Genomic DNA, 144,179 nt, shown 5'->3' on the forward strand with positions numbered 1-144,179 from the left:
TTCCAACACCTGTGATGTCAGATCTCTAGGTTGATAAGGAAGAGATATACTACTGTCCCAGAGAGAGGAGGCCTTCAGCAGCTCACTCACAACCACAAGCACTCCAAGCCTCGGTCGTCACTGTCACAGGAGTAGATCTCGCACGCATTGTTCTAGCTGCTGTGGAGTTGTCTTCAGGTGGACATTTATTTAATACCTCACTCACTCACTGTCACGGATCCCTCCGGAACTTTCATCACGCACACCTGTCCCCTATTCCCAATGATAAGTATTTGTATATATGTGCCCTTTGGTTTCCATTGGGTTGTCGATTAATGTTACTATGTCCGTTGGTGCGTGTGAGTACCTGTGCTGTGTGTTTTGGGCTTTCGTGCCCTTCTGGATTGGGTAGATGATTACGGGTCTCGTCAAGTGTGTTAATCATTGTGCAGATGATTACGTGTCTCGTTGTCACGGTTTTCTAATGGTGAAGGAGAGTCGGCCCAAACTGCAGCGTGTATATTGTGATCCATGTTTATTTACACAACGTAACACGAATCCAAAACACAAACTCTACAAAACAATAAACGTAGTGAAAACCGAAACCGCCTGCAAACTGATGCAAACTAACACAGACAAAGGACATCAAGACACTCAGGACAATCACCCACAATACAACCAAAGAATATGGCTGCCTAAATATGGCTCCCAATCAGAGACAACGATAAACACCTGCCTCTGATTGAGAACCACTTCAGACAGCCATAGACTCTCCTAGAACACCCCACTAAGCTACAATCCCACTAAGCTACACACCACATACAAAAACCCATGTCACACCCTGGCCTGACCAAATACATAAAGAAAAACACAAAATACTTTGACCAGGGCGTGACAGAACCCCCCTAAGGTGCGGACTCCCGAACGCACCTCAAATCAATAGAGAGGGTCCGGGTGGGCGTCTGTCCATGGTGGCGGCTCCGGCGGGGGACGTGGACCCCACTTCACAATTGTCTTAGTCCCCTCTCCTCGCGTCCCTGGATAGACCACCCTCGCCGCCGACCATGGCCTAGTAGTCCTCACCCAGAACCCCACTGGACTGAGGAGCAGATCGGGACTGAAGGACAGCTCGGGACTGAGGCAGCTCGGGACTGAGGGGAAGCTCGGGAGTGAGAGAAAGCTCGGGAGTGAGAGAAAGCTCGGGAGTGAGAGAAAGCTCGGGAGTGAGAGAAAGCTCGGGAGTGAGAGAAAGCTCGGGAGTGAGAGGAAGCTCAGGCAGGTTGATGGATCTACCAGATCCTGGCTTGCTGGTGGTTCCGGCAGATCCTGGCTGACTGGCGGATCCTGGCTGACTAGCAGATCTGGCAGATCCTGGCTGACTGGCAGATCCTGGCTGACTGGCAGATCCTGGCTGACTGGCAGATCCTGGCCGACTGGCAGATCCTGGCCGACTGGCAGATCCTGGCCGACGGGCACTTCTGGCGGATCCTGGCTGACTAGCAGATCTGGCAGATCCTGGCTGACTGGCGGATCCTGGCTGACTGGCGGATCCTGGCCGACTGGCGGATCCTGGCCGACTGGCGGATCCTGGCTGACTGGCGGATCCTGGCCGACTGGCGGATCCTGGCAGATCCTGGCAGACTGGTGTATCATGGCTGACTGGTGGATCCTGGCTGACTGGTGGATCTAACTGATCCTGACAGACTGGCGACGCTGGGCAGACTGGCGGCGCTGGGCAGACTGGCGGCGCTGGGCAGAGGGGCTCTGGCGCAGGACAGGCGGGAGACTCCGGCAGCGGCGCCGGACAGGCGGGAGACTCCGGCAGCGGCGCCGGACAGGCGGGAGACTCCGGCAGCGCAGGAGAGGAGAAAGGCTCCGACAGCGCAGGAGAGGCGAGGCGCACTGTAGGCCTGATGCGTGGTGCTGGCACTGGTGGTACTGGGCCGAGGACACGCACAGGAAGCCTGGTGCGGGGAGCTGCTACCGGAGGGCTGGGGTGTGGAGGTGGTACTGGATAGACCGGACCGTGCAGGCGCACTGGAGCTCTTGAGCACCAAGCCTGCCCAACCTTACCTGGTTGAATACTCTCGGTCGCCCTGCCAGTGCGGCGAGGTGGAATAACCCGTACTGGGCTATGTAGGCGAACCGGAGACACCGAGCGCAAGGCTGGTGCCATGTAAGCCGGCCCAAGGAGACGCACTGGGGACCAGATGCGTAGAGCCGGCTTCATGGCATTTGGCTCGACGCTCAATCTAGCCCGGCCGATACGCGGAGCTGGAATATACCGCACCTGGCTATGCACCCGCACTGGGGACACCGCGCGCACCACTGCATAACACGGTGCCTGCCCGGTCTCTCTAGCCCCCCGGTAAGCATAGGGAGTTTGCGCAGGTCCCCTACCTGGCGTTGCCATACTCCCCGTAAGCCCCCCCCCCAATACATTTTTGGGGCTGATTCCCGGGCTTCCGTCCACGCCGTCGTGCTTGCTTCGCCAACCTCATTCTCCTGTAACCTTCCGCGCACTGCTCCATCGAATCCCAGGCGGGCTCCGGCACTCTCCCTGGGTCGACCGCCCACCTGTCTATCTCCTCCCAAGAAGTATAGTCCATACTGTACTCCTCTTTGGGCTGCTCCTGTTTCCTCTTCTCCTGCTGCACCTTTGGGCAGCTACACTCCCTGGTTTAGCCCAGGGTCCTCTCCCCGTCAAGGATTTCCTCCCATGTCCAGAAATCCTTAATACGCAGCTCCTCTTTGGGCTGCTCCTGCCTGTTGACACGCTGCTTGGTCCGTTTACGGTGGGTGATTCTGTCACAGTTTTCTAATGGTGAAGGAGAGTCGGACCAAACTGCAGCGCTTATATTGTGATCCATGTTTATTTACACAACGTAACACGAATCCAAAACACAAACTCTACAAAACAATAAACGTAGTGAAAACCGAAACAGCCTTAACTGGTGCAAACTAACACAGACTAAGGACATCAAGACACTCAGCACAATCACCCACAATACAACCAAAGAATATGGCTGCCTAAATAAGGCTCCCAATCAGAGACAACGATAAACACCTGACTCTGATTGAGAACCACTTCAGACAGCCATAGACTCTCCTAGAACACCCCACTAAGCTACAATCCCACTAAGCTACACACCACATACAAAAACCCATGTCACACCCTGGCCTGACCAAATACATAAAGAAAAACACAAAATACTTTGACCAGGGCGTGACACTCGTCCCGTGTGTTAATCATTGTGCAGATGATTACGGGTCTGGTCCCGTGTGTTAATCATTGTGCAGATGATTACGGGTCTCGTCCCGTGTGTTAATCATTGTGCAGATGATTACGGGTCTGGTCCCGTGTGTTAATCATTGTGCAGATGATTACGGGTCTGGTCCCGTGTGTTAATCATTGTGCAGATGATTACGGGTCTCGTCCCGTGTGTTAATCATTGTGCAGATGATTACGGGTCTGGTCCCGTGTGTTAATCATTGTGCAGATGATTACGGGTCTGGTCCCGTGTGTTAATGATTGCGCAGATGATTACGGGTCTGGTCCCGTGTGTTAATCATTGTGCAGATGATTACGGGTCTCGTCCCGTAGTGTTAATCATTTTACGCATGTGTTATTTATTCGAGGTATTCCTCACTCTTTTTTGGGGGTTTCAACCCTGTGTTTTGTATAGTGTTTGTTTGGTCTTCGTCCCCGTGCCTTTTCACGGCACGCCATAATTTGGGCTTAATAAAAAAAACGATTACACATTTCCTGAGCCTGTCTCCCGAATCATTCATACCAACGTGACACACACTCTCATGTACAATGTGCATGAAGCACAGAAGCAAACACACAGCAAAAAAAGAAGGGGCATTTACTACCCAGTTATGATTTTAAAAAATAGAAGTGAACATCCTGACCACAGCAGCTAAAAGCTAAACAAATATACAATCACATGTGATTCACTGTTCGCAGAATGTCAACCTGCAGTCATAAAAGGACATAGAATGGGAGGATGAGGAGGACTATACAATTGAATGGACAGAAGTATCACCTCATTTAGTATGATAAAATAGAGCTGAGATTAGAAGAGACTGTAGGCAGTAAGCAGGAGGCAAGGCTCTGGAGGAAGTGTCAGCTTGCCTGACCTTATTGAGGGGCTGTCAGGGAGATGAAGGATCACCCAGGTGGTATCTAGCCTACATTCAAGCAGCTGCTGGGGGTGTGTCTGGAGCCTACTCAAGCCATGCTACAGTATCCTGCTCTCTTTTTCAGTCACCCAAATGACCCATTTCCCCCCTCTCTCCCTCCCTCTTCTCTCAATTCAATTTAAGGGCTTTATTGGCATGGGAAACATATGTTTACATTGTCAAAGCAAGTGAAATAGATAATAAACTAAATGCTCCTCTCTCTCAATAAAATCAAAAACGAACATGGTTGCAATTGCAAATTTCATCCATTCACAGAGTTTAATAAAAATAAAAAATAAACCTTGAGTTCAGTCGCTTGAACTATTACTATACAATGAAAATACACAATACAATGTTGAATTTGCTATTATGAGGTTTAGTCTTTTGAGTACAACGATGTTTTAGTGTAGCATGAATTAAGCTATTATCAGGAGAACCAATTGACTTTGGTAATTTAGCAATTTCTTAACATTAAAAATGTACATTTGACATGGTCTCAAATCTGTACAAAATAAATAGCACAATTTTGCTCATTTACAGCTTGGCTCAAAAAAAGGGTTATGGTTGGTTCATAATTAAATGGCATACAAATTAATTTGAATAATCATGTACTCACCAGTGGAGGCTGCTAATAATGGCTGGAATGGAGTGAATGGAATGGTATCAAACCCATTGATACCCTATGTTTTTGATACCATTCCATTGACTCCAATCCAGTCATTATTATGACCCTTCCTCCCCTCAGCAGCCTCCACTGGTACTCATTAGTTACATAACAAAATATTATCCTTTTAAATAAAGCTTTTCAGATTCATAAGTACCTTCAAGAGCATGTTATAGTTAAATAAATAGAATGTTTTCCATTTTTACATGCACAACCAATCTGTTTGGGAAAGTATTTACACTAAACAGACACTACACTCCATATTTATTTTTCAAAAGGTGTATATGTCGACGCCTGGACAAATACACACTCACGTCCTCTCTTGTGAACACACTGTCTATTTACTATGAACACCATATCTTCTCTTTAGGGCTAGAACTATCAATGTGATCAAGCTGAACGCATTATAAAGAGGACATGGAGTTCAAAACCACATTCTGACATCTCAAAAATTCACATGATTTTTTTTAAGGGTTTTTCACTTTTATGGTCATACGATTAACTATGGAGTCATGCGTTATGAGAACTGGTAGGCTTGTAGTATTTGGTAAGAGTTTTTTTTTTTAAATCAGTGGCTCAATTACATTTCTTTAGGTGGACAAAGAAAGATGTGCTACTTCTGTGACAGTACTATACAAATATGCTACAAATAATCTCTAGAAAGGAGGAGAAAATAGAATCATCCCAGGGAATCTTCACGGTTGAGAAACTAGTTTCTCTCTCTTTGAGTCCATTGTCTGCAAATGATCCAGGAGTCACTGGAAGAGGTTGTTGCTTATGTCTTGTCCATAGCAGTGTGGAAACTCCTTGATGTGAGGCAGTTGAGGAAGTTGAGGAGCAGATTTTGTGGATGATCTGCTATATTACATAACATCATTTCTGTATGTGGTTCTTTCATGATGCAAAGTAAGAGTTCTGCATGGAATAGAGTCGGTCAATGGGTCCCACACGTGCTTGCATATTCACTTCCGAAGATGCCATGAAGCAGTCACTGAGGCTGGTTAAAGATGTGTCGCTGTCTATATCATGGAAAATTGAGTCATTACCTGTAAAGAAAAGAAAGAGAAAAATAAGTTGCAAGAATACATAAAAAATAAATACTAAACATGGCACATTGAATAAAAGCAAACTGCAACTTCCAATTGCACTGATAATACTGATGATGTACTGTATTTATGACTGTCTTGAAAATGAATAATTGTTCATCTTGAATCCCACTTTGAATTATTGTTATTACATACTAGAGTGTAATTCTGATAACTGTTTTGACAATAACTCTCTGAAGTCATTGTCCTGCCTTCCTGGGACAGTTACTATAGATCTGAGAGGAACATGTCAACAAAGAACTTAATATGCATCTCATCATTTCTTGTCCTATTATTTTCCTTGCGGGAATTGTTAACTTTATTGCACTCCAGATTTTAATGGCACTGTTACACAAGACGGGGACAGAGTGATGAAGAGGCATATCGTTTAATGTGTTGGCAATATCATCCTTCCCTCTATTTATCCCATAAAAATAGAGGGAGTGTGATGAGACTGGGACTTTGGGTGTTGCAATTGCAAGAAACAAAATGGTGGCTTAAAAAAATGATATCAAGTTGAAGAAGCTTCATCTTCATGGGGTTGGAGACATTGGTCAGAATTCTCTTCTACACGTTTCAACCCGTGTAAGTAAAGGGAAGAATAAAACAACAGATTCAAGATAGATTCAAATATTCGTTTTTTCTTGCTTGCAGCTGCATCCCTCTGATTGTCACATATTAATCTCATAAAATGGTTATTTTGCATCGTGGCACATTACTATACTCATCATGGTCACCATTGTTTTGATTATAATTTACCGCAAGCCCTTTGGATTTTCTAAAAGCTCTTCACATAGTGCGCAATGCAAACTGTCAGATAACATACCAGAGCATGTCACCAAACCCCATGCATAGAGAGAATATAGCGAGTGATTGTGGGGTGGGAGTAGGAGGGTAGTAGAAAACATGTTGGATTGATTTCAAAATGAACTTCAAAATAAACCAGTGGCCTGTTTGTGTCATCTCATGTGGGGGTGGGGGGGGGGGTGCTTGTACTTTGTGCGATATGCCTAAACCAGAGGTCTGTGGCCTGAACACATGTCCCACACTGGGGAGTGTGTGAGGTTGAGTAGAGGGGCAGGGGGACTGATGCTCACCATATGGGTTCATATGGTCTCCGGGCATCTGTGGGGGGTGAGGCCCTGCTGGAAGGGGTCCGTACTGTAGCCGTTCTGATCCATGGCAACCAGCTGCTGCTGGGGCGGGGCCAGTGGCGTGAAGGAGTTCATCATGCCCTCCATCCGATTGGACATCACCTCTGTAACACAGCCAAACACACAGAGAAAGAGTTTACATTAAGACTGTTGTGGAAGAGGCATTTAGCTGATACGCATTTTTCAGCTGGAAGGAAAGCCATCGACTCTAAATCTAATATAGAAACTAGACCAAAAGCACTGTCTCTATGGAAACCCTCCCTGCTCTGCTGTGGCCAATGGAGATTCTCCCAGCATTTCCTGATAGAAGGCTGCTCTTGACTCACTCAGAGGTGAGTGGGACACACACACAGCCCTTGTTGCTTCAAGACTGGAGCTCACCACCCTTTTTCTTGTTTAAGTTAACAGCACAGAGTGGATTTTGTTATCTTAAATACATACACTGCCTCCAGAAAGTATTCACACCCCTTGACTTATTCCACATTTTGTTATTACAGCCTGAATTCAAAATGGATTAAATAAAGAAACAAATCACCAATCTACACACAATACCCCATAATGACAAAGTGAAAACATGTTTGATCATTGCTAGACAACCATTTCCAGGTCTTGCCATAGATATTCAAGTAGTTTAAAGTCAAAACTGTAACTCGGACACTCAGGAACATTCATTGTCTACTTGGTAAGCAAATCCAGTATAGATTTGGCCTTGTGTTTTAGGTTATTGTCCTGCTGAAAGGCACTGTAAATCCTATCTCCTCCCATACTATCCTATCCACAGTATGCACTTTTGGGGATTTCAGGGCATGACAAAAGGTCCATAAATTAACACACCACGAGGTCAGTTTTACAAACTGGTCCATAAAATGAAAGCATTATTACATTAAGTTTATACTGAATCCGAAAATGATTCAATGATCTTCATGGATTTTCAGTACCAAGGCAATGTCGGTCTGTTCAGTAATACAATGTCAATGTAAGCCTTGGGATTTCCACAGAAAATAAATATAGAGCTCCTTTAACTTGTAAAACTGTAATTTCTCTAGTGCAACATCTCTTAAATCGTGAATCTTATGTCTACGGTATACCTGGTTTTGATTCTTCCTTCTCACTGTTATAATTCTTGTGTTTTCTTACCATATTTTGTGAGATGCTTCCTCCATAGTGGATGTATGCCTTTCCAATTAAGCTTTTGTCTATGACTGGAATGATATCATTACCACCATTTAACTTAATTAAAAATCCCAATCTAATATGCTTTGTAAACATTTTACAACTGCTTTAGGTATTTTGCCTGGCAGTGTGTTCCCATGGCATTATCTGCAATATTTCTTTATTTTCCTCTGTTTTTATTTGCTTTGAAGATTGTCTGTGAACACGTGTTGGTGTGGCTCTAACTTCCTGTGTGTATGACATCATTTTTTAACATTTTTATTTAAACTTTATTTAACTAGGCAAGTCAGTTAATAAGAACAAATTCTTATTTACAATGACAGCCTACCAGCAAACAGTGGGTTAACTGCCTTGTTTAGGGGCAGAACAACAGAGTTTTACCTTGTCAGGTCAAGGATTCAATCCAGCAACCTTTTGGTTACTGGCCCAACACTCTAACCACTAGGCTACCTTAGATGCAGTATCTGAACGGGGACACGAGAGTTGGACCTGGCTACAGCATGCAGACTACAGTACTCACACAGAACAGGTCATCTAATTTACAAGGATGCTTAACAGGGTTTGAGTTGTAAATCTCCCCACCCACACCACACACACAGTAGACACGGTCTCCCTTATACCACGCCTGACTGGGGCCACAGACGCTAGCTAGCCTCCTCCACCTCCGCACACCAGTGGACACTAGGGATAATATGAGGTGGGTCACACATGAGCAGAAGCCATTACGACCGTTCTACTCCAATGGTTCGCATGTTCCTCAATTAATGCCATGTTTTAGGGTGGTCACACAGAGCTGTGGTGTACAGTATGTGATTATCCTGCCTCTGTGCTTCTCATTGAAGTGTCATGCTACACGTTTAGTTGGCTGAAACATAATTTTCATTTCTGCTATGTGATAATCCCAGATCACCATTTAAACATCATGTCAAATGCAAAATAACTGTCTAAAATCATGGTAATAACAGCTGTTTTTAAACTACTGAAACCGCTATTAAAAATGATACTGGGACAGTGGGTGTTGCCCTATTTCAGGCTGAACTGAAGGCTGTGTACTGTACCTTGGCCAAGCCGTTGAGAATTCTGTTGTTCCTGTTGCTGCTGCTGTCTTCTTGCCAGCTTCTTCATCTGAAAGAAGGAGACAGAGTTTTAATGTACTCCCCAAACTAACATGTGCTCTTCTTAATTTGAAAATGATGCTCCTTGTTGCTCACCCCTGAGTGAACTACAGGAACACATATCTGACTGTACTTCATTATCAAAGGCTTTTGAAGATAATATCAAAAAAGGCAGTGGGTGGAGACATCTAATGGAAGACTGAGGTAGATTTGCAAGCATTGCACTTTAACTTTACAGAGTTGAAAGGAATGCAATGAAAAAGTTCAATTTATCGTTGATAGCTGTGGTGATTTGATAGCTGTTTTAGAGTAAGTAATGTTATGCCCTTTCCAGCCAATCCATGTGCACCATTGCTGTTGTTACTTTGTTCTCTTGATTAGTAACAAATAACATCATTATCTCAAATAACACTGCCTTTGGGGTGGTTATGCTCTCACCTTGGCTCTCTGGTTTTGAAACCACACCTGTACCACACGAACACTGAGACCTGTCTCAGCAGCCAGAGTCTCTCTCACCTTTAATAGTCAACACAAAAGCATTTTAACATCATACAAGAACACAAATTTAACTACAGATTGGAATCGTATGTGCTTTTCTATTTTTTTGTGGCATATTTCCAAGTGGGCGCCTTGCCTCTATTTTCTTTGATTTCAAATGTTGAATTAATGTGGCGGTCTTTTTGGACTGCTTGGTTACTGCCTCTTCAAAGCTCTGGACCGAGTGCAGTGAATGCTTTTAGGGCCTACGCTAAATGCAGTTCCTCTCTCTCAGAATGTCATTTGGCGCAGGGCGGGCGGGCTGCGTTACCCTCTACCTCAGTTAACACAGACCAGAGTGCTGCTTGCCACTTCAAAGCACAGCTCTGAGGTGCTGGAGATTTTTTGAATTTGAGAATTTGATTAGTAAAACTACTGTAGGCCTCATGGCATGCATCCAATTCTCCACATGCCAGTCTGTCCAGGGGGATATTCTAAAATATTAGTGTGGATTTGTATCGACCGTATACCACCAAAGCACGTCAAAGCAAGCTTAAAAGATTGATTTTGTTTCACAAAACCCAGGTTTCAGTTCACAATGTGTGTATAATGTAGCCATGCAGACATTTCAAGTAGCTTTTCCAACGTAGGCCATTCTTACAGGTCATTTTCTGTACATAAACTTGTTGCTCAGCTACTTTTGAGCTCAAACTGCAGCCAGCAGTGTTAGAGTGTTAGTTTTCAGCTCTGTTCAGTGTTCAGTAGGCAGACAGTGGTGTTGTATGTGTCTGTCTGTCTGTCTGTCTGTCTGTCTGTCTGTCTGTCTGTCTGTCTGTCTGTCTGTCTGTCTGTCTGTCTGTCTGTCTGTCTGGTGAGAGTAGAGCTGCTGTGGCAGAGATCAGGTCATGTGAAGGACAGGAAAGGGCCTCACCTTTCTGCAGGGTTTGGAGGACACCTCGAAGGAGGCTTTGAAAGCTCGTCTCTGCTGAGTGGTCAGAATGGTGCGTGGCCGCTTGGGCCTCCTGGGGTCTTTCCCATCATCTCCCTTCCCCTGGCCTCCCGTGCCTTTCTCCTGCTTGATATCCACATCGTCATCGTCACTTTTCTCTGCATAGATAGACAGACATTTTTCACCAATATCAGCATGGGTTTGAGCTGACAACATCCCTGACAGTCTACTGATAAATATATGGTCTGTTCTTTTCAATTCCAAGAGATTCAGACTCCACAACTGTATCCATAACGAATGGAGACACGTGGTTTTAATACATTTTTATCAATTTATTACAAAAACATTAGGCCACATGCACGATTAGACATTCAGAGGACTGAAAAGCATAATGAAAAATGCACATTTGTCATTAGATTTGACATTGTGTCATTGGTAATTCATTACAATGGTTGTTTTACACCAAATAAATCTTTGATAAGAATCCTACATAGCAGATCCACCCCAAGATGAAAAGGCATGGGAAATTAACTCAAGATATCAAAGGAAATGGGAAATATATATTTTATAACCACACAAACTTAAAATAAAAGGAAAATGCACATTGGGTCCCAACAGACAAAAAGACTGAAAGGACGCTATGCATAAAGAGACAAATTGCAAAAGTTACCAAAAGGTGGAAAGCTGATGTATATTTTATTGTCTATGGTAATTAAATGTGTCCATAAAGGGATCTTGATGTTTCTCTCTATTGGCACACATTAAGTGCTATCTTAACAAACTAGCTAAATTGCTTAATCATCAAAATAGTCTGCTAATCTAATAAGCAATATCAGTGTAATAGAAAGATAATCATAATTATAACACTAAACATAATGGCTTTGACTCCTGTGTTGAATAATGTATCCCCAATGCATTAGTAAAATAATACAAGGCCTGTGTGAGTGAGAGGCAGTGTTCTCAGAAGCAGCAGCAATGTCAATTCAAGCAACAAATGATGTGGGCTTCCAGTGATTGCTTAGAGATGCACACATCATGGTTCCGTTCTGTAAGCTGTCATCTGGTTCTGATCATCTCTACTGTAAATAGTGTGGTGTCGTAGGCCAAATGGTATTTCTCCCGTTGATTTCAACATTCTGTCTGCTGCATACGTCAAGGTTATACTCTGTTCATGTCAACTCTGGAATTTTGGAGACCCTCCATAAAATACCAGTGTGATACACTGGGAGAAAACGAAGCGCGGAAGTTAAACAAATATTCCTATAAGTTGACAAAAGTGTACACAGGCACAGACGGTTTGATACATTCTCTGCCTTTGTGTGTGTGTTTAAATGAGAGCCAGATGGGTCTGAACAGTAAGGCTTGGCGAGATGCCTCACTGTGTGGAGGCGAGGCGAGGATGCAAAGAACACAGAGTAGCAGATAAGAGGAGCTACGCTCGGCCCTCTGCAGAAAGACCCCAAATCCTCCCGTCAGTCAACATCATACACTGATTATATTCCTTCCAGCACAACAGCCCGCCCACACAAGAACCTAACAGACATTAATACAGATTGGCTTCTGCTCACTGCCCATAATATCCATTAGAATAAAATGAATCACAAAAGACTGGGTGTCTCAACCAGAATATGTTTTTGGGTTAGGATTTGGTCTTGGAAAGGATTTGGTCCTACCTGAGTCAGAATCGTCTGGGCTGACAGAACTGAGCAGGTCCTTCTCCTTCTCATAGTCACTCTTACACAGCAGCTGGCCCTCCTTCAGGACAAACTCATCCCCTTTCCTCAGCTGCCGGTCACACACACAGCAGGAGAAGCAGTTTAAGTGGTACACACACTCCAGAGCACGCATCACAAACTCTGTGGGGGCGATCTTCTCCAGGCATCCACTGCACTTGGTGGCAAACAATCTACGGAAGAAGATGAGAGAAAAGGTACCATTACTAATTGATGCATTGAAAATGTATGTAACATTAATATTATTATTTCATCACAGAGTCAAGGGGGTCTACTTAGTCTCCCTAGCTTGGCCTGTCACCATGGGCTTTTGATTAAGAGGGTTTAGGGGCAGGGGGCAGGAGGCTGTGGGCTGATCCTGTGGGCAGCCAGTACCAGTAAGTGATTCTTTTGACTAGAGCTCATGTGTTAAAGTGCCTAAGGTTGCCCCAGCCCCACGCCACACCAACAGCGCTCGGTCATGGGCACCCAAATGCCTCTTAGCCTCAGACAGCTGGCCAACACGGGGATCAGTCAGTTATAATGCTCAATTAGAATCCACACATTAAAACCCTACACATGTCTTTTCACTTGTTTATCGTAATCACTGTTTCTCTGTCGGATTAGCATCTGATATATTTGGCCCTATGTAACTGTTGCAATAGATTGTCAGCATGGTCCGTTTGATTAATGCCTAGAAGTGGAACATGCCCACTGTGTCCCCTCCCCATTCTATTCTACACCCACTATATCTGTTTATTCTTCTCCTCCTACATATCAGACCTCATCTAAGGTTACACCTTAGGCCATCCTAAACCAGCCTCTATGGTACATTGCAACATTACCAGTACCCAAACAACACCTCCATCTTCCTTTCTGTCCTTTCATGAAGATGTAAAACTGTTTGTATTGTTTTATTGGTTGCTGGGAGAGTTTTTAATTCATTTGTTGTCATTCAGAAGGAGCCCCATTAGCTGGAGCAAGGAACAGAGAGTGTGGTTGATCTTGGCCAGCCTTGAAGCTGGATTTACTAGCGTGCTCTTTGTTTGCGTTGGGTTGGAGGACAGCTGGCAGCCGCCTATCTATTTCTGGTGAACATCTATTTCATTGTGCAAGGGAGAGAGCACAGCAATTGACATAATCTGCTCCTGAAACAGGACAGGGATGAGCGATAGTGATGAATATGTGTAAATATGAGGGGAGAGTAACCCAGGGAAGGTTTTGTCATGCTAATGTTATTGTAGATGCTGATTTAAAACTGCTAGGGAGTTTGTCTGCCACACAGTTCAGTAGAGCAGCTGTTTGCATGGTTGAAACAAGATAGTACATGTTTGGTTGCTGTCTCTTGTGTCAACATCTCATATTAGGTCCATCTTTGAGCTGCCATTTACTACAGATCAGATTGTACTACAAATCAGACTGTACTACAGATCAGACTGTACTACAAATCAGACTGTACTACAAATCAGACTGTACTACAGATCAGACTGGTTCTACTCCAGTGGATGGGTCCTTTTATAAGCTATCCAATAGTATTATCACACAATTGATCATTGACATTGATAATAGAGCAACTATGACATTTTCTGAATGATTATAACCTCCAAATAAAATGTTTAATACAAAATATTCCATTATTATCCAAAGAGGCGAACACATTTGACCTGAGTGTGAAAACTAGCCTCCGACCTTAATTTTCCCACACTGTGCTCCAACCAACTAGGCTATTGGAACTTTTCTCACTATAATGGAAAAACAACATATATCAGATATCAGAATTAGCACACGTAGGGTTGATGAAATCCTTTAATCTGTCATTTATTACAATACGTTAAGAAGATTATTATTCAACTATGGAAAAACCTTGAGGATAATCCCTTAAAAAAAGTACTTTTTGCAAACACGCTGACTTCTTGTGAAAACAACCTGCTGACCTACATCACGCACATCTGTTCAACAATGAAATTACTGTGATCACAACAAAATATACTATTCATACAACCTTAATGATCACCTAATATGAATAGTCATACATTGCGTATCAAAAGATTATTATTGCAGGGACATAAAACATCCAAAAGTCTACCACAATAATATACGCGTAAAACAAAAAGAGATCAGTAACACTGATAGCCCTCGTGGATCAACCATGCAGTTGCTTGGAATATTGGCTATCCCTGTTTACACAAATCCACATTTTCACCTGCTTTTTCAAAGATAGATCAATAATCATTCATAGCTTTAGAAAGAAGGACTGTCGAAATGTTGCATGCTGGGATTGAGGGACATTGGGGGAGGAATGTGTGGAGACCAGCCCAGAGGTCCAGCTCTAATGTTTAGCTAATGATTGGCGTCTTAGTCTGAGAGTATAAAGGCAGAGGAAATGACTTGTTAGTATGGTTTGATATGTCCCGGATTGCACATTCACCTTCAACCGCTCTCTCAAATCTTCTCACCCAGATGAAAACATTCTTATTCAGACCCTTCTTTCTTTCTCTTTCTTTTGCTCTCTGATTTTAATCTTGTAAGCCATTATTTTTCTATTTCCCCTCTCTGTCACTTTGCATTATTTTTGGTGCTGTAATTCCTATTTGTCCCTTCTGGAATCTTCCTGTCCCGCTTTGTCCTCTGATCTAATCCGGACTTCTAGCCTGTTGTTGGCCCCTGTTCCCCATTCTCAGTGGGGTTCAGATGGAATATCCATGCATGACGCCCCTTCTATGGCAACCACACCTCCACAGGAAGGCAACGGCGACTTTTCGGATGGGCAGAGAGGGCCTTTCAGAAGCTGGCAGCAGAAGTAAATCCTTCTCTAAGGAACAAGGGGAATTAGCAGGGAGCACTGGACTAGGGATTTAACCCTACCTCTCTCCTTTGAAAGGCCTAGTCACTCCGACTCCCGTGGCTAGCCACAATCAAACAGAAAGGGGGTGGAGGGACACGGTGCAGAGAAGAGAACACAGCTCCCTGAATGACACAAGCACTGGATTGTGGAGGACCCTAATCCCGCTTTAATACCTTTCCAAGTTCAGCTCCTAAAGAATGCTCTTTAAAACAACACCAGTGTGTGAGCAGTGAAGGCCGACCAGGGGGAGGCACGCCATTCAACCTCCCTAACATTACCTGATTAGCAGATAGAGGTCCAGGCGGTGGGGAGAACAAGCCCACGGGAGACAAGGGAAAGACGTGGATTATGATGATTACGCTGATCCATAAAAATACTATAATAAACACCTCAACTTGTTGTGCTGACTCCACACATAAGATGAACAGGGTCTGCAGTTTGTAGTGTAGGCTCGGCCTAATGGGGCAAGAGGGAAGAGATGCAAGAGTTGTTGGGCCAGCATTGTTAGATTATTACTTTCATCCAAACGTATAAATATAATTATGAATCATAAGACAAAAAAATGACCAACTGACTCAATCAAATCTATCTGCCAAAGATCAATCAGTTTCTTCTGCTGCCAATATTAACCCCTCTGGAAGATGAGGTAGGAAGTTTGTTGTGTAGTCAGCCGCTGTCCTGTATGTTTGCTGAGGACAGAGAGAGCAGGTGTCCTGTATGTTTACTGAGGACAGAGATAGAGCAGGTGTCCTGTACGTTTACTGAGGACAGAGAGAGCAGGTGTGCTGTAGGTTTACTGAGGACAGAGATAGAGCAGGTGTCCTATATGTTTACTGAGGACAGAGATAGAGCAGGTGTCCTGTATGTTTACTGAGGACAGAGATAGAGCAGGTGTCCTGTACGTTTACTGAGGACAGAGAGAGCAAGTGTCCTGTACGTTTACTGAGGACAGAAATAGAGCAGGTGTCCTGTATGTTTACTGAGGACAGAGATAGAGCAGGTGTCCTGTACGTTTACTGAGGACAGATATAGAGCAGGTGTCCTGTATGTTTACTGAGGACAGAGATAGAGCAGGTGTCCTGTATGTTTACTGAAGACAGAGATAGAGCAGGGACCAAAAAAAGGACCACCAGCAGGATCGTCTGTCCCTCCTTTAATTTGCAGTCAGGATCTGTGTTTCTCTCCTGCCACACCTGAGCGCACAGATTAGCCCATAAGACCCTCCTGTGTGGATCAATGATCACGATTCCAGCAGCAAAGTGTCAACATTTACCCAGGCCTTCTCAGCATTGGACCTCATCACTAGAAGAAGACATACTCTCAGCAGATACCTTTAAGAGGGCTCCCAGGGGAATCATTATCTCCTTCCAATCCTTTGTCCACACAATTCCTCCTTCCATCCGTACGTCTCTCACCATCTCTCTCTCTTCCCTCACTCTCTCCCTCTCTCTCTGTCATGTATACATTCTATCAGTTGAGATTCACACTCAAGAACCCAGACTCTCACCTCGTTAGAGCAATGCCCTACTACAGCATAGTTGTATTCGATATGGTGCAGCTATGAACCCTCAAAGCACCTCTTCAGATGGAGAAGACCAAACTTTTTGACAAGCTTTGTCAGATAAAGATATTTCAAAAAAATATCCCTGCATGGTCAAAGGCTAAGCTCAGTGCAGCTGAGAGGCCTCGGCCTTGGGAGTCGTGGGGTTTTCACCTCCCTGTTCCTCTTCTTTCTTTCTCCTGCTAAAGCCCGCTGGAGAAGTATGATCTTTCCCTTTGAACTGATTACAGGCAATTTAAAGTGTGACAACATCTTAAGCTTTCACCACATGTTGCCAATGATTTCCCACTAAAGACATTATTTTCAATGCTTCTACCGCAGTGATAAGGATCAGGGTGAGTGGGTGAGATAAAAGGGAAGGCCAGAGGAGAGAGAGAGGAATGGAGGAGTTTGTGGTTTTATAATCAAGGTACATTTAGCAACACATGTTCCCATCTCACCTACTCCCCTTTTGCTATTGAACAACCAGAGAAATAGCGTAACAATTTTGTGAAGAATAGCCCAGGCTATTATGTCACCGCATCCCCTTCAAAAGAAAGAGAGGATCAGGATTAACCCACGAAACAGCTGTAAACTATCACTTTGAAGATCCTCCTGGTTTCACTAGGAAGCGGGTGGGCCTGTGAGGCTAGCCATGTCAATCAGCCAGACGTGAGAGATGAGGTGCATGGGCCAGGGTCACAGCCACAGGAAGGCCTCCGGACACTGATTGCAGACTGACGACCTGTGGAGTGATTGGTCAACACTGCATGGCTGGAAGTTCATTGATTTATTTACAGGCTACATCTCTGGCTTGACCTTTCTCCTCAACTATCCATCTCCACTGCAGCCCAACAAGAGCCCAAGCTGCCTGTGTCCTGGAGACCAAGGAGATGGGTGGATGGAGAGAAGGTTGAGAAGGGGGAGACCAGAGGCCAAAGTTACTGATAAACAGCAGCTCTATAACAATTCCAATAACAGCAGCTCCCATGGTAACTCTGTTGCAATGAAGACTGGAGTGTAACATGCTGACCAGAACACACGCACGGGTGCGTCCGCGTTGATCAACCAATTATATTAATTTGGGACAGGTTGAAAAAAAAAACATTTATGGCAATTTAGCTAGCTAAGTATGGTTGCTATTTTGCTACTATTTTCATTTCTAGTAATCTCTCCTCCTTCAGGTTTCTTCTTCTTCTAACTTTATATGACGGTTGGCAACAAACTTTAAGGTGCATTACCACCACCAACTGGACTGGAGCGTGGACCTCAGTTCATCTTTCAATCACCCACGTGGGTACATGCTCCTAAAAACCAATGAGTAGATGGGAGAGGCAGGACTTGCAGTGCGTCGCGCGTCACAAATACAACCAAGTTCTATTTTAGTGCCTAGCTACGCAGACGCTCGTTGACACGCTCAAGCAGTGTGAGTGCAATGATTCAATAAACATGTATGTGTACATTTCTTTTGCAATGCTCACACACGCGACGCGAGCAGTGTGGTCAGATTTACTGGTTGTGGATGTATTTTCATGCAATGATGAATAAAGGCGATCCTTTTCAACTTTATTTCACCTTGTAGAAAATGACTTCATGTAAAATTGTGCTGGTTACTACATACAGCGGCTTCTATGTTAGATCACAGAGGCACATGCTCTAAATATAGCAGCCTGAACTACAACCCTACTTTGTCTAATTGCTTACATTGATAACCACAGTTGCAAAACACACATAGAGGGGGACTTGACATGGGAGAGTATGGACTGTCATTATAACCAAATCAACACAAAACTTGTTCATTTACTCTCAATCCAATTTCAAATCTAGAGCACACAATTGTAGTCTAGAGCAGCATTACTTTTAATAATCCTAAAGGATATGGCTCAATAGCAGTAAGGTCTCAGCAAGTATCTTAGGTTGGTGTAAATAGATATGTGTAGAAAGTAATGAAGCCAAATAAGAAATGCCATCCTTCTAGTCCCCAGGGCCAGCTCCAGTCAGCTCTAAAAGCTGCTTAATCACCTCCCTCCCCACCCTTAATACATTAGCATAGTAATGGGCTTTAAATTGAGCCTCTGTTTTTTAATTAAACTCCCAGCAGGTAAAAGTAAAACGCATTAGAGGAAAATGTGCACACCACTAATGGCCCAAAGGGGCCTTTTCCATCACAACAACGGGTGGCAGGTAGCCTAGCGGTTAAGAGGGTTGGGCCAGTAACCGAAAGGTTGCTGGTTTGAATCCCTGAGCCGACTAGGTGAAAAATCTGAGCAAGGCACTTAACCCGAAATGCTCCTGAAAGTATCTGGTTAAGAGCATCTGCTGAATGTAACAACTCTCTCACAAGACAGGCATTTACCTTGTTGAAGCAAGCTACATGATAACTCATATGCACCTGCCCCAAAATTCCAATTTTGCGATATCACTATGTTTAAAACATTATACAGTATAATGAGCCACAGTCTGGGATGAGGTGGTGTTACCCCCACTGCCAGTCTGGCTCAAATTAACACAGTATTTCTATGACAACATGATTTCCTATGTACTGGAATACGGAGAGATTTCTTCAGACAAGCCTCTGGCCACACAGACTGCCAGCTAGTCATGTTAGTTTGGGCAATATCACTGTATTACACAACTATACACAACAGTCCTCTGCTTTTAGTCAGTTGTGTCATGTCGTCTTTGGTATCAATATTAAATGTCTTCACATCGCTTTATATGGCAAAATGTATCAACTTCTATACCTGCTGTTTGTTTCCTTAAAATTGCAATTTGTTTGTGGAGGTGTACTCTACTATAGCATGTTGGCCTTCCAGGATCCCCAGACACTGTAAACCCTGTGGGCACCACCTGGCCGTCAACTGTGGGTGAATAAAAGGACATGGGAGAGCCTCATCACACCTATAGGAAAAGGTCAGACAGTTAATCAACCAGGGCCCTGACATGTCACTGCTGCCTATCATAATGCTATGTCTATCATTTACAAGACATTCTGCAGCACCAAACATCAGAAAACAGAGCCAAGAACAACACCCACATTCCTCCAAGCATTGATCAACCTGTTGGCTACTTAAGTCTGACATATGGAGTCCCATGGTGTTGTTGTTGAGTTGTTATCACCATCTTTCCCGTGAGTTTATAACAGAAGTTTATAACAGAAGCAAATTAACACCATACCTCTATCTTTTTCACTCTGTAGCAAAGAGAGCGAGCGGGATAACGTTCTATGCTAGGGAAAGAATTGCACTTCTACACGTTTGGGATCTTTATTTGACATATATTTTCACAGCAAACTAATTCTGCAGCAACAGGATTTGAACATTTAGTCCATAATGTTGCTTGATCGGTGGTTAGGGTATTAGCTGGACAAAAGTAGGTTACATGAAAAGTGCAATACTGTTAATACAACCATGTGTTATTGTTGGTTTTCAGTGAATGTATGCAAATCACAAAGCTCATCTGCACTTCCTGCGCTGCAGGAAAATTCTTAGCAACAAGAGTGATCAAATTAAGATCTCACATCTGTAGCACACAGTGAGAGAAAAGCTAGTGTTGAAATGTGAAAGGACAGTGAAATGGCTGGCCAGCAGAAGAGGCTGAGTACACAACTAAGCCGATGAGCAGGCAGCCAGGTACACAAGTGCTGTTTGGACAGCTGTAGTTTCTGAAGGTGGATGCTCAATGCAACATCACATTCAAGCCTTTCATCCACACATACAGTGTCATCACTCACTCTGAGTAATAGAGTGGGTGACAAAAAAACACCACTCAAATCCGCTACTCTTATGGTACATAGAGTATTGCATCTACATTGCATCTACACGATACATAGAGTTTGCATCTACATGTACATTTGCTAATTAATAGCATAATATTCAAGGTAATCACCCAACAGTCTAAAGCAGGTAACTGGCGGCCCTGGGAAGACCGACTGAGTTCCAATTTTGTATTTATTTCCCCAGTCGGTCTCAACTTACTGTTTCAACTTACTTTGTTTGTTGTGGCCCCCACCCCCATAAAAGTTGTCAATCCCTGGTCAAAAGGTTTAGGCCCATTATGTAATTGTAACTGTCTCTAAACTGGACCTTTATCTTGGATTCAAAACAGCTGAACTTACTCCTCTACAAATGAGGCAGAAGGCTGTGAATTACCAGACTGGTATTAAGAGTGCTCTGCTTCCTCTCACTCCAAACCAGTCAGTCTAGCTGAAAGTAACTGAAACTGTTTGTATGGCCCATCTCACCTGCCGCCCTGCTGGAGATTTGACATCTTAACAGCACATGCTCTGCAAATGAGAGCTGCCGAGAACAGAGGGAGGGCTGGGGATAGCTCCCATTTAAAGCCACTGTAAATTCCTCTGCACCCATTTGATATTTTTAATAACTCTATTGAGGGCCTCTCTCTGTCTGTCCCTTCCAAGCTAATCTAGGTGAGGTGTAGCAGACCCCCCATTAAGGGCTTGGCCCACTCAATGAGGCATCCTGGGTGATTGCTTCTTTTGAGAGAGGGAGCTGGTGATGGCTAGCTACAGTTGGATACATAGTTCTAAGATGTTTTGGAGTATACTGCTGCCTATAACTGCCTACAGATACAGTCGGCTCTTATGACAGTGGACCTGAGTCCTGCTGTACTTAGGGCAGCAAGTCAGGGCAGAGGAGGCTCTGGGCCTGTGTGCTCATTACCACCCGCTGCATCTGAGAGCTGACATCATCCTTCAAAAGTACAGTTCATAAAATAAACCAAGAGTAATGGCTAAAGTTCCAGTTCTTTTTCTGTAAGTAAAGATGGAGGTCTTTGATGATGAATAACCTGATTTTCCATCAAACACCAATCTAAGACGAAATGTTCAAGACACAAAAAAAACATAAACTCTATAATCTCAACTCAACACAATACAGAAGCACTCCTAGGAATCAAGATGCACATGGTTGTTTAAATGTATTGAATAATGGGGTTCTAACAACAAAAACCTAGAATTATATTTTGGGACATTTTGGGGGGAAATAGATATGGAACATCAGCTTTTACATTCAGCGGTGAAATAGTTAAAAATAAACATTTGGAGCAGAGGGCTTTATAATTACTATTGACCCCAGAGGGTCCTGGACTAAGAAATAAAACAAACAGTAATATGAAGTGTTCTGCAAATATGCAAAGACAGGGTCTGGTGGAGAACATCACGTTTTGGTTTCTTTTCTCAGCTCCTAATCTGTGGGCGAACACAATATTAAAACGGCTTTGGATCCACTTGTGACCCAGCTATTCACTAATGAAAAATTCCACAGCTCCATGCAGAGGCCAATGGAGCCTGCCCCTCTACCACAAACCATGCCCTGTCCATCTTGTGGAGTTTACCATGGCTGAAAAGACACTGGATTAATAGGTAGAGCGGGAGAGGCAGACAATCTGGAAGAGAATCCCATGTGTGTTTTGCCTCTCTGCTTCCGCTCATTTTTAGGATACTGGTGCAGACAAGTGTTTGCCCAGGTTTTAATGATCAGCAATGAGGTGGTGATTATTGTGATGGTGGATAGTTGGGTGAAGGGCTCCATTTATTCAACAGAGATTCAGCCTAAGCTGAAAATCAGTCACAAGAGAAGAATCCCAGGCAGCCAGGGCTTAGCTATTGTCCACTGGTCTGTTTGTGTTCCTGCTTTTTCACTCTCTCCACTGATTCTGTCTTTCTCAGCGACGTAAACCTCTTAACTCAGACGGCTCCGATCCACTAGTTTGATATCACTTTGGATGGAGATCAGCTTTAATTATCCTTGGGTATTATCTTAATTACAGAAAAGTACTGATTAGAAGAAATCAAAACCAAAATGTTACATTTCCAGCACAATTATCACAAAAATATATTTCATTCATATTTCACTCAATGGTCCGGAATTGAACATCCCCCTTCAGCCCTCATGTTCCTGTCTGGCTTAGTAAACAAATGCACATTTAATAGGCATACTGTAGGTTGGCACCTAGCTGTGAACAGCATAGCACGCAGAGAAATAAAGCCAACAGCTGCTCATCTGACTCCCATAGTTGACTGTGAAAAACTATTTGGGCTGTAAAATGAAATCTACTATACAGATATTGTATCAGATTGATATAATTTCATAATGTCATACAATTTACGAAATAAATGTAAAAATGTGCAGTATTAATTCCAAAAGGGTTTTGACAGGGTATGTCCAGAGTGCAGGCAGGCAACTTAACCATACTGTAGTAAGGCTCTTAAAAGATCTGGTTAAAGATTGTTTTGTGGGTAAGCATGTTGCCATGGCAACATTGGTAGGAGCTATAACATGTTTGTGATGGATGTCCTGGAGGGTCTCAGCGTGAGGACACCACAGCATCCCTGCCACAGCCAGGACACAGAAGCAGTGTTCTTTAAAATGCATGTTCTAGGGAGGGAGCACAGCACACATTAACCAGGGAGATGTCTGGGATGCTGATGGGAGAGGATTGCTGCTTCTTCTAGGGACAGAGTTCACTGAAGGGACCTCTGTAAACTCTGGTTCTCTCAAAAAACATAATGAAAGGCTTTTTCTAGACAGGGATAGCAAAAGCTTTAGAAGATGAAGCCACAGACAATGTAAAATGATAGCGAGAACAAATGAGAGAAAGTGGGACAGGATGGGATAGAGAAAGCCAATGGAAAAAAAACTATTTTTCAATGACAGGATGTTTCAGGACCCAAAGGCCAGGGATTAACACTGAGATTAGCATACAAAGAATATATTTGAATTTCTGATCCGCAGGCCCCTTCAAAAGACTAAATCCAAGATTAGCAGGTGTTATGCTAAAACACGTTTTGTGTGACATAGTTACACTAGGCAAACAAATATGTCTTTAGTGTGAATGGTTGGCATGAATGTAGGGCCGTAGCCATAGAAACCAACTGGTATCTCAGAGCCTTGGAGAGGGGGGACAGTGTTGGAATGTGGCAGATAGAGAGAGGGGCACACACACACCACGGAGCTAACCAAAAACCTGCTGTTTCCCCCAAAAAGCATAATCTACTCCGCTGTTCTGCCTACAGACCACCTATAAATATCAAGTATCTTTGGCCGAGGCAAATGAAAATGTTCATTGTGAGATCACAAAGCTTTTCAGTGCCTGATTATCTCTGCATTGTCTATGTTTTGTGAGAGAGGAGCCAATTGAGGAAGATTTAAATACAAAATGTGAATTCATGAAGTGAAGCATTCACACAAAACATGCAATTTACTGAAGATTGACATTGTGACATATTGTCTGTGTTCTAAAATAGATGGACATATGTTTGTGCACATAAAGGCTGAAGTCAGGTGCTTTCATTTTGTTGACAAAGAATTGTCACTCATATATCACTGCACCAATGACAGGGAGCTGTGAGCTTTTAAAGAGAGAGACGGAAACTGCAGAGAATAAGATCAGATAGAGCGATGGCCCAGGATTCCTCTGGAATGTTAGGGGAAGAAGGAAACTGACTAGCTAAAGCATTCTGGACCTTCTGCCAAAGCCACAGCATGACGCATAGACCAGCAATGTCATAAATAGGTCAGTTATGGTATGATAATACAACGGAAACATGGACATGACTTGGTTTTGTTTTACACACAGATATACAGTCACAGAACTGGTCTGGTGCCACTCCAAATCAAAACGATGGAAGAAAATCCTGCACTCAAATATCACTTTATTAGGTATTGGGTTATTTTCAAATGCTAACGCATTTGATTTGACACTGTTGTGTAATTGGAGTAAGGGATGACAATCAGAGAGGAATATTCAGCATTTTCCCTGAGAGGCAATCATCAAACGAGAGGGCAATCATAAAATCACTTGGAAAGGTCTGCACAGATTCATTAAGAGGTAAGTTACTACAGGCAATGAGAAGGTTAGCAATTAAATCCTTGTTTGCACATATTAAGCCTTAAAGGCACAATAGAGACATTTTTTAAATCTCAATATCAAATTATTTCTGGGTAACAATTTCATCAGCTGTTGTACAATATAATACAAAACACAGGAAAATTGAATTTTGACTGCACTGGGCCTTTAATATTTCTGCTGCTTTACAGTATACAATACCAAGTCTGCAATATTTCCTAAAATAACATTTACAACACTATTTATGTGGTCTGTTCTGTGTTTTAAACCTTCCATCTTGAAAATGCCACAGCACCTGAGCAGTAGTATTGTCCCTTTGTGAAACTGGAATGATTAGGCTGCATTTACTATGTGCAGAGAGCCCAGCAGTTTCTATAACAACAGCATACAGAACATCAAATGTGCTGCAATTTAGAGAGAAAACCATGAAAAGCAATTTCTCTGCATCACAGCGATGAGAGTAACATACTGCAATTTAGACATTGTGCAAGGAACAAATAACAACCCCAAAAGAACAATAAATAATTGTCTGCGTTGTCCCTTACTTGCTGAAACTTGTATTGGTATATCTCAATTGGAGGTATTTTTGTGTGTTTCATCTTGAATGGGTTTTTTTCCACCCTACTTGTTGCCATCTTATGTTACCATGAGGCTATTCTGTTCATGTCTTCAAGTATTCAAGCATGCATTTCGCCTCCAGAGATCTGGCAAAGGAGTTGTCTGTCTGAGATGCCCCCCACACACACACACACACAACATTTTCGTAACTCACTGAACTATGGGTGTGAGTTGGATGCACGCACACGCGTGCGTACACACACACACACACACACACACACACACACACACACACACACACACACACACACACACACACACACACACACACACACACACACACACACACACACACACACACACACACACACACACACACACACACACACACAGCTCTCTTTCATGCGGTTGGCTGAGTGCTTGTGTGAATCACTCCAGCTGGAAGAGAACAGGTTGGACAAAATTCTCACGTGGAGCCTTCGAGGCACAGATGGGAACGGTAAAGCATGGCAGAGCACGTCCACTCTCCCCACAATCCAACCCACACACCGACTCTCAACATTCCCTACCAGCACTGACCACAACACATCTCACTGGTTTAACCATGGCTCCTGACTGAAAACGACCCCTCTGACTATCCACCAAGGGATTTGACCTATTTAGTTAGAAGACACCTCAGCAGGACTTCTTTCTAAACATACCCTGTAAGTGCCATCAGCTGTGAGGTAAGAGGATGAATCCTGGTTAACAGAGATCCAACCTTTCTAGGGTATGTGACGTTGTACCAGCTGTATGTGCAGTGAATGTGTCTTGTCGACCAAACACCATTCACTATACAAAACAACTGATATGGATCTCGATTTCTCTTCAGAAAGGGTGACAGTGAATGTATCCTCCTACACTGACAACCTTGGTGATCCCTCTCAGCTAGTGAAAGGGTGTGTATTCACAAGCCAATTTTACACTCCCTTCGGGCACGTGCAGCCCCCTCATCGTGACTGGGAGCAGCCCATTCTCTGGACCTGCTTACAAAAAGCAGCTGTTTATATAATGCAGTGGCGGCACTTTATGTTACAGAATGATAAATAAAGGGGAAGACGCAGAGCTTAAAGCTAATGAAAAGCATCTGAAACACACAGAAAAGTAGGGGAAAGGCACACAAGCACCCACACACACAATATGCATATAAGCACCCAGCAGGTAGGGGTGGTGAAGCACAGACCCAGCCAGAGGTTATGGGGACGTGCTGGGTGGCTAAAAGGACGACGCGCCCCACCAGCCGAGGTCAGTCCCAGGGGGGTGAGGGGGTGTGTGGCCCCCTGTGCCACCAGGGCCTGCAGCTCTCCTATCCTCAGGGCAGTCACCCTTCTCTCCACCTCCCACCTCTATACCCTAATGACAGAACCCTGAGGCCTTGTCACCCCCACATTACCTCCCCGCCCCTCGCCCCACTGTCCTTCCCAGGTGCCTGTCAGAGGGGCGTCTGCTTCACGACTGGTGTTACCATGGCCCAAGGCCCAGTCTTTCATTTGAAGTGCCCTGGTCCAGCTCTGCCACAGCCTGAGCCCATGGCCCGCGGCCTGGGCCATTGTCTGGCCTCAGAGAAACACCATTATTTCAACTCCATTTACTGTGAGTAAACACTGAGTGATGAGCCCCCCACCCTGTCCTATTCCTCACACACACACACACACACACACACACACACACACACACACACACACACACACACACACACACACACACACACACACAATTCTCTGATTCCTCTCTCCCTCTCCAGATTGTCACTCACTAATTCACTTTCCAGCATAGAGTGGAAGACAAGCCCCATGTGCTTCTGAGTACGCTTTCATCACTGAATGGGTTTTAAGGGCTGCTGGTCCTATGGTGCACCCTTATAAATAATATTCACAACACACTGTGACCATACTGTGACCACCATGGTTCCAAACAACAACAAAAAGTGATCAGACTCTAATGTGACTCTAGTGTGTTATCAGACTCTAGTGTGACTCTAGTGTGTTATCAGACTCTAGTGTGTTATCAGACTCTAGTGTGTTATCAGACTCTAGTGTGACTCTAGTGTGTTATCAGACTCTAGTGTGTTATCAGACTCTAGTGTGACTCTAGTGTGTTATCAGACTCTAGTGTGTTATCAGACTCTAGTGTGTTATCAGACTCTAGTGTGACTCTAGTGTGTTATCAGACTCTAGTGTGTTATCAGACTCTAGTGTGACTCTAGAGTGTTATCAGACTCTAGTGTTTGTCTCAAAGATTCATAGATGGTAGAACCTCTGGTTTTGTCATGAGAGACAAACAGTGAGGCAGTTCAATTGAGCTGGGAGTATACATTTTGGTGGCTTTTGTGTTCCTCAGACAATGGTCACAGTGTGACTTGACACATGCAGCTGCAGAATTAGAACTCTGGGAGTGTGTGTCTAATGTGGTCAGAACAGTCAGTCCACACAGTCAAAAGGCAACATGAGACCGGCATTCACTGATTGACACGTCAGACGAAAACGTGAGGATGTAGCTGCGGGAACAGCCATCCACCACACTCTGTGCATTTAAAAGACATTTGCATAAACATTTAAAATAAAGGGGGAAATATGTCGTTGTTTAGTGAAATAGCACCATATTCCCATTTAAAAAGTATTTATGTGGGAGACAATACAGTATATCTTAATTATGGGGAATTATCAGGCAGCTTTAACTAGTGGTCGTTTGCACTGTCTCTGCCCAGCATTGGTAATAGGATTATCTGGAGTGTACTTTATCTTAGGCAGAAAGAGGCTGACACAGTAGCACAAACTAATGTGATAAAAGCTCCTGCTATCACTGCTTGATTCAAGCATCTTAAAGGTAACTGTTTATGACAAGGTAATAATGCTGCATGCAAAAGGCTGGCCTGTAAATTGGTTAGTTAGGGCATGATGGATGAGGGAGAGACTAACCTTATTTCCAATACAACTGCTTGATTTCTGAAGCTGAGGATAATGAATTTGATTGAATTAGCCCCTCCCTTATCTAGTTAAGAGTTTAAGAAATTTGACCCCGCATGTACTCACATGCAAAAAAATAACATTGTGGTGAAAATGATAAAAAAATATTTGAAACAAGACCCCCAAAATAAAGAACCACAGCACACAGGAGTAAAAGTAAAAGTAAAAAAGGTATAGTGCATTTGAGATATTTTTCCCTTTATTTGCCAACTGCTCCATCCATCTGTTTAAGCATGGTATCATACATTTAAGCAATAATGCATGATAAAAATGTCATAACACATGGACTCGAGTGTATTATTGCTTTCATACAATGGGTTACCAGCATTGAAAAGCACGATTCTTTACTAAACCATACATTTTTCTACAAAACGTGACGCTACATTCAATAACAAAGGTTGGCAAGTGCAATTTTAGGCATTTTCTGGTCGTTATTTCTATTCGTATTGACTGCCACGTAAAGCAAAAATACCCAAGCGCTGGTTGATAGTTCCGTAACTTTGCAAGTAGATATGGCAACAACAAAAATGGTTGCTATGGAGGCTCTCCCCCCTTGCTAGCTAGCCAACTACACAGCTAACACAATCCCTTCACAATGAAGCTGGAAATATGGCAAACTAGCTGCAATTTGTTGCGTTTCACCTGTTTTTCTATTGACATTTCTATGTATATATCCATACAATTATTCGGATTCATGATTTCGACAGGCTGAGAAAAGCTGCTTGTCTGTCTCTTCCCGACTCCCGACACATTCATTATTATGGGACACAACAGAGATTGAATTTCAATTTTGCAACAATGTTGAAAATGTTGGAGATAATGTCCAGATGCTTTTTACAGTGGAGATCAAGTTTATTAGTTGCATGACTGGGCAAATGAGACAGTGGATCTGTAAAAGTCGTGTATTGCTACCAATGTTCCCTCAAAATGTTGTCGACACTGACAACATTTTAGAAAGCAAACTTGAATTTTGTGAAAATGATGTGCTACTTCCAGCACGCGTTTGCTGTGAACACTGAGGCTGTACCCGCTTTAAGTTACAGTTTTAACAGTGGCCAAGTAGGCTACTGTGGCTATTTGATCATAGTGTAGGCATACCAGAGTGGCCTACCATCAAAAACAATGTGGAAAATGCATCCCATAACATTTTAACATGGAAATAGCTGTTCTATCATTCAGCCTACAGTAGCAGCCAGATGTTTTAACATCACTTAAAACACATACGCCTGTGCAACATTAACCAATTAAAAACAGTACTGTAGCAATGAGGTTTGTGCAGTAAGCTATAGGCCCAATACAGTACATTATCACCGCATATTGGCTTTGCTTGAATAGTCCTGCCAATGCATTGTTGTTTAGGCCATGTTTTTAAATTAAGGTAGGCTATATGTGTGAGGCACAGCTGAGTGAGCATATATTTAAATTATTTGTATTTTACTGGGCTGATGTTGCCTGCTTCTGATGGTCAGTCTCAGCAGAGGGAGAGAGCAGCAGACTGAGGGTCCGCCTCTCAACATCCCTCCGTTCTCCCTTTCCTCCACTGACCAAAAGGGAAACCATTTTCCAGCTGATGGAGAAACCTGAGTCGCACAGCATTATTTCTGCCTCATGCACAAATTCATGTTGTTACTCCTATGAACAGAGAAAGTGAAATATTCCTTGATTTAAAAAAATAAGCAAGCCACTAATAACAATAGCCACGCAAGCCTATAGATACACTTTCCTACTCATCCATTACTGCTGCAGTACTTGTTGTTGCGCTGAGTGGAAATAAGAAGAACATACATTTTGTGGCTTATAAAAGTGGTGAATACAAAGTGTTGACGGTGCTGAGTCAGAACGTAAACATGAACTCAGTCATAAAAACAGCAGCGCTTTGCTGTATTCGTTGACAGTCTCTCTCTAGTCATGGATTTAAACGATTCGAAATCTCACAGTATCAATTTAGCTGTAGCTTTACTGCAGACATGGTAATCTGAGCCATCCGATTGGCCAGCGGTAGGCCTATAGTGCACTTGATTTACTCTCTGGGCCCGCCGGGAAGGCAGAGTTTGTACCTTCAGACACATGAAACGGTTCAAAATGGCAACAGTTCGCCTATCCAAAACACCACAGTCGACTGCAGTTACTGCACTTTTACTGCAGTTTTAAAACTTCAATCTTTTTCTGTAACTCCCAAGGGGAGTTGCGCAGCAGTCTCGGGTCTATTGCACGCCTATGCTGCAGTTAAGAAGTAACATTGGTTGCTAAGTAACAATGTAAACTATGCCACTTTTTTATGAATGTGGCCATGTGTGTTGTGTAGTATATTATGGTCAGCATAGACTCTAACTATGGGAATTCCAAACCACCCGTTGTACAATTTGTACTATTGCCATCTCTTTTACCAGTTTCCCTACATATCTACACTAAAGAAAGGAAATACATGAGGAAGTGTTGTATACAAACCTTTAAGAAGTCAGCTGAGAGGAGGAGGCTAGGGATCAGGCACGAGCTATAAATAGTTAATTAAGGTAGTGATTCATCATCACATTATTAATGAAGCTTGTGTTGGACCCTCAGCTCCACAGTCATGGGGTGGTGTATATCTGTCTCATCCTGGCCCTCTGGGTGGACCTGGGCCTGGTCTAGCACTGCCAGCTAATCTATTTAAAGGGAGAGCCAGGCTCCATCATGCCTCTGAAATGTTACCCATCTATGGGTCCCCAAGCATTTCCACACAGGCCTGCCTGACACCTCCTATTATGACTGCTACTTCTACTCCACCTCTGAGAACAGCCCACTCAAGTCCATCATTCTGACAGCCCCAGGTATGTGTCATCTATCACTAATTGACCATGCATGTGAGAACCCCCCACCCCCCAAAAAAAGCAAGCACAAAGAAAAATAGAGCTGAGAACAAACGATGGGTTCAGCCACTGCAGAACCTCCCTCTCCAATATAGGGCATGGTGTTTATACAAGTCAGGGGTTTTCTGGAGTTATTTATCTAAAGCCAGCTTTGATTTGCTGTGGGTTGTGTTGATGTCTATGGCCTGAGTCCTAAACTTCCTGTTTGAGGAAATCAGCCAGCACTACAACAAGACTTAAAGAGACATACTTATCACTGGCAGTTCATCTCATGCTACCACTGGTAAACTGGGGGAACAAGAGCAACAATACACAGCCCATTGATGCTTAAGAGGGGTAGCGCATTGGAGATCCTATTACCGGTAATACACATTTCAGTTTATCTCACTCTTAGTCATTATCTAAACTGCATACATATCATTAGAGTACCTGGTTGAGAAGTGTGTGTGTTTTTCTTGGTCTCCTAATAGGGCCCAAAGGGACATGGTTGTTTTGTAACTAACCCTCTGTAGGCCATGAAGGAATGGGTTTATAAACCATTTAAAAACTGGAGACATGCAGGACCCACAGAACACTACCATGATGCATCAAGTACAAACATATCTGTCATGAGATGGAGAAGGTGAGCTCTTTCTCCCTCCTTGTGCATTGTAGAAGCACAATATTAATTATGTTACTGTGGAGAAGAGAAGGAGCCCAACAACCCTCAGTCAGACTCAGACCAGTTCATCATTACATTACTGAGGCCTCTGGAGAAACCCAATTGACTTCAGACCCACACAGATCCACTGCTTCAGAGGTGGAGGAGAGAGGTACCTACCCAAAGTAGATTTACACTGATTGAGAACCATAACATCTATTAAGGGTGTATTTCTGCTTCTCAGATAATGTCTCTGTGTACTTCCACAAGGGCAATGATAAATTGCAGAGGCTAAAATATAGTTGTAGATTAAAACTGACTTTAGTGGCAGCAGAATTACACTATATTTCAGTTTGCATACATAGTCAAGTTAGCCTCTTATGCTATCAATTATTAGCAAATCAGAATGTTTCGGTATTCTCCTCTACTGGATTATCCATGCAGTATTGTATGGAAGAAATGCATTATGGCTCCAAAATGGTCAAATCCTTGAAAACCATACATAATCATTGTGGATGACATTAGAAATGAAGCTGCTTTAAAGAGCAGTACAGTGTCTGACTTCTGACCACCACAAGCATTCATTTTAAGATGGTGGATATGAGGAAGAAATTATTACCTTACTAAGAGCCAACAAAAATCACATATTACAATACATCTTAGATTTTTGTAACACCATGCTCATTCCATGCCATTCAGTTAGTTGGCTGTACTACAGTATTGTCTGTGACATTGATGCATGCTAAATGAACAAATAGTCATTTATCACATCTAAAGCACCAGCAAAAGATGCCATCTCTTGTCCTCATAAAGATATCCATGCAAGTTAGATCTATGACCATGGCCTTCTCTCTGAGAGCCACACACCTATGCAATTACAGAAAAGGTGAGGCAGAAAACACCTCATCCATAGGGAGTTTCACACAAGCAATAACATGCTATCAGAGAGATAGACAGCTAGATTAGATAGAAAGACAGCTAGACAGGCAGAGATCAAGCTGGATCCGTCATCTGGCTATATGTTCACAGGTCAGTCTTAGCTAATCTAATTCCTAGGGTTTCCCACAAAAAAAGGCGAGTGCCACTCAGGAGAAGTGGCAGGGAGAGAGAGGGGGTGAGGGTGGATGGGGAGAAAGGGCTTGAATAATTATGAATCCGGGAGCTTAACCTTCTGGGGAGTTAATTTGAGGAGCACTGGGGATAGGGTAGAGGGACTCTTTATTTCCTTGGGGAGCCTCTAATGCCATTGTGTGGGAATGGAGAGATCAGGCCACAGTGCAATATCGTGTCTGTTAACAGCCATATGACGAGCTGACCCCACTGCCATGCCCACAATCACACCTGCCGTCATCACGGCTAATTAGTTAAACATATCAATAGTGCTCTATTGGCCTTTTCTCTCCCGTACTGGCCCATTGATGCTGCCGGTGTGCTGAGTGACAAGACCCCCCCCCCCAACCCGTCTGAAGGAAATAAAGAAAAAGGAACTCATCAGATTCCCAGCTATGTTTTGGCTGAAATAACTGAAATGTGTTATAGAGCAATAGATGATGTTCAGCATGCAATTGAATAGAAATAGATGAATAAGGATGAATTAAATGTATGATATTAAATATGCTCTGTGTAGATGTATTATAGACCTACTTACAGTATATGATGGTGTTTCCCACACCCCTCAAATCTGTTCACTGATCTCCCATGTGTATGTTGTGAGAAATAGAGACAGAGCAGGGGAGAGAGAAGGGAGAGAGCTGGGAGGGAGGGAGGGAGGTGAAGGATACGGACATAAACCAAGGGTTAGATAAATCACAGCATGTGCAGAAATGATACTTTGCAGCCCTTGGCTTTGTTAGGGGGGCTAGCTGGAATTCTTTCATTTGGACTGGAGGGGGGCCCGTCCCCAGCTCTCTCCAGGAGAGTCTCCTGTCATGTTTGCAGCACGAAGGCTGAGAGATTGGATCGGTGGATGGCAGAAAGGCTCTGTTGTGTTGCTCTGGCAGCAGCTTGGGCTTATGGCAGCACGGGCCGTGACATCTGGATTGAGTTTGCTGTGAGCACACTCAGACAGGGCTGCCTCTGCCAAGAGGAATCTCAGCCCTTTGACTCCTACTCCCATGGCTTGCTCTAATTGTCATCTCTCATTATTTAGTCAAAGGTGCAGGGATGAATCATAAACTATTATGTAGGGATGACATTCTCCTCTCCCTGTGAAATCCTCCTCTACTTCTAGCTCTCTCCCCCTTCTCGCCTTTTCTGATAACGGAACTAGATTTTTTTTATCGGGGGGAAAGACTGGAAGATAAACATTGCTCATCTCTCAGACTGGATTGGTTTCTGCTCAGATTTGGCTGAGAGGGGCTCTGAAAACTCCACTAGAGTTTCTTCCCAAACCGCAATCGACATGAGATGAGAGCAGGGGAAGTTCACAATGATTTAATGAGAGTGATCAATTAGAGAGGACTTAGAGAGGACTTTGTCTTTTGTCAGGAATGTCTCAACACAATAAGGGGAGTCAGTTCCAGGCTAGGGTTTAACCAGTAGCAATTGAGGGGATTATTGCAAATAAAAACAATGTGTTTACTGTTTTATGGAGCATGGTGTGCTCTAATAAAGAGCTTCATATTAAGAGGGTGGGTACTTCATATGAATCAACATCATACTCAATGGGATTATAATATTCCAGTAATTTATAGGTAGTGGAGACAGAAATATGGCAGAGAGCTCAGAGTAAAACAGGGTGTGGGAGCTTTAGACTATTTCAACAGTATCAGTGAATAAATCAGAACATTCTCTAAGATAACTGTATATATGTTTATTATCGCACTCCATACGTCATTCTAAGGTATTACTTTCACATTTCATGGTTGAGGCCTACTGGTCCAAATCTGTTTAAACAAATAAACCTTTGACATTTTGATTAGATAATCTCCCCTAATTAAAAATATATATAGTTTGAGAAAAGCAACACCAGAAATAAACAACTATAAGTCATTTAATATTGGGCGAGAGCAAAATGTAGCACTGTCATATCATCCTAAGCATCCATAGTACAGTCCCTGTTCAATGTGGCCTCTATAACCCTTGGGTCATAGGTTCAGTGAGCCTAGACTCCTATCTGATGGTGTTAAAGAAAATAAAACACACACATAGCTCCCAATTATAGCCATCTAATCCTGCTAGCTATGTGGCTGAAGAGTGTGTCAGTCAGTCAGGTGAGAAAAGGTTGCACTAATGTGATGTGGTGCTCTGAACACGGCGGGGTCTGCCTTTGACGTGTCAAATGCTTGTTTTGGAAACAAAGTCAGGCGTGAATGTGGATGTGCGTGTATGTGTGTATGTGTGTGTGTGTGTGTGTGTGTGTGTGTGTGTGTGTGTGTGTGTGTGTGTGTGTGTGTGTGTGTGTGTGTGTGTGTGTGTGTGTGTGTGTGTGTGTGTGTGTGTGTGTGTGTGTGTGTGTGTGTGTGTGTGTGTGTGTGTGTGTGTGTGTGTGTGTGTGTGTGTGTGACATGGCCTGCTTGTCACCCCACTGGTGGTATGCTGCTGTGTGCTCTTCATGACACTCACATCACTCTCCTCTCGTGCCTTACATTCTACAGGGATAAAGCAGGGATGAGCTAACCTTATGTCTAGATCCTCAGGCTAGAGGCTACATATTATGCAACAGATTAGAACCAACCAAGCTATTAAGACATAGCTGTCCAGAAAGTGTAATAGGAATCGAATCCTATGTATTGAGACACCAAATTCCCCCACTTTGAGAGACTACATGACAAGTTGCATTTGCAGGTATATTGAATGGTTCAAAATCAGGTGGAAAGATGAGTATCAGTCCCTTCTCCCTTACACAGCTTTGACTGCTCTGTTTATAGTAGCCATTACTCATTCATCACTGGTTGGGAGGGCTATTTTGTCACTTTTGTGTGTCAAGCATACCATCAGATTAGGAGGACTCAGATTTCATCACTAATTCTGCTCGTCCACTTATGAAGGTGACAGCTCCTCGAGTGAGGAAGCAGGCCTTGGTGACACAACCCTATTCCATCATTGGCTAACCGATCACATCCCTCTCAAGGGCTATACGCTAACACTATTAGCACTACTGCTGGGCGTCTGACTAACACATCACTCACACAGAGCTACATGCTAACATCATTAGCTAGCTCTAATGTTGGGCTTCTAACTAACACATCACTCACAGAGCTACATGCTAACAGCATTAGCTCTGTTGCAAAAACAACCGGACCACAATGCAGCCTTCTAAAAATATAAGATAGATTTTTTTTGCCTGCCTCAACACCCTCTGTGGTTGTCATGAGAAATGCCCTCATTTGTCTCTGAGAATGTGGCCTAATGTGTTAGGGAGAGAAATACTGTTTTGATTCCACCCTCTTATGCCCACAAAAGCTCTATACATGTTATTGAACTTGCAGTATATGCCTTTAGCAGAGCAACGAGACCCACCATTCAATCCTATTATAATGTAATATTTCACATAGACATTGAACTACCGAGATGATTTGTAATTAGAACCAGAATCAGTCAAATGAAAATAGGGTAGAGACAATAAAAAAGGAATGTTTTCATCTATGGGAGGATTCTATGGCTTTATTTAAGATCTGTGTGAATGTGCTAACAGCATTAATGATGTTAGAAAGAATTATGAGGAAATCAAATTTGCCTCGCCACTTGAGCGCCACTAAAATGCCAAACAATAAACTACCAGATTGCAAATTAGATCAGTAAAAATATCAAACACATTGCAGTGGAAGAAAATCCATAATTGCGTTTAGCGCCGGGCCTCTCCTGGGAGGCAAGACAATAAAGATCATCAGCACGCTGCTACATGGGATCTTCTATTGACAGAGCAGTAAAAATCGACAGGCTAACTAAATAAACACTCCAGGCATCATTAAATATTCAACAGCTGAGATTTGACTGGAACGCCTGCTTCTCCCACCCCTTCCGATGGCTTCTCTCTGAAGCACATCTTCCTCAGTCGACCCATCCTCCACCCCCCTGGCTCTTCACAACAACAAATGATGTGGTGCCTGAGGGCCCTACTCCAGCGGGAGACGTGGCTGGGAGGACAGGTGCAGGAGAGCAAAGGAAATAAAGAGAAGACAGCCTATGACCAATGCCTATTAACTGTGGGCTGAGGCAAAGCCCTATGGCATCCAGTGACCCCCCTCAGCCCTCATCTATAGAGACGGAGAATGTGTCACTCACGGACATCCACCCACCTAATGCATCGTACCTCATTTTCTCTATCAAGATGTCCCATCAAAAGTCAAAGTGTTAAAGAGAAATCCAAATCTGGATCCCAATCACCCAAATCACACTGTGTAAAAATTCCATTGTGTCAGCAGAAAGACAAAGGACAATTAAAGGACAATTAATTAAAGGACAATTATATTCGATTACAGTATCAGAGGGCAGTACAGTTAAACACACAACATATGGTGTTACACTGCTAAACTAAACACAATCCAGCATCTGTTTGATCATAGCTTGTGTATTTCTAGTACTGGCAGCATAAAGGAGAGAAAAACATATATCCATAAATAATATAAACTCCCTGAGGCACATGACAATATCATATGCATTCATCTGCCTGTGTGAAGAGAGCGGGGTTATGCAAATGACTGATGACAGCATTATTGTGTGAGGAATATCAATGGAGTAATTACTGTTATATGCCCCTCCACCGCTGAGCCTTGCTCGACGCTCTCCATTTCACAGCCACTCTCGGGGGGGAGATGAGCCACACGCTCTCGAGAGCAGAGCTAATAACGGCAGCTCAGATATGGGCATGACTTAGACGAGCCCTGGGGTCCTAAGCTGCAGACTGCTAAACGTCACCCGTGTCTCAGGAGAGGTCCCCACCACAGATCAAATGATTAAAAAACCACCCGAGCTGAGTGACAATCATGTCTGCCACCTAGGAGACTCTCTCTGTATGTCGGGGTCAAACCAACAGCTCTCACTTCAATAAGAACAACCGGTGATGCTTTATCACATCAGATGACCAACAGACACTGACACGTGAGATTAGTCCACCAAAACTTCCTCATTATACAATTGTAATAAAACAAACTGATGCAAACTAATGCTACATTATTCAGAAAAATAACTGAAGAATTTTAAAGTCATTATTATTAAATGTCACGGCAGAGGAGTATGTTAAGTAACCATACATTTTGATATGAATAATATCATGTACAGTAATGAACGCGTAATCGTTTGGGTGTACGGTTACTGTTAATATGCAGGACTGAAGTGATCTGGTCTGACTTTTAGAAATATGTCTTGGCACCTGGCCAATGAGCAAACACTCTTGGCATGTAAGTATCTTCTAATGTAAAGCTCAAATGTGTTTTAAGTGCTTAAGAAAACACTCTCCATGCCATGAATCTATGTGCAGCAGCAGCAATCTGCCTGAAGACCTCTAATATGTCATCTTCATCATATTTTACAGGTGAGGGATTGTCTAATAAATAAAAAGGTAAGAGGGCCGAGGTATGTTTCAGAGAGAGATATAGAAGGATTACGGGGAACTTCAAAAGAAGGAGGTAGACTTGTGTAGGCCCTGAGGCTCATACCAACCAACCAGGAATGTTTCCCCCACATACCTTATCAGAGAGGGAAAATATGACTGGTTCATACTGAGAAAACAGATCTTATTGACTGAATTTCTGTATCAAATCAAATTTGAAAACAAGAAAACAAATTACCATGGATGAATTTAAGATGCAAGTGTAAGCTACCCTTACCCTGTCAGTCAGATAATGACCTAGTGTGCTGCAGTGAGGGTTGAAAAAAGAGGGCCAGGGGTCGCAATTGTACCCTCACATCATTCATTTCCTGATCAGGTGCAACTCTTGAAGTGTCGACACCTCATATATCTCCCTGAGTAGGATCAGGTTGATCTCCACACTTATCTCACAAGTAATAAGTCCCACTTAGACCTGCACCAGTCTAATACAGTGGGAAGAAAAAGTATGTGAACCCTTTGGAATTACCTGGAGTTCTGCATAAATTGGTCATCAGATTTGATCTGATCTTCATCTAAGTCACAACAATAGACAAACAACGTGTGCCTAAACTAATAACACAAATTATTGTATTTTTCTTGGCTAATGACTTCTCCAAAAGCTAATTGAAGTCAGGAGTCAGCTAACCTGGAGTCCAATCGATAAGATGAGATTGGAGATGTTGGTTAGAGCTGCCCTGCCCTGTAAAAAACACTCACACAATTTGAGTTTGTTATTCACAAGAAGCATTGCCTGATGTGAACCATGCCTCAAACAAAAGAGATCTCAGGAGACATAAGATTAAGAATTGTTTACTTGCATAAAGCTCGAAAGGGTTACAAAAGTATCTCTAAAAGCCTTGATGTTCATCTGTCCATGGTAAGACAAATTGTCTTTAAATGGAGAAAGTTCAGCACTGTTGCTACTCTCCCTAGGAGTGGCTGTCCTGCAAAGATGACTGCAAGAGCACAGCGCAGAATGCTCAATGAGGTTTAGAAGAATCCTAGAGTGTCAGCTAAAGACTTACAGAAATGTTAATGTTCTCTGGAACATGCTAACATCTCTGTTGACGAGTCTACGATACGTAAAACACTAAACAAGAATGGTGTTCATGGGAGGATACCATGGAATAAGTCACTGCTGTCCAAAAAAAACATTGCTGCACATCTGAAGTTTGCAAAAGAGCACCTGGATGTTCCACAGCGCTGCTGGCAAAATATTCTGTGAACTGATGAAACTACAATTGAGTTGTTCGGAAGGAACACACAACACTATGTGTGGAGAAAAAAAGGCACAGCACACCAACATCAAAACCTCATCCCAACTGTAAAGTATGGTGGAGGGAGCATCATGGTTTGGTGCTGCTTTGCTGCCTCGGGGCCTGGACAGCTTGCTATCATCGACGGAAAAATGAATTCCCACGTTTATCAAGATATTTTGCAGGATAATGTCAGGCTATCTGTCCGCCAATTGAAGCACAACAGAATTTGGGTGATGCAACAGGACAACTATCCAAAACACAGAAGTAATCAACAACAGAATGGCTTCAACAGAAGAGAATATGCCTTCTGGAGTGGCCCAGTCAGAGTCCTGACCTCAACCCGATTCAGATGCTGTGCGTGACCTCAATAGAGCAGTTCACACCAGACATCCCAAGAATATTGCTGAACAGAAACTGTTTTGTAAAGAGGCATGGTCCAAAATTCCTCCTGACCGTTGTGCAGGTCTGATCAGCAACTACAGAAAACGTTTGACTGAGGTTATTACTGCCAAAGGAAGGTCAACCAGTTATTAAATCCAAGGGTTCAAGGAATACCTTTAAAGTAATCCTTCTCACCCCCCTGATTTAGATGCACTATTGTAAAGTGGCTGTTCCACTTTACACATAAGAGCGTGTTGACTTAAATGTAAAGAATGGTTCATTTTCCCACCCTGCACTGTGAAATGTATAGTTGTTTTGTTTGTGTTATTAGTTTAAGCAGACTGTGTTTGTCTATTGTTGTGACCTAGATGAAGATCAGATCAAGTTTTATGACCAATTTATACAGAAAGTATTTCCAAAGGGTTCACATACTTTGTCTTTCCACTGTAGATGACCAGGTAGGGCAGGTCCAGATACTTGGGTGGTAGGCTACACTGCCCCTAACACAGGTTTGACTATGACCACTGTCATCTCACCTTACACACCCAACACACATGCACTCACACAAGTGCACGCAAATGCACACACAACACGATTCAGTTAAGAAATTGCTCCAAGCCACACAAGATGCATTCCAATACAGAGCTGTCTGTCAGGATGTATGAAACACTTACAAAATGATTCACCTACTGTCCTCAGTCTGTACAATTTCTTACAAAATAAATACAACTTTTTCTACTACTGATGTAATCATTACATCATCAGGTCTGAAACTATCATTTATCATTTTGACCACAATGCTGAAATAACAACCCCAAAAATGATGATGCTATTCCAAATCATTTTTAAGCACGGTTTTTTGTCTAAAAGTAGTGAAGACCATTTCAGCCATTAGCTTCAAGCTCAGCTAGACTTCAAGAATAAAAGACAGTCCGTGCTAAAACAGTCAGATCAATTAGACTTCTCTAGCCGACGAGCACCAGAAAATTCCAGTATTTTAACGGCTGAGTAACAGAACCGAGCCACATACTGGTTCTTGTCTGACATGAATGCTTCATTCACACAGTGTTCTGCTCAACGTTTCCTCACAAACCCAGAAATGCATTGAGAATGAAAATGATGTCAAACATAATTTTCATCCAATTAGTGTTCTGTTTCAATCCTGGACAGAGAAAATAAAATATTACAGAGCAATAAAAAAAAGAGCCAAAAACAGAATATACTGTATGTCTGTGGTGTGACAGTTCAACTGTTTTCTGTGAGTTTTTCCCTCTCCCCTACTTTTAACTGCTATTGTTCTTATGTTCAAGTGGTCTGGTTTTTATTTTCCGTCTTTTTTTCACAGCAATAAAGAAAAATATAGTAAAGAAATTGGCCTCTCCCCGGCATGGTTTCTCACTCTGGGATGAGTTGTAAATCTGATAGCATGATTAACCGTGGATGACAAAAATAAGGCCATTTTGTTTATTTGTTCCTGTTTCCTTGCCTAATGTCCTTTCAACAGGGCTTTGATCCCTCTAACCTTATGGATCTTCACCGTAAACACGTACCTTCTCATGACACTTTTAGTGCCAGGAGGTTTGATGCCAGGCATCTGCACGGAAGTCCAGAAACAGATAACATCCCAAGGCACAAGAACATATCGTACAACTGGCTCTCCTATTGAAATGTCTTGGGATTATTGTAGTATGCTGACAGATAAAGGGCATTCAATGACTCCTTTCAGTTCTTGCTTTCTGAAGATAACGTTGTACAGACGTTGCTGTTGTGGTGAGGTTTTATCTTATGAAATGTTCTCTCGTTGTGACAGTAGGCTATGCTATTCACAGGGAGATGAATCTTTGAATATCATCTGTGCTGCAGAGGTACCTGGCTTCTCTCTCAACCAAAAGGCCACCTACACCCAATTTCAGGAGAAGAGCTTCATCTGAAGCTTTGAAAGGCATTACAAAATTACCCCAAGACCAGCGTAACGCCTTCTGCCGTGAGACATCTCTACACATTCAAAAGGACAGTTTAGACATGACTGGCTTTGATATGGCCAACCAGACACATTATCGTAAACAATGTGGTTTTGACCCTGACCTAAACATAATCATGATCTTGATACTACCATACTAACTGTCTTTTAATTAAGCAATAAGGCACAAAAGGCAGTGCTGTATATGGCGTCGGGCCGAACAATGCCAGTTACTGTATTCATGATACAGCACTGCCTCACGTGCCTTATTACTTTTATAAAACTGTTACAAACATATATAAATAACAATTAATTACATCTTTTCATTAAAGATGCACTATGCAGAAATCACTCCACCATTTCCTGGTTGCTAAAATTAGAACAGTTCGCCTAATTTCAGTTTATGTGACAAAAGAAGCAAGTAGAGCGTAGATAATCATTGTACCATCTAAACCGCTGTGAAATATCTTTTCCATATTTTATTTTCAGCTGTTTGAAGCTGGTGTTACAAAACCGAAACTTAAGAACTGGAAGCATAGAAATAGCTTACATAGAACATATCTACTGCTTCTTAGACTTGCTTTCAATGGGAATGACATATCTATAACTCACATTTCTATGTGAATTTGGTCAGGTCACCAAAAATGTAACATATTGCAGCTTTACATTTTATTTTGAGAAGTAAATTCATACCATTTCATTCTTCCACCAGAAGATATAGTCCGGACAAAAATCTGGTTGTTCGTTCTTTCGGTCATGTTGCTACAGATGCGACCCAGTCGTTAATTATTTTTGCATAGTTGCTTTGCTCAAACCCATGCTCAAGCCCTACACCCCAACCCAAGCACTCAGTTCTGCCACCTCTGGTCTCTTGGCCCTCCCACCCCTAGGGAAGTTCCAGCTCAGTCCAATCCAAGCTCTTCTCTGTCCTGGAACCCCAAAAGTGGAAACAGCTTCCCCCTGAAGCTAGGACAGCAGAGTCCCTGACCATCGTCCGAAAGCACCTGAAACATGCCATCTTCCAAAAGCACCTGAAACCTTAGCTCTCAAATAGTATTTTAAATAATAAATAATCTCCCTCTCACCTCACCTCGACCCCACCTCCCCCCCCGAAAAATACATTCCTGATCCAACACTTTCATTTGACTACATTATGAAATGACTACACCCCCCCTTTAGACGCGCTGTTTTTGCTGACAGCTACTTTATTGAGGAAAAGTGTACTTACTATGCCTGTAATACGTGGTTGTCCCACCTAGCTATCTTAAGATGAATGCACTAACTGTAAGTCGCTCTGGATAAGAGCGTCTGATAAATGACTCAAATGTATGTAAATGCAAAAGACCTGGTCGTCTGTTCTAAACTAAATGGTTGCTACGCAGGCTGGATAACGTTCTTGCCACTTGCTAGCTAGCTAGACAACTTCAGCTAACTCAGTCACCTCAAACTGAGGCTGGAATGACAGTACACTAGCTGCATTTTCATTTGTTTTGGCATTTACTTGGATATGTCCATGATAATGACCTTGATGCGTGATTTTGCCTGGCCCAGAAAAAGTTGTCTCGTCTGGGCACCGGTCACTCTATGTATTGTACAGAGATCGAAAAGGATGGACAGGCAGACAGCGATGCTTATATTAACCCCGCTGTAACAAACTAAATGCTAGGCTTGAAGCAAGGTGAAATAACATGTGAGTTGAGATAAATACAAGAGATGATTCAAACAGCAACATGATATTCTTATGGGGGTGCAGTGTTCATTTTCAGATGGTAGCAACTGTTAGCAAGCATAGTGTGCTTGTGATGGCCAATGCCAGAATGGCTTGGAACACAGCTTGTCCAATTAGCATCCATGATCCAAACAACCAGTTTTACAAGCATAAATATAGAAAACATCTGAAGGCCAATATAACTCATTGAATATTATTCATAACACACAATCAAACACACACATACAAAGACATGCCACAACAAAACACACAGCACACAACAGTGAAAGCGGAAGTACATTTGCAGAGAGCATGAAGAAGACCACAGGAATTGTTTGTCAAAAGGAATCAGAGTGACTAATCACAAGCAGTCTTGGACATCTCAACATGTTAAGAGTTTCACAAGTTTCTTCATCCCACACTGACACATGTGCCATGGCATGACCTGTTCCTCCTCCACCTCCTCCTCCACCTCCTACTCCTTGTCCTACTCTCTGCCCTCCCAGCCCCTGTCACAGTCCCAGTCCCAGGCACACAGCTCCAGAGGAACACTCTGTGATGTTCCTCTCTTTCCCAGCAAGAATACAAACGTTCAGGCCGAGGGCACAGCGAGCAGGGCACCGTGCCTTACTCAAGACAAATGTTCCCTTTCGTTTTGGTTTATATATCCCATCAATAATCTTAATAATTAGCAGATATATGCATATTTTTCCTCTCTCAACCATGTGTTCATGCCTATGTATATCAAAGAAGCAAAGGAATAATTATTGTAAAAAAAAAATAGAAATGCAACCAGAAGAAGGGGAACTAAACGTGATTGCTACTAGGCAAAGTAAGTTTCCATTAGCAGTTGCCAAGGCGCCATTAAATGTTATGGGCACATGTTGGTCAGCACAGTGTGAGTATGACATCTTACACTATGCAGGGCTCCGTTCTGGACCGTGGAGCCAGCTTCAAAAGAACTAAACCATCAAGAAAAACAGAGTCTGTATGAGGCTACCATGGAGCCAAGCAGCATTCCTAACTTAGTTCCACTATTGTTTTCCTATAAGAGCTGAATTCATTTATTGCTTAAGGTAAATGTTGAACCAAGCAACCAACCTGAAGATTGGAAGTCTTGAAGGATGTCTGTCACTCAAATAACAATCGTGTAATATTGTACAAGAAATAACTCAAACAAAGCCTCCAAACACAGCAGCTCCATAATTAGCCGATGCAACCGAAATGGAGCCCTACTGCCCATAAGGGATGTTTCAGAGCCACTCAAACGCTTGTCAGAGCAGTTTATTACTTCCCTGAAATATCTGTAAAAGAGGAGCTATTGAGCAAAAAAACTGTTTCAAAGACTTGGGGTGTAAATCATTTTTAATGTTGCTGATCCCTGTGTTAGTGGCGCTTCCAGAGACCACTCGCTGTTTCTCGCACCCCACAGTTCCCTCATTACGCATTGTCTGCGAGAGAAAGCTACTTTTTCACTTCAGCTTCTCAAATATTGCAAACTATAAGCGGTTTCTAAAGTTATAATTGCAGAGAATGACTCTGCCAAGAGTCTGTCGCTCTCGCTCTCTCAGTTTTTTTTGTTGTTGGTTAGAAAACCCATAAAAACAGAGCTAAAGTTGTGACATAATAAGGCTCTTTCTGTACATTACAGCTTTGACTTATATTTCTACTGTGGATTGGGTCTCAAATTCATCCTTGATATTAATCGATAGATATGGCATATCTGGTCAATTGAGTATTTACCAAATAATATGTACATTAACATGTTGACCATCTACATAAACTGCCAATGCAACAGAAGGTGTGTGGATCTGTCCAGGCAAAGATGGCCACCCCTCCTCCATCTCTTCCACCAGGGTCATAGTGGGATGTTGTTGTGTAGATTGGCCTCTCTCTCTCTCTCTCTCTCTCTCTCTCTCTCTCTCTCTCTCTCTCTCTCTCTCTCTCTCTCTCTCTCTCTCTCTCCCATCTTCCTGCCATCTCTCTGTGGGACATCACTCACTGACAGGCTCCAAAGCCACACGCTTCCCCTGGACCCAGAAGTGCTGCATGTCTGCATGCGTGTATTCTTTGAGGGGGTGTATCTGTGGTGTGTGGTGTGTGTGTGAGTTTATTAGTGCCAGGATATGAGAGGGAGGGAGGGAGGGAGGGAGGGAGGGAGGGAGGGAGGGAGGGAGGGAGGGAGGGAGGGAGGGAGGGAGGGAGGGAGGGAGGGAGGGAGGGAGGGAGGGAGGGGGACATCTCTGGGTCGGCTGTGTGTACTGTATCTAAAGAATACCCATCAAACCCTATGCAACATCACTCCACTACTAAGTACTGTGACATGAGAATAACTGCACCTGACAATGCACTTTATAGTCATGATGATCCCCTATGTAAATATAAAACCACACCTATTAATGATATCAGCAAGTACTGTAGTTATTGATGTAATTACAAGAGCTCAATACTGCATGGTATGTCGATGGGGTGTCACATACACATGATTTACAAGAGGAAACCTTTGAAACACACATAATTTATAGTCTTTGCTATGCACATTTGGGAAGCAGACAAGAAAGACTGACGCAGTTGGCATCAGCTCACAGACTTAGCTCTGCAGTCGCCTCAATGATGTTGTGCTCTTTTATTTCACTACCGATAATGAACAATAAGAAAAAATTCAAAACTCTTAGCTCCAACTACATCACAGCCCTGATAGCTATACTAAAACATGTTATCCAATGAAGGGCATTTAGAACAGGAAAGAGAGGGGGAAAGAGCTGTTTTACTGTTCTTTCCTCTGCATTCATTCCCATCTCAGAGTTATGGTGAACTTAAAACCTATAATAAAATAAGGAAGAGCAGCGGGTGTAGATGATCTCTCTCTCTGAGAAATAGTTGTGGAGAAAAAGAAAAACATGTGCTGCATAGTGTGGCACCAAACCTGTATTTCATACATGACTTTGGAGAACGGTAATAAGGATGAGAAACATACTTAAATACTTCAGCGAATGTACTTTATTCAAGGCCAACAGTATTTTAAACTTCTGTCTCTGAAAGAGAAGGATATGGAGATGTACAACTTACAAAGAATGGATCAAATTTAATTTGTTAGAATATTTAATTACATACAAAATATGAGTGGAGGTAGACTGTAAAATGGCATGTGACAGTATAGGGATCTATGTAGTATCTATTGCATTAGATCTGACGTGTCAGAGAGCATGCTCTGACCTTACAAGCCATCCAGCTGCTGCCATGGTAACTGGGACCCAGTTGAAAGCTAAAAGACGCCTTCATGCGTAGATGGACCTATTAATCTGATTATGGTCGCAAATCCTACATGTGTCTCTGATCATGTGGGTTAAAGATGTTTAGGGTATATATGTGAAAGAGAGAGACATAGAGAGACATAGAGAGACACTGTAACTCTGTAAGAGTAGAAGCTATGATATTTATGAAGATTATTCCATTTTCTCCAAATGCCTATTGAGCCTGTTCAGCTATTTACACTAATGTTACAATGCTCATGTACAGAAACTTACTGCGCGCACACACACACACACACACACACACACACACACACACACACACACACACACACACACACACACACACACACACACACACACACACACACACACACACACACACACACACACACACACACACACACACACACACACACACCTATTAACACCCCTGGACTGGAGGAAACATTTATGCAAACATTCCCTCGACTGACGTTTTGCATGCACTATTCATTTGTCAATTGATGAATGTGTATATCCACTCAGAATAAGAGGACACAAGTGAGCAGCAACTGTATGCAAATACAGTCTCTGGGTCAGTGCATTCCCCTGAAGCTAGAACGTATCCGCAAAAAAAGGACTGAAATGAAATACAGAGTGAAATAGTAAACCATCTGTCAAAGCCTTACCGGTCTGTTTGAAAACACAACACCAGAGCACTTAAGGGTTTTAAACAGCCTCTTTTCACTGGCATGGCCATGAATATGCCTATTCTGAGGGCAAACCTTTCATTTTCATGTGAGAGATCTGAGTCACTCGCAGTCCTGTCTTCCGGAGGGGTGTGTGTGTTGTGCTACTGCAGGCCGACCATGCAAAGGGGTGAGAGGAAGGAGAACGAGGAGCTGACAGACAGGGCCTGATACTACATCTCCACCGCAGGCGAATCCCCAGCTAACCCCTGTGCTGACAGCCAGGATGTAGCACTCATCCACAGGCCACAGCCCAGGGCTCAGGGCCCAGAAAGGGAGAGCAGAGAGAGGGCCAGCCTGCCTATGATGGAGGGGGTGGTGGTTTGGGTGGCACGCACCGCTTACTGCCTCCAGAGTCACGCAACCGGGAGGAGAAGCCACAGACTGTGTCGCCTGCCAACACCGTGTCCAATGCCTGGCTGCGGGACAGATCCACTACAAACACAGACATTATGCCCACCCTCACTCACTCACTCACTGAATGTATTATACCACACAAAAGCAGATACAGAGCATTCGGAAAGTATTCAGACCCTTTGACTTTATCCACATTTTGTATTATTACAAAATATTCTAAATATTCTTATGCTAAATCAAATTAAATAAAACATATTCCTCATCAATCTACACACAGTACCCCATAACGACAAACCAAAAACAGGTTTTTAGACATTTTTGCAAATTTATTAAAAATTAAAAACAGTAGTATTCAGACCCTTTGCTATGAGACTGAACAGAGCAAAGTACAGAGAGATCCTTGTTGAAAACCTGCTTCAGAGCACTCAGGACCTCAGACTGTGACGAAGGTTCACTTTCTAACAGGACAACGACCCTAAGCACACAGCCAATACAATGCAGGAGTGGCTTCGAGGACAAGTCTTTGAATGTCCATGAGTGGCCCAGCCAGAGCCCGGACTTGAACCCAATTGAACATCTCTGGAGAGATCTGAAAATACCTGACGCTCTCCATCCAACCTGACAGAGCTTGAGTGGATCTGCAGAGAATAATAGGAGAAACTACCCAAATACAGGTGTGCCATGCATGTAGCTGTAATCGCTGCCAAATATGCCTTAAAGTTCTGAGAAAAGGGTCTGAATACTTCTGTAAATGTGATATTTCAGTTTTGTTCCGTTTCTGCTTTGTCCAGTGATGGAAAAAGTACCCAATTGTCATACTTGAGTAAAAGTAAAGATAGAAATTGACTAAAGTAAAAGTGAAAGTCACCCAGTAAAATACTTCTTCAGTAAAAGTCTAAAAGTATTTGGTTTTAAATATACTTAAGTATCAAAAGTATAAGTATAAATCATTTCAAATTCCTTATATAAAGCAAAGCAGACAGCATAATTTTCTTGTTCTTAACATTTAAGGATTGCCAGGTGCACACTCCAACATTTACAAACAATGCATTTGTGTTTAGTGAGTCCGCCAGATCACAGGCAGTAGAGATGAGCACGTTCTCTTGATAAGTGCGTGAATTGGACTATTTTCCTGTCCTGCTAAACATAGTTTTGGGTGTGAAGGAAAATGTGTGAAGTAAAAAGTATATTATTTCATTTAGGAATATAGTGAAGTAAAAATAAAAGTTTAAAAATATAAATAGTAAGGTGAAGTACAGATACCACAAAAAACTACTTAAGTAGTATTTTCAAGTATTTTTTACTGATGTACTTTATACCACTGGCTTTGTCATTATGGAGTCATGTGTGTAGACTGATGAGGAGAAAAAACGATTGAAATAATCTTAGAATAAGGCTGTAACGTATCAAAATGTGGAAAAAGTCAAGTGGTGTGAATACTTTCCGAATGCACTGTATGAACATAATATACACACATGCATACTTACAATATTGTCCCCCCTCCATCTGCTTAAGAGGCTTTGAACGTGAAAGAATGAAATCAAGTGTCAAAACTTGTAGAATCGAGTAAATATTGGTTATTAGGTCGAAAACGTGTGCTGGCACCAGAATTATAAAAATATTTCATCCCTAAAAGAAATATATATTCAAACAGCAATTGTGAAATACAACACTTTTCAAACAAATACTGTTGGGTCTACAGTAACTGCTGTTTATTTACTGTAGATACACAACCCATCGGTCTGTTGTGTTTGAGTCTGCCAATAACAAGTCTTATACCGCCAGTCTGTGTAAAGCAGAAGACTCTCCAGTCCCATTGCACACTGCTGTGGTGTAGAGTAGACTGAGCAGAGGGAGAGAGGCAACTCGTGACCCCAGTTCCACACCGAGAGAGAGGCCCTGGTCAGAGCAGGCGCTGTCTCTCCAGCTGGGATCACAACGCTAGACTGAGGGTTGGGTTTCAGAGCTGGACCCCAGCCTAGGGGGTGTAGAGGTGGGATGCCTGTCCCCTGTGTCGGCAGGGGCAGAGCCCAGCGGCAGTCCTGCAGGACTGACATCAGACAGACGCCCACCCCAGGGGGCTGGGCCCGCTCACCCGCCCGCTCTCAGGAGGAGGTAGCGACAAGCACAGGGGCCGGAGACAGTTTGGGCTTCCATAGAGCTGTCATAGGGCTGTCATAGGGCTGTCATAGGGCTGCCATAGGGCTGTCATAGGGCTGTCATAGGAGCTGTTATAGGGCTGCCACAGGGCTGCCAAAGGGCTGTCATAGGGCTGTCATAGGGCTGTCATAGGGCTGCCATAGGGCTGTCATAGGGCTGTCATAGGGCTGTCATAGGGCTGCCAAAGGGCTGTCATAGGGCTGTCATAGGGCTGCCAAAGGGCTGTCATAGGGCTGTCATAGGGCTGTCATAGGGCTGCCATAGGGCTGTCATAGGGCTGTCATAGGGCTGCCACAGGGCTGCCAAAGGGCTGTCGTAGGGCTTCCATACGGCTGTCATAGGGCATCCATAGGGCTGTCATAGGGCTGCCATAGACCACAAGTTTGCCTTTTAAACTGCTGAGTTTGTATTTGTATCCCATCACAATGTACAGTTGAAGTCGGAAGTTTACATACACTTAGGTTGGAGTCATTAAAACAAGTTTTTCAACCACAAATTTCTTGTTAACAAACAATAGTTTTGGCAAATCGGTTAGGACATCTACTGTGTGCATGACACAAGTCATTTTTCCAACAATTGTTTACAGACAGATTATTTCACTTATAATTCATTATATCGCAATTCCAGTGGGTCAGAAGTTAACATACACTAAGTTGACTGTGCCTTTAAACAGCTTGGAAAATTCCAGAAAATTATGTTATGGCTTTAGAAGCTTCTGATATGCTAATTGACATCATTTGAGTCAATTGGAGGTGCACCTGTGGATGTATTTCAAGGCCTACCTTCAAACTCAGTGCCTCTTGCTTGACATCATGGGAAAATCAAAAGAAATCAGCCAAGACCTCAGAATTGTTTTTTTTTGTAGATCTCCACAAGTCTGGTTCATCCTTGGGAGCAATTTCCAAACGCCTGAAGGTACAATAGTATGCAAGTATAAACACCATGGGACCACGCAACCATCATACCGCTTGGGAGGAGACGCATTCTGCCTTCTAGAGATTAACGTACTTTGGTGTGTAAAGTGCAAATCAATCCCAGAACAACAGTAAAGGACCTTGTGAAGATGCTGGAGGAAACAGGTACAAAGTATCTATATCCACAGTAAAACAAATCCTATATCAACATAACCTGAAAAGCCTCTCAGCAAGGAAGAAGCCACTGCTCCAAAACCGCTATAAAAAGACAGACTACGGTTTGCAACTGCACATGGGGACAGAAATGTCCTCTGGTCTGATGAAACAAAAATAGAATTGTTTGGCCTTAATGACCATCATTATGATTGGAGGAAAAAGGGGGAGGCTTGCAAGCCGAAGACCAACCGTGAAGCACGGGGGTGGCAGCATCATGCTGTGGGGGTGCTTTGCTGCAGGAGGGACTGGTGCACTTCACAAAATAGATGGCTTCATGAGGTAGGAAAATTATGTGGATATATTGAAGCAACATCTCAAGACATCAGTCAGGAAGTTAAAGCTTGGTTGCAAATGGGTCTTCCAAATGGACAATGATCCCAAGCATACTTCCAAAGTTGTGGCAAGATGGTTTAAGGACAATAAAGTAAAGGTATTGGAGTGGCTATCACAAAGCCCTGACCTCAATCCCATAGAAAATGTGTGGGCAGAACGGAAAAAGCTTGCGTGAGCAAGGAGGCCTATACACCTGACTCAGTTACACCAGCTCTATAAGGAGGAATGGGCCAAAATTCACTCAACTTATTGTGGGAAGGTTGTGGAAGGCTACCCGAAACGTTTGACCCAAGTTAAACAATTTAAAGGCAATGCTACCAAATACTAATTGAGTGTATGTAAACTTCTGACCCACTGGGAGTGTGATGAAATAAATAAAAGCTGAAATAAATAATTCTCTCTACTATTATTCTGACATTTCACATTCTTAAAATAAAGTGGTGATCCTAATTTACCTAATACAAGTTTTTTCTTACTAGGATTAAGTGTCAGGAATTGTGAAAATCTGAGTTTAAATGTATTTGGCTAAGGTGTATGTAAACTTCCGACTTCAACTGTGCATGTATTTCCATCGATGGGGTTTTCCATCTCACTGACTCAAAATAACAATCTCATTAAGGCACTGGCATTAAACAAATGTAAACAGCTACAGGGCCAAAGAGAGACAAATCAAAAGGAGATTGTGGGGATACAGTAAAACTCTTTGAAAAGTATTATCCATGATGAGATATGGCAATAACTGAGCAAACGAAACAACATATGGTAAGTACATCAAATCATCCAGAGGTCAATAAATAAGATTCACACTATTCTCAACATAGACTATACTGTAGAATCCATATAGTGACAGTTCTCATACAAAAACAAAGTATATCAAATCAAATTGGACTTGTCACATGCTTTGTAAACAACAGATGGAGACTAACAGTACTTACAGGCCATTCCCAACAATGCAGAGAGAAAAAGAGAAACAATAAATAATTAAAGGAGGAAGTGATGTGTTTTTCCTATTCAATGTCTTTCACAATCTCAACAGAATTGAGACACATGAATCTTCATGAACACTTCATAACAAAATATATCAATGTTCTTCCTTTCATCCCTTTATCCAGCCCTCTCCAAGGTGCAGGGTCAATTTGCAGTGCTCACGAGCGCTGGAATGTCCCAGGAAGATGTATTGTGGGTGTTTTCGGGGAAATATTAAGATCCAGCCAGCAGAGAGAGAAGGTGAGGTGCGGGGGGAGGGAGGGGGTCAGAGATGATCAGTATCATAGTCTCTCTGATGATGAAATGCCTCATATATCCCTCTCTCTCTCTCTCTCTCTCTCCTCTCTCTCTCTCTCTCTCTCTCTCTCTCTCTCTCTCTCTCTCTCTCTCTCTCTCTCTCTCTCTCTCTCTCTCCTTATCTTTTGCTTCTCTCTCTCTCTCTTATCTTTTGCTCCTCTCTCTCTCTCTCTCTCTCTCTCTCTCTCAAGCATGGCGTCTGTGTCCTACAGGGTGGGCAGGGCAGGCAGCCACTCAGTTCACTAGTAAACACTTTCCACTGTCATCACCACAGTACTACAGAGCCTCAACATCTGTCTTACACTGGTCATCAGCACTCAGCACCCCACCACCACCCCCTCCTCTCCCTCTCCTCCAGCTCCCTCATTTATATCATCCAAATATTTCCCCTCAGTGCTTTTTGAAGCTTCCATGGGTCACGGGACCCTGAGCACAAATCATTTTAGCTGGTTGGTGGGGGTGGGGTGATCCCAGACAAAGAAGAGGTTTGGAAGCCCTCGCTGGTCTGAGTGTCATCGTTGCAGTTTACTTAAACCTTTCTCCCCTCCTGCTCCAGGGGAATAGGCCTAAGCATATTTAGAGTCCCTGATAGCCTGCTGTGCAGGATTTAGCCTGGATCTCCTTGATAGATGGAGAACACAATACATTTCCTGGTTTCCAATAAAACGGAGCTGTTCGTTTTTACACTGTGACACATCACTTGCCGTTCTTGTTGTTACTGAATTATGGCCCATTGAGCAGGGGAGCTAAAAAGTACAACATATTTCTGAGAGACCTGTTACTGTTACTTCAGTTGCCCCGGCACCACATATCTGACCTGTAAACACTAATAGATTGTAGAAGAACCAACATCAACCAACACTTTTATTTGCAGGCCAATACTGTAACTGTATGAGGTGATAATTGTCTAAACATTCATAGTGAATACACCTTGGAGACTACTCTACAGGCAGCATTCGTATTGAAAACCTCTGTACACCATTGGCTTGAGAGACACAGGCTGCTGATGGACAGGTCAGTGAGCCAGGGAGATGAGCCAGAGCAGTGCCAGTGACCCGCCCACCTGCAGCCTACATCAGATACAGTATGAGTCAAGACAGGAGAGAGGCTGGGGAGGAATCTGCAGGCTTGGTTAAAGTAATCAGATTGTTTCAGTGCATGTGATCAGCAGTCTAACAGACTTCCAAACAGTTGAATGAGTAAATAAAGTGCCCCAGGGGACTCCTGCTGGAGACGGATTACTGTAAGGGTACACACAAAGGAGTTTAAGCCCCACAGTACTCAGGGGACTGCAGACAAAAGCCTATGTTGGGGTTCTACCAGGGAACTGCCCAGGTTTATTAATCTCATCCTGGGCTGCACCTCCAGCAATTGCAAGTCATGCACTCATTCACATACACACAAACACACACCTGTGCTCAAGTGTACACACACACACTTGCATGCACTGTATGTGCACCCCCCTACACACACACACACCATTTTTCGTAAATAACTGAACTATGGATGTGAGTTGAATGTTTGTGGGGGTGTGGGGGTGTGACTCATAAGATCAGTCTCCTGCTCACTTGGCTGTGGAAGAAGGCTTAGGGGGAAGTTGGAGCTGAGGCATTATTGAGCCCCATCCTATTCTGCATCCATTCTTCCTCCTCTTTGGACCTGACACAAGTAAAGGGATTAGGAGCCCCTGTTTCCGTCAGGCCCTCTACCCAGGACAAAGCACTCCACAGCTTAGTGTCACAGTCTATGATAAAAGTGCAGATCTCTGTCAGTCAGCTTGGGCAGACAGTGTTTGGAAGCTAATCTCATTAAGAGATGAAGAAAAAGAGTGGCAGAGAGAGAATTTGTTTTGAAGTAATGACATTTTCTCAAGTGTCAGAGTACATAGAAAATCAGTCAAAAGTTTGGACACACCTACTCATTCAAGGGTTTTTGGAATCATGTAGTAACCCAAAAAGTGTTAAACAAATCAAAATATATTTTATATTTTAGATTCTTCAAAGTAGCCACCCTTTGCCTTGATGACAGCTTTGCATTCTCTCAACCAGCTTCAGGAGATAGTCACCTGGAATGGTTTTCCAAAAGTCTTAAAGGAGTTCCCACATATGCTGAGCACTTGTTGCCTGCTTTTCCTTCACTCTGCGGTCCAACTCATCCCAAACCCTATCAATTGGGTTGAGGTCGGGTGATTGTGGAGGCCAGGTCATCTGTTGCAGCACTCCATCACTCTCCTTCTTGGTCAAATAGCCCTTACACAGCCTGGAGGTGTGTTTTGGGTCATTGTCCTGTTGAAAAGCAAATGATAGTCCCACTAAGCGCAAATCAGATGGGATGGCGTATCACTTCAGAATGCTATGGTAGCCATGCTGGTTTTAAGTGTGCCTTGAATTCTAAATAAATCACAGAGTCACCAGCAAAGCACCCACACACCATCACACCTCCTCCTCCATGCTTCACGGTTTGAACCACACATGCAGAGATCGTCCTTCTGTAGCTCAGTTGGTAGAGCATGGCGCTTGTAACGCCAGGGTAGTGGGTTCGATTCCCGGGACCACCCATACGTAGAATGTATGCACACATGACTGTAAGTCGCTTTGGATAAAAGCGTCTGCTAAATGGCATATATTATTATATTATTATATTATCCGTTCACCTACTCTGCGTCTAACAAAGACACGGCGTTTAGAACCAAAAATCTCAAATTTGGACTCATGAGCTCAAAGGACAGATTTCCACCGGTCTAATGTGAATTGCTCGTGTTTCTTGACCCAAGCAAGTCTCTTCTTCTTATTGGTGTCCTTTAATAGTGGTGTCTTTGCAGCAATTCGACCATGAAAGCCTCATTCACTCAGTCTGCTCTGAACAGTTGATGTTGAGATGTGTCTGTTACTTGAGTGCGCAGCTGAACATTCTATGCTGGAAACACTTGGTTTGTTATTTTTGATGAAAACAAAACCGCTATTCATTAAATATGAATAATGTATGGATTCCGCGACGCGGTTAGCTTTTAACACCTAGGACCGCTATTTCTTGTCCCAGATTCCCGCTTAACAGACAGGTTGAAGCTTGCTTGAGAGAGACGCAAAGCTGCTAGCCATCAAGCTAACGAAGTTGGTACCAGATGAGCTTTACAACAGATCCCTCTTTATTTGAAGAAATAAATTAACTGTTCCAGTGCCGTAGGAGCTGTATCTACTACACATTGTTTCGGGACAAACCAGATCACTCCAATGATCTGGTTCCAATGCGGCAACTGTTTGCTTGCCGAGGATTATAGGCTTGAGGTGGCGTCCTTGATCATGCAGGTCACCAGTCTACGTAGGAAACTGGGAGAAACACAAAGTGGAATGTTTACATTTTCCAAGCCGGTGGCTAGACGGCGTTTGCACTTGTTGGATGCATCTCTGCCTTGTTGTTTGTCATTATCCTAATGGCCGGTGTTGCCCGGAGCTCCCCCATCTGATATCGGAGTCGACGGAGAACAGCAAGAGGAGCAAGGCAATCAATGATGGTCGCATGTCACGAGTCGCATGTCACGAGCTGTGGAAACCGAAGACAGCGGCCTCCCGCAAAGCAGTCTACACTCCCAATGAGAGGTCCGGAGCAGATACAAACAATGAATAGTTGCGGCCACAGTGCCTACTACTAAGATTTCGAAGTCAACATCGGCAAACTTCCATCCCTGCCCTGGATCGAGCGGGGCTTCTCCATCTGTTGGAGGCCTGCACCAGGCACCGGGCTCAAGTTATCTTGCCTCTCGCCCGTCCATAAAGGGTTCTCTGAATCATGTGAAGTGTGGGAGTGGGCGGATTTCCTCGTCCTTCTTGCCAGCAGTGATTTGAGCAGCTCCATGGTAAGAAATGTGACCGTTCCTGGTGCAAAAACAATGTCCTATCAATGAGCTTGTGTAAATGACGTTACTAAGCTACACTCGAATGTACTACGATTCTATCGCTGATCTTTAAAGGAAGCCTGTCCAACAATCCAGGTTGAATCAGGAATTCCCCAGGGCAGCTGTCAAGGCCCCTTATTTTTTTATATCTTCATTAATGACATGCCACTGGCTTTAAGTAAAACCAGTGGCATTATCAACAAGGCAGGTCTAACAGGCCCTAGTTTTGTCGCACCTGGACTACTGTTCGGTCGTGTGGTCAGGTGCCACAAAAAGGGACTCAGGAAAATTGCAATTGGCTCAGAACAGGGCAGCACGGCTTGTCCTTGGATGTACACAGAGAGCTAATATTAATAATATGCGTGTCCATCTCTCCTGGCTCAAATTGGAGGAGAGATTGACTTCATCACTACTTGTATTTATGAGAGGTGTTGACATTTTGAATGCACCGGTGCATACCCCAAAAGACATGCCACAAGAGGTCTCTTCACAGTCCCCAAGTCCAGAACAGACTATGGGAGACGCACAGTACTACATAGAGCCATGACTACATGGAACTCTATTCCACATCAAGTAACTCATGCAAGCAGTAAAATTAGATTTAAAAAACAGATAAAATATGCCTTATGAAACAGAGGGGACTGTGAAGCACAAACACAAACATAGGCACAGGCACATGCATACACACACGATAACATACACACTGTACACACGCACATGGATTTTGTACTGTAGATATGTAGTAGTGTTGGAGTAGGGGCCTGTGTTGTGAAATCTGTGAATGTGCTATAATGTTTTTAAAAAATTGTACAAACTGCCTTAATTTTGCTGGACCCCAGGAAGAGTAGCTGCTGCCAATGGGGATCCATAATAAATACAAATACTTGAACTCTATGAAGCATTTATTTGGACTGCAATTTCTGATGCTGGTACCTTTGGGTCTTCCTTTCCTGTGGCGGTCCTCATGAGAGCCAGTTTCATCATAGCGCTTGATGGTTTTTGCGACTGCTCTTCAAGAAACTTTCAAAGTTCTTCATATCTTAAAGTTATGATGGATTGTCATTTATCTTTGCTTATTTGAGCTGTTCTTGCCATACTATGGACTTGGTCTTTTACCAAATAGAGCTATCTTCTGTATACCACCCCTAACTTGTCACAACACAACTGATTGGCTCAAATGCATTAAGTCGAAAAGAAATATCACAAATGAACTTTTAACAAGGCACACATGTTAATTGAAATGCATTCCAGGTGAGTACCTCATGAAGCTGGTTAAGAGAATACCAAGAGTGTGCAAAGCCGTCATCAAGGGAAAGGGTGGCTACTTTGAAGAATATAAAATATATTTTGATTTGTTTTAAACCTTTTTGGTTACTACCTGATTTCATATGTGTTATTTCATCATTTTGATGTCTTCACTATTATTTATACAATGTAGAAAATGGTAAAAAGAAAGAAAAACCCTGGAATGAGTCGGTGTGTCCACACTTTTGACTGGTATTGTAAATATGTCAAAGAAGTCACAAAATGCACCAAAATTATGACATTCCTACTGAGCATGACAGATTTAATTAATCAGTGAGTGTAAGTAACACAGTAATGATTTATAAGTTATCAGTGAATGTACTGCCCCAACAAAATATGATTACAGACTGCACAGGGGCAGAAGAAATGGAAACAGGGAGATAGAGAGAAAGAGAGAGATCCACTGATTGAGGCTAGGCCTAATGCTACAATGCATTCGGAAAGTATTCAGACCCCTTCACTTTTTCCACATTTTGTTACGTTTCAGTCTTATTCTAAAATGGATTAAATTGTTTTTACCCCCTCATCAATCTACACACAATACCAAATAATGACAAAGCAAGAACAGTTTCATAGAAATTTGTGCACATTTTTTAATCACATTGACATAAGTATTCTAACCCTTTATTCAGTACTTTGTTGAAGCACCTTTGGCAGTGATTACAGCCTCGAGAATTCTTGGGTAAGACACTACAAGCTTGGCACACCTGTATTTGGGGAGGTTCTCCCATTCTTCTCTGCATATCCTCTCAAGATCTGTCAGGTTGGGTGGGGAGTGTCGCTGCACAGATATTTTCAGCTCTCTCCAGAGATGTCCAGGCTCTGGCTGGGCCATTGAAGCCACTCCTCCATTGTCTTGGCTGTGTGCTTAGAGTCGTTGTCCTGTTGGAAGGTGAACCTTTGCCCCAGTCTGAGGTCCTAAGCGCTCTGGAGCAGTTTTTCATCAAGGATTTCTTTGTACTTTGCTCCTTTCATCTTTCCCTCGATCCTGACTAGTCTCCCAGTCCTTGCTGCTGAAAAACATCCCCACAGCATGATGCTGCCACCACCATGCTTCACCGTAGGGATGATGCCAGGTTTCCTCCAGAAGTGACGTTTGGCATTTAGGCCAAAGGGTTCGATCTTGGTTTCAGCAGACCAGTGAATCTTTTTTCTCATGGTCTGAGAGTCCTTTAGGTGAGTTTTAGCTCCAAGCTGGCTGTCACGTGCCTTTTACTGAGGAGTGGCTTCTGTCTTGCCACTCTACCATAAAGGCCTGATTGGTGGAGTGCTGTAGAGATGATTGTCCTTCTGGAAGATTCTCCTATCTCCACAGAGTAACTCTGGAGCTCTGTCAGGTTCATCGGGTTCTTGGTCACCTCCCTGACCAAGGCCCTTCTCCCCTGATTGCTCAGTTGGGCCTGGTGGCCAGCTCTAGGAAGAGTCTTGGTGGTTCCAAACGTATTCCTTTTAAGAATGAGTCCACTGTGTTCTTGGGGACCTTCAATGTTGTAAAACATTTTGGAACCCTTCCCCAGATCTGTGCCTCGACACAATCCTGTCTCAGAGCTCTACGGACAATTCCTTCGACCTTATGGCTTGGTTTTTGCTCTGACATGCACTGTCAACTGTTGGACCTTATATAGACAGGTGTGTGCCTTTCCAAATCATGTCCAATCAATTGAATATACCACAGGTGGACTCCAATCAAGTTGTAGAAACATCTCAAGGATGAGTAATGGAAACAGGATGCACCTGAGCTCAATTTTGAGTCTCATGGCATTGGATCTGAATACTTATGTCGATAAAGTATTTCTGTTTATTTTTATTTTTAATACATTTACAAACATAAAAAAAAAAATCTATTTTCACTGTCATTATGGGGTATTGTGTGCAGAATGGTGATGAAAACATGTATTTAATACATTTTAGAATAAGGCTGTAACGTAACAACATGTAGAAAAAGTCAAAGGGTCTGAATACCTTCCGAATGCACTGTATGCCCAGAACCCCATGTGGTTGTAGAATGTGTGACATTAGTGTGAGAGTGAGCTACAAGCAGACAGCACTCGGACTGCAGCACTTGCCACCCTGATGCCACCCCTTTCTTGTGTATCTGTGAAAAGCCTAGGTGTTGGAAAAACATTCCAGAGCTGGATCACATTTACAGAGTGCAGGGGGCCAGTCCTGGAATCCTGAGCCAGAAGAGGCCTTGTCTCAATTCCACATGCACGTTCGACTGGGGTCCTTGTAGAACAGGCAAGGAAAGAGACGATGCTATTTTGCAGGTACATACACTAAAACGACATTGTAAAAAAAAATGCATTCCAATTATTTATCTATTCTTCACAATAAAATCAATGAAAAACTGCAATCCTACTATATTTTCCCAAATTGACACCTCTACTAATGTGCAATTAACTATCTCCCTTTTTCATTGTATCTTCTCTGTTTTTCTCTCTCAGTTTTGAAATCATCAACTGGATATTCAGCTTTCTTCATATTCATTCTAGCGGTTATTTTTAGATTGCATTTTTGCAGCATATTGCGGTAAACATTTGCGGTGTGTTTTGAATAGTTGTCATCCTCTGCAAATACATTTGATCCCCTGAAGAGTTGAAGCTGCTGATGAAAATCACCATGTACTACTTTCTTTACCATAGCTGAGGAGTATTAATATCTGACTGACCTGTCCCGCTGGCTCCTTCACTCGATCCCTAACAGACAACTTTAGGAGATGAGGTTATTGTGGCTACTAACAAATTGAATGCTTGAGTTGCTTTGCTTCCTTTGCTATCATTCTAATGTGAACCCACTAGACAGCTCCCAGTACAGGTCTGACTCCCCTCCTCTCTTCCTCAGGCCAACAGCTCCCCCACACCAAGCCACAGAAGCGTAGCCCCACATCCCTACCCATCAGCCTGGCCTCTTAAGTGTTGATGGGCATTAACATGGTTGAGCCTCTGTGGCTTGACAAAGTATTCTGCTAGCTCTTTGTTTTTCAACTGTTATCATGCACACGTGCAAGCATGCATGCACACACAAAGACACACACAAAGACACACTAGGACACACACACACACACACACACACACACACACACACACACACACACACACACACACACACACACACACACACACACACACACACACACACACACACACACACACACACATGCACATTGTGATTAAGCAAGACGTTGTTGCAGACATATTAAACACACCATTTTGTAAAGTATTAGTTTACGAATGACTACGCCTATATTATGTTGGGTATTATGACTTGTTCAATAAAATATTCATCATTTCATCTACAAGCTCATCATTAGAAACTCAATTAACCACTGGGAAATGCACCAAGTGAATACAAAGTGCCCCCGGCATTACACATTAATACCCCTAAAATACCCTTAACAGGTCACAATGTGTAGGGGGAAATGGTTGGCACATTATGAAATGACAGATGATTGCATCATTTTATGTTGCTAGGATAGGCCAGGCAATGCTGACACAGAACTCAATACTTCCTTACAGAGGAATACAGCTAACCCAGTCAGTGCACTAAGAATCCAGGCAAGCTGAAGCAATATTATCCAGCTTACGCCAGCTAATATTAGATTTGTCTTTCTGCAGGGGCCCTCTACTTCGACACCAGCACTAGCCGTAGCTACTTCTTAACCCCCTTTCACTCTTTCTTTTGGAAAAATTTGAGAATAAAGAACACTACTTCTTGCGAAATACATCTCACTGTTTCTGACCTGCCTAGTCTTTTATCCTATCATCTAAACACCATGCCATAGCTACAGTATGTATGTGTAAGAGTAGCTTTGAGGCAGGAGAAAGCCATGTCCATTTTGCGTGCATCCCTTTTCACACGAGAACAAAGGCCACGTGGGAGTGTCGTACACTACAGTGAGTGGAACACAGTAAGTTAGTGCAGCTTATGTAGAAACCTAGCCGTCAGCATGTAGCCTATCCACCGCCCCACATCCCAAACACAGCTAATTAAAAAACACAATTTCACAGGAGGACACCCCAATCCAGCATAAAAAGCACCTATCAGCACACCAGGGGATCGTCCAACACTGAGAATTACGAGGGAAGGAGTGAAGGTAAGGGGGCTCTGGTGTTATGAGTTCAGTGGTCTGTTAAAATAATGTGGCTAGTGAATTGAACAATACTGCTGCTTCAACATACTGTATATTCATATAGTGGATCAAGTGGTTAGCAATATAGATAAAAATCCATTATAATTTTAATATTTCACTAGATCTGTTGTCACCCATCTGCACTTGTTTGAGCATCACAGTATAATAGTTGACAACAATATATCTTCAGAAATAATACACTTTAATATTCTCATAAACTGACAAAACAGCCAGACCATTGCTGTTGCAGAATGCTCAACATTCCTCAATAGTAGTCTACTGTCCAACACATGTGGAGTGACACCCTTATTACACAGGTCTTTTCAGACCAGACGCCCCTCTCAGGGAGATGTGTGTCCTCTAATGATGTCTAATTGAACACCCAACACCGGGTCAGAAGCAGCTATCAGGGGGATGGTCTATTTTCACTACACTTCTCACACATCATCTCACTCCCCGACCGACAGACAGACAAATGACCACCTCATGGTTTCTACGGTTACAGCTCCCACCCAGCAGACAACCAAACCAACCATAACTATTTACTTTGGTTAGTAGTGGCTTTACATTGTAACCTATACTAGTCTAAACTACTACACATCATAGTCACGGGAAGTAGGGATGCTGAGGGTGCTGCAGCACCCTTTGAAAAATCTGCATTTTTGTATTTGTATTTGTAGTGCACAGGGCCTTTACTAGTCCTATATTAGCAGACCGATAACGCGGGGAAAATGCTCAATCCCGTTGTTAATATCAACAGGTCTTCTGAACATTTATAGAATGAAATTGTACCCTAATTCTAAAATAACATTATTCAGCATAACAGGTTTTGTAAAAATACACTGGAGGGAGAATTTACTGGGACACAAAATCATCAAATCTCCTCTGTCTGAACATGCTGTAAATTGTCCTATAGGTGTGAAAATAAATGTTTGCCAATACATTGATTTACGGTAGCCAGATATGATTATGGGGCATGAATCAATTTCTGTAGAAATGTAATTAGGCACCTCTCCTGTTGTATGGCAAGGAGTCTGCCTTGCAGGTCACGGCAGTTTGTGGGCTGATATATGCACCTTAAATTGGTGTCATAAAAATCATAATGGTGCCAATTACATCTCTAAGTATCCCATCAATGCAAATGAAATAAACAAATACAGGTAGTGTTGTGTACACATGGGACCCCCCTGCTAGTTGTTGACCTGAGACTGACGGAAGGTGAAGAAAGGGAGGCTGGATTGTGTAATGATGGATAATAGTGTGGGCGTACATGACAGGAATCAGCAGGTTGCTGTTTAGAGGCTCTGGATATCCTCGAAGCTCACACCGTTACAACAAGTTCACGGCCAAAACAACACCCCAAATGTGTCTAGAAATTACTGCCTGTTCAGACCTCATACACAATTTTATGCACGCACGCACGCACGCACGCACGCACACACACACACACACACACACACACACACACACACACACACACACACACACACACACACACACACACACACACACACACACAGTCTTGTACAACTAACCTTGTGGGGACACACAATTCAGTCCCATTCGAAATCCTATTTACCTAACCCCTAACCCTAAACCTAACCTTAACCCTAACCCTGAGCCTAACCCTAGCTCCTAGCCCTAAACCTAAACATAATTCTAACCCTAATAGTAATATTAACCTTAACCTCCTGGAAATAGCATTTGACCTTGTGAGGACCAATAAAATGTCCCCAGTTGGTCAATTTTTTTGTTTGTTTAGTATTCTTGTGTTAAACATGTAGTGACAAGCATGAAGAGCACTAATACAATGAGTGGGGACATAGTGCCACATGTTGCACACAGTCAGTGAGGCAGAATAAACTTAAGCCTCCCATCGAGACGACAGCAAACGCCCCCAGACAGTGAGTTTCACTATTATCAAGGCGCACTGATTGGATGCGCGCAAAGGTAACTTTGCCAATAGAATTCCGGGACTCTCTTGTCCTTTCCAAGCATGCATGTCGGCTAATGTCGGCAAAATACCATAACTGAAATGGCCCATGTTCTTACTGTTGGTTATAGATAAATTACTACACAAATAAATTGTGTAATCATTTTGTGTAATAATTTCACAATACATTTCCATTCAAGTCTTATTAGTCTACCAATTAATTTGATTTGATTTTGATTTGATTTGACCAATTAAACATTTCTGAAGTAAAAGTTCTAAAGACCAAATAATAATAATAACAATAATAATAAGTTCAAAAAATTATAGTTTAAGTTCTCAGAGTGTAAAACCATTTGAAGACCACGAAGGCCACAAATCTTTCTGTCATTGTTGCTTTGCGCGTGGAGTTTTTTTAATGGTCGAATGCTGACATATTATTCCTCTAATGTAAGAAAGGAACAAAACTAAAGCCAATATTTTCATAGAGGCCCACTATATTCGAAAAGGCTTATAGCTCCCTCTAGTTCTATTTTGTTCGTGTGTGTGTAATTATTACCATGATATAGGATTAATAACGAATTAATATCAAGAAACTATTCCACAATGTGGGTCGATATGTTTTGGTTGTTGTTTTATCTTGAAACGAACAAAAGGTCTAGCTACATTTAAATCTAAAATTGTTCAATTGTGCCTTCCACGTACCATACACAGCGGTTAGGATAAATACTCCACTAAATGCTGCAGTGACCATCATCGGTCTCCAATCCAAGAAATCCTTGCCTCAAGACATCCTTGTCATAACAATTCAGAAAATATCCACAAAATTGCAGATAATTAAGTGCCAGTAAAAGCAATCGTTTTGTGACTGACTATAGTTTTGACTAAGTCGTCGATCCTGGATAGGCTATAAGAACACATCTCCGTTAGAAACGTATTACGGTTAACACCAAAGTGAATTATCACATGCCATACAAATAGAAAGAAACGTTTGAAAAGCAAAATGTTCTCAATTATAGGTATATAATATAATAAATGTAGGCCATATTTTCTAAAGAGCGTCTGGCAACTTGACAAGTAGCCGGAGCGGGTATCTGTGTGAGAGTGACAATACTGGAGAAAAAAAAATTACACATCAGCTTATAGTGTAGGCCTACTGATAGATCATGGGATGAATAAAGTTAAATTGAAATGGATTATTTGGCTGGAATTATACAATTGTTGGACACATTCTAAACATAATTACATTCATGCGTCCCAAGTGAACAGGCCTAGCCTACTTGGTGTTCTTTCATTGTGCGTAAAACAACCAGAGAATAGTCTATATGTAAATATGATTTTTCTTACTGTTGGTAGTCATGTTTGCAGTACAGTTTCCTATCTCGGAAATAACAACTGGTAGTTAGAGGTTGTTGACACACAGCGCACTGCAGACACTCCTCATGCCATGAGGAATCGTTGACTCTCATCAGAAACCTGTCAGATATTGGACGCTGACATCCTTCACATACAGATTGGTGATGGCATTCCGTCCCTAAAATGGATGTAAAATAAGTTAAAAGGGCAAAAATATTTTAACAATAGTATGCATACTAACTATACTTTATGGACTGTTTGTGTCTTTTTTATAGTTACCGGTTTATGACATGTTTATAATCTATATAACCTTATATTTATTAGCTAAACAATGTAAATGTTCAGTTTAGCTAATAAATATAAGGTCAAAGATGATAAACATGTCATAAACACAAGACCCGGTTTTAGGCCCTACCTAATCTTATAATTGGAATTATCTAAATATTCTAAACCAAAGATATGATTGTGTTTTAATTGGCTATCTATACCACAACCACAAAATCTGAAAAGAGAAGTTATCCGCCTGCGGTGAAAATAAAGTATTTGTTAAATGTGATATGCCTAAAAAACAGCAATCAATCGCAGTAACGGTAATCCAATTATTTGAAATAGTGATAATTTCACAAAATAATGAAATAGGCTAGTTTTGTCAGTGTAATAGGGAGATTCTAAATACAATTATATAATTGTGCTATTATTTCTGCTAAACAGGCCGGCCTACAGTAAATACACTACATTCATAATTAAAATGATAACTAAAGCAAATGGTGTAAAATGTCAAATGTTAAGGAGGCCTATGGCTCGTGGGGGGATAGTCTGCACGTATAGCTGCAGGACACACACTTATAGCAATGTAAGTATATTCTACAACTTTCTCGTATTGTGTGTGATGTCTGTGCTCCGGGCTCTTTTAGATGCAGATGAAACTATGCGGACTTACCAAGCACGACTCCAAGGGTAGCTTGACGATGGGGATGATCTTCAGTCTTTATACCGTCTAACATCCTTGGGTACTTGGATTGGTTTCTCTTCAAGAAACAGCGTTCCAGTGACTCCGGACCTGTTGCAATATCCATAACAATGTACTGTCAGACTTTTCTTCGCTTCAAATACTAGCTAAATGCCACAATATTTACTGAGGCTACTTGCACACACATACACAAACAATGCGTTTTCCCAGATCGCTAACTTTAAAAAAATTATATAAAAAAAAGTCGTCCCAATGTTAAGACAGACGCCACTGTTTGTAGGACTATCCTAAGCAGATCGTCATATGTCACAGAATCGGATGAGAAGCGACAATAAACCTGACAAACACTATTTGGAGCAGTCACCTGTTAATTTGGACTGAATATGTATACTGTAGGCTATCTTCTTGTTTGCACCCGCGCGTGACCAGAAGAGAATTCTATGGAGGATGAAGCTTATCCGCTCGAGACGTATGTTTCTACCAAGAAAAACTACTAAAACAACAACAATTGTAACTCCAGAAAATATGAGTGAAATGTTCCAATGGTAACTCTTCAAATGCTATGCCCCTTGGACGGATCCCTGCCGCTTGAAAAGTCTGCATTACGAGATTGAAGCGAATGGATCCTCCTCCCACCCCTCTGGGGCCGCGTCACTTTTTAAAGACTATTTACTGACATTGAGATGCTATTGGTGCTCACATTTGGTGCGCTCTAAAAGTTGAACTATGTTTCGCCTATCACTTTGAACAAAGCTATAGACACAATATGGTGAGAGAAACAAAAATGCAGTCAGTGTACAACAACGCAAATACTGTACATTGTAATCTAAATGTATATCAAGTAGTTTAACTTGCTATGGCCATTTGCAATATATCTTAATTTAGTTCAAAGTGAACCATTGTTAAGATAATACTTCTTTATTACAATTGATATTATAATAATTATAATAATACATAAATGATTGTAATTATTAGAGTAGTAGTATAAGTATCCGAGTAAGCCTGTTGTTGTTGTTTTTATTGTTTTTTGTTGTTGTTGTTGATGCTTCTTCTTTTTCTTCTTCTTTTTTCTTCATGTCTTCATATAGGTTAGTAAAAGCTTTGAAATGAAGTATTGGACCATTACGCTTTCGACGTTCACATGCTTTGTGGTATTGTGTCCACTGTGCACTACAAAGACTCGAACCTAGTGACTCCTGTACAGCCGATGCACCTGGCGATGGGTGGCGATAACTGAACACTGTGCAGCCTTGATGCCGACGGTGAGAGTGGCTTCCACTGAAACATACTTGAAAGTAGCCCGTCTAGAAAGTAGCCTATACTGACTTTTTCTTCCTCTCATCATGTTGCTAGAGCTTATGCACGTACAATCTATTTTAAAAACAGTATGGAACCATTTTTATTTCATTCAATAAATTAGGGCTATCGTTTGCATAATTTAGGTCTATGTTAAATTGTTAGTAATATTGTTGCCTAATACATCATGGAATGCGACCTGTTTGGCTGTGCACCTATTTGCATAAGCCTAGTTATTGTGCGCAGTTGGACATGCTTCTCTTATTGGTTGTGTGCATCCTGAGGAATCAAAACTATTATTATTGTGGTGTAATTTTCGGAACAAATTTTGGTTTTAAAAAATTGCATTTTATTCACATAAACAAACAAACATTTATCATAAACAAACAAGTGTAGTTATACTAATTATTCATAGTGACACAATGCTGTTCTGTGCTGGACACAGGTCTTCATTATAATTCAGCAGAGGGCTATAATTCCTTTAATCTTTTTTTATCAATCGCACGTGTCCTCGGTTGTGATTGAGATGCACAGGACTTGGAACCAGATTTATTCATGACAGCATGGCTCAGAAAAGAAAGCCTTGGAATCGAAAATAGTATCCCCCACAAAAGAAAAGAAGCACTCCTCAATTATTTCCAATTTTAACCAATGATTACACATGTAAAAAAGGAACCATGTGAAACCATGTTTTATTAGATGCAACTAGTTGCCATTATGTAGGCCTATAGACTATAACATAATGTGTCTTCAAAGCCATGTCAAATATTTTAGCTTTCCAATACGGGCTTCATGTTTTAAGTTGTCTGCAAAGGTGAGGAATGTGAGTCGACCGTTGCTTAAATCACAGGGTGCTATAGATAATTCGTCATGCCCCCCCTTTCGCAGTACTCCAGGGATTCAGTATCTCAGAGGCATAAGGACACTTCAAGCAGTCACTCTGAGATACAAGGCTACCTCTTTTACCTCACCCCTCTCTATATCTCTACACCAAGTAAAGGCCTAGAAAGTCTTGAATTGGATAATAGACGCACACCTTCATGGGTTTGACCATTCCGTCGCCCATGCATGGCTTTAGGTCTGGAGATTCCTCAGCTCAGCGGTTTAATGTGATTCTAATCTCAATGTGATCAAGCACAACATCGGGCAGGAGGTGGGTTGGAAGAGACGTCCTCTGCTTAAGTTAATTACTTGGATCAGATATTATTTATCGTCGCGCGTCTAAATCCAAAGGATATCCTAAATGTCCAAGTAGTCAAATAAATACTAGATCAAACTCAAACCGACTTGTCAGCAATAGAAAAGAGGTTGGCAACATTTTCATCGTTGTTTAAATAGCTTAAAGGACCTAAATCAGGCGGTAATAGTTTATTGCATTTAGCCCATATTTTATTTCCAATAATATTGCTTCATGTTGTTGCAGGGCTGATCCAACCAAAGCCAAAGTTGGGATATGTATACATATAGGCTAATAAATAAGAAATATGGTATAGATGCCAATGATGTGTTGGCCGATGCAAATTATTTGAGCTAAAATCCGATAGAATTTTACACAATAATTAGCAACCACATCAAATACAAAATAACCAAAACAACAATAAATACTACTATTACTACTAATAATAATACGTTTACAACCGTAGTAAAGCAATTAAACATAACCAGGCAGCCTATATTACACATATATAAATATAACTAGGTATATTACACATAGGCCTATAGAAAATAATAGGAAAGCCAAATGACAAAATTAAACATGCCGTTTTGAAAATAAAATGCATAACATAATCCTATGAAAAAAGTTCTACACGTGATCGAATGATACTACAGTGTGTAGTCTTAGTTTTAGGTTAGAGCTACCTGGTATCCATATTGTTCTTGATATCCTTTGTGGACCATACAGTGAACTGTAGCCTACTTTGCAATGTTCAAGCCGATGCCCTCTGGCGTTCAGAAGAAGAACTACTAACGACTGGGTCTAATTAAGAATTGCCTTGACAATAATTATTCGTGCATGACTATTTAGACATATTCTGGATTGAGTTGGATTTGATTTGGTAAATATATTTGTTTATATGCTGCGGTTCTCTTACAAAACTACTGCCTCAACAGAGACTAATGTTGGATTTACTTTGCCTATAGGATATTCTGTATGTCAGAGGCATCAGACAAAGGTATTATGTCATATTCAGAAAACTAATTTAGAGAAATAGTTCATTCGCGTACAATAGAAGAGTACAGGTATATAATAGGAAGAACAATAGTAAGCTTCCTGAACGGTAGGCCTATGGGATTGATCTGCCTTCTGTGGGGATGGTATACATGTTACTCTCATTGCATCCTATCGACAAGACAATTCATACGTGCTTATCATGAACACCAACTACTCGCTATCGGATAGGCCAATACTTAACCAAAAGCTGTGTTTTTGCCCGCCGCGTTTAATGGTCTCTACGTGAGAACCCCGTCCTGCCATAGTCCTACTTCCGAAGAAACGTCACGCAGCAGGTGTGCTGTGCTGCATGTGCACCTTGGGAAAGGTCCCAATAGTATGCAAAGAATAGTCTGTTTTCAGTAAAACAACCCATTTCTATTGCACCCACCGAAAAGACAAGAGGTTTTGTTTGAATTCAATTAAATGCATGCAAGCTTAAGTTCAATTCGTTGCAGACCTAAATAGCAACAACAACATTTACTTTATTCGTATTTTAAATAGGCCATTCAAGACATAAGATAACGAATCAAGTAACCGAATGATAAACTGCTATTTGTAATACTAATTTGAGGCAAAGTTTTAAATTGTTGGTTACAAACTGTAATTTATTATTGTGTCCATTGTGATTACATTTATCTTATGGTAAAATTGCCGATATTGTAGTACAACAAAACAATAATTACCAGACAAAAACTGCTAATAAATTCGTTAAATATATAAATAGTTTTATTCTCTTATATATAGATCAACAGTGATATGACCTCCGTGAACAGTTAACTTTCAGAGCCCGGGGCAAAGAGTGTGTGTTTGTGAGATCACTGAGCGAGATGTGAAGGGTCAGGTCAATACTTATTTCATTATCGGCTCGAAGAACCTATTACTTGTTATTTTCATCGCCAAACCCTCTATAATAGACCGACAAGGAATTAAACACGGGTTATAACTACTATATACAAATATATATTAGAGATCATATATTGATTGATAAAACAATTCAAATATCAACTCTATATCTTTACCACCATCATAATGACGGGTCTCAAACATAATGATAACTAGTTGAATTACACACACAAATAATCGTTTTATTTAAGTTATTCATTTACTGTTATTACTGTTACCTTAAATAATAACAATAATAATACAAACAGAAAACATAAAATCGTTGTATAATGTAGCCAAGTATAAACATGCATTTGATTGTTATATATTTCAAAGGTACATTTTATTACACTTGACGCCTACGAATTTCTGGTAACTATAGGCAACCTCAATGTAGTTTGCTCTCACCAATATAAACGTTTTTCGATTTCAATCATGTGCATGGGGCATAAAATACGATTTTAAGTATTGATGATGAGTTGAATTTAGTTAAAATTGGTCAAATCAGTAAAATTGATAGGTTGGCTTTCCGTTCAACATATCCAACATAATCAATAATCAACATAATGAGAATAACCATTTAGAGAGTACATTTTGTGGAAAAGTTTGTCAAGCTTTTTTACTGGAATCTTGTACTCTACAAAACACTATAATTATACTTTAAATTACATCAGATCAGGTTATATTAATGTCAGATAAATAGTATTCCAAAATATTGACAATGGCTACAAAAGGATATACAAATACAGGAACGCAAATCAAACTTCCCTTTAATGCAAATGTGACTTATTTAGTCTAGAGATCGTAGTGAAAAAGCCCAGACTAAAGGCATACACCAGATACATACAGTACATTGCAGTGGTGGAGGACTTTGGTGGTTTAACTCACTTTGATCTTTTAATGAATGTTCCTCAAAACCCCTGGCTCTCCATGATGTGTCTTTAAAGGCAAGGATAAAAGCTCCAGAGCTCCACACAAGATATGGCTTACTGTAGCTTAAATAGCTTCTTACAAGCATAGGCTGAGGTACACAGAACATGATCTCTGAGATATCACACAAAATGGCCATAATATATTATTAATTAGGTGTTGTTTATTCAACTCTTGATTTCTGAAGGCCACTCCTGGAGGCCAGTACAGACCACCAGAATCCTTTATCGTGCAACTCAATCATGCCCTCTTTTATACACTCATATCCAAAACTACAAACAACATCCTTGATTTATCCTCATCAAACATACGTTTAATAGTGAACTAAATATAAGAAAGGGAAATAATTAGCCATTAAAACACTGAAAATGAATACAAATATTGAAATATGAGTGTCTATAATATGTCTATCATTCTGCAATCCCAAAACGACACTCTCATTTCACACCCGTTTTTAAAATACACTGGTTACTCCTTTCTGAACAAACAGCAAACACATGGCCGCTTTCACAGCAGAATGTACTCATGCACATACAGTACATAGACAGAAGGAAGAGAATGCTGGAGTTCTACTGGCAACATCAATAAAAACAAACAAACATAATATAACATACATAATCAACAACAACAACAAAAGAACAGCAAAACAACAGTGCTGAAATGCTATCATTTTCCCAGCCCCAGCCTTATACACCCCCTCTGAGAGAAAATCAGCACTACAATGATGCCCCCTGCTGTACATTCTAACAGTTACATGTGACTCACTCATGGTTCATTCCCACACACTGCAGAAATATGAGCTACTCTTTTTGCCCCAGAACTACTTTCAATTTAATATGGTAAGAAATCATAATAACGTTATACACAAAATGTGTAATGCCAAAATATTGAATAAGTGTTATCCACAACAAATGAGAATGTCAAATTGCTACACAAGGTAACAGTGAACAGCAATTTAATGTTGCATAGAACAGGGTGGGCAATTATTATTTATTTTTTGTTGCATATGTAACAGTATAACAATATAGCTCAGTACTTGTGTTGTTTATTTTATACAGTCTTTTTTGCTCATCTTTATCAAGTGTTTCAATCATTTTGGATCTGACTATAATGAGTGAGTAATATAATCTGAGCAATATTTAAAAAGAATAATTAACAATATCATCAAAAATGACTAAATTCAAGACTGGCACATCTTATCCAAACACCGATGATGTATAATGCCGTAAAGAATACTGGGTTGCCAATGAAGGGTTGCTCTACTTGCCATTATTGCAGAGTTTCGTAAAACACAAATAAATGTGTCTGCCTATGGCACGCCATTCATATAGATCAAACAACTTTCCCCACCAAATGTCCTCCTCCAAACTATACATCAATCATTGTGGAGAGAGCAGATGAAAGATAGCAACAGATGAAACATACTGTCAAACCAGCATTGGAAAAGGCTTTGTTTTCAGGGATATGGGTATCTTTCTTCTCTGCGTTGTGTCATATATACAAGGTATTGTAAAACATGTCTTCATGCAACCAAAAACGTATCAAATACCCAAAACACATGGCAAGATGTTGTATTACCAAAACAGTGCTAGTACCAAATCTCTGTCAGTCATCCAACATCTCTCCGTGCCACTACCCAGATGGCTGTGACCATAGTTGACCATTCCATTGTTGGTGAAGGCTGTCATGATCCATCTGGCATATGCATAGTGCTGTGACTAAGAAACATGAAGCATCTGAGGTAAGTGCAGAACGAAGCTGTAGAACAGTACATAGAAAACCAAGCCACATCTGGATCAGTTAATAGACCAAATAGACAGACAGGGGAGTTGTGTCTGTGAGTGGGAGATGATAGAAAGACCAGAGCAGAGACTACTCAGCTGAAACAATAGAGAACATACAGTACACGTTCCATTTGCTCACAAACATGGACCGATAGAGTGTCCTTCCTGGGAAATAATTATAGAAGAAGTGTGTAACAGCTGCAGAAATATATTTTAGCCTGCTTTGAGGCTCTAGCGATGGCAAACGTTTCTCAACTTCGAGCACGATTTACAATGCCTTTCATCGGATGGTTGTGTTGTTCATTTGATATGCCTCCAGAACAATAATGTTTCCCTTGAGAGAAAGCAAGGCTGTAGGAGGTTCCCAGCAGGATTGTAGGATATGTGCCATTTACAACAGGCATAAGCAGATCTTTCTCATGTGGGACGCATAAATTCTCTATGAGCTCTCTAAATGATATGTGCCTACAGACCTTGTGGCTAGAGCACTGAAAGACACTTTAAATGGATCTACAGACTCCATGCGGTGTCATAACACCATGTTAGTTTTAGGAGTCCTGAAAGCTGTGTAATCATGACGAACACCACACTATGGAGAATCCATTACAAAGGTACATGGAGACTATTGACATCAAATCCAAAGGCGTTTACATGCATTGCATGCAATACTATCACAAATGATGCTAAACAGAGACTAGACATGATTTCATCATTGCACAGTTATACATGCAATGTAAGTCCATAATGTTTAGTAGATGTGTGTAGGCAATGCACAGTCACACCTACTGTGCAATGGCTTAGGGGCCAGAGTTACTAAGAAAAGTACTTCAACTATTATTTTTAGTTATATAATTGAGTTAATTACTTCACGAACACGTCACTTTTCTTGTGCAGTCCATAGGTGTAACACAGTGTTCTTGTGGAAGTGTGTGTGTGAGTGTGTGTTTCCCATTAAAAGGCTTCAGAGAATAGGTAGAAATCCACCAGATGTTTATCCACAGGGTAGATCTGGTAGTGAAGATCTAGACAGCATCTCTCTCTCACAAGTGAACATTTCCAATCTGTCCTGAACATCAGGCATAGTATTCTAAATCCCTTCTCCATCACAACGTGCTGCTCCTTATGGACGGACCACAACTTCAGCATATCCCTCCCAGAAACAAAGAAATACTTGGAACGTCTGACTGAATAATTACATATATACCTATAGTGAGAGTGAGTGAGAGAGACAGAGACAGAGACAGAGACAGAGACAGAGACAGAGACAGAGACAGAGACAGAGACAGAGAGAGAGAGAGAGAGAGAGAGAGAGAGAGAGAGAGAGAGAGAGAGAGAGAGAGAGAGAGAGAGAGAGAGAGAGAGAGAGAGAAAAAGTCTCTCTGGCTTTTGTCAAGATGAGAAAGCCAGAGCAGAGGACCATAAAGTCTAATGAATATATTAGTGGATGTTTTCTGCCCCTTAAAGGAGAGCTAACAGGCTAAATGAAGTTATTAGAGCCCCCACCTGGGGCTGAAGACCAGGGCTTTGAACTAGTGGTCTAGTGGTACTCACGGAGGTCAATAGAAAAACAATCATCTATAGTGTAGTAATAGAGCACAGGGTTTCTTGCTAATAACATTTGAATGATTATTCATGTGAAAGGTTCTTAAAATACATTCAGTACCACTTAGAATTTGTTTCTGCAAGTCACAAACAATCTTGTCAAAATTAAAGTAAAGTACACTGAACATGCTACGGGTCAGGTCTGCATGGAAGTCGTATGTAGGTAAGTACCCCCCTCACTAATGTGGGAGTAATTGAGAGGGTGATTGTTAGAAAGTGACCTTGCTGGTCTGCTGGAATTTACTTCCTGGAGTTCATGTGCCTAGTTACCACTTTGGCAACCTCGTGCCCTATGAACTGACCCTGTCCTCCCTCTGGGTTCAGCAGGGAAAATAAACCCATCTTTTGCAGTGCGCTGCAACTAACAAGAAGAATGCTGCCCAAATCTCTCAGTACTGCTCTGTGTTTTCCCTCCAGACCACTTTCAGCTTAATAAACATCTTAACTGGACAAGCGTCCCACGGGAGTTGCTTGGAAATCCTTTGGGCAGCCGGAGCTCAGAAGCTGACCCTTTATTGCATCCAGGTGGCTGTGTTAAAAAACGCTGCCCGGCCATAAATGTCCAATAAAATGCATGTAGCACCTCCAGGGGTGTGCGGGGTCATTGCACCTGTCTGTGGAGTAAGTCTCTCCTCTCTCCCCATGGTCCATCACCTTGCTGTACCACACCACCTCCAGCCCCTCCCTGTTTGTCATACAATGTCATCTGGTGGCATTAACGCTCCCATAGTAGTACTCTACTACATAACATCTACTAATCTACTAATTTCCATTGAGGGGAGTTTTAACGTCTCACTACAGTATTTGATGTCCAGTAGATATGAAAACACATTATTCCTTGATATTTTTGTGTGACTGTTGATTATTGCAAGGGATGTTCGCATTTGTTGTAGACATATTTTGAATTATCTAAATAATCTGAAATACAAAATGTCATTACCAAGTTGGTTTGTTTGCAAACATCCGTCCTAGTCAATCACATCACCATTGTTTACGACTAGCTCACACATATGAGACACATGGCAGCAAACTCCCTTCATGTGTCCAATCAGAAGAGCTTAATGAGGCTGCAGGTTCTGCTGAGGTCTGGACACAGCACATTGGCCCTTTGATCTCACTTGAAAGGAGTTAATTGATCTCTGTGTTACAGGCACTTTGTGCTGAAGGCCTACTCTCCCAGGAGGGAAAAAAAGATTCTGACTGGTCATCTCACATATGGAGAAATATCAGAGAGACGGAGGGAGAGAGAGATCACCTCACGCCTGGCTCCATCCTTGCTCAATTACAGTAATGTGGCTCACACGACCCAGACGCCATGGCAGAGAGGAGAGGAGAGCCGTGGGGCTCTGTTCTCCTCTGTGAGATCACTCATTGCACCACAGCGCTTGCTGTACTTGGCCAAGATGGTTTTGATATCCCTCTCTCCCTTGAGTCCTGTTGGGGCTTGTTAAGGTAGACGTGCACGGAGGACCACACGTTCAAGCTCCCCTCTAAAAGGCGGGACATTCCACTACCTGACGACACTCACAAAACAACAAAGAGACTAGAGGCCTCTAGGTGAACTTCAAACAGTACTGAAGTACCACTTAGAGCAATACCACCTCCCTCTACCATGGATGGTCCTATCCAGGTACACAGCGCTAAGCCCATTAAAATAAACTACAGTGTCACGTGTTTCTGCACGTAAAGCAGGAAACATTTTCTAGATAGTAATAATATCTGTGTTGCTAACCTAACCTACCAGATCATAGATCACGTGTTAAGCTATAGTATGATAAAAGACAAAGCTAAACTTCTTGCTTATCCATATCTTGCGAATGCAAAAAGTATTTGTGGTGTAGAGGCGTATTGTAGGTTAGGTGTGTTGGGGCTGTGCGTGTGCCAGTGCTATAATCAGATTAGTGGTGTATCGGATGCCGATGCTACTGATCAGCCCATCTGTGCCAGCGGGAGAGACATGGTCTCTGCAGCACATCAAATAGAAAAACAGACCGAAATGCTCTGGGATTAATGGCTCCCTGTGCTCCTTTTCACATTGGAGGCAGAGTTTATCAGTGGGCTGCTGGATCACAGGAGACCTGCCTGCCTGCCTGCTGTATGCCCTGGGTCTACCGGGCTGCCTGCCCCTGACAAGCCTCACACCGTCACTCACTTTACCTCCCTCTCCCTGGTCACAGAGGAAGCAGGCCTGTCAGAGGGAGAGTGAGAGGCTAAGCCAGTCTTAACACAGCCCCTCAAAACCACCTCATAAATACAGGCTTCCTTTTCCAATTTCCAACTGGCAGATCCCCCTCTGTCTACATGCTTACATACTGTTCCTGGTCTTGGGTGTGAGGTAAAAAATGACTATGGTGCATCTGGCCTCACTCTCAGAAGGCGGAGCTTTGAAGTGCTGATCCAGAGTTCAGTTGAACTTCCTTAAATCAATTCTCACATGTATTGTAGCTGAAAATGAAGATATCCCCATGCCAATGGTTGTATATAGCAGTGCCAGAAATAGCAGGGAAGTTACAAAGAGATACCTTTAAATAGATCCGCTAAAGACACATGTGCAAGCCTCTACCCTTTTAACTAGGGCATGGGTTTACACAGAACAGGGACAAAATAAAGACCTATTCCTTTCTGATTTTACAGTGTGGTCTCTGAATATCATTATTATTTTTCAATATCACAAAGTGGAGCAGAGGGAAAAGTGAAACCATGTGAGGCAGCTTTTTGAAGGGGCGCTGGGCATGGCTTGTGAAGGAGCTGTGGTTCTTATGGAGGAGGGCCTATTCTGAGCCAATCTGGTGGGCTTGGCCAGCCACAGTCCCCAGCTCAGCAGCAATACACCCCCACAAAATTGCCCAAGTGACATGGGCCGCCACAGTCTAAGTGTACAAGTTCAGCCCTGAAATCACATCTGACATGCTGTGCTTCTATTCTGGTCGAATTGGATCTGTGTTACAATTATTACCTTTCAATCGATAAAAGATTAGACAACAAAAGACTAGTTTTAATTAAGGGGTCAAGGGGTCATAAAAAAAAACAGTCTCACACATTCTTTGTCAAACGCTTGCTTCCCATGTGATGGATCAGGTGAAAATAGGTTTATTGCTGACTAGAGTGTGAGACAACAGATACTGTGGCAGGCTGATAGCAAACACTCATATTACAGGGAGAGCACACCTTTGTCATTACTGTCGCTCCACTGTCACATAACACAGTGCTCCTCCTGCCTTCTCCCAACCTGCATAGAGAGCTTCTCAAACTGTGAAGAGAGCAATGTGTTGGTATTAACACTTAACCCTGCTTACCTCTACAGTAAAACACTTAACCCTGCTTACCTCTACAGTAAAACACTTAACCCTGCTTACCTCTACAATAAAACACTTAACCCTGCTTACCTCTACAGTAAAACACTTAACCTCGCTTACCTCTACAGTAAAACACTTAACCCTGCTTACCTCTACAGTAAAACACTTAACCCTGCTTACCTCTACAATAAAACACTTAACCCTGCTTACCTCTACAGTAAAACACTTAACCCTGCTTACCTCTACAATAAAACACTTAGCCCTGCTTACCTCTACAGTAAAACACTTAACCCTGCTTACCTCTACAGTAAAACACTTAACCCTGCTTACCTCTACAGTAAAACACTTAACCCTGCTTACCTCTACAATAAAACACTTAACCCTGCTTACCTCTACAGTAAAACACTTAACCTTGCTTACCTCTACAATAAAACACTTAACCCTGCTTACCTCTACAGTAAAACACTTAACCTTGCTTGCCTCTACAGTAAAACACTTAACCCTGCTTACCTCTACAGTGAAATCTATGAGTTTGTGTATTCTTGTGTAGAGTATGTGTGCATGGGGGCTCCCAAGTGGCGCAGAGGTCCAAGGCACTGCATCTCAGTGCTAGAGGCGTCACTACAGACACTGGTTCGATTCCATGCTGTATCACAACCGGCTGTGATTGGGAGTCCCATAGGGCGGCGCACAATTGGCCCAGCACCGTCGGGTTACGGTCTGGCCAGGGTAGGCCATCATTGTAAATAAGCATTTGTTCCTAACTGACTTGCCAAGTTAAATGAATACATTGAATGTAGTGTAGCTGTGTGTAGTTTATTGGGGGGAGTGTGTGAGGGTGCGATCTTGGGCTGTCACTGTGCTTTAGGGCTTCACTGATATGGGTTGATGGGTGTCACCTTCATGAACAGCAGCACAGGAGACAGACCATCACAACACAGAGGGTTGTCATCTGTTGCACACATCACTAAACACCTGGGAATACCAAAGTCATTAGGAGTTTCAGTACAAATCATATTAACACTGCTTATACAGAAATCACTAATTCATCAAGGTAACAAGCGAGTCTAATTAAGGAAGCAAATCATTACATTAATGTAATTTCATAAACAAATTAAATCTGCAGAGATGAGCAAATAGATTCTGCTATCTCCATTCGTTCAGAATGACACATTTCAGCAGTTGTTAAAATGTTGTAAAATGAAGAGACAACATGCTACCATTTAAACTTAAGCACTGGCCCTTGGAAAGAGAAAGAGGTGTGATTCTAGAGTGGAGAGGTAAAGGGAGATTACAGGTTAGGTCCTTTGTGAAACTGGACTACAATGGGGGGGCATGGAATACTTCAGTTTTGATAACATATTATACAATTTGCTGGAATGTGTGTGTGTGTGTGGGGGGTCTCTAAAGTGTTGGCTCACATGTCATGAAGCGTTGCTCATTCTTGCTGCACAGTGCTCATGATGGACTCTGTGATGGGTGTCTGTGCTTGTTCCACATACAGTACACCTTCAAAGAGAACTGACTAGCTGACTGGATCTGAGCAGTGTTGCAGCCTTCCATTTATTCCCTGCAGTCTCAATCACTGCTACTGGTACACAGGCTCAATCCTAAATGTTAGTATGACAACCAAAAGGGAGACACAATGAGATTCAGTGGTAGTCATGAGAATTGTACGCAGTTTATTCATTCTTTGACATTGTATAAAATGTCTGTATAAAATGTACAGAATAACATTTGAGTTAAAAATGGTCAACAAGAATATGAATATAACATGTGTATAGCCTATTTGATTGTTCCAACTCTTTATGGCAATTTTTCCTAAATAAAAAATAGAAAAGATTATCATATTTGTAGATGCACTACTGCAGTGGTCCCTAAACTTCTTATAGTCCCGTACCCCTTCACAAACATTCAACAAACCCCTCCAGCACCAGAGTCAGCACACTCTCAAATGTTGTTTTTTAGCCATCATTGTAAGCCTGCCACACACACACTATACGATACATTTAAAAACCTAAGAATGAGTATGAGTTTTTGTCACAACCCAGCTCGTGGGAAGTGACAAAGAGCTCTTATAGGACCAAGGCACAAATAATAATATAATAATAATCAATCATTTTGCTTGTTATTTAGCCGTCTTACATATAAAGCCTTATTTGTTTCTCAAAAATTGTGAATAACTCACCACAGGCTAATGAGAAGGGTGTGCTTCAAAGGATGCACATAACTCTGCAATGTTGGGTTGTATTGGAGAGAGTCTCAATCATTTTCCACACACAGTCTGTGCCTGTATTTAGTGTTCATGCTAGTGAGGGCTGAGAATCCACTCTCACATAGGTACGTGGTTGCAAAGGGCATCAGTGTCATAACAGCACGTTTTGCCAAGGCAGGATACTCTGAGTGCTGCCCTATCCAGAAATTTGGCAGTGGCTTATGATTAAATAACATTTTCACAGAAACGCTTGTTGCAATTTCGATTAGGCTCTCTTGTTCAGATATGGGTAAGTGGACTGGAGGCAGGGCATGAAAGGGATAATGAATCCAGTTGTTTGTGTTGTCCGTTTCAGGAAAGTACCTGCGTAATTGTGCACCCAGCTCACTCAGGTGCTTTGCTATATCACATTTGACATTGTCCGTAAGCTTGAGGTCATTTGCACACAAAAAAAAATCATACAATGGAAAGACCTGTGTGTTGTCCTCGTTAATGCAGACATAAAAGAGCTCCAACTTCTTAATCATAGCCTCCATTTTGTTCCGCACATTGTATATAGTTGCAGAGAGTCCCTGTAATCCTAGATTCAGAACATTCAGGTGAGAAAAAACATCACCCAGATAGGCCAGTCGTGTGAGAAACACATCATGCAAGGGGTCAGAAAAGTGAAAATTATGGTCAGTAAATACATTTTTAAGCTTGTCTCTCAATTAATATAAACATGTCAATACTTTTCCCTTTGATAACCAGTGCACTTCTGTATGTTGTAAAAGTGTTACATGGTCGCTGCCAATATCATTGCATAATGCAGAAAATACACAAGAGTTCAGGGGCCTTGCTTTAACAAAGTTAACCTTTTTCACTGTAATGTCCAAAACGTCTTTCAAACTGTCAGGCATTCCCTTGGCAGCAAGAGCCTCTTGGTGGATGCTGCAGTGTACCCAAGTGGCGTCGGGAGTAACTGCTTGCATGCACATTACTACTCCACTATGTCTCCCTGTCATGGCATTTGCGCCATCAGTACAGATACCAACATATGTTGACCTCCCCATAAACGTAGCGGACAAATATACCAGGAGCTGTGCCAGGCCTGCCACTTAAAAAGATGAGAGAGGCCTGTAATTTTCATCATAGGTACACTTTAACTATGACAGACAAAATGAGAAAAAAAATCCAGAAAATCACATTGTAGGATTTTTAATGAATTTATTTGCAAATTATGGTGGAAAATAAGTATTTGGTCAATAACAAAAGTTCATCTCAATACTTTGATATATATCCTTTGTTGGCAATGACAGAGGTCAAACGTGTCTTCACAAGGTTTTCACACACTGTTGATGGAATTTTGGCCCATTCCTCCATGCAGATCTCCTCTAGAGCAGTGATGTTTTGGGGCTGTTGCTGGGCAACACGGACTTTCAACTCCCTCCAAAGATTTTCTATGGGGTTGAGATCTGGAGACTGGCTAGGCCACTCCAAGACCTTGAAATGCTTCTTACGAAGCCACTCCTTCGTTGCCTGGGCGGTGTGTTTGGGATCATTGTCATGCTGAAAGACCCAGCCACGTTTCATCTTCAATGCCCTTGCTGATGGAAGGAGGTTTTCACTCAAAATCTCACGATACATGGCCCCATTCATTCTTTCCTTTACATGGATAAGTCCTCCTGGTCCCTTTGCAGAAAAACAGGCCCAAAGCATGATGTTTCCACCCCCATGCTTCACAGTAGGTATGGTGTTCTTTGGATGCAACTCAGCATTCTTTGTCCTCCAAACACGACGAGTTGTGTTTTTACCAAAAAGTTATACTTTGGTTTCATCTGACCATATGCCATTCTCCCAATCTTCTTCTGGATCATCCAAATGCTCTCTAGCAAACTTCAGACGGGCCTGGATATGTACTGGCTTAAGCAGGGGGACACGTCTGGCACTGCAGGATTTGAGTCCCTGGCAGCGTAGTGTGTTACTGATGGTAGGCTTTGGTACTTTGGTCCTAGCTTTCTGCAGGTCATTCACTAGGTCCCCCCGTGTGGTTCTGGGATTTAACTCACCGTTCTTGTGATCATTTTGACCCCACGGGGTGAGATCTTGCGTGGAGCCCCAGATCGAGGGAGATTATCAGTGGTCTTGTATGTCTTCCATTTCCAAATAATTGCTCCCACAGTTGATTTCTTCAAACCAAGCTGCTTACCTATTGCAGATTCAGTCTTCCCAGCCTGGTGCAGGTCTACAATTTTGTTTCTGGTGTCCTTTGACAGCTCTTTGATCTTGGCCATAGTGGAGTTTGGAGTGTGACTGTTTGAGGTTGTGGACAGGTGTCTTTTATACTGATAACAAGTTCAAACAGGTGCCATTAATACAGGTAACGAGTGGAGGACAGAGGAGCCTCTTAAAGAAGAAGTTACAGGTGTGTGAGAGCCAGAAATCTTGCTTGTTTGTAGGTGAGCAAATACTTATTTTCCACCATAATTTTCAAATCAATTTATTAAAAATCCTACAATGTGATTTTCTGGATTTTTAAAAAGCTCATTTTGTCTGTCATAGTTGAAGTGTACCTATGATGAAAATGACAGGCCTCTCTCATCTTTTTAAGTGGGAGAACTTGCACAATTGGTGGCTGACTAAATACTTTTTTGCCCCACTGTATATGGACATTTTTAGGATAGGAAAAATGATTTTATATAACGAAACAACAATTCATGTTATCTCTGGGACCCTTTGGATGATAAATCAGAGCAAGATTTCAGAATGTAAGTACACAATTCACCTTCAGAGGTGAATTTATCAAACATATCTTGGTGAAAAAAGTGTTTTTATGTTAGTAGCTCTCCTCAATCAATAGCAGTAAGCAGTAATAGCTACTGTAAATTGGACAGTGCAGTTATATTAACAAGAATCTAAGCTTTCAGACGATATAAGACACGTATATGTACCAACATCTGTTGTTTCTCTAACATCTGCGATCGTGACACAAGGCACTGCATGATTTACAACTGTCCCGTTGACGGGACGCTGATCTCTAAGCTTAAGACATGAACAGGCAATTAAGGTCACAGTTATGAAAACTTAGGACATTAAAGAGGCCTTTCTACTGACTCTGAAAAACACCAAAAGAAAGATGCCCAGGGTCCCGGCTCATCTGCATGAACATGCCTTAGGCATGCTGCAAGGAGGCATGAGGACTGCAGATGTGGCCAGGGCAATAAATTGCAATGTCTGTACTGTGAGACGCCTAAGACAGCGCTACAGGGAGACAGGATTGACAGCTGATCGTCCACGCAGTGGCAGACCACGTGTAACAACACCTGCACAGGATCGGTACATCCGAACATCACACATGCGGGACAGGTACAGGATGGCAACAACAACTTCCCGAGTTACACCAGGAATGCACAATCCCTCAATCAGTGCTCAGACTGTCCGAAATAGGCAGGTCCTCACCAGACATCACCGGCAACAATGTTGCCAAATCCACAGTCGCTGGACCAGACAGGACTGGCAAAAAAAGTGCTCTTCACTGACGAGTGGCGGTTTTGTCTCACCAGGGGTGATGGTCGGATTTGCGTTTATCAATTCCCAAATTAGACCATAACTCTGAAATATATAGAGCTATGAAGAGATTGAAAATGCACATTTAGAATATTTTTCCCCAATATTAAAATATTTAGAATTCTATTAAACTTCACATCCTGTTCATGAGGCTTCTGCTACCTGTTCCTTTAAGATATATTTGAATCCAGTCGACTTCTGATATTGTGGACTATTGTGAATGTGTGCTCTAATCTGGACATTAAGGAAATCATTCCAGTGAGTGCTTTGCTGTTGTGGAATGGGAGACCATTCATGAAGGTTCCTTAGTCTTATACCCTGTCCCTCCAGAGCATTCCTCATTCCTCACATGCAAGGCCCTCTCAGTACTGGCTCTGGGTGTGCCTGGGTGGCAGATACGGGCTGATGCTGTGCTCCATGCTGAAGTTGTACTCATACTGAAACACGAAAGAAGAATAGAAGGATACAACACACAGTAGTAGTATATCCACTACAGATTGTTTATGTAGGAAAACACCTCTGCCAACCCATTCAGATATGTTGTGAAGTAATATTAGTTCACATTGACAGATCTTTTCATGGAAAACACCATTTAAGGTTTGATTAAGCATCGTATAAGCAGTCCCCTCAGAACCAGAGCACTTTGCCTTTACTATTACAGGATGGTTGTGGGTTTGGGTATAACCCGAAAGAAGAAATATGAGCAAATACTGTCTCCTTGTGGAATAAGATGAGAATGGAAAATAATGCAAAAAGGCAAGGCGACGCTGTGCATAAATGGGTTGAGGGGAAAACAACCATTTGCTTTCAACAATCCATCTCCCAGATGTGTTAATTTTATACAGCACACTGTTCCTCTAGGCTTTCTCAAAGGATACAAAATATATCCTATTTCTATGTTTAGTTTGAGGCCACATCACACGCAAGAATAAAAACAAATTGCAGTCAAGGAAAGCAATTCAAATCAGTTAATAATATATTTGGATGCAATTAAACATTTTTGTTTTTTAAAATCCAGGAATCAAAGTCAAGTTGTTGAAAGAGAAGCACCACCTATGAACTGCCCACTGGAATGTTACTAAAACAAGCAAGCAGACAAACAATAACAATGAAGTGCCTCTTGTAGAGGTATCTCTGTTCCTGCCAAGAATAAATCCAGACAGATGTTTTTGCTACCATAATTGGGCTCCACAAAATACCAACCCATCACTTCAATTGTCTAATCTGCAATACTGAGGAACAGCTCTAGGTGATGCTGCAACATCATAACATATGTTTTAATCTCTAGCTACATTCCAAGATTCCAACTAAGCACAATGGATGTATTGGGGATCTTTACGTCCAACCAACACCCCTATGTCTTTCAGGAAAATGTAAGTTACGCATCACATGTCACAAGACGGTTAGTTATAATTAAATTGAGCCACGACACCTTGCAAAATAAATAAATAAACAAATAGAAGTAAGTGTGAGCATGCGTGTGTCTGTGTGGATGATGGATGGGGGAATGGGGTGTTATCAGGAAGAGCATGTATCACTGTCTGCCACTTTTACACGCGGGCTGACAGGACAGTGACACGGAAGAACATGGGCGGCAGTCACCCAGATGAGCAGAGCTTCATTTCCTGTCCCTGCTCCACTGCCAAAAATATGTGACATGTTGTCTTCATCAATTCCACCTCTATTTGGAGCTCTCTCTCTCTCTCTCTTCTCTCCTTTTCAGTCTGTCTCTCTCTCTCTTTCTCATTGTCTCTCTCTCTCTCTCTTCTCTCCTTTTCAGTCTGTCTCTCTCTCTCTTTCTCATTGTCTCTCGCCCACTCTCTCTTCTCTCCTTTTCAGTCTGTCTCTCTCTCTCTTTCTCATTGTCTCTCGCCCACTCTCTCTTCTCTCTTGTCTGTCTTTCTCTCTCTGTCTGTCTGTCTGTCTCGCTTACACACTATATGCACCAAGGCACGCACGCAGTTTACTTCGGAAACACACACAACGTGCAAATGAAAAGAGCCGTCAGATGCATACACACATATGGAGAGACATCCACACTAACAGACACACTCTCACACACTAACTCTGAAAATCATTAGCCAAACGCCAATAACAAAAAGATTCAGCAGTGCAAACTACATAAAGACGTCAGCTCAAATCTCTTACTAATTAACACTTAAAAAGACACAAATTAGATATGCGTGGCTAAAAGCAATTAAAATCTCCACAAGTTTTGCGAGTCATTTGGGAAATGAAAAGAATGCCTAATTGCTGGAACCAACATCATCTAAGAAATATGGCTTAGTTGATGCCTAGGAAACGTTCTTATCTACAACATTGTATGTGATTACAACAGTTTTCCTCAATTACATGTGCGAATGATAAATACCTCCAAGAACTTCTCTTTTATGTATCTATTTTTAATGAAATTCGAAATCAGTCAATTAGAATGTGCTTAATACCGGAAAGGCTTTCTTCTCCCTGAAGAGAGAACGCTAACTCCTCCAGTAAGTGTACACTGACAGTGACCTCTGCTGGACAACTGAAAACCACTCACAAGTGAACAAGAACGGTCTGTTCATGTGTCTCCATATTATAAAAGCTGCACGCACTAAATACTACATTAATTAGATACATTGATAGAGGTATTGGTTTTGATCCACTGAAAACAAAGATATCTTAGTTCCTTGCATATTCCAAATACTACTAAGCTTTTGATAACTGTAAATATATGTTAACAACTGGTTTGAGCAGGTGTTACTAGTAAGCACAGTTATTGATTGGGTATTTTAGCATCAACATTATGATAGAACAGAAAACCCTCATCTACATTTTGGAGTCCTACTTTCAAATATGACATATATTTTTCATATTTAACCAAAAATATGCACTCCAAAAGTCCTGAAATATATTTGGCAAGGATAATATTAAACTGAAAGAGTATATATTTTCCCATCTCTAGAGATATTGTAGCGGGATAATAATGCGAGAGTAGAGAAGGAAAAATAACACAATGGTGAGGGATGTTTCCTCTTGGAAACTAATTATCAAGCTAAGCTGTGACTTCATCCCCATCAACCTGGCCCCACCATTAATCTTGTGCTGTCGTCCACTTCACTAAATCCTGCGTGTTACACTATCTCACATTTACTTCATCAGTTCCAGCTACCACCGTGGTAATGAATGATTCCTCGCGCCCTTCCCTTCACTTCCCCGGCTCAGCTCGCCATGTGTCCTGCTGCTAATCACACTCTCTGAGAGGAGAGCGAGCCTACGGGACGAGCTGCCAGGCTGTTTCCATCAGCAGTCCACAGTGGCCAAACACACACACAATATTAGTACCTGAGTTGACAATGACAATGAGCTCCATTTTCAGAGACCAGATGACAAGATGGCGACTCTGTGTGATTTCTATACTATGTGACAGAATACAGAACCAGGGAGCAGAACAGACACCCAGTTTGATGAGGGAGTGTTTGCTCTGTAACACATCTCAAACCCAACAGCACCTGTTCGTTTACAGTGGTCTGTCACTTCCTGGCAGTTCTGATACCCAGATATCGTGCTAATGAGAGAGAGGGTGGGGGGGGGTGTCACTCTCTTTAGTGCACACACAATAAGAGTGTGAGAACACACACACACGAGAACGAACACACACGAGAATAAACACACACTCACATGCTCGCACACACAACACACACACACACACACACACACACACACACACACACACACACACACACACACACACACACACACACACACACACACACACATACACACACACACACACACACACACACACACACACACACACACACACACACACACACACAAATACACAACACACACAACACACACACACACACAAATACACAAGAACGAGCACACACACACACGAGAACGAACACACACACGAGAAAGAATGAATACACATTCACATGCACACACACACACACACACGCGCACACACATGCACACACTCAAACACGCAAACACACAAACACGCACATGTTTGTTTTACTATCCTTGTGGGGACCAAACAATTAATTCCCATTCAAAATTCTGTTTTCCCTAATGCTAACCCTAAACCCAAGTCTTAACCTAATCTTAACCTTAAACCTAACCCTAACTCCTAACCCTAATTGTAACCCTAATTGTAACCCTAACCCCTAAGCCTAAAATAGGAGCTTTCCTTTTGTGGACCAGCGACATGTCCCCAACTTTCCTTGTCGGACGTTTGGTCCCCACAACGATAGTAAAATCACACACACACACACACTTTCTAATTTGTTCCTTACTAAGAATGTCTGTAGGGTAGTCACAGGGCCGGCCCTAGCCTTTTGGGGGCCCTAAGCAAGATTTGGTTGGGGGGCCCTAGCGATCATTTATGTTGCTTATGCCGGGGGTCAGTGCTTGGTAGTCACTCTGTAACAGTACACTGTAGAGGTCTTCACAGATCCACCATTACCCGAGACCAGATCCAGGGCCCAGAGGGTCCGGAATTCTAAATATTGTCACGGGTCTGGGTCAGATCTGATATGATTGTCACAGGTCTCAGGTATGTATAATTTAAACGTACTTATCCGGAAGGGCCTGTACATATCTGAACATGACTGCTGCAGGAGAGAGAGAGAGAGATATTTCATTATTTATGCTGCTGTACCCACAAAGACCTCTAGTACACTGTTTGTATTGTTTCATTTGCTCTATATGAACTTCAATCTCCACTGTCTGTATGCTGGCTATGTTATTGGGTCAGAAAGATCAAGTAAGGCTAATTGAAACCAAGCACATGCAGCAGGTGCATTACGCGGTCTGGGATATGTTCCGGGTAGCCTCAGAGATTGACGTATTTCACGTATACTCTGATTCGGTGAGTGAGTTTATAAGGAAGTGTATAGGAGATGTTGTACCCACTGTGACTATTAAACCCTACCCTAACCAGAGACCGTGGATAGATGGCAGAATTCGCGCAAAACTGAAAGCGCAAAGCACCGCATTTAACCATGGAAAGGTGACTGGGAATATGGCCGAATACAGAAAGTGTAGTTATTCCCTCCACAAGGCAATCAAATAAGCAAAATGCCAGCAGAGACAAAGTGGAGTCGCAATTGAACGGCTCAGACACGAGACATATATGTCTACAGACAATCACGGAATACAAAAGGAAAACCAGCCACGTCATGGACACCAACATTTTTCTTCTGGACAAACTAACCACCTTCTTTTCCAGCTTAGAGGATAATACAGTGCCACCGACGTGGTCCGCTACCAAGGACTGTGGGCTCTCCTTCTCCGTGGACGACGTGAGTAAGACATTTAAACATGTTGACCCTCGCAAGGCTGCTGGCCCAGACGGTATCCCTAGCTGTGTCCTCAGAGCATGCACAGACAAGCTGGCTGGTGTGTTTACGGACATATTCAATCTCTCCTTATCCCAGTCTGCTGTCAAGATGGCCACCATTGTTTCTGTACCCAAGAATGCAAAGGTAACTGAACTATATGACTATCACCCCATAGCACTCTCTTCTGTCATCATGAAGTGCTTTGAGAGACTAGTCAAGGATCATATTATCTCCATCTTACCTGTCACCTTAGACTCATTTCAATTTGCTTACCGCCCCAATAGGTCCATAGACGATGCAATCGCCATTGCACTGCACACTTCACTATCCCATCTGAACAAGAGGAATACCTATGTAAGAATGATGTTCATTGACTATAGCTCAGCATCCAATACCATAGTACCCTCCAAGCTCATCATTAAGCTTGAGGCCCTGGGTCTCAACCCTACCCTGTACAATTGGGTCCTGGAGTTCCTGACGGGCCATCCCCAGGTGGTGAAGGTAGGAAACAACATCTCCACTTTGCTGATCCTTAACACCCGTACCCCACAAGGGTGTGTGCTCAGCCCCCTCCTGTACTCCCTGTTCACCCATGACTGCGTAGCCATGTCTCCAACTCAATCATCAAGTTTGCAGACGACACTTGGGCTTGATTACCAACAATGACGAGACAGCCTATGGAGAGGAGGTTTGGGCTCTCAGAGTGTGGTGTCAGGAAAATATAGTAATATGTAATGTAATATGTAATATATGCCATTTAGCAGACGCTTTTATCCAAAGCGACTTACAGTCATGTGTGCATACATTCTACGTATGGGTGGTCCCGGGGATCGAACCCACTACCCTGGCGTTACAAGCGCCATGCTCTACCAACTGAGCTACAGAAGGACTTCCGGGTTGGGACGAGCGGTCGCATCGGCACTTCGCTCCGCAGGTAGTATAACTTTTTCATTACATTTCATTACATTTCATTATAGTACAACGGTTTGATTTGTCTAATCTTATCAATTTCTTCTTAGCTAGCTACATAGCCGTCTTTGTATCAAAGATAATTGCATAATTATCGTATTTCGTCGTCCTAACGTAGTCTTCACTGCTATTTGCCCACCAGCTAGCCAGCTAGCCAGCTAGCCAGCTAGCAAACGCCCACCGATTAGCAGCACTGTAGTAACTATTACACTCAACTGAACGACTTGATTAGTGTAGTGTTAGCTAGCTACATAGCTGTCTTTGCTGTCTTCGTATCCAAGACAATTGTGTAGTTTAGAGTGTGTAGTCTTAGAGTGATTATCTTATCTTAATTTACCGAGGTTAGCTAGCCAGCTATTTGTCGTCTTTAACGTAGGAGACTCTGCTAGCTAGCCAACAGCTAGCCGACAGCTAGCCAACAGCTAGCCAACGTCTACCGAATAGGACTCAACAACCCGGTCGCATTCACAGGTAGTATCACATTTTCATTTCATTTCATTACAGTACAACGGTTTGATTTGTTTGATCGTAGCTAGCTACATAGCTAGCTACATAGCCGTCTTTGTATCAAAGATAATTGTGTAGTCTAGAGCGATTTTCTAGGTTAGCTAGCCAGCTATTGTCGTTCTTTTAACGCAACGTAACGTAAACAACACTGCTAGCTAGCCAGCTAGCCCCAGAATAGCAGCACTGCAGAAACTATTACACTCAACGGAACGACTTGATTAGTGTAGTGTCAACAACGCAGCCACTGCCAGCTAGCCTACAAAGTCAACAAGGCAGCCACTGCCAGCTAGCCTACTTCAGCAGTACTGTATCATTTTAATCATTTTAGTCAATAAGACTCTTGCTACGTAAGCTTAACTTTCTGAACATTCGAGACGTGTAGTCCACTTGTCATTCCAATCTCCTTTGCATTAGCGTAGCCTCTTCTGTAGCCTGTCAACTATGTGTCTGTCTATCCCTGTTCTCTCCTCTCTGCACAGACCATACAAACGCTCCACACCGCGTGGCCGCTGCCACCCTAATCTGGTGGTCCCAGCGCACGACCCACGTGGAGTTCCAGGTCTCCGGTAGCCTCTGGAACTGCCGATCTGCGGCCAACAAGGCAGAGTTCATCTCAGCCTATGCCTCCTCCAGTCCCTCGACTTCTTGGCACTGACGGAAACATGGATCACCACAGACAACACTGCTACTCCTACTGCTCTCTCTTCGTCCGCCCACGTGTTCTCGCACACCCCGAGAGCTCCTGGTCAGCGGGGTGGTGGCACCGGGATCCTCATCTCTCCCAAGTGGTCATTCTCTCTTTCTCCCCTTACCCATCTGTCTATCGCCTCCTTTGAATTCCATGCTGTCACAGTTACCAGCCCTTTCAAGCTTAACATCCTTATCATTTATCGCCCTCCAGGTTCCCTCGGAGAGTTCATCAATGAGCTTGATGCCTTGATAAGCTCCTTTCCTGAGGACGGCTCACCTCTCACAGTGCTGGGCGACTTTAACCTCCCCACGTCTACCTTTGACTCATTCCTCTCTGCCTCCTTCTTTCCACTCCTCTCCTCTTTTGACCTCACCCTCTCACCTTCCCCCTACTCACAAGGCAGGCAATACGCTCGACCTCATCTTTACTAGATGCTGTTCTTCCACTAACCTCATTGCAACTCCCCTCCAAGTCTCCGACCACTACCTTGTATCCTTTTCCCTCTCGCTCTCATCCAACACCTCCCACACTGCCCCTACTGGATGGTATCGCGCCGTCCCAACCTTCGCTCTCTCTCCCCCGCTACTCTCTCCTCTTCCATCCTATCATCTCTTCCCTCTGCTCAAACCTTCTCCAACCTATCTCCTGATTCTGCCTCCTCAACCCTCCTCTCCTCCCTTTCTGCATCCTTTGACTCTCTATGTCCCCTATCCTCCAGGCCGGCTCGGTCCTCCCCTCCCGCTCCGTGGCTCGACGACTCATTGCGAGCTCACAGAACAGGGCTCCGGGCAGCCGAGCGGAAATGGAGGAAAACTCGCCTCCCTGCGGACCTGGCATCCTTTCACTCCCTCCTCTCTACATTTTCCTCCTCTGTCTCTGCTGCTAAAGCCATTTTCTACCACTCTAAATTCCAAGCATCTGCCTCTAACCCTTTGCCACCTTCTCCTCCCTCCTGAATCCTCCTCCCCCTCCCCCCTCCTCCCTCTCTGCAGATGACTTCGTCAACCATTTTGAAAAGAAGGTCGACGACATCCGATCCTCGTTTGCTAAGTCAAACGGCACCGCTGGTTCTGCTCACACTGCCCTACCCTGTGCTCTGACCTCTTTCTCCCCTCTCTCTCCAGATGAAATCTTGCGTCTTGTGACGGCCGGCCGCCCAACAACCTGCCCGCTTGACCCTATCCCCTCCTCTCTTCTCCAGACCATTTCCGGAGACCTTCTCCCTTACCTCACCTCGCTCATCAACTCATCCCTGACCGCTGGCTACGTCCCTTCCGTCTTCAAGAGAGCGAGAGTTGCACCCTTCTGAAAAACCTACACTCGATCCCTCCGATGTCAACAACTACAGACCAGTATCCCTTCTTTCTTTTCTCTCCAAAACTCTTGAACGTGCCGTCCTTGGCCAGCTCTCCCGCTATCTCTCTCAGAATGACCTTCTTGATCCAAATCAGTCAGGTTTCAAGACTAGTCATTCAACTGAGACTGCTCTTCTCTGTATCACGGAGGCGCTCCGCACCGCTAAAGCTAACTCTCTCTCCTCTGCTCTCATCCTTCTAGACTTATCGGCTGCCTTCGATACTGTGAACCATCAGATCCTCCTCTCCACCCTCTCCGAGTTGGGCATCTCCGGCGCGGCCCACGCTTGGATTGCGTCCTACCTGACAGGTCGCTCCTACCAGGTGGCGTGGCGAGAATCTGTCTCCTCACCACGCGCTCTCACCACTGGTGTCCCCCAGGGCTCTGTTCTAGGCCCTCTCCTATTCTCGCTATACACCAAGTCACTTGGCTCTGTCATAACCTCACATGGTCTCTCCTATCATTGCTATGCAGACGACACACAATTAATCTTCTCCTTTCCCCTTCTGATGACCAGGTGGCGAATCGCATCTCTGCATGTCTGGCAGACATATCAGTGTGGATGACGGATCACCACCTCAAGCTGAACCTCGGCAAGACGGAGCTGCTCTTCCTCCCGGGGAAGGACTGCCCGTTCCATGATCTCGCCATCACGGTTGACAACTCCATTGTGTCCTCCTCCCAGAGCGCTAAGAACCTTGGCGTGATCCTGGACAACACCCTGTCGTTCTCAACTAACATCAAGGCGGTGGCCTGTTCCTGTAGGTTCATGCTCTACAACATCCGCAGAGTATGACCCTGCCTCACACAGGAAGCGGCGCAGGTCCTAATCCAGGCACTTGTCATCTCCCGTCTGGATTACTGCAACTCGCTGTTGGCTGGGCTCCCTGCCTGTGCCATTAAACCCCTACAACTCATCCAGAACGCCGCAGCCCGTCTGGTGTTCAACCTTCCCAAGTTCTCTCACGTCACCCCGCTCCTCCGCTCTCTCCACTGGCTTCCAGTTGAAGCTCGCATCCGCTACGAGACCATGGTGCTTGCCTACGGAGCTGTGAGGGGAACGGCACCTCAGTACCTCCAGGCTCTGATCAGGCCCTACACCCAAACAAGGGCACTGCGTTCATCCACCTCTGGCCTGCTCGCCTCCCTACCACTGAGGAAGTACAGTTCCCGCTCAGCCCAGTCAAAACTGTTCGCTGCTCTGGCCCCCAATGGTGGAACAAACTCCCTCACGACGCCAGGACAGCGGAGTCAATCACCACCTTCCGGAGACACCTGAAACCCCACCTCTTTAAGGAATACCTAGGATAGGATAAGTAATCCTTCTCACCCCCCTTAAGATTTAGATGCACTATTGTAAAGTGACTGTTCTACTGGATGTCATAAGGTGAATGCACCAATTCGTAAGTCGCTCTGGATAAGAGCGTCTGCTAAATGACTTAAATGTAATGTAATGTAAATGAAAATAACCTCTCACTCTATGTCAACAAAACAAAGGAGATGACTGTGAACTTCAGGAAACATCACAGGGGGCAAACCCCTATCCTTATTGACAGGACAGCAGTGGAGAAGGTGGAACGTTTTAAGTTCCTCGGCATACACATCACGGACCAACTGAAATGGTCCACCCACACAGGCAGTGTGGTGAAGAGGGCGCAACAGCACCTCTTCAACCTCAGGAGGCTGAAGAAATTTGGCTTGTCACCTAAAACCCTCACAAACGTTTACATATGCACAATTAAGAGCATCCTGTCGGGCTGTATCACCTCCTGGTATGGCAACTGCACCGCGCACAACCGCAGGGATCTCCAGAGGGTGGTGCCGTCTGCACAATGCATCACCTGGGGGCAAGCTACCTGCCCAGGACGCCTACAGCACCCGGTGTCAAAGGAAGGCCAAAAAGATCATCAAGGACAACAACCACCCAAGCCACTGCCTGTCCACCCCACTACCATCCAGAAGGCGAGGTCAGTACAGGTACATCAAAGATGGGACTGAGAGATTGAAAAACAGCTTCTATTTCAAGGCCATCAGACTGTTAAACAGCCATCACTAACACAGAGAGGCTGCTGCCTACATAAAGACTTAATTGGCCACTTTAATAAATGGAACACTCGTCACTTTAATAATGGCACTTTAATAATGTTTACATATCTTGCATTACTCATCTCATATGTTTTTACTCTATTCATCTGTTGCATCTCAGCCTATACCACTCTGTCATTGTATTTATATTTACATATTCTTATTCCATTCCTTTACTTAGATTTGTGTGTATTAGGTATTTGTTGTGGAATTGTTAGGTATTACTTGTTAGATATTGCTGCACTGTCGGAACTAGAAGCACAAGCATTTCGCAACTCTCGCAATAACATCTGCTAACAATATGTATGCGACCAATACAATTTGATTGGATTCATACTGGCAATGAGTTTCTATACTGAGAGGGCTGAATTTCTGGCAGGCATGTAATCAGGTACCTGTAATCTGATGACAAAAACAGTAACTGTAATCACTTACTGTATGTTACCAGCAAAACATTGTTATCAGATTACAGAAACTAGATCATTACTTATTGATTACTTAAAAATTCAGAAAGGATGTTTGCGAGAAATAAAATACATTATGACACCTTTCTGTTTTCTCAATGACAATCAATTCAGCATTGAAAAAAGGTGTAAGTTTAAGTTTGTTCCACCTGAGCGTCTGACCACAAGTCAGAGTCCACTATGATGACACACTAAATGCATTTGACAGATCATTTTTGTCTTCTTTTAATGGGAAAGCAATCTAAAAGTAAATGAAAGTAATCCGATTATGTTGCTGTGTTTGGGTAATCCAAATGTACATTACTGATAATAATTCTGGACAAGTAACTAGTAACTTTAATGGATTACATTTAGAAAAGTAATCTACCCAACCCTACAGGCAATTACAGGACACAATGGCCTCCTTGGTTTCCCCACAGTGAAACTAGTCAGTTCTCAGAGAGAGTGGCTGCCCAGCCCCAGCTTGGGCGTACTCTAATTCAATCTGGGCTTAGAGGAGCCAATAGGTCCTTGCCCATCTCAGACACTTAATTACAACCTCCAAGAACGTTTGCTTTACATTCTGGGCCAACGACGTCAGCGGCAGCCGAGCATTGTAGCCCCTGCTCACTTCCTCCTCGATCTCTGCCAAGGATTTGATTGTAATGCCCATTAAATTGAGTCACTGCATCTGAAATCAAAAGCAGAGAGAGAGATAAAAACAAGAAACATGGTGGTTAGGCACATGGCTAAGTAAGCATGCTTAAAATCTTTCATCCTTTCTCTCTCTGTGTCAATACAAACGGTGCTGTAGTGACAGCTGCCGCCAGCCAAATGGACTGCATTGAACCAGCTCTGCCTGGCTGCACGTATTAATCAGTCAGTCTACACTGGAGGAGAGGATAGGAGAGGAGGTGAGGGAGATGACTGGAGAGGAGAGGATTGGAGAGGAGAGGACTGCAGAGGAAGTTAAGTTTAATAAATTAGATGTGATAAAAAAAGGCTTTCTAGTTAGCATAATTCTAAAGCTTTTTGTAAACACTTACTTCTGCAAATTTCTCAGAGATTGTGAAGGGCACGCCATCCATTGCTGAAAAGAGACAATACAACTTTCAGTGGAAACATAAGAGAATAAAAACATGACAGCACAAATCATACATTTCATACAAAACCAATCATCTCAACCTTGTAGGAGTATAAAGTATAACAGATGAATAACCCCCCACAACCCCCCACAATCCCCCTCCCACCTCAACCCTTCCGCAATAGCTTGAAGATTAAATAGTTTTTTATTCTCCACTGTATTTGGGTACCTCCACCCTCCCACTTCCTTCTACCAAAATCCTCGCCTCGCCCTCCTCCACTTTAATTACTCTTGATTATTCCTGATTCTGTCTTGTCGGAGAGATGTTCCACTCTTAAACAAAGACACACTCGCACAGAAAAAGGGGAAAGAAGGGAGACAAAACATTCACCGGATACTGATTTGCATGAAAATAAGCCACAGTGTTCGGCAGGCAAAAGTGGATTGAACTGAAGACTTGCCAAAAGCGTGGTGGTGTAATTAGCGTTTCACCAAACAAATGAGCTTCAACAGAGCTATAATTAAGCAGGCCTGTAATTAAGTGTATGCCCTTTATCATAATGATCATGGTTAAAATGGTGTGATGGCTGCCAGTTGATTATTAATAGTGTAACCCCTTACTGCAGGCAGCCTGCACAGGATTCAGTGTCACGACTGTCAGGCTAGAGAGCAGCCCTTTGTTTATAAAATACATTAGGGCCCAAATTAACACAGGGTGACAGGGGACACAAAGGCTCTCGTTCCTTTCCAGACGAGAGGGGGGAACTAACTGCCACAGCTCGGCTACACTTAAAAACTCCAAAATCACGAGGCACACCACTTCCAGCTCCTCTCTCTCTCTGAGGGGCCACAAATATCAAGAGTCCAACCTTCCAACTGGTGTTTTTTTTAACCCATAGTCCATCAACCTGCTGGCACAGGAAAAGGAACTCATAAATGTAACCAAATGCTTCTCATGAGTCATTTTTGGATCTGATATTAGTCTGTGGAGAATACAACTTAATAACAGCATTTCAAACAATGTCATTTGAATGATCCTTCATTCTGACACGTATGACTGCCTTTTTGTGTACTTCAACAGTAGGGATCCATGACACTTTCCATGACTTTCCACTCAGAAATTAGATTTTTATTTTGCCACAAAGGAGATTTTTGTAATCTACCCATGACCTCACATAATGTAATTACTACAAAGCACTGAGAAAAAGACATTTAATATCACCTCTCCCTGAAATCCACCATCACATTTACAAGCCACTACTGTAATATTAAACCATGAGATAGGACTGATGAGAGGCTAGCCTTTGCCCCTCATTTACCATCACCCTATAGCCATTCAGAAAGCTAGCCCTGGCATGTGTGATTCAACCCGCTCAGAGCGGGACTATTTAGCAACAGTGCTAGCTGAAGGGCTATCTGCAGCAGCAGGGCTGGTTGATTGGGTGGATATGATGGCTTGTTTAAGCCCATAAAAACAAGTGAATAAACATGTGCTACTGTGTCACTGGGAGCAAAGAGGGAGGTAGGTGGGGGAATACATTAGAATCTATACCCAGCAATTGGAAGTGCAGATTGTGCCGTTTTGATGGGTCTGCTACACAGATGAATCCAGAACTGAAGGCTGGGGTGCTTCTTTATTGTTAGTTTGGGGCATTTCACGTAGTATCCCCCCACCACCCATACTGGTGGGTCCATCTCACACCCAGATGAATGGAGGAACTTGGAGCTGATTGCACTGGGCGAGAAATTGATCATTTACCAGCGACACATAGTATAGTTGTGGAAAGTGTTGAAGTAATGTTAGTTCAATCTCCTGGTTGAAACAATCCCAGTCTAAAGCATACACTACCTACTCAAATGTTAAATAAATAATACCTACTTGCCTAGTTAAATGAAGGGTAAATATAACATAAAAATATATAAATGGTCAGGGCTAGTCTGTCTGGGCAATGAATCAGGTTTCAGAAATGTGTGTGAAGAAAACAAATATCAAATCAAGCAAATAAAATGACGTTTGTCACATGCTTCGTAAACAACAGGTGTAAACTAACAGTGAAATGCTTACTTATGGGCCCTTCCCAACAATGCAGAGAGTAGAAGAAAAACAATAGAAAAATAATAACACAAGGAATAAATACACAATGAGTAACAGGAACTTGGCTATATACACAGGGTACAAGTACCGAGTCGATGTGCAGGGCTACGAGGTAATTGAGGGAGAGATGTACAGTACATTTAGATAGGGGTAAAGAGACTACAGTAGGTAACAGGAGGGATAATAAGCAGTTGCAGCAGCATATGTGATGAGTCAAAATTCTTATGTGCAAAAGGGGGTAAATTAAGATTGTCCGGTTAACTATTTGGTGAACTGTTTAGCAGTCTTATGGCTTGGGGGTAGAAACTGTTCAGGGTCCTGTTGGTTCCAGACTTGGTGCATCAGTACCACTTGTCATGCGGTAGCAGAGAGAACAGTATGACTATGGTGGCTGGAGTAAATTTTTAGGGCCTTCTTCTGACACATATAGAGGTATAGAGGTCCTGGTATAGAGGTCCTTGATGGAAGGTAGTGTGGCCCCTGTGATGTAATGGGCCGTGTACACTACCCTCTGTAGTGCCTTGCGGTCGGATGCCTAGGAGTTGCCATATCAAGCGGTGATGCAGCCAGTCAAGATGCTTTCAATGGTGCAGCTGTAGAAATGTTTGAGGATCTTAGGGTCCAAACCAAATATTTTCAGTCTACTGAGGGGAAAAGGGAGTTCTTGTGTCTTCTTCACAACTGTGTTGGTGTGTGTTGACCACGTTAATTCCTCAGTGATGTGGACACGAGGAACTTGAAGCTCACGACCCTCTTCGCTACAGCCCCATCGATGTGGATGGGGGCGTGCTCGGCCCTCCGTTTCCTGTAGTCCATGATCAACTCCTTTGTCTTGCTGAAGGAGAGGTTGTTGTCCTGGCACCACACTGCCAGGTCATGGACCTCCTCCCTATAGGCTGTCTCATTGTTGTCGGTGATGGTGTTGGAGTCGTGCGTGACCACACAGACGTGGGTGAACAGGGAGTACAGGAGGGGACTAAGAACAGACCCCTGAAGGGCCCCTGTGTTGAGGGTCAGCATGGCGGATATTTTGTTGCCTACCCTCAACACCTGGGGGGCAGTATGTCAGGATGTCCGGGATCCAGTTGTAGAGGTGTTCAGTCCCAAGGTCATGAGCTTAGTGACTGAACAGCATTCTCACATAGGTGTTCCTCTTGTCCAGATGGGAGAAGACAGTGTGTAGTGCAATAGATATTGCATCATCTGTGGATCTGTTAAGGCAGTATGCGAATTGGAGTGGGTCCAGGTGTCTGGGACGATGATGTTGATGTGAGCCATGTCCAGCCTTTCAATGCATTTCATGTCTACAGATGTGCTTGCTACAGGTCGATAGTCTTTTAGACAGGTTACCTTGGCGTTCTTGGGCACAGGACTATGGTGGACTGCTTGAAACATGTAGCTATTACAGAATGTGTCAGGGAGAGGTTGAAAATGTCAGTGAAGACACTTGCCAGCTGGTCAGAGCATGCTCTGAGTATGCATCCTGGTAATCCGTCTGAATGTTATTAACCTGTTTAAAGGTCTTACATCTGCTATGGAGAGTGAGATCACACAGGCATAAGGAACAGCTGGGGGCGCTCATGCATGGTTCAGTGTTGCTTGCCTCGAATCAAGCTTAGACAGCATTTAGATTGTCTGGTAGCCTTGTGTCACTGGGCAGCTTGTGGCAGGGTTTCCATTTGTAATCCATGACAGTTTGCAAGCCCTGCCACATCCGACGAGCGTCAGAGCTGGCGTATTAGGATTAGATCTTAGTCCTTATATGGAGAAACTTTTAATGTCTTTGAAATTCTGAGTTGGTTTAACGTTGGAACAGAGCAAACGTTTGCTAGCTAGCTATCTAAAAAGCTTGTGTGTACAGAGCAGCACTAGAATTAAAAAGTAGTAGTTAATAAATCTAATTTTAAACATGATAACTATAGTATCCTTAACTAGCATTTCTGAACTACACTTGTAACGTCATCAGTAGACTACAGTAACCTATGCTTCAGAGGGTTAGTGGCAGGTAGCCTACACACACATGCACACCCACTGGCAAAGATTTCCAGCTGGCAGGCCTGCGCTGCAATAAGTTTGAGTGACAGAATAAGGGCTTTTCATAGACGCTTTTTGAGATTTTTTGTGGGGCTCTAAAAAAAATGCCCTGAACATAATATATCCTTATATGGAGGAACTTTAAATGTCTTTGAAATTCTGAGTTGGTTTAATGTTGGAACAGAGCAAACGTTTGCTAGCTAGCTATCTAAAAAGCTTGTGTGTACAGAGCAGCACTAGAATTAAAAAGTAGTAGTTAATAAATCTAATTTTAAACATGATAACTATAGTATCCTTAACTAGCATTTCTGAACTACACTTGTAACGTCATCAGTAGGCTGCAGTAACCTATGCTTCAGAGGGTAAGTGGCAGGTAGCCGACATGCACACCCACTGGCAAAGATTTCCAGCTGGCAGGCCTGCGTTGCAATAAGTTTGATTGACAGAATAAGGGCTTTTCATAAACGCTTTGTTGCGATTTATGTGGGACTCGAAAAAAAATGCCCTGAACATAAAATAACATTATTAACCCATTCCCATGCTTTCAAATGAATGGTTCTGTTCCGGAACAGTATAGATTACTTTAGTTTTCAGTGTGGGTTCTGTTCCTACAAATAATGTTTTTATTTTCTGGTTTTCGGTTCTGTTCCCTGTTCCCTGTTCCAGCCCTTGTCCTGAATTGTTGTCGTCGATGCACTTATTACTGTAATGAAGCCGGTGACTGATGTGGTAAACTCCTCAATGTTATCGGAGGAATCCCGGAACATATTCCAGTCTGTGCTAGCGAATCTCTAAATATTTTATCATTGGTCGTGTGGTCCAATCTATATTTGTGTAAATGGTGCAGTAAAAATATGTGCATTATAGAGTGATTATGTATTTGATAGATGCCATTTCTATAAAATCAGAGCCCATGCAAAAATGTGCAGGTGCTCAAATTATGACTCTCCTAATGAAAATGATGATGTTATGATGCTGATCATGATGATAACAATGATGAAGATGATAACAATGAGGATGAAGATGAGTGCAGTGGTGTTAGCGAGTAAGGGCCCTGTGACCTGACTGATGGTAGTGTAAAGAACGGAGTCAGCATGCGCCCCGTGTGGATCATTGCCTTATTAATGGCTCGTCAGGTGCGATGAGGAATGGCTGCATTGTCATCTCTAGCCCCTTGGTGCAGACAAATGACTGTTTTAGGACGGAAGGGCTTCCTCGTACACTGCGCTGAGCACTAATCCCTCATATTTCTATTGTTGGATACATTGTTACCGAGGACCTCAGCTTCAGTCCCGTTCTGACCCATACACAGCATCTCCAGGGCTCTAACGCACACCCACACACAGATGCATGCACACACACATGCGCGCGCACGCACATACACACAACCTACTCACACACAGATTAATGCCGACAGGGTAATATTCAGCCAATGACTGACACACACACACACACACACACACACACACACACACACACACACACACACACACACACACACACACACACACACACACACACACACACACACACACACACACACACACACACACACACACACACACACACACACACATAGATTACTGGGTAATGCTCAGACATTGACTAATGGAAGACTGCGTGGGTGATCGAGCATACACTATACAGTAGTGTACCTCATACAACTTGAACCACAATTCTTATCAACAACAAAATAATGTTGATGAACTTTTTCTTTCATACTTGAAGTGAATCTGCTGCTGCATAGGTTAGACACATTATTTTATTTCTGGAGCTTTTGATTGGTTCCAAAACTACCTTTGACAGAACCCAGTGTGTTGCACAGGAGGGCATGAAATCAGAGTTTTGACAGATCACAAAAGGAATCTTTTAAGGGTCCATTTTATGGGCTTTGCCTTTTTACGGTGCTGTTCATAACCAATGCCAGACTGAACTACACAACATGGTGAAGTGGCCCTGCTTTCCTACCAGAAGGCATTGGCACGTATTTTGGCACAAGGCAGTGAGTGCTTGGGCTACTCCTCACATATCTTTGCTAGCGACAACATCACAATCCTACAGCCTCCACTCTCAGTCAGGGCTCTAATTCACAGTTCCAAGGACAAGGACTGAAATAAGCAAAAAAATCATCCTACAATGCCTCTTGGTATTGGAATGGGCTACAAAATACTTTACAACTGGAGGAGAGGGTGTTGCTGTCTGAGATTGAAGCTCTGATAGAAGAAAATGTTGTTGACCATTGCAATATTTATGTAATGTGCTCTTGTGTAATGTGTACATGCTGACAACTTCCTGCTGACCTCGTGCCAGGGTCCCCTCGTAAAAGAGGTTTCTCACCTCAAGGGTCTTTCTTGCTTAATAAATAAAAGTTGAATAAAAAATGATTCAACATAACTACACTGATCCAGTGTAATTATCAACTGAATCAGGCTGACTCCTGTATCATGTGTAAGTACTGAATATTTACTCAATACAATCTTATATGCATGTGGCTATTTTGAAAGTGACTATGAATCCATGTACAGTAATGTTTGGGTTACACTACCACTGCTGTGGTAATTCTGCTGAGATACAGTGAGTGGACAGCGGGAGCGACTTTGTGAAATATGATGGTGAAAAACCAACTGAATCTTCCCCGTTGGCCAAAATCTATCACAGACTCAGTTTGTAAAAGTTATTACTTCTATTAACTCTATTGTGAAAGAGTTTCCACTTTCCATTCAAGCACTTGGACTTCCCTTCAGACATGATCTTAACCGTGTATCCCTTCTTGAGGATTTATGCACCTACTATATATATTTTTCTGATCCTTACTCTACTATATAAACTTTGTACACAACCACACCAGTGTCCAAATACTCTATTCTAGGTTACTTTCCATGATCTCTGCCTCATTTAAGGTAAATGGAGAGTGGATTCACATAAAGAAAGTGGAGGAGGACTTCTTCTGCCCACTCACAGCCCTTACCCAGACTCTTCCATGAGAAATAGTGGCCAGTCCCGAAAGCATCTCTGAGACATATTGTAGTTTATTTTGTCGCCCGGGCATGCCATCTGTGCCGTTCCAATAGAGGCTGTGTGCTCAGGCTGCTGCAGGAGAGAGGGTGTGAGGCGCAGGGTCCCTTAGTAGTTCTGCAGCCACGGCAGGTCATTAGTCAAATTGCCTAATGAGAGAGAATACAAATGGCCCCCTACCCTGACAGGAGGAATTTTGGAGATGTCAAAGCTCCTGACCCGTGCTATGAGAACAGATGATGGCGCGTTGCTATTTTCAGATCATTTTAATGACTATGGCTCTATGAATTCCATTCTTTTTCCTTTCTCTTTTTGTCATTCCTCCAGGCGGCATAGGGGGACATCGGGGGGGAAATTCCTTAAAGCAATTCTGAAAATCTCCCATGGAGAAGCAAAAAAGTGCTATTTTGAACGATTACTGTAAATGCAAAATGGCATTTGGCTCAATGCACTTACTAATTCAGAATTGCAACCCTCTTAACAGTTAAATAGATGCAGTCAACAAAAATAGATTCCAAAGAAACATTCATGAAATGGAGACAATTGTGAAATGCCAATTCCTATACTGAACAGAGGGGTCTGCAAGTCCCAGATAGTTTGGAGGGCATGGTTCTCTGTCTCAGTGCAGCTGATCATTAGTATACAGTAGGTGGATTATATGAGTGTCTGTGTAGACTCCTCAGGGGCAGCAGTGGGGTTGCTAAACACCCAGGTTTACACAGAGAAAGAGAGCAGAGGAAATGGAGGAGCATTTAGCAAGGAGGGAGTGGAGTTATTTTTCCATCTGTGTGACAAGCAGCCCTTGAAATCTGGTTCTGGGTTGGAAGCCAGGAGGCAGTCCCAGTAGGGTGCTGGTCCATCAGTCTTCCAGAAAGTGGGCAGAGCGAGCAACACCTACAGTGAGTTGGCCACAAACACTCCAGCACAACAGTGGATATTTAGAGCGGCAGTCTAATTTCAGAGGATTCCTCCAACGTGAGGGCCCATATTTTTTCAATTTCTGCAATGGACACTAAATGCACATGATGACACAAGAGACACCTAGAATTCTATAAAATGGAGGCTAAGGCATAATGATCAAACATACATAGAGGACCTATCTTGTCACAAATGTTATTTTTACAATGCAAATGTTTGGATCAATCACATTATGCTTGTATATATTGTGATTGGTAATTGCACAACAAAGTCAAACATCACTGTTAAAGTTTGACATTTCCAATGTAGGCTAACCACGAGGACCACATAGCACAAGTCTGGGAATTGAATAAACATAAAAACTTGATGAGCAGCACATTGTCTTTAAATACTTAACAGTGGCACCATCATTGAGCCCCAGCTGAGGCTGCTGGTAAATGTGCAGCAGGATTTTTGTATAAATGGGGAACGCCTCTCTGGACAAGTGTAAAAGCTGGCAGAGGGCTGACAATAAATTGCATGCACCGGATGGGACACAGCAGAAGGCACAATTACACAAATCCTCTTAATTAGCGGATCTGTGGGAAAACTAACCTGTAATGATGCAAGGGATGTGTTGTGCCCAAAAAAACTATTTTGGTACACTCCAGAACACTGGAGAGAGGGTCACATGGCCATGTGCCCTCTGAAGAGGATCAGAGAGTAACGTGTGATCTATTGTGATCAGAGCAGCTGTACAATACAGTAAGGGGTGGTCCCCATTCTGTACTGCTCACACCGTTTCCTAGCCCTGTCAGAGCGCCTTGCCCTCTGGACTGTGGGCAGAGCAGCAGACCCTGCGAGGTTGTTGGTGGCGTTATTAAGTTTTCCATGCTCACAGTACCAGGCAATGTAAAGTGGCACCTCACATGGTGAGTAATGAGCGGTGCCAGCGCGGAAGCAGGAGGGATGACAGCCAGAGAGGCCTCCTTGGCAACCACTAACCCGGGCCTCAACCAATTCATCATCCCCCTACAACCAATCCACCAATGCCGACACGGCATTTGTCATTCATTATGCTAATAAGCACTCCATTACTCTCCTGGTGAAACAGGTGATGGTTATTAGTTAAGGCCTTTTGGATAGTTTGACACATCGGAGTATGCTCGTACCCGTCACCACGTAGGTCAGTATACTGTATGTGGGTGAGGTGAGGCCTATAGTGTTTTGTGTTGGGGAGACAAAACAGTTGATTCAGTTGAAATGCTACAACAAAAATATAAATGCAACATGTAAAGTGTTGGTCCCATGTTTCATGAGCTGAAATAAAAGATCTCAGAAGTTTTCCATATTCACAAAAATATAATTTTTCTGTAATTTTGTGCACAAATTTGTTTACATCCCTGAAACCATCTCAAGGAAGCTCACCTGCTAAATCGGCATCCTCACCAGGGTCTTGCCATGACTGCAGTTTGGGCAGATGGCATACAGTGTGTATGGGGTCATGTGGGCGAGCGGTTTGCTGATGCCAACGTTTTGAAAAGAGTGCCCAATGGTAGTGGTGGGGTTATGGTATGGGCAGGCATAAGCTACGGACAACGAACAGTATACTGTATAACCATTTAAAGTGTGTTCATGGTTCTCCTAAAAAGAGTCTAATACGGACTTTGATACAATCATATGGGAACTGTTTCTTAAATCAGGTCCTTTGCCATGTTCACAAACACACAAATGACTCCATCGATGCGTTAGACCATTTCTAAAGCATACTTCACAGTTCCTCATAGAGAACCAGTCTGAGCAGAACTATTCAATATCCCCAGACACCATTTCCAAAACGACTTCATTTCCAAAATTTCATTGTGCTCTTTAAATCACACTACAGGATGATTTAGGAGAACATTAATTACAAACTTAACAAGTCAGCAGAGCCATTAAAAGATCTTTAAGACATATTTGACCATACATCTCCTTAAACTATATTTAATGACTGGATTTTGTGGAAATATTTTTGATCAAGTTCTAATTAGATGTGTGATAACAAACCCTGCTGTACATGGAGGGAATGAGGGAGCTGTGACAGGCCATCCATTGATGGTCTCCATGTCTGGCTACTGAGAATAATAGAGCACTGCTTTTTATCCCAGGGAAGAATAGAGAGCAATGAGGGATGTGACTTCAGAGTCCAGTCAGGCCTGCAAATGCAAAGCTATCCAAAGTCACTTATTTGAGTCTATAATGGGGTTCAGAAACATTGCGTTGAAATAATTTATTGGGAAATATATTAATGTGCTTAAATCATTGGCCTTTTGCAGTTAGCAGATGATCAAAACAGAAATCATTTTAATTAGCTATCAAAGTAAAATTGACAAAATAAAAGAGTTGTAATATTCAAGATATTAATAACCAAAATGGTAAAATGACCACCAGCTACATTTTGGGGATTTTCACTGTGTGAGTAAGAATAATTTTAGCCCTCTCTTGCTTCTCTCTCCACACTGACCGTAAGAATAAATCATTAATGGGTTTTAGAGAAAGAAGCTTTGCAGTTTTTCATGACTTGACGCAAGCCCGAACCCTTTGGCTTCGTTTCATTTAGAACAGTTTTACCGTACAGGAATTGCATACTTTAAATCTTGTATCATTTAAATTAAAACACTGCAGTAAACCTGCCAATACCTCCCCCCATGAAATACACACGCAAGATTAATTTAGCTAAATTTAGCTGATGCTAAACAGAATCCAGGTGAACTTTGTATGGACCCTTACAGGAGAAGAAAACACCAAACTGGTTAGGGTTTTAATCAACCACCAGAGGTGCCACTAAGCCACTGAATAAGAAGAACTTGCTGATGACTTTTGTGTCTGTAGCCATAGTTTGTGTATTTTAATCCCTCAGCCTAAAGAATGTTGTTATTATAAAATATAGCCACACTAGTGCAAAGGCTGTTAAAATACATCATAGTGGGTTGGGATTACAGTTGGAGATAAACAGGGGCTAAACTCTTCCCCCTGCAGAGGCTAGTCCAGCAAGCTGAGCACCACAGAGAGAGATAAGATGGAACTTTTGTTTGAAACCTGATGAGAAGCCTCTTAATGAAAGTGCTGGGCTAAAAATAATCTTTTGTCTCTGTGTTAGTCAATCAGAAAATTATGTAGTTGGGAAAAAGAGGAAGAAAGAAAGTAATTTTGTATAATCAGTGAGCACCATCTGGAACAATTAACCGAATTCCACAAAACTCAGAGGATCAGTCATATTGGCTTATTAAAGATCCAGAATTATACAAGTAATAAATCCTTGGGAAAATGAAGCGTACCCCTGCCTGTCACGACTATTTTAACTTCAAATACAGTGGAATGCTTGATAAGGCTGAAAAGAGGAGATTAATATATGCAAATTATGTCGAGCATTTAAAAGCCCCCCAACAACTGTCTCGTTTTTTTTCTGTCTCTTATTACGGGGCTTTATGTTTTATTCATACACCAACTCACCTGTCATTTCATAAGATATAATATTATGAGGGTATTATTAAACAGTGTAAAGTGGCGCTTTAATTGGAGAGCTCCATTGCATTTTCCAATTATTTGGAGCAAATTAAAAGCAGATGCACATAGTTTAATAAGGATTCTAATATCGTTTCCGGAAAATCTAAAATCATTGTCATCCTTTTGCCATGATATTTCACAACCCCAAGTTCATTTTGAATCTCCGCCAAAGTATGAGCCGTCGCCCGTCTGTTAATTGAACTTCTTTTAATGGATTGGGAAATAATTGCACTCCATATTAGGTTAGATCAGGGCCAATGTCACTTTTTTTTAATTAACGCAATAGATATGTTAATATATTCGCTTTTATTAGTTTACCTTTTTATCATGAGGATTTCTGATGAATATAATATGCTGTTCCATTGATACACAATAAAGCAGATAGTATATGAACTCCATTCAAAACACCATCATCTTATGATGTTATCTAGTGAAGTAAAGCAACGGGAAATAAAACAGTACTCCTCATTATGTAAATTAATACAATACTATATACCATTGAAGATGCATTTTAATGCAATACTATACATTTCCTAACACATTTCATAAATACTTATTTCAATATAATTAAATGCACCAAGAAAAACTTGCTCCACAGTCAATGGTATAGGAAATAATTGGCAAAAAAAACTTGCCTTGGATCAAAGAGATACTGGTGAAATATAGAAAATGTTGGGGCTGTTCTGAAAACTCCATCTTTGTTAAAATGAGCTTGAACTGTCAAGTGAGAGAAGGTTGCAAAATCAATGTGAATAAGTTTTTAATATTCTGGTAATGAATGTCAAAGCGCCTGCACATCACATCTGCACGTAATGTGACTGAAGATGACACTTTTCCCAGACATGTTGCCTCTACTCTCCTCGACTCGTTCTTTTTTTTGTTTGGGGTTTTTGTTTTGTTGGGAAGTGACGGAGGGTTTAATCAAGAAAGCAGGCAATTCATCAATCCTAAAGAAGCCGCCTGTACAACCCTGACAGAGCGCACATGGTTTTAGACCAACGTGAACCTGGCCAGCTGTCAACACACTACACCACACAGCTCACAATTAACACAAGCCCACCGTCTGCTCCGACCCCACACTTGGTCTGCAGGTCGTCACACTGTTAATGAAGGAGGAAAGATACTGCCTCTAACAATCTAAATGTGTGGAAGGCTACTACGTGTGGCTGGAAGGCTCTCTTTCCAAGACAAATTAAGCTGAAAGATAAAGCCTTTGTACAGTATGCCACTTTGGGAAGATTAACCCCACAAAGTGATTAAAAGAGAAAGAAAGGCGTGTAGGCTTTGTGACATGGAGATAGAAGAGCAGGCACCAAATGACATTGGTACAATTATAGAGCACAGTCTCTATTGATAAAGTATGATTTCTGGCATTGCACTGAACCTCCATGGTTCTTCTAGTCACTCAAATGGAATGCCACAGAATAGACCGAGGTAGGTAGCAGGTAGCAGAAACAATAACATGAACATTCTAAATAACACTGCAAAAATGAATTCCCAAATTGTGTGAGCTCATATAATTCCAGACTGGTAGGCTTGACTATCTGTACAAACAAGTAAGGAGACAGTCTGTGTGTGGCAGGGATAACTGAGATGATAACTGCATGCCACAGCCCCGCTATCTCTCCACTGTGGAACAAGAGGAATCCTCACCACATGGTGTCTCTCTCCAGCTGGATAAAACCTGCTTGAGCTCCTCTTCACACACCTCGTCTGGAGCAGCACCACCCCAGCGAGTACGACGTTTTAGCAGGTTCTGACTCTACAACCAAGCCCAGATCAATTTAAGTACACTTTCCACTCTATTATTACTAAAAGAGCATTTCTCCTACAACTGCAGGTAAATGTTAGCGTGGCATGTGATGAATCATATTTGACAGCTGTTAAACGTTCTCTTGAGTGTAATGCTGAGCTCCTCTGGGAAGCAGTGTTCACTCTTTCAGATAAGCACAGCTCTTTACCCATCTGTGATAAAAGATAGACATATACGATATGCATAGATCAATTACCAAAGGAGCGATCTACTCGTTGGTGAAGATGAAATATTTTCATAACAACATACAGATAAAAAGATGAAAAAAACTTGATTCTGCAATGATTAAAAGTGAGTGGAATTTAACACTAGCTTTAAATGAACCGGTGGGTCAAGTTGGGGCACAGTGAGCGAGCTGAACAGATTTAGAATAGAGGTCAGATAATTTGCAAGAAGCCTTACTACAAACGGTATAATCTGCACCTTCCATATTATAGGAGGGTCTACACAATGAGACTCCATAGTATATGTGTTGTTGAGTTTGGTGCAATAAAAAGACAGTTAAGCTGATATGGTATAGAGCACCTGCTGGTGCTCCTCCTGTAGGGGTTGGTGGGGAGCAGTGGAGGAAAAAGTACCCAATTGTCATACTTGAGTAAAAGTATAGATACCTTAATAGAAAGTTACTCAAGTAAAAGTGACAGTCACCCAGTAAAATATTACTTGAGTAAACGTCTATAAGTATTCAGTTTTAAATATACTTAAGTATCAAAAGTAAAAGTATGAATCATTTCAAATTCCTTATCTTAAGCAAACCAGTAGGCACAATTCTCTTGTTGTTTTATTTATTTACGGATAGCCAGGGGCACACTCCAACACTCAGGCATAATTTACAAACTAAGCATTTGAGTTTTGTGAGTCCGCCAGATCAGAGGAAGTAGGGATGACCACATGTTCTCTTGATAAGTGTGTGAATTGGACCATTTTCCTGTTCTGCAAAGCATTCAAGATATAACTAGTACTTTGGGTTGTCAGGAAAAATGTATGGAGTAAAAAGTGCAATATTGTCTTTACGAATGTAGTGAAGTAAAAGCAGAAGTTGTCAAAAATATAAATAGTCAATTAAAGTACAGACACCCCCCAAAAATGTCTTAAGTAGTGCTTTAAAGTATTTTTACCTAAGTTCATTACATCACTGGTGGGGAGCGCTAAAGCAGCATGCCATGTCAAACGAGTGTACCACAACATTGAAGGTGGCATTTTCTCTGAGATCTGGAGAAGAATGCCAAGGTGTAGAATCTGTGTCAGGAGGGTAAGGGATTCACAAGGGCAGTATCTTCTTATTCCAACACCATCATCCCCACAACAACACCCACACTGCCTTCAAGATCAAACAGAGACCTGATCAGGACAAGACACAACTGACAGAAGAGTGCTGGATATAGACGTGGAAATAGACGTGAAATAAAAGCTATCCTGTGTGTGAACTGCCCAGGGGGCTTTGGTAGACCTTTAATGGTTTGGGTCTAGGATTAGGGGATGGTTAGTGCTAAAGGAATAGAACTTGTCTGTTTTACCATACTATAGGCTGGTACTACAAAAAAAACAGGCACTTCATGGGCAGTTGGAGCTAACAAACTTGATAAGATTGCAATCCTCATCAATCAAGCTATCATGAATTACACCCTGCGACTCACCCCCACTGATCGATAAATCCACAGCAAGCGCAAGGAATGTCTCTGCTTCAGAACTGCATAATGTGACATTGGACATGGTTTGAAGTTAAATGAGCTCCTCCAGAACATTATTAAACATATCGGAGGTAGCTATAGGCTACAGTGTGTGCAAAAATGTAGGGCAACGCTGAGAAAGATGTTAATGTAATATCATACTAATGGGAACTTGAATTCAAGGATTCAAACAAATAACTAAATACTCTTTAGACAGAAAAAAAAGAAGCAAACTAACTTTGGAAAAATATAGTTGTGTATTATGTGTATGTTTGTGTGTGTTTGCCCATTTGCTCTGTTTTTGGTGTGGAAAATGCATCTTCAGGAGGCTGAGCAATGAATTTCCAAAATGCAAGACTAACGACATACAGTATCTGACAGTATCTGCATATTCTGAGGGCAACATGGCACTATTTTACCTTTTTATCTCTTTTGATGAGATAAATAAATGCAATAATTCATATCAAAAGCAATAAAACAAGCTCCCTGACAGTTTGTGGTATTTATGAGCTGAAGTCTGCAACTCAGATTTATTTGCCATGATAGGGTCGACTTTTCCCCTGTTCATTTACATCAGCATTTGGCCATGTTAAATCCGGGCCAATGGTGAATTTTTAAAAGGTTGGCATCAATCTTGTGGAACCGATTGCCACATTTAATGAAGACTTCCCTTACCTTGCAAAGGTTGACTCCTATGCTGAAAAGGGAAGGGACATGTCTCTCCAAGCCGTGAGACATTTCACAAACACTGATAAACTGAAGGAAGATTGTTTAGACGTTCTTTTGAAGAAATGCGCTTGAGCGGTATGGTTCATGATATTGCATAGAACAATGAACAGATCCATTGAGATACACAAATGTAAATGAAGCATTCAGAGAAAACCTCTTTTAAAACATCCCTTTGCTCAAATATCACCAATTTGATAAGGTCAACATGGAGATTTGTTTAGCCAGCCTTTGAAAACTATTCTACTCAAAATGGCATCTCTCCTGGTTTAAGAACAAAGCACTTCATAACGAAATGATGGGTTGCCACTGACTGAAATCAAGGCAAGATCAGACAATGCCATAGAATAGGGCATAGCTGATTCTCCAACAAACACAGATCCTCATCGAACATGATTGAATGAAACAGGATTGAAGAAATCAGCAAACTGTTCACATAAATTGCGACTCTTTTGGTTCTAATATAAAGTAAGAGGTCTAAGGGTTTTCATGTTCATATTCATACAAAACACAAAGAACTGTGTCAATCCAAATTCTGGGATTTCTAGACATAATTTGGGTGCACTGGCTATAGGGTACCATATGGCAAATCAATTACATGTCTAATTCTTAAAACAAAAACATGGCAAGTGTATTGCTACATAATCAACGGCAGCGGTTGGGCTCAGATTATGTTGGCCACTGGAGTTTTGACTACAATTCATCATCATTCTAGGCAACGAGAGCCATATTGACACTTGTTCCTAATTTGAATATTTAATTACAGTGTAGCTCCTCATTAAATTACTGTAAAACTGGGAACATAGCCTGAAAGATTTAAACAATTACAACTTCACTCAGGAGCCCATTGGCCCAATGAAACCGATGCGGAATGTAATCACAAACACATATGCATAAAACCCATATGCATAAAAACCTGATTCACTTTGAGCTGGCTCACATTACATTTTCAAGCCAGAATTTTCTAAGTAAAACTAGGGTACTGCTGATTGCTTGATAAGATCAATTAGCTGTTTAGATCCTACGCTAGTGCACAATATCAATTTATGGTTGAAGATATTGTGGTCATGAGATAGAAATGAGGTAGAATAAAATTAAGCTGTCTCTCTGTTAGGCAAGTAGTAGTCTACAGACAGGCAAGTAGTAGTCTGCAGACAGGCAAGACAAGGATAAAAATAATATCAGTGAAGAGCCTGAGATCTGATAGAGTTGGTAGTTCTTATTTTGACACTCATCCAGCCTCTTCCATGACAACATCTCCACACCTTCAACATGCAGACAGTCCTGATTTGCAGGGGCTGCTTTCTCAACCATCATTATCTCCCTTTAAGCTTTGTGTCAGGTGCTGAAAACAATAGCTGCCTGAATTCACAGGAATCTCTGAGCACACTGAGCATCAGATCTCACTTGATGATTCTATCATTTGTGGCACAGTTCTGCATCCATTTGCTTGATTTTGAGATACATTTGCAACTTTTTTAGGATTCCACAAAGTAAAGAAAAAGAGTGCTTTCAAGAAGTGTGACGGTGACGTTACGGCTGGGAGCTCTGTCAAAACAGCACACTCACAGACAATGATGGCCTCCCTCAAGAATCAGGTACAGGGAGAGTGCTGGTTAGGCAGCGAGGAATGGTGACAGGTACAATGCCAACACACAGCTGGAACACTTTGGAAAGTGTCAAAGGCAGAGGAAAGGACAATATAAAAGTTAGAGAGTGCATGCATGCCAAACCTGGCATTGGGATTGAGACTTTTTTTTCTTTCAATTATTGTGCTTGACCTCCGTCAGACACAAATACTTTATGAATAACAGTTTTGAATACCAAAATCGTAAAAATATGGTCAAGTTACAGTGTGTAAAATATTCTTGGCCTCAACATTTTTATCGCTAGGCCATTTGATTTAAAAAGTGTCCAGGCTATTATTCTAAGAGAAATGCCAAAAACCTTGATTCTGTGGGGGAAAAAAGACATGACATTGTTAGTATAAAGCTAATTTATGCCACCACTCTGTCTAGAGGTCAGATATCAGCCTCAGAAATGACAGTTTTATCAGGAGAACAAATGGCAGCGTTGGAAGAGGAGAGGAGAGGAGAGGAGAGGAGAGGGGAGGGGAGGGGAGGGAGGAGAGGAGAGGAGAGGGAGGAGGGGAGGGAGGGAGAGGAGAGGAGAGGAGAGGAGAGGAGAGGGGAGGAGGGAGAGGAGAGGAGAGGAGAGGAGAGGAGGGGAGGGTTGGAGAGGAGAGGGGAGGAGGGAGAGGAGAGGAGAGGAGAGGGAGGGGAGGGGAGGAGAGGGAGAGGAGAGGAGAGGAGAGGGGAGGGGAGGGGAGGGGAGGAGAGGGGAGGGAGGGGAGGGGGAGAGAGGAGAGGAGAGGAGAGGAGAGGAGAGGGAGAGGAGAGGAGAGGAGAGGAGAGGAGAGGGAGGGGAGGAGAGGGGAGGGGAGGGGGGAGGAGAGGAGAGGAGAGGGAGAGGAGAGGAGAGGAGAGGAGAGGAGAGGGGAGGGGAGGAGAGGAGGAGAGGAGAGGAGAGGAGAGGAGAGGAGAGGAGAGGAGAGGAGAGGAGAGGAGAGGAGAGGAGAGGAGAGGAGAGGAGAGGAGAGGAGAGGAGAGGAGAGGAGAGGAGTGGGGGTTGCTGTTGTGGACGCATTAAAAGCCTGACCGGACGGCACAGCTTTTTCACATAAGGAACTGGCCGACTGGCCCCTCTCTAAATGGAAAGAGTGTTGAAGTGGTTGACATCAGGCCAAAGATATTCATTAAATGGAATACGCAGCAAGTCAGGATGTTCCAGACAAAACCGTTCAGAAAAAAGTACAAATACAATAGGATCTTAATGTGATAATCCTGTTGCAGGATAACTTTCCTAAGTGTTTGCGATTTAAAAAGGCTCCTGAAGTTTGTAATTTCCACTTTGGAAAATGAGTCAACCCCTATGAAAATATTCATGAATTATAATCCACATATTAATTAACATTTCCTGTTGCTGTAGGATTATTTTCCTGCTGTAGCAAACTGGCTCAAATTAAGATTCTACATCTGTAACATAATAGCTCTTCAGTTTAGCTAGAGGCTCAGGTTATTCTAAACAATGCCTAGGTAACTTTAACCTAGATGCTGACAGCTTTAAATGCAAGGAATCACCAGCATTACAAGGGTCATAAAATATTTACACAAATATTGAATGAGTTTTAAACATATTTTCCACTGACTGTGAAAGGCACTTACTGTATATTTAAGGGATGCCATTCCTAAAAGGCCATAAAGTTCTTATAGATAACCCCAAGGCAGCATAGGTCATGGGAGGGAATTTTCATATGCTGAACATGGATAAGGAAAGTGGTCAAGTGATGCAACCAAGTTTTCAGAAATGACAGGTACCGAACTGCCGCAGTAGTTCGAAAACACAGAAATGCTTATTTTGGTAGCAGATACTGACGGAATTGAATCAAACATAGCCTATATGCCTCATAAACACACATTGCAATGTATGGTAGTACAAGATACTCGGTATAGTGATAGGTTGCACATTCTCAGTGTTAGTTGTTTAGTTGTCTGTCTATAATGAGGGTTCTGGAGCAGCCAAACAAGAAGAGAACAGCAAAATAGGCTTTATAAAATGGCATTGTCTACTTTGGCTGGCAGTAGCTCCTTCTTCAGCCCCTCCTTCTTGCTCCTGTGTGTCTGTGCATTGTTGCTGGAAATGCACTAAAGCAAGGCTCTCACACTGTGGCATGAATTTGAATGTTAATACAAAAACAGGAGGGTGTGATCGCAGCAGGCATCAGGAGGGGGTGTGTAAGTGTGTTGCTTCGATGTGCAATTTATTCTCACCCCCCCAACGCCTCAGCAACTTGAAAGTGTGCTTCAAAAGAGCTAAGGATTATCGGTAACAGTTGAGGGGGTATACGGCCTAGGCTTTCTCGATCGTTTCGAGACATCAAACATTATTCACTATCTGCTCTCCTGTCAAACCATAGTTTGCTGACTTTAAACCTTGCCATTAAAACTAGCAACTTTCACTCATCACACCGAGTAGCCATATGAACAGTGTCGCACCTCTGAATACCCCTCCCTCAGTCTGATCTCTGCTATGAAGTGGTTGGTTTTCACACTGCACTCTACACCGAGCCTCTAACATACCAGGACAAAGCACTTGAAGCTGGCAACCTCATGGCAGGACACCCCTGCCAAGCCTCCCTCCCCACCGCCACTCAAAAGGAGCCTTGATTGTTTATTTACAATTTGCTCTGGAAATCCCCAGTACTTCATTGCAATAAATAATTGAGCTGTTGGATTTGGCTGCAGTACAAAGGCCTGCTCCTTCTATGTGGGCTCCAGGCAGGGGAAGACAGAGTAGCTGAGGATGGGGGTATGGTACGGCAACAGTATGGCATGGTGGAGCTCTCTGCACTGCCTGCCGCTCTCTTCCCTTCCTCTTCATCTGTTTCTGCCTCTCTAGGCTACGTTTCCTCCCCTTTGTCTGCACAGTACAACAGCACTATGAACTACTGAAAAAAATAACTAATGAGAGTACAGCACATGTATGTATATCATTGATGAACAAATGTCATAAATCAGGATGATCAGAGTAGAAGAGTGACCCCTTGTCTCTCTCGTGTCCCTATGGTAAAAGTAGGTACTACTGGCAGGCTATGCACTGTTCATGTCAAGGCAGGTGCCTCGAGCAGGCTGCAGCAAAAGTTTGTTTTGAGCAGGAAAATAGGAATTCTGCTCATTGGAGACTATGTAAAATCAAAATCAAATCATACACATATTTAGCAGATGTTATTGTAGGTGTAGCAAAATACTTGTGTGCCTAGCTCCAACAGTGCAGTAGTATCTAACAATTCACAACAATACACACAAATCTAAAAGTCAAATAATGGAATTATTAAATATTAGGACAAGCAATGTCGGAGTGGCATTGACAAAAATACAGTAGAATATAATACAGTATATACATAATAGATAAGTAAAGCAGTATGTAAACCTTATTAAAGTGGCCAGTGATTCCATGTCTATGTATATAGGGCAGCAGCCTCTAAGGTGCAGGGTTGTATAATCGGATGGTAGCCGGCTAGTGATGGCTATTTAACAGTCTGATGGCCTTGAGATAGAAGCTGTTATTCAGTCTCTCAGTCCCAGCTTTGATACACCTGTACTGCCCTTACATTGGATGACAGCAAGGTGAAATAGCCATGGCACGGATTGTTGATGTCCTTGATGATCTTTTTGGCCTTCCTGTGACATCGGGTGCTGTAGGTGTCCTAGAGGGCAGTCAGTGTGTCCCCGGGAGTGATGCGTTGGGCAGACCGCACCACCCTCTGGAGAGCCCTGCGGTTGCGGGGGGTACAGTTTCCATACCAGACAGTGATACAGCCCGGCATCTGTAAAGGTTTGTGAGGGTCTTAGGGGCCAAGCCAAATTTCTTCAGCCTCCTGGCACTGTTGTGCTTCCTCACCACACTGTCAGTGGGGGTGGACCATTTTAGATTGTCAGTGATGTGTACGCCGAGGAACTTGAAGCTTTCCACCTTCTCTACCAACTACCTCTGCCGTTTCCTGAAGTCCGCGATCAGCTCCTTCATTTTGTTGATGTTGCCAGAGAGGTTATTTCCCTGGCACCAGTCCAGCAGTGCCCTCACCGCCTCCCCGTAGGCTCTCGTCATTGTTGGTAATCAGGCCTACTACTGTTGTGTCATCTGCAAACTTGATGATTGAGTTGGAGGCGTGTGTGGACATGCAGTCATGGGTGAACAGGGAGTACAGGAGGTGGCTGAGCACGGGGGCCCCCCCTGTGTTGAGGATCAGCGAAATGTGATGCATCCTACCTTCACTACCTGGGGGGCGGCCCATCAGGAAATCCAGGACCCAATTGCACAGGGCGGTGTTCAGACCCAGGGCCCCGAGCTTAATGATGAGTTTGGAGGGTACTATGGTGTTGAGTCCTGAGCTATAGTTATTTAAATATATTTTTTTATGTAACCTTTATTTAACTAGGCAAGTCAGTTAAGAACACTTTTTATTAACAATGAACGCCTACCAAAAGGCCTCCTGCGGGGGCGGGGACGGGGGCTGGGGATTCAAAATATAATATTGGACAAAACACATCACAACAAGAGAGACACCACAACACTACAGAAGGTGTTTAGCTTGTCTGGGAGCAAGATGTCAGTGTCCGCAAAGTGGCTGGTTTTTCCTTTGTAATCCGTGATTGTCTATTGAACCTGCCATGTCTTGTGTTTGAGCTGTTGAATTGCGACTCCACTTTGTCTCTGTACTGATGTTTTGCCTGTTTGATTTCCTTATGGAGGGAATAACTACACCGTTTGCATTTAACCATATTCCCACTCACCTTGCCATGGTTAAATGCGGTGGTTCATACTTTTAGTTTTGTTCGAATGCTGCCATCTATTCACGGTTTCTGGTTTGGGTAGGTTTTAATAGTCACAGTGGGAGCGGCATCCCCTGTACACTTCCTGATGAACTCACTCACCATGTCCGTGTATACGTCAACATGATCCCAATCCGCATGATCATAACAATCTTGAAGCATGGATTCTGATTGGTCAGACCAGCGCTGAATAGACCTTAGCACGGGTACTTCCTGTCTGAGTTTCTGCCTATAGGAAGGGAGGAGTAAAATGGAGTCTTTATCTGATTTGCCAAAGGGAGGGCTTCTGAAAAGGGAGTAGCAGTGTTCGAGTGTCATAACACAAAAAAAACGTTATGGGCTAAAAATGTAAGAAATAACACACAAAAAAACTAAGTACAGCAAAGTTGCTTAGGAGCTAGAAGCTGAGCTGCCATGTCTGTCAGTGCCATCTTGCCAAACCTACTGAGCCTACTGAGAATCTTGGCATGGTACTGCATGCCCAAACAAACACAATGCGATGGGTGTCAGTGAGAAAGTCCTAAAATAATTACAATATTCCTTCTGCCTTCCACAGGTCTGTCCAAATACGCGGAACAAGTGTAGTGTGCAGGGGTAAGCTCGGACATCCCCTGGATCTGGATGTCACACACAGCAGTCTTTGTGTCTACGTGTAGGCGGAGCTTTACACACAGCCTCCTCTTCTTCAAGGCAGGCTCCTCTGACAAGCAAGAACAGAGACAGACCATATTAGGGATCAGTAACTGGAGGCCAAATTCTACTCTTGGTCACAGCTATGCATGGTAGAATGATATAAAATATAAACACAGAGAATACGCTGTAAGCACTGACAAAAACCAAATGATGATCGTTTAACATCTTTGTTTAGAAAAGGAAAGACAAACGCTAACCCCTACAGCAGCCACGGTATATTGCTAGCTAATATAAATGTCAATTTTTACTGTATATGGAGGGTAAAATGTCATACGTAATGTTAGTTGTGTACATTAAACATGGATTCACATAAAGTAATACAAATGACATTAAAACATAGCCCAACAATACATAATATTTCAGTTCTTTATTCCAGTTAGAAAACATAACCATGCTTGCCCATATTACTTCTGTGCCTTGCCCATTTATTTCCAACCAGGGATAGAAAGTGCAGAGTAAATGCAATGGTAATAAAAATAATAAACAAACTGTTCTCACTCCCCACACCAAAATATTATTACATTTTCAAGGCCTGGATAGTGAGGGGGGAATACATAGCATTCAAAGAGCACTAAAGCATTGGGGAATGCATTTCATTAATATTAGATAATCCCATCCACTCGTCCTCTCCCCAAATAAATACATAAATAAATAAGCCCCTCATAAAGAAAAGCACAGCTCCAGCTGAGATAAACAATGACTCATGATTCTCTTCACTTGTACCTCCAGGGCAAAATGTTTATTTTATTCCCACAGACTATCGTAAATAAAGCTAACCTGCACCCATAAAACATTCACCTTCTCAAGCTTAGATGTGGTTTAGGGGAAACTGCTTACTTATTGGTGTCCACTGTTTCTTGGATGGGTATAAAGCCCTCTGGTAGAGTGTCCTTTAAATCGATCAACCTCATGTCAATGAGCACATCTGATGACTGGCTCTACAGGAAAACATTTAAAAAAAATGACATATCCACATACTTTATGCACGTTTCACATATACTGTAACAGACTGTAACAACCAATTCTCATTCCAAAAGTAGTGAGGGGGGTGAGGGATATTCAGTTATTGTAAGGGTCTGAAAATAAATTACAAAGACAATTGTATCTGCGATTTCCTAAAAGCTTGGGAAGTCTCTAAAGAGAAGAGTTGACACGATGGTGGAAGTAATTACTCCAACATAGCTTCTTTAAAAAATTTGAATGCATCTGTGAACTTGCAATCATTCTCAACCCTCCGAGAGATGCACAATGTGCGAGGCAGGATTGCCTGTTCATCAGAATGGGACTGGTTAAAAACAATCAGGGACTGTTTATTTGTCATTTTCAAGCATGACTCCTCCCAGCCTCCAGTCATTATTTTGAACATTTTCCCCATAATAAATTGCAATAATACACAGCGGCATTGGAGAGTGTGGCGACCGAGCCGTGACTTGAAGCGTCCGGAAATCTGGATTCCACTGCTCCTTTTACCCGGCAGTTATTACCACTAGATACATGTTTTATTCATTGTTTTTATTTTGACTCAGGGTGGAATATGGATGAATGTTATTACTATGCATGAAACCTTTTTTTTTTTTTTGGTTGCAAGATAGATTTTTCCCATCAGGACCTGACAAAAGGGCCATCTACATCCAACCTAGAGCATGATAAATCACAAACTGTTTACTTCCCTTCCACATAATTCAGTGGCTAATTTTGCAGAATCTGTTTTTGTCAATGACAATTACAAAGAGGGCTACAATGACTGGCAGACAAAATAGCCTTTGTTGATGGCTCTGTCATGTTTTATTTGTGTCAAAGTCTTTAAAACAGTGCGGACACAAATTTTAAGATAATACACAGGAATGAGGGCAAAGCTATTTGTGTGATACGCACTAAACTGTGGACCAGACTGAGCTCCGTCTACAGGTGCCTTTACAAGGCCTCAAATATCTCAGAGGTTTCAATCACACTCACAAGGATTCTAATGGAGGAAATCTTTTCAGAATTAGTAGTAGTGTAACCATAAATGAATGATTTGTCATGAACGAGAATATTTCAAAGTGAACACACAGAAATAATGTATTGTGGGTAAAAATCCTGTTATGTATACCAATGAGGTAAAATCATAGTTGTATCAAATAGGGCTGTACAATGTGGCACTCATTCAGCTGATAAACTCAAACCTCAAGGCTGTAAATGAAGACACTGACAGAAACTGTGGAAAGGAACAAAGGTTGAAGTGGCTGTCGAATCATTACAATCCTGTTGACGTACTATCAGCCTTTTGGACTGAAGAATGTTAATGTACTGTATAGGTCCCATCTAAACTATCACTTGTTTAATGTAGGCCCATTACTTGGTCAGTCTGATGAATGGAGTAAACCCATGTCACATATTTAGTTGCATTTGTGCAAGTTAAAAAACAATAGTATAGTTAGCATAGGTAGTATATGGTTATTTAGCCACAGGAAAGCAAAGGAATTATGAATGTTGGAACAGATGTATTGATGACAACTATGCAACACTTTGTGCCCACTACTTGAATATATTTCTATTCCATGGTAACTTTTGACTTTATACTAGGAGCATCGCTGTTCTCTATTCTCAAATGTTTTTAATATGTAAAAAAACACCATGAAAATGTGTCTTCCAGTTGATTTGTAGAGAACGTTCAAAGAGAGCTCAATTTACAGAGTTATTACTGTTATTTGAAATAGGTGCCCCATTTCCAACCCTATTGAACTGAGCTTTTGAAGTTCTATTTCTTATATAAAAGGACATATTCAAAATGTCATATTTAAAAATAAATGTGTGCCTCATCTTTGAAGAATAACTGGAAGGTCTCCACATTCTGTACAGGGACAAGGTTCATTGAATGAACTGAAATAGTTTAAATAAAAGCTCATTCTAATACTATGAATAATCATAAATCTCCCTCTCTGGAGGACACAAGAACGTCAACAATATAATCCTGGGAGCCCATCAAGGTATCAAGAATAAAATGCAATCATATAACACAACATTCAGATTGGTTTTTGCATTCATTTCAAATTCCAGACTTTTAAAATTCATGGAACATTATTGGACTTTCAATGATCAAAGAGCTCTACAGGAGAACGCTAGAGAGGGCAAACCAAGCAAGCCAGTGCCAACAAAAGGTGTTAGGGATGAGGTGTTACTGCACCATGCGTAGGGAAAGGGAGAAGTTTACATTTCCACTTACATTATCTCTGGTGACAGAGAGGTAGCGGGCGACCTTGGATTTGAATAAGCCGTCCTTCCACAGGTTGGGGTTGGAGCCATCTGTTGTTTGTGCAACCTACGTGAAAAAAGGAAATATATACAAGGAGAGAAGAACATGCATGAGGTGGGATAAAGTTAATGTATGTATGGTCTGAGCGCGTTGCTTTTAGCCTCTTCTCTTGCATACTTAATTAATGGTCGCCCGTGCTACAGATCCATCTCATTAGTGCCCTGTGTGGGTAAAGAAGGAGCCGTAGCCCCCAAAACAGGTGGCTAAAAATATCATCCCTTGGGATGGGGCTGATTAATTAAAGACAACCTGACAAAGATCTGCTCTAATAAGGAAAACCAAACTTCATTGTGCTGACAAAAGATTCTGATGGGAATGGGGATATTTGAGTATTTACAGTGTATTCGGATATGGTAACATAATGCACAAGAGCCCAGGCACGTTAGAAAAGGCTATGACGGACAGTGTTGGCAGCCCACCTAGTGTGCATGAACTGAAGAATGATGAAGCCAAAACTACCCTCACATGAGTGAGTCAGACACTTCTCCATAGCTACCAGCAAATAAGCTTGGCTGAAACGTCATGTTACATTGGCCATCGTCGGTAAATCACCAAAATGACTGCCAGACTTATTCTCCGAGAGGATCCTTCACAAAGAAGAGTATATTTAATGAGGTTCATTCAAACGAAGAAGTCCTGGATCTCTGCACCCACCCACACACATTACCACCCTGACAATAATGATGAATGACCCTGGTGATTGGCTGTGGAAAACATGGTAGGAAGTGACTCATGCAAAACCAGCAGTGACTAGATGGGATGAGAGAGGGGTGAGAGAAAGAGAGAGAGAGGAGGAAAGTGAGAGGGGGAAAGAGAGAAAGAGAGAGAGAGGAGGAAAGTGAGAGGGGGAAAGAGAGAAAGAGAGAGAGAGGAGGAAAGTGAGAGGGGGAAAGAGAGAAAGAGAGAGAGAGGAGGAAAGTGAGAGGGGGAAAGAGAGAAAGAGAGAGAGAGGAGGAAAGTGAGAGGGGGAAAGAGAGAAAGCGAGAGAGAGGAGGAAAGTGAGAGGGGGAAAGAGAGAAAGAGAGAGAGAGGAGGAAAGTGAGAGGGGGAAAGAGAGAAAGAGAGAGAGAGGAGGAAAGTGAGAGGGGGAAAGAGAGAAAGAGAGAGAGAGGAGGAAAGTGAGAGGGGGAAAGAGAGAAAGAGAGAGAGAGGAGGAAAGTGAGAGGGGGAAAGAGAGAAAGAGAGAGGAAAGGAGGAAAGAGAGAGGGGGAAAGAGAGAAAGAGAGGGAGAGAGAGGAAGTGAGAGGGGGAAAGAGAGAAAGAGAGAGAGAGAGGAGGAAAGTGAGAGGGGGAAAGAGAGAAAGAGAGAGAGAGGAGGAAAGTGAGAGGGGGAAAGAGAGAAAGAGAGAGAGAGGAGGAAAGTGAGAGGGGGAAAGAGAGAAAGAGAGAGAGGGTGTGCAGGCATCTCCAGCGGGCAAGCTAAAAGGTCTGATGAGAAGCCCATACATCACCAAAAGCCCCACCTCCTTACAAGACAACCCGTCTTGGCCACTTTTTCCAGGTCAGTAGCCAGCGCATCCTGTCAGCGTAAACAAAGGACTGGCTGTGTGAAACCCAAAGTCAAGCAGGGGAGTAAGAGGGCACAGCGCTCCTACAGTAGGCGACACCTCAGGCGTCATCCTGCCACAGCTCCAGAAGCAGGGGGTGACGCGGCCAGAATTTGAAACACCAATTGCAGAGTCGCAGAGGTAGAAGCAGGAGAAAAGTTTGGATGCATTTGCTCTCGATTTTCTTTATACTATCTACTGTTATGTGACTCCCATCGTCCAACAGGGCTCATTGCTGTGAGTGTTTCCACTTCCACTTTCCAAAAGTCTGTACAACAGAAGAATCACATATCTGACTTTATATCAATTTTTGAACTCTGAACTTGTCATTTTGATGTCATGTACACATATAAAGTGGGCTGATTGACTGACATATCCAACTGCCAATTCTGCACAAATTAAAAACTGCTATGGAATAGGTCAATCTATTGGTAGTACTGGTAATTTCTGACAGATCTCAAAATAATGAGAGCGAGCACCTACAATAGGCAGCCTCGTGGGACTTTAGCTGGGAAAAGGCAATGAAAGACAGCTGCTACCATTGAAACCAAAATATCATTAGAGCCATACCAAAAAAAAAAACAGATATAGTAGATTATTTCCAAATAACGTGAGCTTGAAGACAAATCATTGTGCTAATACAGCAGACCACATTTTACATCTTTCATAAAAGCCTGATTGGTGGAGTACTGCAAAGATGGTTGTCCATCTGGAAGGTTCTCCCATCTCCACAGAGGAACTCTGGAGCTCTGTCAGAGTGACCATCGGGTTCTTGGTCACGTCCCTTACCAAAGCCCCTTACCAAAGTTTGGCCAAGTGGCTAGCTCTAGTAAGAGTAAGAGCATTTAAGAGTGATGGAGGCCACTGTGTTTTTGAGGACCTTCAACGCTGCAGAAATGTTTTGGTACCCTTCCCCAGACCTGTGCCTCGACACAATCCTGTCTCTGAGCTCAACGGATAATTTCTTCAACCTCAGGGCTTGGTTTTTGCTCTGACTTGCACTGTCAACTGTGGGACCTTATATGAACAGGTGTGTGCTTTTCCAAATCATGTCCAATCAATTGAATTTACTACAGGTGGACTCCAATCAAGTTGTAGAAACATTTCAAGGATGATCAATGGAAACAGGATGCACCTGAGCTCAATTTCAAGTCTCATCGCAAAGGGTCTACATTTCTGTTTTGTATTTTTAATAAATGTGATGAGAAAAAAACATTTATTTAAGCAATTTTAGATGAAGGCTGTAACGTAACAAAATGTGGAAAAAGGTAAGGGGTCTGAATACCTCCCAGTCATCGAGATCACCAATAAACTGCTGAATGATAATTCTTCTACACAGGGTTGGGGATTAACTGATTACATGTAGTCAGTTACATGTAATCTGATTAACAAAACAGAACTGTAAGTGTAATCAGTTACGTTACCAGCAAAACTATTGTTATCAGATTACAGATACTAATGGAAAACTAGATGATTACATATTGGATTACTTTTCAATTAAAAAAGTATGTACACAAGTAACGTACACAAGATTCAGAGTCATCAGAGGTTGATTCAGCGGAGGTCCTAGCCAATTACAGGAGGCTCAGATCTCAGGCTAGCAACACACTCCTTCAAATAAACTTATGTTAATGTGTTCATGAGGGTAGTATGTTATATGCTCAGGCAAATTTGAATGACACCCAGCTTCCCTTTGCGGCCCTAAGTGTCTGTGTCAGTGCCAGTGCCCGCTTAAGGTGTTTGATGTGGGGCGGCTGCTGCAGCTTGAGCTAAGATCCCGATCCCTGTGGAGCAGTGTTTGATCTGGGCCTGCTCTCTTGTGTAGGAACAACTTGTTCAAGTTCTGAGATGTGAATGCACTGTAGTGGAGAGCAAAAGAGTTAATCAGCTCATTGATCTACTACGGCATAAAATGTATTTCTAAAAAGCAGTCATTGTTGAAGAGAAATTCAAAAAGGAGCAACCAAAGAAGGTCTACCCTATAACATGAACAGCAGAAGAACATGACTTACCATTGACGTAACCAGACTACCAAAGCGGAGCAACACCTCCATTCCCTTCAGTAACAGAGGGATCTATCCTACTGAAGAAACCAAGCAGGAAGACAAGCAGCATTTTCATTCTCGTTCACTGCCATGTGGTATGCATGCAGTCCCAATGCCAGTAGGCAACGCATCGTCACAATGCCAACCCACCATAACCCACCAGAGATTACAACAGTTGGGCTGTGTGGGTTGGGGCAGGAAGAGATAGAAGGGATGAGAGGAAGGAAAAAGAAAGAGAGAGGGTAGAGAAAGAAAAGGAGTAGAGATCTGCCCTTGAGCCCACTTCAGGCTATATCACTGTGTATGCTTTGTGCTTTGCTAAATTCACAAAACATCTTCCTCTCTCCATCTCGCTAGCTCTCACTTCTCACTCTTTCAAAAATATAAACATGGTTCCCATGGGCCAGTGATATTGCTGTCCTACTTTCCTCTGTCTCTCACAACCAGATTGTTCAAACTTGCTGGGGTGCCAAACAGCCGGCAACCCCTCTTCGCTGAGAGTGTTAAACAAACATGGTGACACAGTGCCAGAACTGTGGGGGGCATTCTCCAAGGGTTGTTAAACCATAGCCTTTGGTAAGGCTAAAGGACTAATGGCAACAAATAGGTCTACAGTAATCATCTCCATCATCAAAGTAAACTGCATGAATTAGTTATTTGATTCGTCTCACAAAAACCACAACACTCCTCAGAAGTGCTAGCCAAGGGCATGTCCAAGAGCTTCATGGCTACCCTCCAAAAACAAAATGGTAGACTCCACAGCAACACAGCAGTGGTATTGAGAACACGGTTTTGATCAAATGGTGATTACAGAACGTATTGAATTTACCAAAATAGTACTGTACCTACTTTACAACATATGCATATGCATAACATAATTCATTTGCCTTCAAATGAGGTTGAAGTCAAAGTAACTGGAAAATGCTGAGCGAAGTACAGTAACATTTATTTATATTCCATGATAAGCATTGCTATATGCTTTTATTAAATAATATGCTTCATAATGTATCCTCAATCTAAAAGAGTGAATGATTCAAAAAGCAAGAAGTTACTTACAAAAAAGTATCCATCAGGTTCCTTGCTTCGGCACACCACCACAACAACTCCAGTGATGGGCTCTGTGGTCAGCTCTGGAAGGGCCTCAGACAGGGTCTCCTGTATCAGGAATTATACTGGACCTCTGGAAAGACGGCAAAGTTAACTTCAAGGCCTTCCTGGGATACTAGTTATCGAGGTAATACTGTAGTACCCTCACTCCTTCACGAACCAGCTGTGCAACACAGGTGAACATCTGAGAGAAGTGGACTAGAATCTTAGCTTCAGAGTCAACAATCTTTTTTTCTTGCTTTGAACTACAGTATTCAAACAAGGTTTTGCTCACTCTTATTATGCTGCTTTTTCCTGTAGTGCTGCATGTAGTCTAGTGCTGTTGGGCAGACTTGACAATGGCCTTCCTGCACAGAGGATTTTGAGCTACAGCACAGCTCATATATTTCTAATCACCGCTCATTTGGAATAAAGCATACTACATCATGACTAAACCCAGAAAGATTAGTATCCCCCAGTATTGACTTCTGCCGGCTTCTTGGGATCCAAATGAAAAAGTGGCCTCCGAGCTTTGCATCGAATGACAAGTGAGACCAGTGACAAACAGAAATTAGAGGCGACCACAGTGAAGTCACCCAATAACAACTTAGATGGAGTGATCAAATATTTGCAAAGAAATCCAGATCAATTATTATCTATTCCTGTCCGAATAAGCTTTAGCTTAATGTGTATTCAAGGCTTTTACAAGGTTAAGTGGCTTTGCAGAGGTTCCTTTGCCATTTTATTAAATTATGCTTAAAACATCCTAGTGGTGTAAGTGACACAGCTACTGCATTCAATCTAAATGTTTACTGAATTTATTGTAATTAAGTTTATTGAATTTAGTAGATTTACTACAGCAATAGCCATTTCTTTAGAAATGTTAATTGGATTGACTTATTAATAAGAGATCCAGGACAGCAAATTAGTTTATGGAGGGAGAATGATCTCTTTCTTGCGTTAATTTGTGCACTAATCAATCTAGCTTTTCCTTAGTGCAGCATAGTGGTTGGAGGCAAACTGCCATTAAGCCACACTCTGTAAGATGTACACACCATCAAAGAGTGCACCACCAACAAAAATGGGAATAGAGCAAATGCATCCAATCAGATTTTGACATGCTGCACTTGTGTGATGCAGACAGTTTAGGGCTAGGGCTAGCTGAAATGTGGCAACCTGAGATTCAGCAGTAAATACATCTGAACCCTATGGGTCCATACTTGAGAACAAATCTGCATCAGCCAATTACAAATGTTGGCATAGTTGACCATGATTGAACACTTTTCACGAAAGTTTCCTTAACTGAAGTCAATTCTGCTATTAAATATTACTAAAGCATGTGCAACATTGCAATTGGACGAATAGCATACAGTTGAGCTAGTATGGCTCCTGGTCATTTTGCAGTTTTTGGCTAATTCGAATCCAAGGAGAGATACCGTTTTTCCAGTTGAAATGTAAAATTACATTTATTTTGTTAGTGTGTTGCAAACGGAAGTCCTTCTTGCAGACTGACATAAAGGCTACTGCTACATAAATAATTAACAGTTTTTTCTTAACAAAAAAAGCTTGACGCGAGGGGCCCTTGAACCCATAGTCACATCCCCTGAAGATTTAGAGTTAACCTCCTTACTAGTGGTCTATGGTGGTAATAGAGGTACATGACAGCTATTTTACAAGACCTCCTCGACTTAAAAAAAAAAAAGATGTACGATTAACTGAAATGTTGTATTTCGACCACATGTTTTTTTTTTTTTTTTTTTTTTGGGGGGGTGAAATGGATAAGCAAAAACGCGGGATTTTGTCATCTATGCAAAAATGTGCCTTTTGAATTTTGTTTAATGTTAGCAGCTTGCAGCCTAGTCAAGGATGCATCATGCAATATTGGGTCACTATACTTGTTACAGACCAAGCAGAACAAAAGTAGACCTTGAATTTGGAGGTATAAATATCCCTCTGATGGCCAGGATCAAGTATTTTCAGATGAATGCTTAACTTGCCAGCTTTACTCAACAGTGCAGTAATCAATAGCAAAATCATATAACCAATATACACCACCTTTCAAAATTTGGGGTCACCTTGAAATGTCCTTGTTTTTTAAAGAAAATATATTTTTTTGTCCATTCAAATTACATCAAATTGATCAGAAATACAGTGTAGACATTGTTAATGTTGTAAATAACTATTGTAGCTGAAAACGGCAATTTTTAAAAATGGAATATCTACATAGGCGTACAGAGTCCCATTATCAGCAAACATCAAACATCACTCCCGTTCCACATGGTGTTTGCTAATCCACGTTTATAATTTCAAAAAGCCTAATTGATCATTAGAAAAACCTTTTACAATTATGTTAGCACAGCTGAAAACCTTTGTCCTGTTTAAAGAAGCAATAAAACTGGCCTTCTTTAGACTAGTTGAGTATCTGGAGCAGAGCATCAGCCTTTGTGGGTTAGATTACAGGCTCAAAATGACCAGAAACAAGTAACTTTCTTCTGACACTCGTCAGTCTATTCTAGTTCTGAGAAATTAAGGCTATTCCATGTGAGAAAATGCCAAGAAACGGAAGATCTCGTACAACGCTGTGCACTACTCCCTTCACAGAACAGGCGCAAACCAGAATAGAAAGAGGAGTGGGAGGCCCCGGTGCACAACTGAGCAAGAGGACAAGTACATTAGAGTGTCTAGTTTGAGAAAGAGATGCCTCACAAGTCCTCAACTGGCAGTTTCATTATATAGTACACGCAAAACACCAGTCTCAACCTCAACAGTGAAGAAGCGAATTCCGGGATGCTGGCCTTCTAGGCAGAGTTCCTCTGTGTCTGTGTTCTTTTGACCATCTTAAGTTTTTCTTGTTATTGTCCAGTCTGGCTTTTTCTTTGCAACTCTGCCTAGAAGGCCAGCATCCCAGAGTAGCCACTTCACTGTTGACGTTTAGACGTGTTTTGCGGGTAATATTTAATGAAGCTGCCAGTTGAGGACTCGTGAGGCGTCTGTTTCTCAAACTAGACACTCTAATGTACTTGTCCTCTTGCTCAGTTATGCACCAGGGCCTCCCACTCCTCTTCTATCACAGCAGGTTAGGATAATTAACACAGCAGTTTAGGATAACTTACCCAGCAGGTTAGGGAAATGAACACAGCAGGTTACAAGAACTTACAAAGCAGGTGAGGAGAACCTACCCAGCAGTTAAGGAGAACTTACGGTTAGGAGCAGCAGTTTAGGAGAACTAACACACTAGGTTAGGAGAATTAAAACTGCAGAACGGAGGATTAAAGCAGCAGGTTAGAAGAATTTACACAGCAGGTTAGGATAATCTACCCAGCAGTTTAGGAAAACATATGCAGCAGGTTTGGAAAACTAACAAAGCAGGTTAGGAGAACAAAACCAGCAGGTTAAGAGAACTTACATAGCATGTTAGGAGAACTTACACCGCATGTTAGGATAATTACAGCAGGATAATACACAGCAGGTTAGAAGAATTTACCCTGAATGTGAGGAGAATTTATGCAGCATCTTATGTGAATTGACACAGCAGGTTAAGAGAACTAACACAGCAGGTTAGGATAGCTTACACAGCAGGTCAGGAGAACTAACACAACAGGTTCGGAGAACTGACACAGCAGGTTAGGAGAACATAACCAATAGGTTAGGAGAACTAACGCAACAGGTTAGGAGAACATACCCAACATGTTAGGAGAACTAACACAGCAGGTTAGGAGAATTAACACATCAGGTTAGGAGAACTTACACAGCAGATAGTGAAATTTTACCAAGCAGGTTAGGAGAGCTTACCCAGCAGTTTAGGATAACTACCAGGCTGGCGAAGTGAAGTTACGCAGCAGGTTAGCAGACAATATGCATGAGGTTAGGAGAACTTACACAACAGGTTAGGAGAACTTACGCAGCAGGTTAGGAGAACTTACGCAGCAGGTTAGGATAATTTACACAGCAGAATATGAGAACTTACCAAAGCAGGTTAGGTGAATTAACACAGCAGGTAAGGACAATTACCACAGCAGGTTAGGAGCACTAACACAGCAGTTTAGGATAACTACCAGACTGGCGAGGCGAACTTACGCAGCAGGTTAGGAGAACTTACACAGCAGGTTAGCAGACCATACGCATCAGGTTAGGATAACTTACGCAGCAGGTTAGCAGACCATACGCATCAGGTTAGGATAACTTACGCAGCAGGTTAGCAGACCATACGCATCAGGTTAGGATAACTTACGCAGCAGGTTAGCAGACCATACGCAGCAGGTTAGGATAACTTACGCAGCAGGTTAGCAGACCATACGCAGCAGGTTAGGATAACTTACGCAGCAGGTTAGCAGACCATACGCATCAGGTTAGGATAACTTACGCAGCAGGTTAGCAGACCATACGCATCAGGTTAGGAGAACTTACGCAGCAGGTTAGCAGACCATACGCAGCAGGTTAGGATAACTTACACAGCAGGTTAGCAGACCATACGCAGCAGGTTAGGAGAACTTATGCAGCAGGTTAGCAGACCATACGCATCAGGTTAGGATAACTTACGCAGCATGTTAGCAGGCCATACGCAGCAGGTTAGGATAACTTACGCAGCAGGTTAGCAGACCATACGCAGCAGGTTAGGATAACTTACACAGCAGGTTAGCAGACCATACGCAGCAGGTTAGGATAACTTACGCAGCAGGTTAGCAGACCATACGCAGCAGGTTAGGATAACTTACACAGCAGGTTAGCAGACCATACGCAGCAGGTTAGGATAACTTACGCAGCAGGTTAGCAGACCATACGCAGCAGGTTAGGATAACTTACGCAGCAGGTTAGGATAACTAACAAAGCAGGCTAGGAGAACTAACACAGCAGGTTATGACAGATAATGCAGCAGGTTAGGAGAACTTACCCAGCAGGTTTGGAGAACTTAGTCAGCAGGTTAGGAGAACTTACACAGCAGGTTAGAAGAACTTACGGAGTAGGTTAGGAGAATTTTCGGAGCAGGTTAGGAGAACTTACCCAGCAGATTAAGAGAATTAACACAGCAGGTTAGGAGATCTTACCCATTAGGTTAAGAGAATTTACGCAGCAGGTTAGGAGAACTAACACAGTAGGTTATGAAAATTAACACAGCAGGTTAGGAGAATTTACACAGCAGGTTAGGATAATTAGCACATCAGATTATGAGAATTTACCAAGCAGGTTAGGAGATCTGGCCAAGGCTTTCGACTCTGTCAGTCACCGCATTCTTATCGTCATACTCAATTTCAGCTCACAATTTGTAGACTTGTTTACGTGCTGCTGTGCGGTTAGTTGTTATCCTTACTTTGCTACCTGCCAACTTTACGGTTTTTACTTTTTAATGACTGTTTATATTTTTAGTTTTTCCCTCGCTCAACTTTTTTTCATTCAACTTCTTCACCCCGGACACTTTATCTGGACTTGGTTCGTCAGGACCTCCAGCAGCCGAAGCTAAGTAGTAACATTGACATGATGCCTTCTAATTGCAGTCGCTGTACTCATAATATACAAGAGAACGATCACCTTATAGCGAGGATAGCTGTGCTGCAAGCCCAGCTTCAGACGCAATTGTTAGGCAAGGATAATTTAAGTGTAGGAAAGAATGAAACAGCGTCTGTGCCACCAGTAAGTACAGATTGTAGTTTAAATTCCCTCGCACTGTTCCCGCAGCCGGAACATTTTCTCATGGCTTCTGGAAGGAAATGCTGTTGGATAGCTCAACTGGTGTCGCTCATTCAGCCGACAGAAACTTCCAACCGGTTCTCCTCTTTAAGCAACAGGTCGGAGTCAGAGGCCGAGCCTTCCCTTGTCTTTACTCCTCCCGTTACGGGATCTGAGATGCCGAAGCCTCCCACCATTATCTCTGACAAATTGAAAACCCTAGTCATTGGAGACTCCATTATCCGCAGTATTAGACTTCAAACAAATCATCCAGTGACCATACACTGTTGAGCCGGGTCAGGGCTACTGACGTTAAGGCTAATCTGAAGATGGTGCTGGCTAAGGCTAAAACTGGCGAGTGTATAGGGATATTGTAATCCACGCCGGCACCAACAATGTTAGGATGAAACAGTCGGAGCTCGCCAAGTGCAGCATAGCTTCAGCGTGTAAATCAGCTAGAAAGATGTGTCCAAGTGCAACATAGCTTCAGCGTGTAAATCAGCTAGAAAGATGTGTCCAAGTTCAACATAGCTTCAGCGTGTAAATCAGCTAGAAAGATGTGTCCAAGTTCAACATAGCTTCAGCGTGTAAATCAGCTAGAAAGATGTGTCCAAGTTCAACATAGCTTCAGCGTGTAAATCAGCTAGAAAGATGTGTCCAAGTTCAACATAGCTTCAGCGTGTAAATCAGCTAGAAAGATGTGTCCAAGTTCAACATAGCTTCAGCGTGTAAATCAGCTAGAAAGATGTGTCCAAGTTCAACATAGCTTCAGCGTGTAAATCAGCTAGAAAGATGTGTCCAAGTTTAACATAGCTTCAGCGTGTAAATCAGCTAGAAAGATGTGTCCAAGTTCAACATAGCTTCAGCGTGTAAATCAGCTAGAAAGATGTGTCGGCGTCGAGTAATTGTCTCTGCCCCCCTCCCTCCCAGTTAGGGGGAGTGATGAGCTCTACAGCAGAGTCTCACAACTCAATCGCTGGTTGAAAACTGTTTTCTGCCCCTCCCCAAAAAATAGAATTTGTAGATAATTGGCCCTCTTTCTGGGACTCAATCACAAACAGGACCTAGCCTGGCCTGTTGAGGAGTGACGGATTCAATCCTAGCTGGAGGGGTGCTCTCATCTTATCTACGAACATAAACAGGGCTCTAACTCCCCTAGCTCCACAATGAGTTAGTGTGCAGACCAGGCAGCAGGCTGTTAGCCAGCCTGCCAGCTTAGTGGAGCCTGCCACTAGCACAGTCAGTGTAGTCAGCTCAGCTATCGCCATTGAGACAGTGTCTGTGCCTCGATCTAGGTTAGGAAAAACTAAACATGGTGGTGTTCGCCTTAGCAATCTCACTGGAAAAAAGACCTCCTCCATTCATGCCATTATTGAAAGAGATTGTGATATGTCACATCTCAAAAAACAGGGCTACTTAATGTAAGATCCCTCACTTCCAAGGCAGTTACAGTCAATGAACTAATCACTGATCATAATCTTGATGTGATTGGCCTGACTGAAACATGGCTTAAACCTGATTAATTTACTGTGTTAAATGAGGCCTCATCTCCTGGTTACACTAGTGACCACATCCTCCGCGCATCCCGCAAAGGCAGAGGTGTTGCTAAAATTTACGATAAAAAAACCCAGACTTTGTCATTTGAGCTTCTAGTCATGAAATCTATGCAGTCTACTCAATCACTTTTTATAGCTACTGTTTACAAGCCTCCTGGGCCATATACAGCGTTCCTCACTTAGTTCCCTGAATTCCTATCGGACCTTGTAGTCATGGCAGATAATATTCTACCTTTTGGTGAATTTAATATTCACATGGAAAAGTCCACATACCCACTCCAAAAGACTTTCAGAGTCATCATCAACTCAATAGGTTTTATCCAACATGTCTCTAGACCTACTCACTGCCACTGTCATACTCTGGACCCAGTATTGTCCTGTGGAATACATGTTGTGGATCTTACTGTTTTTCCTCATAATCCTGGACTATCAGACCACCATTTTATTACGTTTGCAATCGCAACAAATAATCTTCTCGGACGCGATCCAAGGATCATCAAAAGCCATGCTATAAATTCTCTGACAACCCAAAGATTCCTAGATGCCCTTCCAGACTCCCTCCACCCACCCAAGGATGCCAGAGTACAGAAATCAGTTAATAACCACCTAACTGAGGAACTCAATTTAACCTTGCGCAATACCCTAGATGCAGTCACACCCCCAAAAACAAAAAACATTTGTCATACGAAACTAGCTACCTGGTATACAGAAAATACCCGATCAAGCTTCCAGAAAATTGGAATGGAAATGGGTATCGACGAGCCCTCACTGCAGCTCGATCATCCTATTTTTCCAACTTAATTGAGGAAAATAAGAACAATCCAAAATGTATTTTTGATACTGTCGCAAAGTAACTAAAAAGCAACATTCCCCAAGAGATGATGGCTTCTACTTCAGCAGTAACAAATTCATGAACTTCTTTGAGGAAAAGAACATGATCATTAGAAAGCAAAATACAGACTTTTCTTTAAATCTGAGTATTCCTTCAAAACTCAGTGGTCTGCACAACTCTGCCAGGATCTAGGATCAAGGGAGACACTCAGGTTTTTTAATATTATATCTCTTGACACATTGATGAAATTAATCATGGCCTCTAAACCTTCAAGCTGCATACTGGACCCTATATTCCAACTAAGCCCAGTTAGCCAATGTGCGGGAGCACTGGTTGGTCGGACCAATTGAGTTAGTATGTACATGAATGTATAGTTAAAGCGACTATGCATACAGTGGGGCAAAAAAGTATTTAGTCAGCCACCAATTGTGCAAGTTCTCCCACTTAAAAAGATGAGAGAGGCCTGTAATTTTCATCATAGGTACACTTCAACTATGACAGACAAAATGGCGGAAAAAATCCAGAAAATCACATTGCAGGATTTTTTATGAATTTTTGGTACCAAATCTTTTTCGTTTCTTGAGGGGGAATAGTCTTTGTCGTGCCCTCTTCACGACTGTCTTGGTGTGTTTGGATCATTCTAGTTTGTTGTTGATGTGGACACCAAGGAATTTGAAGCTCTCAACCTGCTCCGCTACAGCCCTGTCGTTGAGAATGGGGGCGTGCTCGGTGCTCCTTTTCCTGTAGTCCACAATCATGTCCTTAGTCTTGGTTACGTTGAGGGATAGGTTGTTATCTGGCACCACCCGGCCAGGTCTCTGACCTCCTCCCTATAGGCTGTCTCGTAGTTGACCTTAACATTTACTTTGACCTCGTTGACCTACCAAACTCAAGTGTCAGTAATAAAGCCTCTCTTGAAAAAGCCAAACCTTGACCTAGAAAATATTTTAAAAACAATCGGCCTGTATCAAATCTCCATTTCCTCTCAAAAATGTTAGAAAAAGCTGTTGCGCAGCTACTCACTGCCTTCCTGAAGACAAATATATACAATGTATGCAAAAACACTTCACTCTGGTTTTAGACCCCATCATAACACTGAGACTGCACTTGCCTGAAGTATATAGACTGCCCATTTTTTTCTACTGTGTTATTGACTTAAATTGTTTACTCTTTGAATGGTGTCAGACAGAGGCTCTGCATCTGTCCTCAACTAGTACCTGGTTAAATAAAAAAATTAGTGCTGCTTTTGATACCATCGATCACCACATTCTTTTGGAGATATTGGAAACCCAAATTGGTCTACACAGACAAGTTCTGGCCTGGTTTAGATCTTATCTGTTGGAAAAATATAATTTTGTCTCTGTGGATGGTTTGTCCTCTGACAAATAAACTGTAAATTTCAGTGTTCCTCAAGGCTCCGTTTTAGGACCACTATTGTTTTCACTATATATTTTACCTTTTGGTGATGTCATTCGGAAACATAATGTTAACTTTCACTGCTATGCGGACAAGACACAGCTGTACATTTCGATGAAACATGGTGAAGCCCCAAAATTGCCCTACCTGGAAGCCTGTATTTCAGACATAAGGAAGTGGATGGCGGCAAATGTTCTGCTTTTAAACTCGGACAAAACAGAGATGCTAGTTCCAGGTCACAAGAAAAAAAAGAGACATTCTGTTCAATCTGACAATTAATCATGATGATTGTACAGTCATCTCAAATAAAACTGTGAATGACCTCGGCGTTACTCTGGACCCTGATCTCTCTTTCGACGAATATATCAAGACTGTTTCAAGGACAGATTGAAAAAATCAGAAGCTTTCTGTCAAACAATTATGCAGAAAAATTAATCCATGTTTTTGTCACTTCTAGGTTTGACTACTCCAATGCTCTACTTTCCGGCTACCCGGATAAAGCAATAAATAAACTTCAGTTAGTGCTGAACACCACTGGGTGGGGTTATATCCTGCCTGTTTGGCCCTGCCCGGGGGTATCGTCGGATGAGGCCACAGTGTCTCCTGACCCCTCCTGTCTCAGCCTCCAGTATTTATGCTGCAATTGTTTATGTGTCGGGGGGCTAGGGTCAGTCTGTTATATCTGGAGTATTTATCTTGTCTTATCCGTTATCCTGTGTGAATTTAAGTATGCTCTCTCTAATTCTCTCTCTTTCTTTCTTTCTTTCTTTCTTTCTTTCTTTCTTTCTTTCTTTCTTTCTTTCTTTCTCTCTCTCAGAGGACCTGAGCCCTAGGACTGTGCCTCAGGACTACCTGGCCTGATGAGTCCTTGCTGTCCCCAGTCCACCTGGTTGTGCTGCTGCTCCAGTTTCAACTATTCTGCCTGCGGCTATGGAACCCTGATCTGTTCACCGGACGTGCTACCCTTCCCAGAACTGCTGTTTTCAACTCCCTAGAGACAGCAGGAGCGGTAGAGACTCTCTGAATGATCAGCTATGAAGAGCCAACTGACATTTACTCCTGAGGTGCTGACCTGTTGCACCCTCTACAACCACTGTGATTATTATTGTTATCTGTGAACATCTTGGTCATGTTCTGTTATAATCTCCACCTGGCACAGCCAGAAGAGGACAGGCCACCCCTTATAGCCTGGTTCCTCTCTATAGGTTTCTTCCTAGGTTCCGGCCTTTCCAAGGAGTTTTTCCTATCTACCGTGCTTCTACACCTGCATTGCTTACTGTTTGGGGTTTTAGGCTGGGTTTCTGTACAGCACTTTGTGACATCAGCTGATGTACGAAGGGCTTTATAAATACATTTGATTGATTGATTAATCTTACCCATTGGAATTAACACTGCAGTTTTGGAGAGCTAACAGCAGTTTTGGAGAATTAACACAGCCGGTAAGGAGAATTACCACAGCAGGTTACAAGAACTAACGCAGCAGTTTAGGAGAACTAGCACAGCAGTTTAGGAGAACTAACACAGCAGGTTTGGAGAGCTTACCCATCAGTTTAGGATAACTTACCCTGCAGGTTAGGGGAGTTTACACAGCAGGTTATGAGAGCTGATCTGATCTAATCTGATGTTTAGAAGAGCTAACACTGCATATAGGGTTAATTAACACAGCAGGTTAGGAGAACGTACTCAGCAGTGTGGGAGAATCAACCCTGCAGTTTACAAGAATTTACGCAGCAGGTTAGGAGAAATAACAAAGCAGGTTAGGAGGACTTACCCAGCTTAACCCAGCAGGAGAATTAACACAGCAGGTTAGGAGAACTTACGCAGCAGGTTAGGAGAATTAACACAGCATGTTAGGATAATTTTTACTTTAACTTTACCTACATGTACATATTACCTCAATATCCTAAACTAACCGGCGCCCCTGCACATTGACTCTCTAGCGGGTTCCCCTGTATATAACCTCGCTACTGTTATTCTACTGCTGCTCTTTTAACTTTTTACTCATCTATTTTTTACTTAACACTTTTTCTTAAAACTGCATTTTTGGTTAAGAGCTTGTATGTAAGCTTTCACTGTAAGGTGAACAACACCTGTTGTCTTCTGCGCATGTGACAAATACAATTTGATTTTAATTTAATTGAATTAGGTTCATGTTAGGAAAAGGGTTAGGGTTAGCTAAAATTCACAAAACAAATCTACTTTTGACGTTAATTTGACAAAAGCAGGATCCCTTCTAGCCTTGACCTGATTACCCGGATGGATGTCAATTTACAGTTTCAAAAACGTGTTGGAGTGATTCTCCGTCAACTTACTGGAATGGACCAGCCAGCAACTGGCATTCTTACCTTAGAATGAGACCACCTGAAAATGTCAATTAGAAATGTCTGCCAAATGGAACAGGTGAGAGAGGATGCATTGTGCTGGACAGGTACTGTAGGCCTGTAAATATTTTGTATCTTACCTTGGTCAACTGTTTTGTCAATTTCATTCTGCCGTGTGTCCTTTGATGGGACTACAGAGCCAGTGTCAATGCTTTTCCAGGAATGCTCTCATGGTTAAGATAATAAACTTCAACCAGAGATGGGTCAACCTTGTTTCCCTTGGTACGTAACTCAAATTTGCATATTGGACTTATACATTAAGTGTTTGTTTGTTTATTCTTATATCTTGTCTTGTGAGTTGACAGTATGGTTTGGTGTCACAAGCCCACCTGTAATGGTCATGTCAGTGTAGGTTATAGGCTAGACCTATCTCCATAGGCCTATCTAACCCTATAACACACAGCCTAATCTTGTCCCATGCTTTTGGAAGAACCTTGGGAAGGGCCATTTCAGGCACTAATCTGATGATGACTGAAGAAGATATTGAATAGTTATTTTTTGTTCTATCTAAAAAGACAAGCTTTTCAAAATAGCATTTACTTCTCCCGGTGTCCTAGAATTGTTGTAAGCCTCTCTCAAGTAAAGCATCAGAAATTCTGATTCCTCTTTGCCATTGTTTTGTGGATAATAATGACATCAAATACACATAATTGGTGTGTGCTACACAGTGCCTTGCGAAAGTATTCGGCCCCCTTGAACTTTGCGACCTTTTGCCACATTTCAGGCTTCAAACATAAAGATATAAAACTGTATTTTTTTGTGAAGAATCAACAACAAGTGGGACACAATCATGAAGTGGAACGACATTTATTGGATATTTCAAACTTTTTAAACAAATCAAAAACTGAAAAATTGGGCGTGCAAAATTATTCAGCCCCCTTAAGTTAATACTTTGTAGCGCCACCTTTTGCTGCGATTACAGCTGTAAGTCACTTGGGGTATGTCTCTAGCAGTTTTGCACATCGAGAGACTGAAATTTTTTCCCATTCCTCCTTGCAAAACAGCTCGAGCTCAGTGAGGTTGGATGGAGAGCATTTGTGAACAGCAGTTTTCAGTTCTTACCACAGATTCTCGATTGGATTCAGGTCTGGACATTGACTTGGCCATTCTAACACCTGGATATGTTTATTTTTGAACCATTCCATTGTAGATTTTGCTTTATGTTTTGGATCATTGTCTTGTTGGAAGACAAATCTCCGTCCCAGTCTCAAGTCTTTTGCAGACTCCATCAGGTTTTCTTCCAGAATGGTCCTGTATTTGGCTCCATCCATTTTCCATCAATTTTAACCATCTTCCCTGTCCCTGCTGAAGAAAAGCAAACCATGATACTGCCACCACCATGTTTGACAGTGGGGATGGTGTGTTCAGGGTGATGCGCTGTGTTGCTTTTACGCCAAACATAATGTTTTGCATTGTTGCCAAAAAGTTCAATTTTGGTTTCATCTGACAAGAGCACCTTCTTCCACATGTTTGGTGTGTCTCCCAGGTGGCTTGTGGCAAACTTTAAACAACACTTTTTATGGATATCTTTAAGAAATGGCTTTCTTCTTGCCACTCTTCCATAAAGGCCAGATTTGTGCAATATACGACTGATTGTTGTCCTATGGACAGAGTCTCCCACCTCAGCTGTAGATCTCTGCAGTTCATCCAGAGTGATCATGGGCCTCTTGGCTGCATCTCTGATCAGTCTTCTCCTTGTATGAGCTGAAAGTTTAGAGGGACGGCCAGGTCTTGGTAAATTTGCAGTGGTCTGATACTCCTTCCATTTCAATATTATCGCTTGCACAGTGCTCCTTGGGATGTTTAAAGCTTGGGAAATCTTTTGTATCCAAATCCGCTTTAAACTTCTTCACAACAGTATCTCGGACCTGCCTGGTGTGTTCCTTGTTCTTCATGATGCTCTCTGCGCTTTTAACGGACCTCTGAGACTATCACAGTGCAGGTGCATTTATACGGAGACTTGATTACACACAGGTGGATTGTATTTATCATCATTAGTCATTTAGGTCAACATTGGATCATTCAGAGATCCTCACTGAACTTCTGGAGAGAGTTTGCTGCACTGAAAGTAAAAGGGCTGAATAATTTTGCACGCCCAATTTTTCAGTTTTTGATTTGTTAAAAAAGTTTGAAATATCCAATAAATGTCGTTCCACTTCATGATTGTGTCCCACTTGTTGTTGATTCTTCACAAAAAAATACAGTTTTATATCTTTATGTTTGAAGCCTGAAATGTGGCAAAAGGTCGCAAAGTTCAAGGGGGCTGAATACTTTCGCAAGGCACTGTATGTTGATATTTTCTTGTCATGCTGTAGGCCTAATGATTTCCTGCTTTCCTGTCATGTATTTGTGCTTTGGGCAGAGTTTATATGTTTTATTTTATTCGTATAGCCACATTGATCCCTTTTTACCATTCATATGACGAAAACCATTCAGCCAAGTCAAGCATAGAAATGAACAGGCTGTAATCCCACCCCAGCACTTTCTACGATGAATCTGTAACGATAGAAGCTGAAGCAGCCATACCACTGGAACACAGTGGGATGGAACAAATTATGTTGCAGCCAATTGAGTGGCGTTAGAATACATCAATCTGCATCTTGTAATGGCGTGCACACAGAGCCATAACTCTGATTGATTCGGGCCTGTCATTTCTAGGAACAAGTTTAGAACTGTACAGAGAGCAATGTGGTTGTGAGCAAGAAATATGGTAAAAGCATCTGTTACAGACCGAACATCTTATTTGAGTTAATAATGCTCAATGAGATCAAGCACACAGAAACTAAACAAGATTTAATGAACATAGTAAGGTAATGAGACCTCTTATGCTCATCATTATTCAAGACAAACTGACAATGAGTCAATGCCCATAGCTCATAAGAGCGGAGTGCTACTGTACATGTGTGTCAATGAGAGAGTAATGGCAGCCATTGTTGAGCATGACTGTGTCAGATTGGCAAAACACCAAGTTTTGCCAATCAGACAACGTCAGACAACGTACACCAGATCAGACTAGTGAACCCTGGTGTCCTAGTTTCTCCATGCCCCAACTACAGGATCCATGCTGATAGAGAGATCCAAATGATTTTTGCTAGCTAGATCACACCAATGATCACACACACATCCTTTGCCTTATTTGTGTTGTTTCTCACACTAGGAAGTTTTGACAACCCCCATGAAACAGGCATTCTCACTACTAGTAGTAGATAAAATAAGATCTCAGATGGATCAGAGAAAAACAAGTGAAGGCTGAGAAGAGGTGACCTGTTAAAGTAATGGTCTAATTATGGAAAAGGTGATTCAATTCTCGTTACAGATGTGATCTTCCTGTCTGGGTTGCCCCCCCCCCCCTTGGGTTGTGCCGTGGCAGAGATCATTGTGGGCTGTACTCGGCCTTGTCTCAGGATGGCAAGTTGGTGGTTGAAGGTATCCCTCTAGTGGTGTGGGAGCTGTGCTTTGGCAAAGTGGGTGGGGTTATATCCTTCCTGTTTGGCCCTGTCCGGGGGTATCAACGGATAGGGCCACAGTGTCTCCTGACCCCACCTGTCTCAGCCTCCAGTATTTATTCTGCAATAGTTTGTGTTAGGGGGCTAGGGTCAGTTTGTAATATCTGGAGTACTTCTGTCTTATGCGGTGTCCTGTGTGAATTTAAGTATGTTCTCTCTAATTCTCTATTTTTTTCTCTCTCTTTGAGGACCATGCCTCAGGACAATCTGGCATGATGACTCCTTGCTGTCCCCAGTCCACCTGGCCATGCTGCTGCTCCAGTTTCAACTGTTCTGCCTGCGGCTATGGAATCCTGACCTGCTCACCGGACATGCTACCTGTCCCAGACCTGCTGTTGTCAACTCTCTAGAGACAGCAGGATTGGTAGAGATACTCTTAATGATCGGCTATGAAAAGCCAACAGACATTTACTCCTGAAGTGCTGACTTGCTGCACCCTCGACAACCACTGTGATTATTATTATTTGACCATGCTGGTCATTTATGAACATTTGAACATATTGGGCATGTTCTGTTATAATCTCCACCCGGCACAGCCAGAAGAGGACTGGCCACCCCTCATAGCCTGTTTCCTCTCTAGGTTTCTTTCTAGGTTTTGGCCTTTCGAGGGAGTTTTTCCTAGCCACCGTGCTTCTACACCTGTATTGCTTGCTGTTTGCGGTTTTAGGCTGAGTTTCTGTACAGCACTTTGAGATATCAGCTGATGTACGAAGGGCTATATAAATCAATTTGATTTGATTTGATTATACATCGTGTGGTTCGAGCCCTGAATGCTGTTTGGCTGACAGCCGTGGTATATCAGACCTTATACCACAGGGATGACAAAACATTTATTTTTACTGCTCAAATTACGTTTCTAACCAATTTATAATAACTATAATGCACCTCGGGGGGTTGTGGTATATGGCCAATATACCACAGTTAAGGGCTGTGTCTAGGCACTCCACGATGCGTCGCGCCTAAGAACAGCCGTTAGCCGTGGTATATTGGCAATATTCCACACCCCTCGTGATTTATTGCTTGAGTGCGAAATTCTCAAGATATCAGCAACATGCTAACTTTGGAAGCCATCAGCTATTACATTGTTTTTAATGTGCGTCACATCTCACGCTGAGGATTGTGGGGTAAAATGAATGATGGCTATGGCAGATTCTGTGGGGGAGCAGTGCAGATATAGAAAGTGTGCAGATCATTACAGATGACATGAGGGAGGGCTTCATTAAAACCCAGGCCCCTTTGTTCATGTTCTCACTCTGGTCCATGCTAAATATA

General features: G+C 42.5%; 1 protein-coding gene across 1 annotated transcript; it reads right to left on the minus strand.

Moving 5' to 3' along the window:
• Positions 1-4,411: 4,411 nt before the first annotated feature.
• Positions 4,412-67,068, minus strand: lmx1bb (LIM homeobox transcription factor 1, beta b). Its single transcript, XM_035785507.2, is given in 10 exon segments — positions 4,412-5,874; positions 7,011-7,049; positions 7,052-7,171; positions 9,299-9,365; positions 9,794-9,871; positions 10,764-10,939; positions 12,455-12,687; positions 65,489-65,675; positions 66,438-66,557; positions 66,832-67,068. Coding segments are annotated over 9 exon segments (1,116 nt in total). The 5' UTR covers positions 66,502-66,557; positions 66,832-67,068; the 3' UTR covers positions 4,412-5,722.
• Positions 67,069-144,179: the final 77,111 nt, after the last annotated feature.

This window comes from Oncorhynchus keta, chromosome 14, assembly GCF_023373465.1.
Source record: "Oncorhynchus keta strain PuntledgeMale-10-30-2019 chromosome 14, Oket_V2, whole genome shotgun sequence".
In the NCBI taxonomy this organism is placed as follows: Eukaryota; Metazoa; Chordata; class Actinopteri; order Salmoniformes; family Salmonidae; genus Oncorhynchus; species Oncorhynchus keta.